Source organism: Ornithodoros turicata, chromosome 2 (genome assembly GCF_037126465.1).
Source record: "Ornithodoros turicata isolate Travis chromosome 2, ASM3712646v1, whole genome shotgun sequence".
In the NCBI taxonomy this organism is placed as follows: Eukaryota; Metazoa; Arthropoda; class Arachnida; order Ixodida; family Argasidae; genus Ornithodoros; species Ornithodoros turicata.
This window is the reverse complement of record NC_088202.1, coordinates 27,005,236-27,149,414: the sequence shown is the minus strand read 5'-3', so window position 1 is coordinate 27,149,414 and position 144,179 is coordinate 27,005,236. Positions and strand designations below refer to the sequence as shown.

The window sequence follows — 144,179 nt, the reverse complement described above, 5'->3', positions numbered from 1 at the left end:
AGGAATAACCGGCTTATGACCCACAGCCGCCTGTGATGAGAGGGGGGGCTTTGTTGCCAAACTGAAAGAGTTCAAGGACGAAGGGCTTTCGAAGGACAATGTACGCACGTGTCTTTCCGCCTTCCATTGTACACATGGACCAGCACCAATATGGCGTCGGCGACCGGCTGACAACGGGACAACAATAGAGCACGGCGAGGGAGGTGGCTTAGCCGTGGCGTCGCATGACGCGCTTCAAGTTAGGCTCCTCCTAATGGCCAAACTCTCCCTATAAACGGCTCTGGACGGAAATCGACGCAAGCGGCACCTGTTGAACAAGAGATAAACTGATGTTCTGAGACAGGTGCCGCTTGCGTCGACTTCCGTCGTATGAATGTGTGTATGAGTGAGCAAAAATGTAAGAGTGAAAGGAGGGTGAGTGAGAGTGAGTGGCTGGTTTGTCGTCCCTTCAGATGACGCACCCCGAAAGTCGCTGGAGAGGCGTGTTAGCTTAGCTCAATTGGTAGAGCCCTGGACCGGCAATCCAGAAGATGTGGGTTCGATCCCTACCGCTGGCTAACCTTTTCAGTGACTTTCATCTTTCATCGTTGACTTCTTAGGCAATTTGAGGCTTTGTGTGTATCTGTCCCCTCTATGTTGTTCCAGCCTCAGAACATCAGTTATCATCTCTTATTTCTTTGAGGTGTTCCGTGTTAGTCTCGGAACTGTTGTGTTATTTATTTTGCTGACTTTTATAAATTTTTGATGTATAATATCTTTGTTATACAGCATCTACAGTTAAAGCGACTGTCGCGTCCGTCCAGGTCGATTCCGAAACTATAGAGCGGGGTTACTGTTCGTTCATCACCGACAATAATGGCAAAAATCGGACACGAATTAGTGGTGTAGTTTCTGTGCAATCCGGTGCATTGTACGGCAAAAGCATATAACGAGCCCGGAGACAATCGCTTACGCTGCGCTCGCATTGGTGTGCTTGGGCCTACGTCATTTTGACGTGACTATCACTGGGGCTTCGTTAGATGCAGAGGGAGTGCGAATCTTCAAAGCTCGTTTGTTTAATATGTAAGCTGCTTTCCGAACAGATATTTGACCAGATATATTGTGAAGCGGCGTCAAACAGTACTGTTTCGGTCTCATACACACGTTTTCGGATTCGAGTTACTTTATATTTCAAAGCGTCAGCGTTTCTCTACATGTGACGTGGGGGTATCATCATTTTCTTTTTCTTTTTCTAGTTTTGAGAGGTATGACGTCATAGGTTGCAATCTGCTACGCGTCTCGCAACATCTCTCCAGGAAGGTCTATTTCAACGTCCTTACTATAGGTGCTGGAAGTCTCCCAAAGTGGGGCGGAGAAACGCAGACGAGAAGTTGTAGGCGCTGTTGCTAGGAGACAGACACCTGAGTTTCAATGACGTCACCAACTCTTGCAGGATCCCAAACTGCGAAGTTTTGCGTTGTTTGTCGAAGAAATTCGAGACAGTGCGTAATGTTCACTAGCACGTATTTTGATTCTCTGAGCGAGATTGATTTGTAGTATGAAATAAAATAAATAGCATATTTAGACCATAGACCTGCTTCTGCGGGCTAGGTGACGCGAGTGAACAGCAACGTCAGCGCCCCAAAATATGCAACGCGCGGTAGTTAGCAGACGACGGCGGCACTTTCAAATACATGGTTTCGAGTTGTTCGCAATAGGCAAGACCGATGCAACGCTTATTCTGTTTAACGGACAAAAGCCCTCGGGGCACAGATTAGGTGACTGCGGGCCACATGCGGCTCGCGTGTGTCAGACACGCAACTACCCTATTAAGAAAACCGTCATCTGGGCATTGCTTCATCTTCATCGAGAAATAACTAACGTACTCGAGAGCGCGTAGCACTTGTTCAGCGTTATCTCCAACTCCACTCAAGAACAACTTTATTTATTTTGCCGATGGTTCGGTGGTTTAGTCGCCACAGGCGATACTCTACCCTGTTGCAGTCTCCACTACCTCAGTCTTTCTACAGTCTACAGTTTACAGTATCTACAGTTTCTCTATCCCATGCAGTCTTCATACATGGATTCAGGCAAACGGGTAGTAGGTTATTGGAAATCCGCAATAAAGATTGGAGACCGAGTTGAAAGATTGAACGAACCGCGCATTCTCAAACCGCGCTTTTTTTTTTCTGGCTTATCGAAACTCGCTGGTTGCTATGAAATTTAGTTTTGGAGCACATTACATTTTCCTCGCATAACTATACTACTGAATAGAAGTCCCGCACGATGCATCTGATGCACACTACAATCGTAGTTGTGACGGATGAATATCGCCTCGGTAGAAATACCTTCAGCCGCTGGATCAGGTCACGGGAATATTTCGTTTCGGGGAGGCAGACGTGCCGTGTCATTCACAGATAGCGATAACACACGGCGAGCGCATCTGAAAATGGGCCCGCCCAAAAAGCTCATTATCATGTTATGTTGGCTTCCCCACTGATTTTCCTTTCCCACATTTCAGCCAATCAAGTTTTCCCTGTAACAATAACTCCGTAACTCCGTAAGAGAAAATCGCTCATGGGGCCGGCGGTCTGGCAATGGTCTGCACTCCTGGAGACGAACTTCACCACATATCACGTTCCTAGCCAATCATAATCTCAAATGATATCGTTATGTACCCTGATTGGTTGCGAATGACTTTTTGGTGACAATTATGCTGTTCAAAAAAGTCAAAAAAAAAAAAAAAAAGGCGTGCGCCTCCCGTTTTGAACATTACGAAGTTGGAACGCGTGCAAAGGTTCGCCCTTCGCTTTATCTGTGGCTCATACGATATGCGATCATCTGTTACTGCTCTATACAAACTGGTTAGTATTGAGCCGTTGGTCCACCGTCGGAAATAGCATAGACTGAAGCTGTTTTTTTTTCAGATTTTAGCTTGCGCCGAGTTCCATTCAATAGAGCAGAATTCGCCATTGCCGGTATGTAGACACTTTTCGACCGAGGGTGAATTGTTATCAGTATTCTTTCGTTCACCGCACCACTATTGAATGGAATGCTCTTCCAAACAGTGTTGTATGTGCACAGTCATCGCAGTCTTTTTGTGATGGATCGGATGCTATATATGCGACATAGTGAAATGTTGTACATTCATGCCTTGGCCGACCTCATTTGACTGACATTATAGTTAAATAAAATAAAAAAGTTCATTTCTAAGAGTGTGACTCCCATGTACTTGCATAGGACTGATTAAACTACGGGTGGGGGTGGGGGGTGGGGGTTAAAGCCGGTGTAGCGCTGAGCAGCTGTGAGTGAGCCTTTTGAGAAACAACCGAAAATAAACAAGTTTTCGCTAGATGCTGTTGCCTAGTTTTCCAGTCGAAATTGCACAAATGAAGAAAGAAAAATATAAAAGAATATTGTGGGGAACCCGTGAGCGGAGTAAATGGAGTAGGGTAAGGTGGGGCAAGATGAGACAGGACTTTGCGATCAAATATGGATTTTTTTCTTTTTCGTGTTTTTGAAAAAAAGCTAGCGATAGGCACATTCTCAGGGGCCTAGAGCTTCCGACCTATAAATGCAGAACGGACGTAGCCGATCTAAAATAAATACTGAACAAGAAGTTTAACACTACGGATTGTCTCATCTTGCCCCAACCCTCGGAGCAAGACGAGACATCGCGTGGGGCCAGATGAGACACGGCGTGGTAATGAACTGTACAAATTAGTTTTTGCAACCCAAGCACACAATGTGAAGCATGTGGGCCCCTACAGAACCCCCTTGAGCCCACCGCCCACGTGATGTGCAATAAAACCACACAGAACCCGGTCCTCCTTTGTTCCACCGTCCTTTGCAAACAAGGCACCGCAGTCTGATATGTCGCTGGTCGCTCGCTTTTGCGTGCGCTTCTGCTTTGCTGGAAATATCCTGGGAAACAGGAAAATTTGCTGGAAAATCTTTGACGATATGCAAAAAAGAAATCTCTGAGGAACAAGCATAATGCCACCTACTTAGTTGACTTACCAGTTTCTAAATTAGATTACATTTAAGATGCATTAAATTTATATTACATAAATTGTCGAGTCTTGCCCCTTGCATGTCATCAAATGGCTTAATTTTTCTGTTCAACACCGGATAACTAAGATTGTTCATATTTTGCATATATCTAGATGAATGAATAAAGAAATAGGGTGTGGACTTGCACTGACAGAATAAGCCTGCGAAACGCTGCAGAAAATCGCGCCTTTTTCGCGGGTCTGCGCTTTCCACTCAGACGTAATGGATTTTTTTTATGTCTTCAACGCATAGACCAATGAATATAATTCTCACGTACAATAGAGCGGACATGCATAGCCACCTTAAGGTTTCAAGCGCATGGAGCAACCTGTCTCTGTGATAGGCGGCATCGAGCAAAAACTGTCGCGTCTTGCGCCGTGTCTCATCTTGCCCCACCTTTAATACACCCGCCGCCGATACAAAAAGCTAACGATCGGTATGGAGTGGAATTTTGAAATCCGCTCCACAAATCTAGAACCAACATCGTCAAAGTTGGTGACGTCAACATTGGCAGCTATAGACGCAAGTAACTTTCCGCTCCAAATCTGACAGGAGGTCGTGTATCGTTGTAGGTCACCAGCGGTGCACAAACAGCTGTTACCTCCAGCAACAAAAGCGACGCGGATTATGCGCGGTAATTTTCATACAGCCCGAGAGTGGCTCCGTTGTACCTGATTGAAAGTAGTAATATGCTGTGCTGTCGTTGCTGGTTCTGATTGAGACATGTAACGGTTTACTGCACACTATAGTGATCACCGGATAATTGGATGTTGTGAACCAGCTTTGTGTTCTGCGTTTACAGCCTCTCTAAAACTGTTGGCTTTGAAGTGCATCAAAGTGCAAAGTTGCTGCCTTTGACGTGTGGCGCTGATGCATATTGCTTCGGTCACTCTGGACGTCAAAACGTGTGATCTCCCAAGTTTGATCCTTCTGAGTTGTGAAAGTACTTCTGGTGAACTAGTCGAAAATCACAGGAGTTATGGGGGGGTTCCGTGAACCACTTATGCTTCCATGCGCTTTTCAGAGACACAGGAGGCTGGTACATGTAGCCCACTTTTTTCTTTTTCAGAACACCGTCCCACGAAGTGAACGCACGAATATCAAGCACATGTGCTTGTAAGAGCTGCTCACTCATTCAATGCGGGGTGCTGCTTTATATGTCGACTGGGAGGAGTTTTGACAAAAAAGCGTGCCTTTAGGATATCAGACTCGTTTATTCTACAGAAGCACACGGGGGAATATCCCCCAGGCGCATACAAGGAAATATTTCCAGCGGTGTTTTCTGTCGACAAATTTGTATGGACAAATTAGAGGCTCCACAGGGGCATATCAGCACAACAGCATCGTGCAAAGCAGCCTATGTGGTCATGATGTCGATACCACTGTCAGCAGCGTGCAGATGCTGCATGCAAAATTGTGAGCAGGTTTCACCTTGCCGGTCCATGAGAATAAAAGTGAAAGTCTCGAAATTTGATAAGAGCGCACATGTAGATACATATGTAGGTAATATGTGTGCGCTACTGTTTCCAGCACACCACACCAGAAGAGGAAGGCAAATATGCCAAGAACAAAGAGATCTTCAGTTATGATGCACTGTGGTATTGGAGAACATTCAGGGTGACAGCTACTTGATTTTATGCTTAGTTATCGCCTGCCAACAGTTCATATGCTTCTGTAGACTGCCTCCGCAAGAGACAAAACACAAGACGCCTGTTAAAGGAAGCTGCAAACCTTATGAAAGCAACATTCTTCTGGGATGTGATGTCTAAGCAGCACTGTGTATGCCCAGCACTTCCTTTATTTTCTTCCAGATAAGTAATCCGTTATGGGTACATTTCACAGCTGTGCCTGTACCTCATACTATTGAGTTCTCTCTTTGCATTAAATCAATAAGGCTCGTTACGCAGTTCCAGAAGGGTAACCTTTGTCAGAGAAGCAGCATAAAGCACTTGATAACATGATAATTTGCTGTATTAGTTGTCAAGGCCACAAGGGTGTCCATGGGCACATGCTAAGGAAAAAACAAAAAAAAAATTATTGCTACACTGTGCATGGAGATATAGCTATAATGCATATGACGTCATATCGCGGCAGAGTGGAATTATATTTTGCAGTTTAGAATGAACAGCAGAAGCGCTAGATGATATTCGTGCTGGCACAGGAAGCACCAACTCTGAGCAGTGGGAATTGCTGCTGCACATTTGGGCGTGTAGTGTGACTCGAGGCAGGAAAAGCCATCTGTTACACTTAGGTAACATACAGGCTATCATGAAAAGGAGGAACTATGATCGACGGACGTGTAGGGTGTATATGAGCCGGTGCAAAGAAAATGAGGTAACACAACCACCAGTACCGTGAAATATATGCAGAGCACAGGTGCCCAATGTTATTGGTCGTGCTGTTTTACTACCTTGTACAAGTACTTCTGTCTCAAACGCAATTATGCTTAAGACGGACACAATGAGGCAGACTTGCATTTGTGACGTCTGTGCAAAATCATAGGCATCATAGTGATGTGTGCTCCAGATGGTATAACAGATCACATGATCTGACTACACACGCATTGCTCATAGTTGTTACGACATTATGATGGCACAGGTGTGAACGACACTGCAGCTTTACCCTAGTGTGATCTGTGCACCCTGCTTGTGTAGCCTCATATGCTGTTCAGGCAAATCTTAAGAATGGAAAAACACATCCCTGTGTAATCAGGTCACATGATTTATCATATACACCTGCATCCACATTGCAATCATGCCTCTATTTATCACGGATGCCACCATGAGAGGTGGGCAAATGCCCTCACGATCTTTGCCCTCGCCTCAATTTTCGTCACACATGTTTTTCCTCACCTCACCTCATTTTTTGGGGGGACTTCGTTCCTCACATCACCTCACCTCAACCTCCTTTTAAAATTATTTTACTCACCTCACCTCACCTCAATTTGTTTCTGAAAAATTTTCCTCACCTCACCTCAACATTTTCCAGAGCACTTTTTCTTCACCTCACCTCATTTTTTTCTGAAACATTTTCCTCGCCTCACCTCACCTCAACCTTCTTTCTAAACTATATTCATCTTTGTTATAATTTTTCCCTCGTCGAGCTCACCTTAACCAGTTCCTGTAAAACGTTTCCACTTCACAATTGCTCTTTCAATTAGGAGTGGCGTTGCTCATAGCCACAGTTGCTTCGTGGTGCTAACACGGAATCAAAAAGGTATTAGGAGTGGGTAGGTGTATACGTTGCAGTTGGCTTTTTACTGCTTCGTTGGTTGATTCCTGACAACAAGTTACAAGTACCCACAGCTAAGATTCATTGCCTTGCTTGGTTCGTCCTTCTTGCAACAAGTATCCACTACATGTACGATCAGTAAAAATTGGACGTAGGGTACATTGGTAGAGAAGTTGCACAATTTTGAGTTGTTTTTCATGCTGACGAGGCAGGAATGGCTTTTATCGAGTATCTCTCAAGCGAGAATGACAATGGAGCTGCGGAAGTCGTTTTCGGGATGCTATGCAGCTATACTTCGAATTACTTGTACATTTTGCATTTTTGTCGGTTATGACTTTATAGTATCGATCAATATTATTTAAATAGCAGACGCATTCATTTGTAGCCGGAATTCGGGGACCTTTTCTTCATGACCCTTGTTTTGAAGCAATCAGGTAGACGTGCTGTAGGGATTACTAGTGACTTATGTGTTGACTTACTAATTAAATTACTTTATGTGTACACAGACCTCTTGTGCCTTTTCACCTAACTTCATTGCCGTACTAAAAGCTCAATATTTCAACTTGTGGCAATACGGAATATATGCCATTATTTGCGCTTATTGCACTTAAATCGCGTGTTGTTGCCTCCATTTCTTACATCAGTCTCTGATAAGGCCATTGGTTATCATGTACTATCGTTCCTAATAATACGTGAAAGCCATCTGCTTACAGACTGACTAGTTTGACAGCTTTGTTGAAATCTAAACACTCAAAACACACGGAGCTATACTGAGTTGTTCATGTGTCTCGCATCATGTATGTGACTCAACTGACTAGTTTGATTGTGTTGAAATCTGAGCTAAGCACATACAGGGTGTCCCAGAAAACATGTCATTGAATTATAATAAAAAACTACACCGCCTAGAGTCATGCGGTCAACGGCATTTGTTCTTACTGGGTTTTTGCCACCTCCTCATGTGAATGTCGTGTAACGTAAGTTTAATTATGTAAATTTTTGCGAGCTTAAGTCGGAAATTTGCTTAGTAAAGGTCACTTTTTTACCCCACCAATGTGAAGAGCATGTCTAATTTACCCAAATTAATGATAATTGACAGGGATATTCAGGAGCTATCCCATCAGAAAAAATAGCCGAACATCTCTACGGAGGTCGCACAGAATAGCGCACGATGAATTTTTCAGCGCAATCTTTGTCAGTCCGACGAAAGGAGGCTGGAAACCCAGCCTACCCCGGCATCGCAGAAAGAGATAACGCAGGCATGGCTTATCACGTCCGACTTTTGCTGGGATAATGCTTTCCCTCTCCCAATTTTAGGAACTGTTACTTTTTCTACTATCACTTTGTGGGCTGGCTTCGTAACCTCCTTTCGTCGGACTACGAGCGATTGCCCTCAAAAAGACATCGCGCGTTATAGTCCGGTGCTCGGAAAAGCATGATATTCGGCTATTTTTTCCGATGGGATAGCTCGCGAATATCACTGTCAATTATCATGAATTTGAGTGAATTCGGCACGCTCTTCATATTGGTGGGGTAAAAAAGTGACCTTCCCTTTGCAAATTTCTGAGTTCAGTTCGCATATATTTGCATAATTAAACTTGGGGTACATGACATTAACTTTACAAGGTGGCAAAAACCTAATAAGAACAAACGCCGTCAATCGCATGATTTTAGGTGGCGTAGTTTTTTTTTTATAATTCAATGACACGTTTTCTGGGATACCCTGTATAAGCTATATTCACTTGTACGAGTATCTGATCTGACACGTCTATCATGTATCTGACTCAACTGAAAGTCTGAAACTAACGCGCTTACAGCGAACTACATTTTAGTGTAGAGAGCCTATGCTCACAGTAACATTTCTGCTACATTGGTAATAGAAAAAACTGGCCCTCGGTGCCCTTTTAAGAGATCGCGCAATTGAAAATAGCCGCTCCACATTTCTTCAACCTCCCTCTCAAAAATTTTCGTCGCCTCCACCTCACCTCAATTTCAGAAAATTTTCCTCACCTCTCCTCACCTCAACCTCCTTCTCGAAAATTTTCCTCACCTCACCTCAATTTCCTTTTAGAAATTTTTCCTCACCTCACCTCACCTCAATGTGCGTGAGGTGAGGGTGAGGTGAGGGTGAGGGCACCCTCACCCTCATTTGCCCTCGCGAGGATGCCCACCTCTGACCACCATAGATCAAGAAGTTACCTGTCAAAAAAAAAAAAAAAAACTCGTTACAAGTTAAGTTATCGTGTGAAAAATGTAACTAAGTTAATAACGAAGTTCTTCAGCCTCAAATGTAACTCGCAGTTACGGAGTTACTTAAAAGAAGAACGAGTTACTTCCAAGTGACCTCGGACACAAAATAGCACTACACAGGTGTAGCGCGCGTGAGCAGTTGAGTTTGAACTTAAGTTGCCTGCTGAGGAGTGCAACACGCTTAGATCGTTTTCGTTTATGTCCAACAGTTCAAACGCTTTGCATCTTACTCCATGTGGGCGCACAATGGTTCAGCTTCACTTCAATGGCAGCGGTTCCTACTTCCTGGACAGAATACTGTCATTGATTGAATATCACGCTTTATGGCATAAAATGCCATGAAAGAATAGGAGTGAAAGCAAGAAAATATGTTGACGTGTGTCAAAAGCGAATTAAAAGTAACTTGGAACTTAGTTTAAGTTACTCTGGCAAAGGTACCTGAAAAAGGAACGAGTTCCTCTGAAAGTTACCACGGCGCAAAAGTACCGAGTTAAGTTACCAGTTACCGAAAAAAGTCATCCCCATATCATCGTCATCATGTATTTCTCTCTCTCTCTACCGAAAAAAAAGGAACTTAATTACAGTAACGAATTACCTCGAACTCTGGATGCCACAATGTCTCTAATTTGGCTGTGTTGTGCCAGTCTTGAACATGTTCTGAATAGCTGAGGTCAAAGAATAACTACAGAATAGTAGAAATGGTGGTAACACAGCATGAACCAAATCAATGACCACTTCTAATACACATATAGCACTTCACTGTACTTTCAATTATGTTGCAACTTCGTTCTCCTTACACCGGCTCAGATGCATACTAAGTGTCCACGTTTTTTCTTTCTTTCTTAACACGTCCTGTATATTAGCTGAGCGGAACAGGTGCTCTCTTTTCGCACCAGCTCTCCTCTTCCTTGGCTCGCACTTCACCCATAAATGCACAGCAGTGATTGGAGGATGAACGCAATATGGGCATACTACCGTCACAAAGTTCTGATGTAATTAAGAGTGTGTCATCAGCGTCATGATAAATGGTTCTAACATCTATGAATCTGTCACTCGAAAGCCTACAGGAAAGAGTGCCTTAATGCTGTTACAATACAGGACACCACGGCACACGTTTACAGTTGGAAAGGTTGAAACTTCTTTCCTTCACATCATCACCAGGTGAATATGTGGTATCTCATGCACACTACTTTCACTGCATGACCGCCACCAAATGCCTGTGATGAATGATTGTGTATGCGTTACGCCTGCTTCTTTAGTTTGTTTCAGGTAAGCAGTTCTTCAACGCTATACATGAAGAAAATTGATTGTTATACAAGTATGTGGCTAGCATTAGCATAGGATTATGACATACCATGCCCCAACGCACGAAAACCACATCAGTGTAAGAGCAGGACCCATAGCTTCAGGAATCTTTTGATTGTGTGTATGCAATTTTTATTTTCTTTTAAACAGGAACTTCACACTACCACAGTGTTTTTTTTGGAATCCCTCCCCCGCCTCCCACCTTTTGTAATGCGCCCATATGGGTGCATAAAGGTCAATAAAGTGTAAACGAAACGAAAGTTGAACGAAATAACTACATGATCTTCATGTGTGCCAACGTAATTGCGTTTGCGCAAAATCTGTGAAACTGTTGCTTTTAGGTGTGATCTTGCAAACGTACAGCTTGGGACAAAAGTTTACGGAACACCGGGTTGTTGCATTTCTCCATTGGAGCGACACCCTAGTGGCAAACAAGAGCGGGCACACATACTGAGAGATGGATAGAATATCGTGTCACCCGTTTCTTATTCGATCTCTTCCTGAAAGCCTGCAGGGGCCCGCCCCGATGAAGATATACGCCAGTGCCGTGTTCCATAAACTTTTGTCCCAAGCTGTACATTGCCCATAACCCATAAACGTGCATTGCCCATACTTGCCCATGCGTCATGTATTAATTTCCAGAAGCCTCCTGAAGACATTGACGCCTGTGGCGATGAACCTCCCCACTCTTCAAAGCCAGAAATAAAGTTGTTGTTGTTGAATCTTCATCACTAGTTATTGAAGTTAGATGGTCAGCCATGCCGAGGCATCTACCTTATTTTGCTGCATATTAAGCGGTGTGTCCCACACTTCTGCTCCCAGACTGTGTCCTAGTTAATGCAGTACGCCATGCTCACTACATTAATATACATTTCTCAATTTTTTTCTTTTTCATTCACTCACTCACATTAATATACTTTTGAGTTGTGTAGATTTGTTCTCACACAGCTGGATGAATATGTCGGCTTCTGCAAAGTGACAACTGCCAAAGTGGCTCCAAAGGTAACTGAAAATGTGGAAGAAAGCTATAGTATCCTGTATATCTATTATGTATGTGAGTTCGGATTAGATGTTCTTGGACACTGCGAGGCGGTGACGAACTAAGAGATGCGGGGAGCGCGTGGATGGCGTTCGTCGCTTGTACGCTCGTAGTACTGGTAATAAAAGAAATCGTTCTACATCGGCCCTGGTTTCTCCGTGCCACTGCTCGGAGCGGAATCTGTCGAGCAATCAGCCACAGCCAAAACCGAAAAACTTGTGGAAGGGCCTTTCACTGCTCCTTTAAGTTCCCGAAGATGTAATTGCTTTTTGGCTGTAGCGGCAACGTAGTGAAAAGCTTTTCACAAAGACGACAGTCAATCGTGTACCATAAACGTTATTTGTGCGTTATTGTGCAGTGGACGGCCTTTAGAGTGTTATGTGGCGGAGTTCTGTGTTTACGGTGTAGCGACTATCGCTGCCTACAATGATGCCATTGTGTTACGAACGCCCTTCTCTGACAATTTATATATGAGCGGAACGTTTCAGAAATGCGTACAACGAAGTCGTCTACAGAATTGAGCCTCATCATCTCACAAGGCATGGCGAGATGTCATTCCGAGCACTATAGTCGTATTGTGCCATATCAAGAACACATCACGATGTTCAATTCATCACGTAACACTATCCTAAAAAATAATAGCAGCACATTGTAGCTAAGACGCACCGGATCTTCTTTTTATATGAGCTTATTTGCATTGCATCCGTTGTCCATTGCAGACTTCCACTTACTGTCCGACATATATCAATACTGAAAACTAGCAGACAATGATCAGTGCTGCTGCTTGTTGAGATACCGAGGATTCATGCTAGGGTGAGCACCTCTAGGTGTGCCTTGCTTTGATATTCCACTGTGTTGTTTCTCAAGGAGTAGCACAATCTCTCACTACAAAGCTGTATAGTTTATAACTGTAGAACCATGCAGTGCACGAATGCATGGGGAATATGCACACATTTTTCAGAGCCTTACCATCTGTATTTCAGGATGTCTACAGTACAGGAAAGCATGGGCATCTGGGAATAGTCAGAAAACTATATAATGACTGGAAAGCAAAAAAAACAAAACAAAAATGTCAAGAAAGCTGTGAAGAGCTCGGAGGTGGGGAGTAAGGCATTGCAAAGTAATGCATTACCGATAATGCATTACTTTTGGATAATGAGTAATGGTAATGAATTACATTGTGCCAGCAAATAATGAGTAATGGTAGTGCATTACATTTCTACTGAGTAATGCAGGGTGGCATTACTTATCACTTTCGTGGAATATTCATTGCGCCACGTGAAGATTGGGTTTTTCCCCATCCCAGTGTTTCAACCCGCCTTTAACAATGAGCTCAGGACAACAAAGAAAGAGAAGGGACCAGCCTGGGGAATTTTGCAAGAGTTCAACAGTCGGCGGTGTCCACGAGATGTCGACAAGATGTCCAAGTGTCCACATGATGATATCACCGATTTTCTCCTGTACGCATTTGGAGTAAAGGATAATCAACGAAACAGAAACATAGCTTCTATCAGGGTAACAAGTGACAAGTCCACTAGTGATTCGCTGTTTTCGTATGCTACCATGTTAGTTTCTCTTGCCAAATGGGGCAGTGTACCGCCATAGCGGCGGAGAATGACCCACCACATCATCATCCCATTTGTGCAGGGGGGTCGGACTCGCTCAAAAAAGCGTGACCACACGGGAGCTCCCATATGTTGGTCATGGAAGGCGTTGCCTTCCGTTGGCTGCTTCATTCCGCTACACTTGTCGTGCTCGTTTTCCTAAATTCATCACTTGCTATCTAAATTCGGCGTACTATGCGCGTATCTCATATGTATTCGTTAAACAAATAAGCAGTGAATATTTTCCCACTACATCACTTGCTTGTGTGCTGTCGTTCGTTCGTCACTTTATTATCAGGAAACTTGACAGACCAGAGCATGGAATGGAGGGTGGTTTCGTTTTTGCCATTTCCGGTTCCCGTTGGTTCGCAGAGCAGCATGAAAATGGCGGTTTACTGTGTGTATTCATCTTTGTAATAATGTTGCCTTCAGAAACACACGCTTACATTCGGGACGATGGGTAACGATTTATTGATTTCGCTCGCAAGGCATACAAACGGCACTTCAACATGCCATAGGCGGTAAACATGGATAGTGTACTGCGACTCCAAAGCCGGCTTTGAAGCTATCTAATCGTTCTTGGAAAAAGGCCGTACGGCGTCAACAGTACGAGACCTCCTGTTAGTGTATCGCAAGTGCACATACATCGGTCACGACGTCATTCTTCAGTGGATACCTAGCCATATCGACATAACTGGTAACGAGAAGGCGGACGAAATGGCGAACATCGCACACCTGTCATCGACAGAACTTCTAGTCACGTTTTCTAAGCAGGACATCAAATCTCTCCTAAAATCTATGACTGATGACATCCGCAGGACAAAATGACACCAAGCCGACAGTGGTCCGTCACTGCTGCACACGCTAGACCCGGAGCTGAATTTCACCATACCTTCAAAAACGCCCAGACACATAGAAACTCTCCTGCATCGTCTACGCCTAAATGTTCCCTATGGTCGCCAGTTTTTTCATAAAGTGGGCAAGGTGGACTCGCCCAAGTGTTTACTATGCGGGACAGTGGAAAACACTGAACATATCATCATGCATTGTCCAAAACACGCTGCACAAAGAGGCATCTTGAGGCAGACCCTTGGCCATCTCGACAGCAGGGACTTCAGCATAGAGAAAGTCTTAGGCGTATGGGACGCTAAGCACAGGGACGCGGCCTTCAATGCTCTTGTTAATTTCATTGTGAAATCTGGACTAGAAACCCTAGACTAGACGGAGCGTGGACATTACTATGATTCTTGATGTGAACGGCGCGCTCGGTCCTGCGTGGTCGCGGTCGAGACGTTCGCCCCGGTGAACTTTTGCGGTGCGCTCGCACCTTCTGTGGTGCGATCGTGCCGTTTCCTTTTTTTGGGGGGTAGCAGAATTCGCTTGCGCGAATTCAACCTCCCCTTGTTATTTTACCAACCACCAACCAACCAACAATCTTAATCTCATCATGAAAAAATCATGGAAATTAATCATGGAAAGCGAAGGGTTGGCGGTGTCGCAGGTAATCACATAGATACGATTCACGTTTAATATGACAACGTTTACCTTGTGATTCCGATAGGACTAGTCAATTCTGCACGTGTCCCGAAGATTCGTACGTAATCAACGCAATTACAGGGCTTGCCTCGCTTCGTATACGGTGGACGTCGTTCCCACCATCGGCTCGTTCCCCCGTTTGTCAGCCCACGTGACTTCACAGGGTTGGCAACAAACGGAGCAGTTCCGCTGTAGTTAGGGGGCTGAAATTCGTTCACTAACACTGTCCATGACCAACGGATGGCTGCGCCCGGGCGGTCACGCTCGGGTAGGAGAATCCCATTGACGGCACGCCTAGTGCGTTCTCTAGAGTCTTCCTATATTAACTCTATGCATTTATGTGTGTGTGTTCTCTTGCGGTGTCAGAGGTCTTTTTTCTGCTAGGACAGAATTGTAGAGCTTGGCATAGCGAAAAGGCATCATGGAACCGGCGGGTGAAGACTTGTCCCATTCGTGGTCCGAATTTAGTGCGTATATCGAGCCAGTTAGTGGCGATGGGATACATTTTACGGTTCGGTGCAAGTTATAAGGACCGCAGCCTAGAATAGCTAGATGGGTTCCCGAAAATCAAGAGACTGTTAGTACAGTACAACACGGAAATTCCGTCATCCGCTTCCGCTGAACGAGTGTTCAGTACGGCAAAAGATGTCCTCTCGCCGGAGGGGGCATGGCTAGCGGATGACAACTTTGAGCATCCACTCCTACTACGCTGCATTGTTATCTGTAGTTTTTGCGTGCCAGCCTCGTTTCTGCAGGCATTCAGTGGCACCGCTTTGAGGGATACTCGGGTGGCTATTGCCTATAACAAAAAGAAAAAAAGAAAAAAAAAAAAAAAGAGACAAGAGCAAGGAAGCAAACTTATGCATAGCATCTTTGAGGCTTATGCCTTCAAACGTAAATGTAATGCCATTACTTCGTTAAAGTAATGACATTACTAATGCATTAATAACATCGACAAAGTAATGAGTAATGTAATGCACTACTTTTTTGTAGAAGTAATAAGTTATGACAATGCATTACAAAATGAAAGTAATTTCCCAGCTCTGGAAGAGCTGCTGAACTGAAAGTTCACTAAATTAATTTGCACAATTGTACAGTGGTAATTCTCTTTCTGATGGCGGCCTTGCCAAAAGAGAAGCGAGGTCACACGGGCCTCTTATGTCATTTATCGGTCCAAGTTGAGTGATCTGTGTCAGAGTGCAGTGGTCACTGCAATTGCATATCCATGGAAATTATTTCTGAACAAGAACCCTAAATTGAAAGCTTGAATAAAGAGTCACTTCACAAAGCCTAGCGCATGTTGTGCTGTTGGGAGGCGGCACATTATAGCGTTGTATAAGCTCTGGGGAGTTTTTAGGCATTGGTGGTGGTGATGGTCTGCTACGTAATGGAGCGATGATAATGGAAGTGAAATCCTTTACAATGCCAATACGAAGTCAAGAGAGGAGCTTGTAAAGAAGGAGCATGAAAAAATAGAGGGGGAACAAATAAGCACAATGCAATTAAATAGCAGCGTGGGATTGTCTGTAGCTGATGTTGCAGAGGCGAAGTGCATATTTTTTTTTCCTCTGTGGGTTACTGCAAGTTACTGCTTTATTAAGCACACAGGTATTTTCTTTTCAGGGTGCACTTGTCCAGAATTCAGACCGCAAGTGGTCGCCCCCCCCCAAAAAAAAACAGCCTGGAGGCAATGCTGACGAAGCTACCTGCGAGAGATGGAGCTGAAGAAGTGCTGTAAGTCGAGGGACCAGAGTGCAGGAACGTACTGTAAAGACAAATCTGTGATATTTAAATGCTGTGATATATAGATAACGCAGTGTATGATGTCCAATATGCATGCACGCGTGGTTATGGATGTGTTATCGGCTTACAAACGTCTCTACGAAGCAGGGCAGAGGCTCGTTCTCCAACCCATGTGTTCCAGCCCATTGCGGTATCGAAGGCAATGAACAGGCTGACAGCGCCGCTGAAGCAGCTCTCTCGTCTCGGAGACGGACGCGTATTGCATTGCTGAGAGGAGATCGTCGGTCCATACTTCGACACCTCATGACTCTTCTGGGTACCCGCCAACGGACCGCTGACATACTACCCCTTGCCATGCTGAGCAGAGTTGACCCAGCGCTCGCTTTCCGCGTACCAGCACATATCTCTCGTCACGATGCCGCATTACTTCATGGAATGCGCCTCGACGTGACCTTCACAGCACAGTGGCGCTACCGCTTGAGACAAGTTGCCTCTCCCCACTGCAGCCACTGCGGTGCTGTTGAAGATCTCGAGCACATTCTTCTCCATTGCCCACACTACCAACCTTCCCGATCAGTACTCTCCGCATCCCTCAACGAGCTAGACTCCAGCCCCCTCTTTCTCACAAAATTGCTTTGTCCCTGGCCACGTCCAGCACACCCCCGCTCTGCTCTCAAGGCTCTCTTCACCTTTCTGGACGCCACAGGACTTCGATCCTTATTGTGAAGAGACTCATGCTTTCATTCCCCGCATCACCTCCAGAAATGGGGTAGAGTATCGCCCCCGGCGGTGAAACTCCTCACCCATCATCCCGAAATAAAATCGTTGTTGTTGTTGTTGCTCATTTGGGGTCCGCTGTTTTCCTTTAAACTGCATGCATGATGCACAACATAATTGCAGTCGGTTATGTTAAGCAATGCATGCGTGCATGACAGATGCTATACTCATCGACAGGTGAGGCAACAAGTAGTCAACAGTGAAGTTGAGAACATATATGACAAGACTTACACATGAAGGTCACAGGAAATATGTGTGAAGTATATGCAGTCTACAGAAAGACCTGTTACCTTCCCTTGAATAATTGTCTACAAGATTTAAAGTTCCATACCTTCCGGCTGCCGTACCTGTTTTGGTTAGCACTGCCGTTTCTCTTGTGCTCCGTGAATCGGTTCACGGTGTAACATAAATTGACATAACAAATGCTCTATGAAGCATATTACTATTTATTACTAGATTTATGCGTACTGCCAACAACGCCCAGAGGAAGAACAGTCTGTGTTCGAAATATCGGCGGCTCTCGTGCTGAGGCAAGTCCCTTCATGCCCCTGCAAAGGTTTTTCCTAATATCTGTTGGTGTTGTTTCCTGGCTTCCAACTTGATGTCAATACATTTCTTCTTACTTCATTTCTTTCCTCTCCGATTCACATCCACGCTTTGTGAGTTTGATGTGAGTTTGTGTTTGTGTTCCATGTATTTTCTTGTGTTTCGTTCTCGTTCATTTGTCCCTTTTCGCTTTAATTTGTGGCAAGCTGGACTTGGAAGCCACCACACGGATATGACGCTAAAATAAATCGAATATTACCATTTTCCGGAATTATACCTCAAGGTCTCCAAAATATAACCTGTAGGAGGTATATGTTTATAACCTGAGGTGCAAATAATATCCGTTTAGGGAGGTATAAAGATAGTATACATTGAGGAAGGTATAGCGTTTATACCTCAAAAGCGCCGTGGGACAGGACGTTGGTACCCAGAAAGGTATACATCTTTCTAACAGCCGATAGTGCCAGGACACAGATAAGAAGACCAGCAGCCGCAACCAAGCGCCAGGGTTCAGCCGTAGGTTAACGAGACAGAAACGTGTGTCGGGACCAGAAGCTGATGCAGAGCCATGCGAAGTCCTTCTTGGCAGGCCAAAGAATGTAATGCCCCCATTGTTTTTTTTTCTTTGCGTGTGCACCCTTTAAACCCGTGTACGTTTTTCTCGGGGCTTCCTTTTTACATCCAAATGTGACCACCACCATGTCAGTGTCATATATTATGGCTATTATGTTATCTTCCAGAAAGAAATAATGCTTCAGGCTTACTTTAGGAAGCAACAATGAGCTTGTGCATCATAGGATATATGTATGCTGCACAAATGAAAATAATTCTCTATTTAATTCATTAATTAATTTTTTACATGTGTGTTGTTGCAGATAAGGTAAGTAAGTATTATATGAAAAAGTGCAGTCGAAGCTGCGCTTAACATACAGGGCAGAAGTTCGTATGTAGCGTATCTGGGTGAAGGTTACACCAAACTGCATTTCACTAGGTAGATGGGTAGAAATTAGGGCTGTGCGAATAGTGATTTTGGGGTTCGAATCGAATACGAATCGAATAGTAAAATCTTCGAATAGTAGCGAATCGAATAATGTCGAATACCACACAAAAATGCGTGCTTATTGCTGGATAGTAAGCAAAAGCTTGCATTGAAACCTGGTGCTCAGTTGTAGTTTGTGATACTGACTGCGAACTATATATACACATATTTCATTGGTGAATACGTTTGTGCTAGAATTGTCCTGAAAACTGTAATTCCAGACATAACGTAGCTGGCTGTGTGATTAAATCCCTCTTTCTATGGCTTCATAGCTGGTCCTGCCGAAGCTCAAAGTAATTAAACTACCGTAACTTTAACATCCCTGCCAACATTTGCTAAAGTATTTCTCAAAAGTGTCAATCTTCTGTGATCCCTCAAATCGCACTTTTAAACCATGCCTGCAACCCCGCGGCACTGGCAGAAGTGTAAACTAGGCTTCGCCTGATGCTCGGAGACATGAGGCGAAGCCAACTTGCAGGATATCGTCAAGTCCGGACGCGCAAATCTGTAAAGTAAGCTTCACCTAACACTTGGAAGCATGAGGCGAAGCCACCTTGCATGATATATTTAAGGCGCAGAAATGTAAAGTAGGCTTCGCCCAACGCTCAGGGGCATGAGTTGAAGCCAGCTTGCGGAATTTCGAATATATTCGAAACGTTATTCGTTTCGAATACGAATAGTGCGGTACCGTTATTCGGTACGAATATCGAATACTTCGAATATTCGCACACCCCTAGTAGAAATCCAGCGAACCGGTAGAGATGTAGGAAGGGAGTTGCCTCAGGACAGAAGCCGCTGATATTTCGAACAGAGACTGTTCTTCTTCTCTCTCTTCTTCTCTGTTCGAAATATCGGCGGCTTCTGTCCTGAGGCAACTCCCTTCCTGCATTTCACTAGAGTTTTTGTGTCATTGCACTTCAAGGGATATTTGTCTTTTACATGTATGGGTACATAGCGCTTGATGTGTTTCAAAAATATTGGCACGAATGCAGAGGTTTTCCTAGTGTGAACAAAAGCGAAATTAATTCGACAATTCGTTGGGATAGTTGTGCACCTGCATAAAAATATTAGTTTTCACTGCATTACAACAACACATCGTCATAATGATGCATAACAGTGAAGACATGTTACAGACAGCAACATATTCACAAATCATTTGCTACTATTTGCTTTCTTTTGAACTATAATGGGATGTTGTAAAGCAAAAGCAGCTAAGGTGCATTGCTAATTTAGTAAATTATAATGCATGTGGATATGGGTCTATTTCACTGAATAGCAGAGGGATACATCAAGCTATGATTCGATATAGACCCATAAGTGACAGTGTTTGTATCTGCTGCCCCTGATGGGTCCTCTTGAGTTTGTGACAAGCAGATTGGCGACGGGTGTTGTTTTGCGCTGAGCGTTGTGAACGGTGGGCCGTTTTGTGGGCCCGGAAATACTTCGAGGAACCGACAAAGATGAGTGATTGCCTTAGTGATTGTCTTCTTGCTGTACTGCTTTGCTCATGCATTTCCCAAATTGTTCGAGCATTTTACATTTCCTTTAGGCCTATATGTGTTGTAAGTAATTTTGTTTTTGAGTGGGCTTACAAGTGTTTTTTCTTTTTCTTTTTTGCTCATGCTTTCCTCTGTTGACACACCTAGTAGTGAACAGGAGCAGTGTACTCAGGTGCCTTAGCTCCGATTTTTCTACATGCGACATTACTTGTGTTCCTTCTGTGTTTTCCATTCTTGCCTTGACCTTCCGCCGTGATGGCGAGAGTGCGGCCTCAAGATGGTGGTGGTCTGGATAACGAGGATAGGTGCGCAGACGCATCACGTGTACAGTGTAAAGGGGCGCGCAGATTCAGTTCCCTGCTTGCCTTTCGTCATGTGTAGATGTGCCGCGCAACGCTGCTCGTGATAATGATCCTTACTATGTGGAACTGGATCTGATAGAGTGCTGTGGGAGACAGTAGGCTGACGGAGCGGATTGCATTGCAGGTGTATGCCTGTGTTTCTTCCTGGGTTCTCCCCACACAGGGGCTGTCAGACATATGTCGGCACAGTTCCCCGAGGGCCAGCTCTCACTTTTCGACGCCCGACGCGATGTCGTGAGCGGGCGGCGGAAGTAGGGACGCATTTCCGCCACCCAGCCAGAGCGCACGATTTTCATGTTCCTACCACAGTGGCATTCCGTCGTCCAAAGCAGACGAAATATCAGGAGGCGTGGTCTTTCTGTGGCACCTGATTGGTCGCCAGTATATCGTTCTCGGCAGCTCTCGCCTACGTTGTGAAAGAAGTTTGGCATGGCATTCTTTTTTTTTTTGGTTTGACGTCTCTCCTCTTCCAACTCCGGAAATGGGCGTATATTTCAGCCGCCCGCTGACGACGCCGCGTCGTGCGTCGCCAAGTGAGAACTGGGCCTTAGAAGTCGGCTCAGGACGCACATCCCCACAGAGCGTTAGTCGTGACGTTGCCCACCTTCGTGAGGCCGACAACGGCGAGCTCTTTCATTAGCACAACCTGGACTGCAACTGCATTATTCATGCACGCCTGGAGCCAGTGTATGAGACCCTTACTGATTGGCATGCTTTATCATTCATTTTGGTGTTTCTTTTCCCACTTTGTTTGCCATTATCAGTGTAGTTGACGTTTTCCTTGCTGTTTCTGCTAGTCATTACTGTTCTTGCCCGTGCGTGTTTTTTCGTGGGTGGGGCCCCTAATATTTGTTCTCTGTTCCACAAAGTGTGCTGTTGGGATGATGACGTGGTGCCGCCATGATAATGATGACAACAGAGTGGGGTTTTGTTCACAATGGGTCCCTTTCCAAAACAAAAACAAAAAACAAAAAACACTGGTTTACAATGTGCATTCTGTCTGTCTACTAAATTACCTTGTTTCCCTCATACATGAATGAAAGAAGGAAGTCACTGAAAATGTTAGCTGGCGGTAGGACTCGAACCCATGTCTTCTGGATTACCGGTCCTTTTTCAGTGACTTCCTTCTTTCACTGTTCTTGGGCGCTTGATGCTTTCTGTGTTGTTGTCCCTTATTCTGTGTTCCAGTCTCAGAACATCAATTGCCATGGTTTCCCTCGTGGATACACGTTCCTGCTGACACCCGATACTGAGTGACCACAAGCATTGCTTAATTTGCTGGAATGATTAGTAGAAGCATTGCTACTCGCTCAGATGCGCTTTCGAGCAGGGGAGCAAATTAAAATCCGAAATATCAATTAAAAAAAAGCGAAATTGCTGATGGTCATTCAGTGTCCAGTGTGGGGTCAGTGTGTGTTCCGTAACTACTACTATCCTAGTGTTTCGTCCCGCAGGGGGCACTGGCTTAGGCCCGTGTTTGGTAAGTGGCGCTACCACGGACCCTAGACCCCAGTCTCAAGGTGGAAAACCGCACCGTGCCGAGGGGATGAAAGGTGAAGGGTAGGAGCCTTGAACGGTGGCGGTCGGGGTCTTGGTCAAGCCCCGGCCGAGGCCAATAGATTTTCCTTAAAACTCCAGGACCTTCTCACGTATAAGGACATGAAGCATGAGTGACACGTTGGACTGTCCATTTCCTATAACCGGGCTCAGTTTATTTGCCACTATCAGAAACTATAACACAAAAACAAAAATTATAAGATTTATGCACCCAACTTCCAAGTCATTGTATTCTCGTAGATGACTTTAATGCTCACAATCCACTTTGGGGCAGTACAAGAGCTGACACTCGAGGGAACATGTTAGAGAAGTTCTTGTCACCAACGTCCATCTGTCTTTTAAGCACAGGAGCACCTACACACATACATCCTACAAGTCAGTCTCTCTTCCTCTTAGATTTATTCTTTTACAGTCCATCACTGTTTCAAGAAATATAATGGATTGTAGAAGAAAACCCACTTGGAGAGTGATCACTTCCCAGTGGTGTTAAAATATCTTACCTTCGTATCATCTCTGTCTTCTAATACCCCGTCCAAAGTGGTATGGGACAGACTCCGAAAAATCAGAAGAGAACATATCAGCCATTCCATCCCTCTTTTAGAAGTTAGTCTAAAGTCTAGAAGAACAACGCACTTGTGGAACACTTCCAAAACATTTCAAGTTCCTCCCATTATAGCAGTGAATTCCTTCAAATTAAACAAAGGTCTGAAAGCAAAACATCCAGCAAATGGTCGAGACGGTTCCGCATATAATCAGCCTTTCACCATGGTAGAATTGTCACGCTCTTTATTGTCAGCAAAAGCAGCTATTTCAGGCCCAGACCGTGTTACATACCCGATGCTTGATAACCTGTCTAATATATATATGTATATAAAATGTTTATTTCAGTTTTTCAGCCATGTTTGGGTACAAGGCAAACTACCGTCTGCATGGAAAATTGCCACCATAATCCCCCTCTTGAAACCAGGAAAGGAAGCCTATCGTCCTGCCAGTTACCGTACTATCGCTCTCACAAGCTACATAGGTAAAACTTTTGAGCGAATGGTGAACAACCGACTGGTTCACCATTAACCCCAACAACACCGAATATCCTCTGGATGTACGAATAATGTCCTAACGGATTTATATCCGATGCATATCTGAGGGATATCCACTAGACGTACGAATTCGTTGGGACATTATTCGTACATCCACAGGATATTCGGTGTTGTTGGGGACGTAAATAAGTGCTTATGTGAATTTCAGTGTGGTTTTGGAACGGGGTTTTCCACAATGAATCACTTCGTTCGTCTAGAGACAATAGAAACAACCATTCCATTCGTGAAGATTTTGTCAGGAGGCAACACTGCTTCTCAGTTTTCTTTGACTTGGAAAAAGCATACGACACTGCGTGGCGACAAGATATCCTACAGGATCTGCACTCCTTCAGTATAAGGGGTCGTCTTTGTAAATGCATCCCTGATTTCCTCAATCACAGATAATTTAGAGTCCAGCTGGCAAGTACTTTATCCCGTTTATTCGTGCAGGAGAATGGTGTCTCACGAGGATCCGTTCTCAGCGTCACATTATTCCTTATTAAAATCAACTCTATAGCTTGCGTCATTCCACCCTTTATATCAAACTCTCGGTACGTGGATGACATTCAAATACCTTGCCGTGATCTCGGTGTTGTCTTTGATGCGAAGCTTCAATTCCATGAGCATGTGAGAGCAATTCGCTCTGCTACTCTGCGTATGCTTGGTTTGCTCACCTACAGCTGTAAAATGTTTCCTTCTCACACGGTATTTCTCACTCTCTATAAAGCTTGCGTCCTTCCCCGACTTGAATATGCGTCAGTGGTATGGAATGCTTTATGTGCCACCGATATCAAACGTCTTGAAGCTGTCCAAAAGAGGGCACTTCATATTAGTCATTCGCGTTTCTTGCAGAATGTCCCCGCGTTTTTATCTTATGACTATGACAAGCTTTCAAATTACCTGCACTTGCTTCCTCTTGTTAACTGCCGCCACATTCATGACATGATGTTTCTTTATAAAGGTGTGCCCTCCATATTTGATTCCCCTTTTCTGTTAGGCCGCTTAAATTTTTGTCTCCCACGTGCTACTCTGCGGAACCCCCCAACGTTCTTTGTCAACCACTGCTGTCCTAATAATCCCCTTACATGGTGCCAAATTTTGTTTAACTCGCTTTTCTCTTGATATTTTTCATCATCATGTACATCATTTAGGTGCCATATCTCTTCTCATTGTTTCGGAACTTTCTTTTCTTTGACTTTTTCTGATAATTTCCCTTTTGTTGCCGTGTGATTGTATGTGTTTCTCACATTACAATGTGCGTGTGCTCTTTTCTTGTTTTCAATTCAAGTCATGTACTTTTTTTAATGCACTTTTTTTTCTTTTTGTGATTGCATAGATCCTGTCTTGTCTGTATTTGCATATTGTATTATTGTATTTGTATGTATTGTCAGGTTTATTCTCCTACTCTCCGGTAGAACGTGCTATTCCCCTTCACACAACATGGCGATTCCCCAGTCCTTCTCCCTCCTCCTTGGAGCCCCGCATCACGTGTCCTCCCTCCCGCTCTCACGAGACCTCGCGAGAGCGTACATTAGTTCTGGTTTGGTTCTCCCTCACACTCGCCTCCGCTTGAAACGTGACCTTGGCGCCCGTCCCAGTCATTGTGGAAAGGCGTTATTTGATCAGCGTTCACTACCGCTACTTTACGCCCATTCCACACATCACCAAGTTGATAGTTGTTCCGTCCCAAGCACTTCAACACCACAAAAGGTCCTGAACGTCGAGGAGCTAGCTTTGCAGCCACCCCTTTACTAGCATCACTCAGTGTATGTAGGTCCTTCAGAACCAGATCTCCCTCTGTGTACTTCACTTCGCGCCTGTGGGCATCATAGTAGTGCTTCTGTGTCGCGTGGACCTTCTTCTGGTGTTCTGTGGCAAATGCATAGGCGTCACTCAACAGAGCAGTCAGATCGGTGACAAAGCCTAGCATACCCGTGTGGGGGTCCGAGGCTTGCGAGAGCTCTTTGTCCCAGGGTCGGCGGAGCTGCCTTCCGAAGCAAAGGTATGCCGGTGTGTACCCAGTAACAACACTTTCACACGTTCTTATGGCAAAGGCCACCTCTGGCATCCTTAGATCCCAGTCCCGATGGGACTCACAATATGCCATGAGACACTGCTTGACCGTAGCGTTGTGGCGTTCGACCGTTTGCCCTGCGGGCCTGTAGGGGACAGTATGTTTGTCTGCTATGCCTAAATGCTTTAGAACGGACTTCCACAGGTTGCTCACAAAGACCTTCCCATTATCTCTGGATATGCTACGCGGGAACCCATGCCGGCAGAAGAGGTCCAACATCTTCTCAAGGATTACCTTGCTTGTGGGAGCTCTCAGTGGGAAGAGCTCAACAAACTTCGTAAATTTGTCGATGACTACTAGCAGATGGCGATTCTGACGAGCAGTGGTGGGCAAGGGACCGATGAGGTCAACACTCAACTCTGCCATTGGCTCTGTCGGCCAAGTGCTGTCCATCAGACCGGCTGGCTTCTGCCTGCGCGGTTTCAACATTTGACACGATTTGCAAGAACGAACGTATCGTGATATGTCTGTGCGCATGCCCACCCAAATATAATTCTGCGAAACACGCTTCAGGGTCTTGAAGAACCCCAAATGTCCACTCAGTGGGTGATCATGATTAAGGTGTAGCACAGCATGCCTCAACTGCAAGGGAACCAGTTGAACCAGGGGATCACAAATTTAAATGAGTCGAAGTTGGCCTATGGTTCTGCAGCCTGCGACATATCTGATCACGAAGTAATTTATCTTGGCGGTCGTCCACTTGCACGTCTCACAGAATTACTTCCACCCCATACGTTTACGGACTACAATGCTGTTGAAGCTTGCCTGTCACAAGTAACTTGGTGCTTTGACAGCTTTAGTACCGCCCGGGATAAATTTACTTATTTTCTTGCTACGCTTTCTAATATCCTTCAATGGTGTTCTCGTCCAGTCTTCCGCAGTAGGCGCGCAACGGTTAGGCAGCCTTGGATTTCAAATGCAATCATGAAAAGCATTAAGCACAAGAATAATCTGTACAAGAAAACCCGGCTGAACCCCACGAATCGCGATCTCCGCGCCAGGTGCACGAGATATAATAACATCCATCGTTCTTGGATCCATCATTCATCGTAAGAGACATCCTTCGGCTTGCAAAGCGTAAATATGTCTCGTCCAGGCTGGAAAGCTCCTCTGGAGATCCCAAGGCTATTTGGCGTACCATAAATAGCATCCTGTCAAGGAATACAGAGAAAGCGGCAACTACACTCTAAATCCGACACCCGATATGTACCGCATGAAAGAGGACCCGCACCTGGGCCAGGCGGTACACATGGGGTGCAGTCCTCAACCAGCAGGTACAGTCCGCGACCACTGCGAAATTCAAACGGTACAAGGGCTCCGAGACCCATCCGTACCGGCTAGGTACCTTTTAAGCGCGATCTATAGCAGCTGTACCTCATGTGTACCGCATGTTTCCGGCGCATGAGTACGAACGCCTTCTCACGATATCCATGCGCTGCAAAAATATTTCGTGTGATTCCGAATACCAGTCTATAAATTCCCTTATGCAGCAGTGTCGTAATCGATGAGCACTATCATTCTGTCAAAGAAGTGCAATAACTAGAACCCATGACCGTGAGGGATCGCATGTTTGGGAAGAATTCGTTTCTTGCAACCGCTGCAAATCAGTTTGTTTTGAAACGTCGGGGAGCGAGGACGAGTCTGCTCGGTCTTCGAAGAAATTCGTTCGACGCGTTCAAGATTGAAGTCATTTAAGGTGCGTATTATATCTCTGAAGTAATTATTCGTCTTCACGACGCATTTTCGTTCATCTTCGCTCTGATTCCCAGTGGTCCTGATCACCGGCAGGCTGGACACAACGACTGAGGGACGGAGACAACGAACTTTGTGGTTCATGCACGAACGTTGATGCGTGAATTAGAGGAGCCGAGAGTGCATTTTACACCTGGATTACACAAGCAAGTAGGCATGTTTTTCAGGCAAGCTATTTCGGTTGTTGGATTTTTTTTTACATTGTATTTTCTCCTAGGTTACGTCAAGCGATGTCGTAAATGGGTGATGTCGTCTACTGTGGTTGGTGTTACGTTCTGAGGAAGAAACGGAAGTTGGGGAAGAACAGCTATCCAAAGGTGTGGAAGAGCAGCTGCAGTGGTGAAGGAGAGACGCAGTGGTCATCGTTCATCCATATACGTTGTGCCCCGTGTGCTCGGCGTTTGTGCATCATGACAATGCACGCTCGCGATGGACAAGCATCAATCCTGAAATGGATATAACTTTCGAATAAAGGTATTTGTTTGTTATATTTATCGTGTAGCGTAGCTTCCTGGGGCTGTTAATATATCGTGGAGGAGGGGAACCACCCCGACGGGTAGGCCTAAATCGCTGCGCGCTATCCGTTACATGTACCGCATGTGAGGGCGCATGTACCTCTTAATTTTAAGAGGTACATTTTTTAAAAAATGTACCTCTTGGCCAAGCGGTACTTAACCGTTACATATGCGTTACCTGATTTAGAGTGTAGTGCGTGCCTACTCGCGCAGGATGGAGTTAAAACCAGCAGTCCAAAAGATATTGCAAACATATTTAATCATTACTTTTGCAACGTTGCTAGTGGTCTTAGTCCTCAGACCGATCCCCCTGCAGACGTCCCTCTTCCTATCTGTAACCCCACATCCTTCTTTTTGACACCTACAAGTTGTTATGAAGTGATGTCTATTATTGATGGTCTAAAGCCACTAATATCGTCTGGACACGATGGCATATCTTCCACATTTCTCAAAAGGTTTCGTAACACCCTTTCTCAACCGCTAGCAGAATTGTTTAACGATTTTTTTTCTGCACGGTATTTTTCCCGAAGAACTGAAGATAGCTAAAGTGTCACCCATTTATAAAAAAGGGAATCGATGTGACACTTCCAATTATCGTCCTATTTCCTTGCTTCCGACTGTTAGTAAGGTGCTGGAGAAGATAATTCTGCAACGCTTGGAGAGTTTTTTTGATTCAAATCAGTTGCTAAGTTCGTCCCAGTATGGATTCCGGAAAAAGAAATCAACCACGCTTGCGTTAATTCATGCGACGAAAAAAATTAGAATGAATATCGAAGAAAAAATATTGTCTCTGGGCATTTTCGTTGATCTAACCAAGGCTTTCGATTTGATTAACCATAAAATTTTACTTCAGAAGCTAGACAGATACGGCATTAGAGGCACCCCTTTAAAATTAATAGAAAGCTTTTTGACCCATCGGAAACAGTATGTCATTCAGTCTGGCTGCAGTTCCGAACTCGGAACGCTTTCTATGGGTTTTCCCCCAGGGTTCAATATTAGGTCCCTTCTTATTCCTCGTCTACACAAATGACCTGCCTGGCTTTCTTTCAACTACTTGTTTCCTTTACGCAGACGACACCACTATTTTTGTTGAATCTAAAAACCTCACAACACTATTTTGTAAAGCGAGCTCTGTTCTCGATAAGTTTAACTTGTGGCTATCACATAACAAACTTGTTGCTAACTTTCAAAAAACGTCGTATATGGTATTCCGACCGTCTCAAAAGAGCCTGGATTTCACTATTTTGCAGCTTTCCTTCGGAAGGAATATCCTTTCTCGTGTTTCTGTCACCCGGTTTCTGGGCGTCTTTTTGCAGGAAAACTTATCCTGGCACCATCATATTAACCATGTGCGGAGTAAAATCTCCAGTGGATTGTATGCTCTAAGCAAACTCAGGAACCTAGTCCCAACTAACATACTTTTAACCATATACTACGGCCTGATTCATTCCCATATCAACTACGGCCTTGAAGTCTACGGCCTCACGTATAACTCTAATCTGAGCCCACTGCTTTTTGCCCAGAAGCGTGCGCTACGAATTATCCTTTCTGTCGGCCGTCTGGAGTCGGTGTCGTTCGCTTTTTCTCTTTTATCTGTACTTAATATTTTCGATCTCCGTGATTATAAAGTTGCCCTTCTTATGCATAACTTTTTCTACACGTCTTTTGACAGACAACAACTTAACTTTCAAAATTTCGTTCCACCATATTCCCTACGGAACGTGTCGCATTCACTTCAATGTTCGGCCTTTCGCTCAAATTTCGGTCATTTCTCCCTTTCTTCTTTTGGAACTAGGTTGTGGAATGAACTCCCACATAACCTAAGGTCAACAACTAGTTTTCTCGGTTTTAAGCGCTCTTGCAAATTACACTTTCAACAGCGGCATTAATATCTTTATTTAGTTCAATGACATGTCCATTTCTTCATGTCCATTACTTCATTGTAGCAACGTACACGGTTGTGCATATTATATGTATTGATGTGTATCATCTTGTAGATTTCCTTGTTACATTATGTGCGGACTACTACCTTTGCATTACCTCTCCCTCATAAGATGTATTTGAATAATATGTTTTCTTGCGGGACCGTTTAACAGGGTTTCCCCCTCACGGTCCCTTATCTCAAGTGTGTTCCTGATTTTGTGTAGCACTAATAAACAAATAAACAAACCCACACCAGCTGCCTCTCTTCCCGGACCTGGACGAGCACTCCATCCTGTGTCAACTCACTCCCATCCGCTAGCTCCCGGACCTGTCGTGCTTCCGAGTCGCTTCTTGGGAGATCCCCGTTCTCCAGATAGGAGATAACCTTAGCCAGTAAGGGGTCTTTCCATTGTTCCTGGGCCATATTAGCCATGTCTCTCAGGATAGCTATATCAGTGTCCTGCACTGCAGCACTTTCATGGAATCTTACTTTGTTCTCTGGTTCCGAGACGTGTATAGGGAACCACTCATGATCCTCCTCTCCCTCCCCTTGAGCAAGTGAAAACTGCGGTTCAGACGCCGCAGGTGCCGGGCAACGACTGAGAGCATCTGCTGGTATATTTGCTCTCCCACGACGGTGTTTGATAGTACACTGGAAGCTTTGCATGCGCAGCACCCAGCGCCGCACACGGTTAGACGTCTGTTCGGTTGTGAACATCCACTTCAGCGAGGCGTGGTCGGTATGAACTTCAAACTGGGTGTGTTCGAGATAGGGTCGGAACTTGTCCAGCGCCCAAACGACCGCCAGGCACTGCTATTCTTGCACGGTGTAGTTGCGCTCGGCTGCATTCAAGGTCCGACTGATGAACGACACCTGGCGGAGCTGACCCTCTGTCTCTTGCAAAAGCACTTCAATAGAACTGGCGTCTGTTTCAACGACAAAGGGCTTGTTCAAGTCTGTCAAAGCGAGCTCCCCATTTGTATGGAGCAACAATTTCAAGCGGGCAAAGGAGTCTTCCTGAGCACTGCCCCATCTCCAAGAGGTTCCCTTGTGCAAGAGGGATGTCAGTGGCTTTGCTACTTCTGAGAATCGAGGAATAAAGGCACGATAATATCCAACTAATCCGAGGAATGCTTGCAGTTCCTTCACAGTCTGAGGCTGTGGGAAGTTGTGTATTGCTTCGGTTTTCTTAGGATCCGTCCTGCACTGTCCTGGTGATATGACATGGCCCAGGAATGACAGGGATTGTTTGCAGAGTTGAACCTTGGATGGGTTAATTGTGAGCCCTGCCTGCTCAAGTCGTCGGAGTACCTCCTCTATGTGTCTCAGGTGGTCCTCGAAGGTAGGGGAGTAGATAACAACATCATCGAGGAATGCCATACAGAATTTGTGCTTGATTCCTTCCAGCACTCTGTCCAATAAGGTCTGGAAGGTTGCTGGACCTCCTGCCACTCCAAATGGCATCCTTGTAAATTCGTATGTTCCCCGGTGACAAACAAAGGCGGTTTTGCAGGCATCTTCTGCACGTACTGGTATCTGCAGAAACCCTTGTGAGAGCTCAAACGTGGAGAACCAGCGTGCCCAGCTGCGCCAGAATCCAGTCTGTTCGTGGCATGGGATACACTGGGACTCGAGTTTTCGCATTCAGGGGGCGATAGTCAACTGCTAATCTGTACCCTCCCCTCTTTTTTGCCACCAGCACAGGTGCAGATGCCCACTGACTCATGCTGGGTCTAATGAGTTCGTTGCTGAGGAGATCTTCCACACATTCGTCAATGATCTGTCTCTTCCTTGCATTTACTGGCCGCAGTTTACACCGGACAGGTGCAGCTGATCCAGTGTCTATCGCGTGTTCTATCAAGGTTGTGCATCCTGGGTAACGATTAAAGACTTTATTGAATGACTTAAGCAACTCTGACAATCTCTCTGGTTGTACTTCATGAGCAGGCCCTCTGCTGTTGGCCTCTCCCTCCGGTTCCACACAAGGCTCCACAGGTGCTGGGGCGTCGGCTTCATCTTCAGCGAAGAACTGAGCCAGGTTATAGACATCTTCATTGACTGGGACGGCCATGTGGGCAGGCCGGATGGCGTTCCTGGCGAAGGGTATGAGGTGCTGAGGTTCTGTCCCAAGGGTCCATGCCTTGCATGCAACGTGCAAGGAGATACCTGTAGCTGTCAGAAAGTCTCTCCCTAGGACAATGTCTCTACAAAGGCCTAGCATGTGCAGAAAACGTTGTTTTCTTGATCCACCACTCCAACTGATCCTACACTGAAGTGACTGAGAGGTGTGACTCCACCCCGAGGCCAATCGTATTTGTCGTCTTTCTTCTTTGAGTGCTACTCCAGTGGTCAATGCTGTCTGCAATGCTGTGTCTCCCATGAGGCTCACACTTGACCCAGTATCCAGCAATGCCAGAAAGATGACATTTCCCACCCGAACCTCCAACAAGGGCTCTTTGCCTCCGGCTGTAGTCACACATTGTGCCGCAGTAGAGCAGATGCCCGCCGGTGCGGCACCTACTGCTGGGAGTTTCCCGGGCACTGTGCTTGCAGATAGCCTGCCTCGTTGCACCTGAAGCAACGCCTTGGGGCCCTAGCTCTGCCTGTTGGGCACTGGCGTGCCACATGACCTGCTCCTCCACAACACAAGCACTGTAGTGGCGACACAGAAGTTGACACACCTGCTTGAAATGGGCGCGGCTGAACTGGGCATGCTGTTGCTACTTGATCCCGGTAAAACGATGGTTGTAACGCTGCGGTGTGGATGTGCCAAGCAGGGCTGTCTCCAAATGGGCGGCGGGTCTGCAAAGCTGCTGCGAATTCAGGGGCGCTATATCCGACTGATGTACGACTGTAAAATGCCAGGTCGCGTGCTACTTGATTCGATGGTTGCGGTGGCGGAATGTATTCCATTCGCCGCCATAACTTTTCCATAAGTCCGTCGGCCGCTTGTGCTAGCTCTTGTAGCGACTTGAACGTCCTCCCCTCAACAAGCACTTGCAACTGTGGGTGCATCTGTTGCAAAACACGGTCAACTTTCTCTTGTTCTGTAACTTTCTCGCCCAGACGCTCATAATACTCCGCAATCACGTATATGAACTGTTTCAAGTTCTCTTCTGGGTGCTGCGTCCGCTTCCTGAGTTCTTCTTTGAGGCGCTTCTTCTGGTCGATCGGTGCGAACTCTTTGCGGAACGCAATCTCGAAGGATTTCCAGTCCGGAAAGGAACCCGTGAAACGAAGCCAAAGTCTTGCGCTTCCCTCCAATGCCGCGGGCACCACTTGTTGCAGACGGTCTTCACGTGATATCGAATTTAGCAGGCAAAACGCATCCAGCTTGTGTAAAAATTCCTCCGGCGACTGGAGATCTCCGAAGCCGGAAAACTTCGGGGCTTGCATGTCCAAGAAACGCGGTTTGGTTACCGGCTTACCCGTGTCCAACACTGCCGCCACTGGGGCCTGATCATCGGTAATGGCCGTTGTGAGAATGATCCCTCTCACGTGTGCGGCTAATTCTTCTCGTTGCAGTAGAGAACCATCTGTGCCTTGAAGCAACGCCTGTACCGCTTGCATCGTAAGCGAAGATGCCGAAGATTCCATCCTTGGTTCTTTTAGACGAGCCCCCACTTGTCAGGTTTATTCTCCTACTCTCCGGTACAACGTGCTATTCCCCTTCACACAACATGGCGATTCCCCAGTCCTTCTCCCTCCTCCCGGAAGCCCCGCATTACGTGTCCTCCCTCCCGCTCTCACGAGACCTCGCGAGAGCGTACATTAGTTCTGGTTTGGTTCTCCCTCACAGTATCGGCATTAAAATGGGCACTATCCCTTTTGGGACCTTCAGTGGACACCTTTTAGAGAAAAATCTGTCACCGAAGCGGGTCATTTGTTGCAGTAATTAATTGGTTTCGGTTTACATATTTTTTTCGCGGCTTGTCGCGGTGAAGGGCGAAAGAACGCTCTTCTACTCCCTTATCCACCAATGAATTACGTGTTCTTGAGCTTACTTCGCAACGGGGAGTGCTGAAGAGAAAGTAACAGCGTCAGACATAAAACGCCAGTACCCACCCCGCTTATCGCACTGATATGCGCCCTTTCTCTGTTATGGTCGCACGGAAGAAACACAGTTAATCACATAGTACCTTGATATCACATGCTTTCCATTTTTTCTTCAGCACTCCCCATTGCGAAGTAAGCTCAAGAACACGTATTTCATTGGTGGATAAGAGAGTGGAGGGAGTGGAAGAGCGTTCTTTCGCCCTTCACCGCGACAAGCCGCGACAAAAATCTGTAAACCGAAATCAATGAACTACTGCAACAAATGACGCACTTCAGTGGCATTTTTTTCCTTTAAAAGGTGCCCACTAAAGGTCCCAAAAGGGGGAGTACACATTTTAATGCCGACGGTGCCCTGCTTTAGAAGTCATGTTTTTCACGAAGCACATTTGAATTTTATTTAAATATTGAGCCCCTCGCTCTCATTCACACGGTGCGCGGCTTGTAGATTGTATCGGACAGATACCTGTAGACAAGAAAGTTCTTCGATTGGTGCCCCCGTTCGCGAATTATTTAGCGCGGGGATTTAACTGAGACACTCTGTGTATCTTGCATTCGCTCAAAGCAGGATTACGGATTCGTAATCAACGGCTCCGCCTGTCAATCTGTGTTCAAAGCCTTAGATCTTATTCATCACCAGGGACTCAGGCTCGTTGTCGGTGCTTTCCGAACCTCACCGGTCAAAAGCCTCTACGTTGAATTTCATAAATGTTCCTTGAAAAGACGGCAATTTTACCTCGCAGCATCGTATGCACTTATAATAAGAAGTTTTCCGCAACATCGAGCACTCGCTTGTGTTACAAGTACACTCGGTTTAAGCAACTCTTTCTAAACGGGCCCTCGGTAGTCAAAATCTAGCACAGGAGTAACTTGTGCCATGATTTCAGGCACATGCACAAGGTCACATCGTATTAAAAATATAGCTTCCATCTTTACTGCAGAGGTGTATGCCATTATCCTGGCACTGCATTCTTCAATGTTGCATAAAGTCAGCCATCATATACAGTTATTCTTTGAGCTCTATTAACGCCATTTGTACCAAACACAAACAAAAGAATTTCCTTGGGCAACGCGCACAACCCTTAGCTAGCACTGCACAGAAGAGGTGCTACTCTGTTATCCTATGCTGGGTGCCAAGCCACACTGGTATATTGGGTAATGAATTAGCAGACGAGACTGATGCAACTGCGATTTCCAGTGACATTATTCCATTCGAAATCCCCATCCAAGATATCAGATCAGCACTCAAGAAATATCTTTACACTAAATGGCAAAGCTTCTGGGATACACAGACATGCAACAAACTCCACTTGATAAAACCTCACATCCAAAGACATGGACAGTAGCCCGAAAATCGTCTGGGTAGTGTTTTCCAATTAAGGTTGTGGATAGGTCATACATTCCTTACACACAAGTTTTTACTTTGCAGAGAGGAACCGCCCCAATGCACGCATTGCGATGAGCTTCCCTCTGTTCTGCACATACTCATCACATGTTCACACCACGAAGCTCATCGTCAGCATCACTTTAAAGAGTTTTACACATATTTTTACAGCTTCACCCAGCGCTATTGCTTCGTGATGAGGATATGATCCCTTTTAGTAGAGTTTTTAATCTTTTAAGAGGAACTGGAATTGCGAAACTTTTGTAGTTTTAGTTGGCATTTTGTATATTATTTGTCACTTTTTATTAAACATCGTACCTATTTTCAACTAAACTCTTCTTAATCACAGTCTTCGCGCATAATGACCTTTGTTGTCGATGCGCCACTAAAACTCCAATCATCATCATCACCTAGTGCTTCGAAACCCGCTTGGTTACTCCAGTTATATTCTGTCCGGTATCATGCAAGGTGGCACTCATTCTTAGTATCTTTGGGTCTAGTTTATCTCATCGTCGACGTACATACAACATATTCTTTGATCAATCAACCCCAAGGGAACACTGTCTGCTATGGACGTCCGAAATAGATCCCAATGTCAACATCCGGAAATGGATATCCGTCGGACATCTCTCGCGGCTGTTATATGGATATTCGGAATGAGGTCCCGGGCGGGATATCACATGGACCATTCCTTGCGAGAGAGAGAGAGAAAAGAATCGCGGGTTGGCTTAGGACTTCGTGCGCTAACCTTTTGATGGACCTGCCGAACGTTACAAAACTAAAATCAGTAAAAGCACTATGAAACAGGAATATTATATTGGTAGTGAGTTAATACTCCAAGCAATTCCTCACTTCTGTGTTGTTTGTGTGCGTAATTCAATTAAACTTAGACACGTTACCCTCCAGTTTGACTCACAGGTGAGCAGTACTACGAAATTTGTGGAATATCATAGAACAAGCAATGGGCGTTCGAGGCTTACGCCATAGTTACGTGTTTGTGTCGTCCATACTTGTTAGCCTGCCTCGGCTAATTCTGATTGTTTACGTCCAATACATATAGTATCTGTTTTCTCTTTCAAAGAAAACACCATTCGAAATCAGCATTTTTGGACTTAGTGGTCCACGTAACTTTCATATTTTTCTGTAGAATGCGTTGTTGTCCTTTCTGGGAAATTCAAACTATTCAGATTTACAAACTTTGATGGTGGTATGTACGATTTTGAAAGATGCAGCGGGACTGCGTTTACTAAACTGAAATCATTGAACATTTACGTTTGACTTTAATAGAAAATCACAAACCAAGCAGTCAGTCCAAACGTGCTCCATATAAAGTCGCTACACATCCAGGAGGTATCTGTAGGGATTATGACAGGATATCCACAAGATACATGAAATGTGGCCACCTGGATATCCTCAGGATGTCCTCTAGACGAACATGTTCCAAAATGATAGTCTCATGGACATCCCAATCTCTCAGAACGACATCTGTAGTTTGTCCCATGGACGGCTTTGTTCCCTCTGCGAAGTAGCAAGCTATCACTTAGTGCCCTTCAAGACTGCACTCTTAAAAATGAACTTCACTTTTTAGCTTCACTTCAGCACGCTTCTAGCCAACCATAATCTCGAATGATATGGTTATCTGCCCTTCCCAAGTAGCACATCCTATTGGGCCAGTCGCAGGAGCGATCGGCGCTCCAGCGGCGGAAATCGGCCGATCCTTCCCGTCCATGGAGGAAGGAAACACAGGAGCGGCCCTTCCAAAGCCCTTCCAGGGCATTTTTCAAAATCTGATCTGCAGCATTCGAGAAGAAAGTGGTGTATCTTCTTGCTGAACGCCGTCTGAACGTCTTGCTGTTCGTCATGTTGGCGTGCGACTAAGCAAGCTCGAAGACATTATTCAAGCTATCACAGGGGAGCAGAGTCCATATGTACCACCCACGTTACCATTGGGATTCGATGATGAGTTGCTAAACCTGGAGGCAAAGCTTGTCGAATCAAAGCAACGCCAGGGCTTGGTAAGTGTATTCAGTGATCGACTAGCGCCTAAGTGTGTTTCGCTTTTGACTAGGGGTTTGGGCAAACTCTCGAAGCACGTTCTGCTTCTGGAAATTTAGTTCAAGAAATTAAATTTGCCGCAATTAAAAAAATCATTCCGGTTGCCTCTAAAGACAGCACCAATTGACCGAAGTCAAACGCCCCTGCCTGCCCATTTTCCCTGCAAATAATCGTCTCATTAGATTTTTTTATACGTTATGTGAGGCACTTTTTGTATACTGGATCTGTCTGTTTTCTTTGTACAGAACAAGTCATGAACATAGTGATAAAAAACAACAGGCGATATTTTTGTGGTACTCGTGCTACAAACAGGTGATGCTGGTGATGTTGCGCTCATTTCTAACATAAGTGCTTGACAAACAGCCTTAGTTTTCCTTTTACCGCTCCGTTGGCATTTAGTTCTGTATCGAAAAAACAGACATCCTGTAGAGACAATACAAATATAAATTCATAAATATCCATATTATTTCTAAAAATACAATAACATATTTGATTAATATGCAATGTATTATCATAAATAGTAAAATCATAACGTACTTGAACATAATAGGAGGAGGCAGGCTAGCTGGTGCCAATTAGAGAAGGGCAGCAAATTGAGGACTAAATCGGAATACCACATAAACAGGCTGATAAGCTATGAGCCTGTTTGTGTTGTGTTCCCGTTCAGTCCTCAAGCTCAAAGATGTTGCCCTTCTCGAAACATAATATATACTATAAACACTCATATATCTAAGTATATAAACAAAGTCCCTTCGACCCGGTCCTCTTTAATTTTACAGTGTAATAAATGTGTTGCTAAGTGCAAAACGACACTCTCTCGTTGAACACCCTGTATGTGGTCTGCTTTCTCTCCCGCAGGTTGACATTCTGGCATGCATTGGACGGCATGCATCCTCATCATGAAATACTTATTGACCAATTACCTTGCCTTAAAATACAGCCTCAGGGATCTGCGAAAGAAAAAGGTTTTCCAGCAACTCACCCTACGTGGATGTGTTGTTGTGGGTATGTGCAACTTGTACGGTTTAGATTCTGATGTAGGTTGACAACTATACAAACTTCTTTTCAGATGCAGTGAAACGGCGATACAGCTCTGCTACCGAAGGTGAAATTGGGCTACGCATACGAAAGTTAGCTGACCGGAACGGCGGAAGGGGGGAGAGAAGAAAGAGGGTGTCGCAAGGGGACTGACAGGGGACGGACGATTGATAGTCAGATACCAAGCACACACATCTTGGAGGAGCACTGCCAGGCATGCATGCTATTTTGTAATATTTTGTACCTGCAATACATTGACCTTTATGCCTGGGATGTTTTAAAACATAGTATTAAACAGTCATACTGACACATATGTTCATCTCGCTTTTTAATACAGACATACAATGAGTATTACTAACAGCAGGAACACAGAGAATACGTTAAGGATCAGAATGAGGAGAAAAAGACGTGACAAGAATACCGGGGTGAGAGATCGAACCGATATCGGGCGCTGACACCAGCACAATATTGGGATGATATCGGCAGAGGACAACGGCCCGACACCTATCGCCGATATCTCTACGATATCGCCAAATGTTGCAAAAAGTTATCGGGGCCGATATCGGGGCCGATATGTGTCCGATATCTTTGGCCGGTTGCTCCCAGTAATGGCCCGATACCTCCCCGATCGATTGTACTACCTGGGCTTATTTGTTGAAAACAGGAGGCGTACGCCTTTTCTGTGACACTTATGCTGTTCATAATTGTCACAGAACAGGCGTACGCCTCCCGTTTTCAACAAACCATGGCAGATAACGATATCATTCGAAATAATGGTTGGCTAGGAGCGTGCTATGCGGTGAAGTTCATTTTTAAGAGTCTGGATCTTTGGTGGTGTCTTCTCAAGGGAAGATTCACCAGAGTTCATTTTCATTGTATTGGTAGCGGCGTTTACGAGTCTGCATATCAGTCGTATACCAGAAATACCTAGATAAGATTCAAAGAAAAATATCTTAGCGACGCTTTCCGATAGCTGTATATTTTATTTGAAATAAATTGGAGACGAACCGCAAAGGAGCGAGTCGGGGCCGGAATGCCGCTGCCGGCTTTCGTTGATCTCAACCTGAAATGAGAAAGATAAGTAGAATATGAGTGAGCTTGCGCGACACATGGCTAAAGGACATGCGCTTAAAGGGTCTCTGACCAGAAGCTGGAGAGACTTTTCCACAGTGGCTACCGATAGAATACACAAAAGCAACTTCACATACGAAAATGCATGCCTCAACACCTCGTAGTTTTCGTAAACTCGAATTTTGAACATCGCCGTTCACGCCGACGCTGGCACACCTAGCGTCAAACCACGAAAACGTACGCATATATAGAAAACTCATCTGGTCATCCCATTGGGGTGACGTCAATCGCCCATGCAATCAGCGCGCAGAATGCCGTCACGTGATCGAGCACTACAACAACAACTTTCGGCAAGAACCAACATTTTTACGCCGATATACTGTTGTCACAATGTCTGGAAATGAAAAGTATGTATATACGTACTTCGAAATCTGCGACCCGTTTTATAACTGCGATAATCCAATTAGCGACTTCCGTGGAAAGAGGAACTAGCTACGAGGCTACGAGCTACGACGACTTTCGGGATCCAGCGCGCTGTTTCACGGAGTTAGTGTAGTGTGTGTATTTCCAAGTTTTCTTTATTTATATCTTTTGGAACAACGACCAATTTATCGAGGCACACAGACTTCATTTGACATGCCTCGGTTGTGTCGTCAAAGCGGGATTTCTCGGCGGGCATTCAGTTCCGTACGATACTGCGCGTTCAACCGCAGCGGCAGGTATGGTTGGCAGCGGATTTTGCCAATCGTATTTGAAGAATGCAGACTATGAGACGGACCCCTCAGTTTGAGTACAAAGAACCTCCGCCTACAGCAGTCCGCAGAGCTTTCCTTGAATCTATCTTCCAAGACTGTTGCATCTGGACGTGACGAGGTTAGTGTCTTCTGTATAATTCATACAGTGATTATATTCTCCTTCTGAGAATTACGTTGCGGCATGCAGATGTTAGCAGACCATTTACGCAAGAAAGAAAAATAAGGATTAAAGAAAAATTGAAGTTTACGCACTAAATCAAAAGACATACGGTACATTCCGAGTGTTGTTCAGAATGCAGCCATGCCAATGCTGTAAGTAACATCCACAGTACGTAAAATAAAGCTGTGTATTCCGCATCTTGGTGTAACATTTTAATTGTCACAGCAATGTGCACCAATGTAGTTCATGACTTCCTTGGACAAGATGTGGAACCAAATATTGGAAATACAAAGGCAGGGATCAGGCACAAAATTTCTTCTATTTGTTTTCCTTATAATATGCAGGTACTGCCCATAGTAAAGAAGGGCTCTGGATTCTAAACCAACGCAGTGGAAATCCTTAGTTCACCCCAAGCTGTACTATTGTTGTCTAATCTGGGAAAACACCACAGAGGGCAACTACGATAAAATTGCAGTGCACAAAAAAAAAAGAAAGAAAGAGAGAAAGCCTGGTGTACGACAACCATGTCTACAGGTGCAATGTGCTGGACCCTCGTTGCAAAGAGGCCCACCAGGGGTGCCACTACAATCCATCCATCCAGCCATAGACACATAGACAAATACAACAGACAAAGTGCTCACTTGGAAATCAGATATTTACACAAAATTGCCTTGCAAATTCAGAATCTTTTAGCGCCATCGCAAACACTTGCCATTACGGTTTTGAAATCCATCACTGTACCACCTAACAAGGTTCCACTGCTACGGACCAACTACGGAAATCAGCAGAAACCGTTCCTTTTCCGAACAAATTTTTTCAGCTCATTGGAAATGGACTTCCTGTGTCCAGTTTCAAAACAGGGTTACACAAACTTGTTGAAGTCTTATTACAGACAGGCCACTCTGTTATGTATTTGTGTGTGTGTGTGTGTGTGTGTGTGTGTGTGAAAATGTGCAAAGCTCGGTGCAGTTGTGTATTTTATTTATGTGGTTGTGATTTGCTGTATGCTCGTAGTGGTAATATCTCAGTTATCGCACACTGCATTGGTGCGAAGCACCTTATCAGGCTGATGCTTTTCGTGCCTGGTAGCCTCATTTAATTTTCTATGAAATGAGATCCTCATAAATTTATATGGCTTTTTTTTAACAATGTTAGGGTGATGACTTCATGGAAGTGGAAGGAACAGGAGAGGAAGACATCTGGCAATGGTCATGACAGTTGTCCGTCAGGTACGGGACCAATTTCTTTTATAAATGTGCTATATAGCGTGAAGTTGTTACTAACAAAAAGTTTTTTGTTCCCTTTAAAGGAATGTACATGTGGTGAGCACGCGTAAGGACTTCACAAATCTCAATACAACTTAGACCTGCCTGTTACACATGAGATGTGTGACTCTACTTACACACAAAAGCTTCTGCAGGTTCGATGCATGTATATTTTGAAACATGAAAGACAGAGTGCTAAAAATATATCTGAGGTTGAAAAATTGAGCAGTTCATTGCAGTAATTCTATCGATTTATTTTCAGCATTTTGGGAAATATATTGTGATGGCAAGATTCCTGTGTTGTACTGCCAGACCATCTGCTATTGGAGTTCCATGTCCTAGTTATTATACATAATAGCTGTTTGAGGTTATTACATATTTATTATGCAAGTTTTGTGCCTGTGAGTTCCTGCAAATGTGCTCTGCGGTGATCATACTGGACAGATAGCTATGCCTGTGTAATAACAGTGACTAATGTTCTCCTGCCCAAAAACCTATTCCTAGGGTACATCCGCACCCTTGGAAGTCACTGGAGAGGCGTGTTAGCTTAGCTCAATTGGTAGGAGCCCTGGAACGGTAATACAGAAGATATGGGTTCAAGTCCTACTACTGGCTAACCTTCCCAGTGACTGCCTTCTTTCATCATTCATTTCTCAGGCACTTAATGCTTTGTATGTATTTGTCCTTTCTATGTGTTCCAGTCTCCGAACATCAACTGCCATGTTCAAAAGAACTGGAATATGCCTCTGCAATCTGGAACCCATCCCAACAATCTCTTGGGATTTCTGAATCGACAAAGTAGAATTTGTACAGAACCGCACGGTTTGTTGCTCGTGATTATCATCCTTTTTCCAGCGTCTCAGCCATTAAAGCCCAACTCTTTCTTACTCCTTTAATTACCAGATGAAAAGTATCAGGCCTGGCATTCTTTCGTAAGTTATATTACGGTCACCCCCCCTCCACACCCCACTTACTGTCAATCCCCTCACAAGTTACTTCCACGACTTGATGACCCGCACAAAGTACTTGCTCCACCTACACAAACAAAAAAATTCCTCTACTCTCCACACCAGCTGATGGTGTCAAACTCGAATGACCTTCCTGCCCACATAGCATCAGAACAAAATATATAGTCATTTATTTCCAAGTGCTATGACCATTTTCCGATCGAATGGATTCTTTGTGGTGAGTGAAGGAATTTTGTGAATTTTTGTGTACATCATTTTGGTATTTGTCTTTTTTGGATAGAAACCTCCCCGTTTATGTAAATCCCTTCACAGGGGTCTTTTAAGTAAACAAATGAAATGAAGAACTTCGTGATACTTTCATAGTCGGAGTATTTTTAATGCATATTTTAAAACAGTGGCTGCTAAAAATGTGTCAGACACCGTTACAAACGCTGCCGTCTGTATAAGGTGAATCATGATTTTTCCCAGAAGCCAATAATGTATGACGCTGCATCACATAAGCTATTTTGGAACAATCTCTGCAGACATATTATGAAGATATTATCTGAGTGCCACAATAAACTATATGAACCACATTTCATACTACATCTTCTTTGACTACAACATGCCTATTTGGGTATTTGAGCAGCCCAAGATACAAAGCTTGGTTCCTCAAGGTCTACATCCTACTCGAACTGGGTGCGCACTTTGCACACAAAAGGAAGCTTGAGAATGAAAAAAATGGCTAGGAAGCAAGCGAGCTGGGGTTTTACATCATGCATGGAAGATTGAGGATTTCGATAGTCAACTTGTGTAGTGAGCGCTTCTGGAGGACTGAGAGCAGGAACCGGAGGTCACACACAGGGTAACCTGCATTACAGTCTGATTTACTTCCACATAACGATCATTAAAATACTTGAGGTGCTTAAACAATACTATTTGGGTGCTATCAGACAGTAAGAGTTCGAACAACACTTACGACATACTGACTGAATGGGTGGACAAAAGGATGCGTCAGAACAGGATTGGATTTGTGTCTGTGGTGGAATTGAGAGCCCAATGTAATTCGTACTATAGACGGAGCAGGCTGATGAGATGGTGCTTTGTGCCAGGCATCAGCACAGTGGTTTATCCAGAATCCCATGCATGGAGGGGTGTTGAAAAAAGTTGGGGGGAGGGGGGTCATTATTATAGTCGTATCATTAGCGACATGTGTCTACAGCTGAAATTGCAAGGGCACCCCCTGTATGGGGTACTTCCACTCAGTATCTTGGGTATTTAAAGCATGTAGTAGTTACTATGGGAAATGCTTTGCGTATCCTGTTCACCGCGCAGACTGGTATAACGATTCTCTTGTTTTTTCCCAAGTTTGTGCAACACCCACCTCACGAACTGTTGGTATGTGGTGTATCTATTTCCTGTATGAGACACGCAAGCTTAGAACAAAGCTAAAGCTAGTAGGACGCCGAGTATTTTTTCAGCTGCACTCTTTCTGGATAAGTGACGAACAATAACGAAAAATTTAGAAGAACTATTTTGTACTGAAACCAACCAGCATGATCGTGCATGAGACACGCTTCTTACTTGTGAATATGAGCGCTAGGCTCGTGCTGCCCTCGAAGTTCTAAATATGCTACTTTAAGAGCAGCTCCTTGCAACATTAGCACTCGACTTCTTTCGGCATTATTATGCATGAACCACTCCGGCCCCTTTACACGGCGCCGTCAAACACGAAATTTACACAAAACTGTTCATGTGCTTCATCATGATGGATGCTGAAAGATCATCTAACAGTCTGTCGTTGGAACTTCCTCTTCATGCTGAAGTCGGTTCGCGGCTCAACATTTCAAAAGCAAGACCTGCGGACTCTGCTGCACGTAGCAGGTCCCTCTCAGCTGCTGAAAGGTAGCTGAAAAGCTGACTTGTTGACTGCGCTGTGCTTCCACGTTCATATTGAAAAAGCACCCAGCAATACGGAAGTTGCGGAAACCACCCGAACTTCCAGTATGCACTTTCCACCAATAAACGTCGCGGGCGTTTGACGTCATACACATGGGAAAACCCCTGCATAAGAGCTAGAGTTTTGCGCTGATCGCACGAGTTGAGGGCAGAAATCGAAACCGCTTTTCGGCTCCTTGTTTGGAATAGTTCGCGGCTCCGCAGAGACGAAACGTTTCAGTTGTAACTCGGAGGCACCATGTAGGTTCGTTATCCATACAAACAAAGACATTGACCAGGTTCTGGTCAGAGACCCTTTAATACCCCGTTAGCACTGACACAGGGACCACATCGCCTCCAATCGTAATCAGGCTGCGACCCCTACATGCGGACGAAGTGTGCTTCCGCGACCAAGGTTGACACCGCTAGCATTGAATTTCCATTCGTGAACGGGATTGCACACTTCAAGGAACATCAGTGCATGCGCAGTGAGTTTCTTTCTCTCGCACAGGCGTGCTGGGCACACGCAGCAGTTGACGTTGGCGAAAAAATAAAACGGAAACATTGAATTTATCACAAGACAAATTCGGCTACTCCCTCATAACCCCCCTCCGCCCGCAAAAAAAATAAAAAATAAAAAAATAAAAATGAAGAGAGAAAGGAAAAATACGACACTTTCGCATGCCCTATGTGGAGGCCATAAAATAAATACAGACCAAATAAGCGGTTATCGTAGTACACAATGAAGCACACGGTCCTAGTACAATCCACTACTCCGGATACAAGTCACAAGTGCTGACAAGGCTTTACTTTTGCAAGAATTTGCTTTCTCATAATTTTCGAATAGCAAACGTTATCAGAAGCTAATATTTCGTTTTAATTCATAGGTTGAGTGGTCACCGTTCACAGCTTCCACCAGATGGCATCCTGGAAAATCTGGAACCAGAGCCGTGTAGAGAAACGGGAATCTACCATTAACGGACCTGTCAATACCTGGAGCTGCACCCACTTTTTGAGGTGTGTGGGCAATCACCGGTGGAGATACAGTTCGGTATTATTGCAGGCTATCCGAAGTTATACTTCGGTCTTTTTTACTAAGCGCCACATGTTGGGGAACTGGACTGGTTTGGACTGAAACGGATAACTGTAGCGACATACCATAACTATGAATTTTGTTGCCACTTTTGAAAACGCGATCTGAGAGATACCAAGAGGCACCCGTGTTCGAATCCCGGTGGCGGCTGTGCTGTCTGGGTTTTTTCCTAGGTCTTACTCAGACTCTTCGACTGTCGGCACAGTTCCCTTAGAAGTCGGCCTAGGAGGCTTATACCCGGGAGCGTTAGTCGTGACATTGCCCACCTTCGTAAAGCCGACAAGGGCGAGCTCTTTTCCTACCGTCACCACCACCAGCAGCATAATCTGTTTTTGAGTATAGTGAACGCTATGCTAGCTACGCTATGAAAGTACGTCAACCTTTCGCGCAGTTCCTCAGCTTTTCCCCTCGTGCACGTAGAACGGTCTCATTGGATCGCTCTTAAATAAGGTAACACAACAACCGTACGTGAGGACCACGTTGCTTCATGTTTTTCACTATAGTGTTGTGGCCCGGTGGTGGTGATGGTGAAAGGGCTCGCCGCTGCCGGCCTCACAACGTCACGACTGACGCCCGGGGGCATGTGCGTCGCGCGCCTACTTCTAAGGAACCTGTGCCTGCAAATGTCTGAAAGTGTCTGAAGAAAACCCAGGAAAAACCCCAGACAGCACAGCCGACACCGGGATTCCAACCGGGGTACCTCCCACTCTCGACGTGACATGCCCAGCACGCTAACCACTGAGCCACGCGAGCTGGTCGCCCGTCTGCGAATACCCCCTTATTGCTGCTTTCTGACTGGACAGACGCTTTGTCACGTGCTTTCTGCAACCTTTTCTTTCTCTCATGCGCAGAAACGTACCGTCGTAGCGTATTCAGGCGGCAATACTGTTGGAGTAAGAATGTATTTTGAGGGCTTCAGTCGCAATAACCTCCTTTGCAAAATTTGTTCCAGATTTGATGTGGATGGAACGTACTTACGTTTACATGCACGCTCGCATTCTTTTCGTGTTTCGAAATTGTTGCCGTTGCTGTAACACCCTCCGTAGTAAAATCTGAGGCATTGCCATGTTTTCCAGTCGAAGTAATATCTGCTGAGCATTGCCCTACATATCCCTTGTTTCATCTCTTCTCCGCAACGACCTTCGGGTCTCACTACAAGAAAAAGAGCAGAGAGGAAAATAGAGCCGAACCAAGAGGATGGCGGCTAGCTGGTGAACATTTATAATGCAAGAAAACATTGAGCTTGAGGACACATGTGTGTTCGTCTTTTACGTGTCCTCAAGCTCAAGGGTTTCTTGCACTGCGAGCAAAATAGAGACGCAAAAAGTTTTATCGGAGTGTTGTCGCATTTCTAGGAGGTTCCCGTTTGTTGAACAGTGCGACATTTCATAGACATTTAGTGCCACTTTGCTTAAATACAGTCCTGTCTCGTTTATCCGTAACTCAGTTAACCAGAAACATCGTTGTCTGATCTGCGATACCGGGAATCGACAAGCTTGCGTTAGTTTATGTGTGTATTTAGTTCTCCGGAATTATATATCCGTACCAGGGCGTGCGGCTCTAGAAACAATTTTTAACAAGTAATGTTATTCTTGCTCGCTTAAACGGAAACGTGTCAATGACCTCTGCCCTGGACATTTGCTGAAGCTGGCATTCTCCAGGGTGAATGTCACCCCTGGGGAAAGCTTTCCGTTAATGCTTCTTTGCTCCCTTTTTACCCATTTCTACCCAATCACTGACTACGTTGAGGTACGTCACTACAGACGTTTGCCGACTGACAGCAGAGACGATTTCCGAAAGGCGAAAGAGTTGTTCCGTATCCACGGGGCTCAAAAAGTCGTCGTGCGAGCATCGGTTATCCGAAGAGTAAACTTTTGTTATCTGCAGGCCTCTAGTGAAGAAGGTCCTGTCATTGATGTCGGCAAGTGTACGATTTACGACACTCTGTGGAAAAATGACACGTCTTTCCTGTGACCCTTCGGAATCGCAAGCAGAACGGGCGCGTATACCTAGGATCCTAGGTCTATCGAAAGTGCTTTTTCTTTGCTTTGAGGGCACAAGAACCCGGATCATTGCTGTCAGTGGCAACGTGCTCCTCGAAAAAGAGGAACCGGAAAGAGGAGAAGAGGGTTTACGAAACCGCGTTAGGTAAGCAATGTTCTGCTCTTGGTTTCGTTCCCTGCACTTCATTTGTTTATCCAGAAATTCGCTATCGGGATGATAACACGTGACAACCAAGGCAATCGAAGATTAGCGAGGCATGACTAGTTCACTTTATGAAGTCAACTGAAAATATGACGTGAGCTTTGATTTACCTTTACAGAACCTTTCGCATTGGAGACGTGTGTAGAACTTGTTCTCGTTTCCACCACATCCAAAAAAAGTGAAGGCCGTGCATTTCTTAGTGCGAGGATCGTGGTAGAACATAGTTCTGTTTCCGGTACCTGGACATGGGGTGCCCGAGCTGTGTTCTGTGTGGCATGTCATCCAAACCGCACGCTCCACTTTATCATCGGGAATTTCTTCAGAAGAGCCGCCCATGGTGATGGTCGGTATTTCACTGAAGCCTGCGTGATGCAACGGTCGCAGTACATTAACATGAATGATGCGCTGCTCTATAATTAATTAATTCACTGGACACTCGTTTATCGGCTATTTCACTGTTCACACATCCCTTCTCTGTCCTACGCGTTGCTATTTCATTCCCATAACCGTCCCCAAACGGTCGTTGGGCTGTCAGCTTTCAATGTTGTTGCCCTGACGCTTCAGCTTAGTGAACCCACTATCTCAACATTTTACTTCCGCTCGTCTGGCGAAAAAGAAAAGTTCAATAAAGGCGTACTATTACAATCTTAAGGTAATTAGTTACTCAGCGATGGAGAAGTCAGACCATCACTGACAAGTGTGGGTACGTGACTTTGGGCCTGCTTAAGTGATAACTAGATGACGAATGAAAGATATATTTCATGCGTCTGGGAATCCATTCCATTACGCCATCAGTGTATGGAGCATGTCTGGTTTAGGAACTCTTGCACTTATACATACATGCACTTATATACATGCACTTATACATACATATATATATACATGCACTTATACACACTTATACTTATACATACTTATATATACATAATCTCGTCTCTTCAGAATCTTACCGAATTTATTTGATGGCAATCCAAGTGTCACGCACTGTATTCTCTTGAAAGATTGTTTCTTTATATGTGAAGTGGAATCATCATGAGATTAATTTCTAGTTTTGCGATGTATGACGTCATAGACTGCTCGATCTGCAAAGCGCCTACAGGCATTGCGCCTGGAATATCGAGCTCTTCTCCCCACATCTGAAAGCGGAAACGCTTTTGCCGTGCTAGAGAGACGTTAACCCCCAGTGACGTCTCTTACTTTTGGAGAAATCTTGACATTATGCAGTTTTGCCGCTAAACTTCGTGAAGCGTGATGTGCACCGACTGTATTTATATTTTGCGTACTGAGCTTTTGAGCGAGGCACATTTTTGGTACCAAATAAGAAATATCACTTTTTTGAGTCTATCTGGGAAGGCCAAAGTTTCAGTCAGTTCCACACCGTTTTTTTTTTTCATTTTTTTTTCACAGTGATTACCCAAAGACTCAATTCAGATCGGTACATTTCTCGGTACAAATTTTTTTTTTTTTTTCATTTGAATGTGGAAGGAGAAAAACTCTTGCGCCATGGGAAAAGGAGTACGAATTGTGGGTATCGACACGCACTTCAGAGTCGTTAGAGTGCTTGAAAGATCTTCCTTGTGAGCTCGAGGTGTTCATGATGTACAATGTTGGGCTGCTCAGCAGTGCACTAGTGGAGCGTCTGTGTTCGGTTGGTTGTCTTGTTATGACAAGGAGACGTGGCAGCCTTACAGACAAGAACTTTCAGAATACCTTACTCTTGAAGGCCAATGGACGTTACAAGCTGCACTCATGATCTGCACTTTGTTCGCATACCTGAAGAAAGAAAGCCTTTTGACTGTGATGTTCGGTGTTTCTTTAACATGGCGAGAGACTTGTCCCTGTGTAAGACTTCTCTAACTTGTTTTTCTGCCACAAGCACAACTACCACCATCTTTCAGAACATGCGCAATAATTGTGTACATCAAATCTTGCAGTTTGCACGTCGTTTGCCCGCTGTAGTCAACTTTGTAAATGTAATTCAGTGTAATCCAATTACTTTTTTCGGTAATTGTAATTGTAATTGGATTACAATAGAAAATGAGTAATTGTAAAAGCTGGCTAGTTCCATCTCAAATCGAACAATCCGATACACTTGATGTCTCGAATGAACGGGAAAAAAATATATGTTTGAGTCATTGGTGAGTTAGGAGAATTAAACGCTTTCCGAATTCTCTGCGGTGCGCGGTTCGGGAAATAGGAGAGGAGGAAAAAAGTGCCTCTCATAAGGCAACGTCGTCGCGAGCGGGTTTGAGCGTTCGCTACAAGGCCATTTCTTCTCGCATTATAGTAATTTCTTGATCTGGCTTTAGAACACTTAGGGCACGATAGGATCCTTCGTTGGCAGTGCTGTACCGGTTTTTGTCTGTCTGCAAAAAAATATCAAAGTTGACTCAAAGTGCCGAAAAACACCATATTCACTGCAGCTTTGCGGACGATGTACAAAACGGATAAGACTGAGCTCTATGCCGTTTAATTTGTCATTCATAGGGCTCTCGAATAATGTATAATTTGTTGCTCTGCTCTGTAAGGAACGTAAGCGATACCTCTTTTAGTAGCACCATACCACCGAAGAATAACGAATTTCGGAAGCCATTATCTAAAAAACCCGACCAAAAACTTGCCTCGAAAATTTTATATGTTTTAGGTAGTTCCTTAGACTATGCACAGAAGCAAAATCAAAATTCGGACTTCATCGGTAGGCGCACTGTGAATTTTTTGCCAGCCCTATACGCGGAGCGCATTCAAGCGGAGGCACCGTGTCCCGCGTGTTGCAAAATCGAATTTTCCAAAGGGACTTTCAACTTCTGTCTTCATATAAAAAGTAATAGCTGTCATTTGAAACCATTCTGAGGTTTCCTTTTCAAGGTTCTGAGCGTTTGCGTTCAAAGCAATGGTGTAATCGCTGAATCTAGATTGCGGAGCAACCAGATGTGCTCGCATTTTTTGCGGGATGTCACACATGCATTGCAAGTGCTGGGAGCCCGGGAAGAACAGAATGATTTTACATCTTTGTAAGAGGCATATCTGTTCAGGGTTATTCTAAACAAGCATATTTACTGTACGCATTATGGCAGCAGGGACGCAGTGACTTCCAGTATTCTTTGAAACATTTCCTTTCCTACGGCCCCATGACCTCGGACGGGGGAAATTGCACTGAGGAAAATGTTGTTGTGTAGTGCCATACGCACACACTCAAGGCTAATTCATGGTGCCTTTTGTGAACCTTGCCGAAACAGCCCGACTGGCGCCGCTGTCCAATATGTTATTCGGTTCGACATGCTGCGACCTTGCGCAAAGCTTCGCCTACACACAGAAGACGCTTCACTCACTTCTCGACTACAGAAGTGCATGGAGTGCCCTTATACAGAGTGTGCGACGACATCTGCATTACTGTAGTGTGTCGTCCTGCTTTCACACCTACCTCAATGGCCTGTTCGTTGTACAGTGCTGATCGCGTGGATTTCGCTGACTACCGCCTCATACACAAGAAAAAAGTGCTATAGACAAAGGATTTTCGCTTTGCTTCGGAGATCGGCGTAGCTGCCATAAAGACTGTGGTTCCAGCAGATCAAGCCGAAGGCGCAACAGAAATGGGCCAGCTATGTAGAAGCTGCTTCAAGTACTTCACAGCAAAGGTGCCTGAATCACAACACGCAGCAATGTTGCCCACATTTGAAAGAAAATCTGACAAGAACCTGCCATCAAAAGTAATATTAAGGAAAGTGGCTTCCACGACGGCCTAAAGCAGTTCATGACACGAGCACTCTCATCCACCCGGGATGCTCTGCATAACTTACGTTACCTTCTTACCTACGTCACCTTGTCTTCTTCGCTGTCAAGTTCTTGTTATTCTGTGTACTGTAAGTATGCTTCGATATGATCACCGTGGACAAATATGCCTCTTATAAAGACGCAAAAGTATTCTAAAGCATTCTGTTCTTCACGGGCTCCCAGCACTTGCAATGCATGTGTGCCATCTCGCAAAAAATGTGAGCACATATGGTTGCTCCACAGTCTACATTCAGCGATTACAACACTATTATGAATGCAAGCGCTCAGAACGATTTCAAATGATAGCAATTACTTTTTACGTGAAGACAGAAGTTGAGAGTCCCTTTGGAAAATTCAATTTTGCAACACGCGGGACACGGTGCCACGGCTTGAATGCGCGCCGCGTATAGGGATGGCTAAAAATTCACAGTGCGCCTACCCATAAAGTCCGACTTTTGATTTTTCTTCCGTGCATAGTCTAAGGAACTACCTACAACATATAAAATTTTCGAGGCAAGTTTTTGGTGGGGTTTTTCAGATAAAGGCTTCCCAAATTCGTCGTTTTTCGGTGGTATGGTGTTACTGAAAGAGGTATCGCTTACGTTTCCGACAGAGTAGAGCAACAAATTCTACATCATTCGATAGCCACATGAATGACAAATTAAACGGCATAAAGCTCAATCTTATCCGTTTTGTACATCGTCCGCAAAGTTGCAGTGAATATGGTGCTTTTCGGCACTTTGAGTCAACTTTGATATTTTTTTGTAGACAAACAAAAACGGACACAGCCCTGCCAACGCAGGATCCTATTGTGCCCTAAGTGGTCTAAAGCCAGATCAAGAAATTTCTATAATGCGACAAGAAATAGCCTTGTACCGAACGCTCAAACCCGCGCGCGACAACATCGTCTTATGAGAGGCAGTTTTTTCCTCCTCTCCTACTTCCCGAACCACGCAGCGCAGAGAATTCGGAAAGCGTTTATTTCTCCTAACTCACCGATAGCTTCAACATATATTTTTTTCCCATTCATTCGAGACATCAAGTGTACCGGATTGTTCGATTTGAGATGGAACTAGCCAACTGTAATTTAATTACTTTTGTGAACATGTAATTGTAATCGTAATTCAATTACTTTGGAAAAGTAATTTTTACAGGTACGGATATGAACACCCGATTTTTCATGTAGTACATGGAGAGAAACCGTAGAGACGATACGCGAGTAAGTTTGTGTGGCCTGAGCGTAACACATTGTCAACGTAGTTAGGCATGTTTTTTTTCTGATTAGGGGGATGAAAAACTTGTTAGATGTTTACGTTACATTTAAGATTACGTTTACCTTACGTTTAGATGTTTTAAACACTGGCCACTAATTTACTGACAAGAAGCCATATTCGGAATTATTCCAAGACTAAAGTTGCTTTGTTGAACAGAGGAGGAACATTTTCAGCGAAAGTGTTAGTATCATCGGCGTAAAAAAATACATGTGTTAGGGAGATAGTCGACAGGTCACTAATGTATACTTCGAAGAGAAAGGAGCCGACAAGTGACCCTTGTGGACACCTGAGTGCAAAGACATCTCGAGCAAAACGAGTGGCGTACCCCTAATACCATACCCTTCCGCTTTCATGAGGATAATACTGTGGTTCACCAGATCAAAGGTTTTAGCGAGGTCGAAAAAGACCCCACTATAAGTAGTTTGGCCTATATATTCAGTGGCATGGATGAACGGTGGTAGATTTGTTTTTCACCTTTCTTATGCACTGCTACTGTGCTAACAAGCTTTAATTCCAGTGGAAGGATACCTGCTGAAAATAATTAATTGAACAATATAGACAAACGTTAAGCCAAGAAACTGTAGAAGCGTGCTAAAAATATTGATGATATACCGTCATCACCGTAAGATTTTAATGGCTTCGAGGACTCGATAATAGAGGAAATAATGCCACTGGATGTCGGGATCAGGGTTGCGGAATGGGGTCTCCCATTCCGTTCCAATTCCATTCCGAGGAATGGAGATTTGTGGTAATTCCATTCCTTTCAATTCCTCGGAATGAAAAGGTATGATCAATCCCTACTCCTGGAATGGCTTGGCAACCCAATTCCATTCCGTTAATTCCCTCAAGACGAGAAAAGTACCGGTAACCGTACTGTCAAGTCGAGCAGTGCTAGAGGAGATTGCCATTACCAAGCACGGAAAAAGCACAAAGGCAAGGTTATTTCACTCTTGACCGTATGTAGGTGCGGTGCAAGGGGCGCGAGGGCAGAAACCAGCACGTTGAAACCAAAACTGTCACCGGGGCACTCAGACCATTCCAATCCATTCCTAGGACAGTTTCCGCCATTCCATTCCAATTCTATTCCGGGCTCTGCTAAATCTGGAATGATTCCGGAATCATTCCAATTCCGGAGTGGGAACTCCGCAACCCTGGTCGGGATTATAAAGAAACACTACACTCCTCTATCATGGGCGGGGGTGGCAGGGGTGTATGCACAGCAAGAGCTGGGGACTAGACTCGGCTAAAAAATATTGCAAAAGTATTCCTTAAATAAAGTTGCTATCTGGAACGGATCAGAAACTGGAACACTGTTGCGTAGAAGGAAGCGTGTACCAGCTGGATTTCAAGCAACATTTCCTGATAATGCAACGTGACGCCAGAGGTGATTTGGGAATAACAATAATTTGGGGCTTTACGCGTCACGAGAAAACTGCGATGATGAGCGACGCCACAGTGTGAATTAATTTTGCCCACTTGAGGGTTCTTTAATGTGCGCCGAAATGTGGACACACGACACACTACATACAGGGTGCGTCATTAAAAACTTACCAGAATTTTCATAAAAAAGCTGTGAGAGCAGCATAGGTGTTGTTTTTGCAGTTGAGTTCTACGGCCAGGGGGTCATCCTCTGGAAGAGAGTATGTAACTACCAGATGAATAATTACCTGAAATTCATTAATTAATTTTTTAACTAGGGATTTTCGTGCAAAGTCGAGATAGCAGATTGAGAGACTATCCTCGTTGAACACCTTTCCACGTTTAAAAAATCCTGAAACACGCACTTGAGGTAAAATATCCATCCCCGAATTTCGGTATGCAAATGAGCCAAAACCGAAAAAGCGCGCCTGAGAAGCGCATCACCCACACCGACGGAGGCTTATCTGTGCCGGAGAGCGGTTTTTCTGCCCAGCTGAGCGGCACCCACTCCAATTAACTCCAGCGCTCCAAATCACGTGGCCATCTGACGTGAAATGAGCGCTGTACTCCCCGCGTTCCCGGTCGCCGCGGTTTCGGTTTTGGCTCATTTGCATACCGAAATTCGAGGATGGATATTTTAGCGCACGTGCGCGTTTCAGGATTTTTTAAACGTGGAAAGGTGTTCAACGAGGATAGTCTCTCAATCTCGCTTCTGCCCGAAATTCCCTAATTAAAAAAATTAATTAATAAATTTCAGGCAATTAGTCATCGGGTAGTTACATACTCTCTTCCAGAGGATGTCCCCCTGGCCGTAGAATTCAACTGCAAAAACAACACCTATGCTGCTCTCACAGCTTTTTTTAATGAAAATTCTGGTCAGTTTTTAATGACGCACCCTGTATAACGCCCCTCGCTGAAGAGGGTGTCTGAGTAACTTGTACCCTTCCACCAGGCTACCACCGTCCTCGGAGTTCGAGGTGCTTTGCAGTGATTTGAGATGAGATCCCCGCTACATTCCCCAAATGTTCAGTGAGAACCCCTAACTTTTTCATCTGTGTACCCCTTACAGGGGAGGCCCGTTAGCTTTCAGCTTTAGACATATATCGGTAATGATATGTTAAGCTGTTATGATGTAACTATGGTAATAACCCCCCAATTTTTTCTAACACCCCTCCGTGTTCGAGTTTCTGGATAAGCCACTGGCGCTTTGTGTTACTTCACGAAAGGAAACTGAGTTGTTCGTAATAGCCTTTCTTAGCTTACCGAAGCGCGTTTTGTAGAACATTGTTATATCTTTTGTAACTAGCACGAATCACCTGGTTCGGCCGAGACAGTCTAACATTCGTGTACAGATTGTTTTTATACGTAATACTCCTAGCAATTGCTCTTGTAACCCACAGTTGTCTAACCGTCGATCGTCGAGTGTACGTGAGTATTTTAGAGGCTTTCCGTATGATATTTGTGAATGTAGAAGTAAAATAACTATATTTGTGCTCAGCATTAGGGAGTGCAACAAAATCCCCGATTCCTGCGCGAGGAGTCTATCCACATTAACCTTCAGCTAACTTCGCAGCGCACCGAAAAATCTCGTTCTGTAGCTCTTCCGTAAGACTCCTACAAGATTTTTTCCAAGAGTTCCAAGATTTTCCCCACCGATGTCTGTAACAAAAAATCATTACGAACAAACCCTCCTTCTTGAAATTCTATTTTCGTTTATCATGGCCACCGTCAGGCTTCTGCCCTGTTTTTCAGTTTGTGTGTTCCAGGCACATAATAGTGACATCCCCCAACGCGTGTCCCTGGTCGTAAGTTTTCCCGCCCATTAATTATTAATTCGCCTGCTGCGAGTTTAATGAACCTTCTTCACACGGGCGTCGTATCCTAGCGGCTCTTCAACGAAGCACGCTCGGCGCCAGACAAATCAAATACACGTGGGCATAGGACAAAGGATCAAAGCCTTCTCGGATTGGGACCGAAGAGCTCGCTCTGTTCGTGCGGTATCCCCAGTATGGCGACTAGAAGAGGAGGTGAAATCAACGTCAGACCTCCGAAGGGAGAAAAGACATTCGCCTCGTTCATGCTCGGGCGAGGAGGCTGCCGTGGCGCTGTTGTCGGTTCTTCGATTGTTTTCTCGTTGTTCCCTGCTGCGGGCTGCACCTATGGTTCATGGAGTTAGTGAGGGCCGATAGCCATCCAAACACTATCGATAGTACTATCAATGATTGATGTGACTACTCATTTGACTATCGATACTTTTGATACGATAATTTTGAACAAAACTATATATCGATGTTTCAGCTGTCGATAGTAAGCATGACAGAGTCCAAACCCCGTTGCTTCAACAACGTATAAAAGGGTAATTCCATTTTAAATCGACCAAGGAGCGCCGATGACATTTTTTGATTTCAGTGAAAAATATATATGTTGGAAACGACCTTCAGTGAAGACGAAAGCAGGTTCCCGGAGCTTCCTACAATCAACCAGTCCACAGATGGAGTGGGGTTAGTTGGCATCGAAAATGGTTAAAAATTGGGCTGTTCGGTTTTTGGAAGATTCGAACAGGAGGGACGCAAGACAAGTCTTGTGCTTTTGATAAAGATAAAGCCACTAGACATGCTGAGGGTGTGATTGGGACCCTTGCGGAAGAGGGCGTTGTTGGTTCAGGATATAAAGCAGGTTTTTGACAATAATAAATTCTTGTTCGTCAGTCTGTGCCTGTGTGTTGTGCCGTCTTTTGACTTGTTCCCCGGCACTGGGGTTTTATCGCTTTTAAAGTAGGTTAGGTGGCGCAGTCTTTGCAACATAATTTTTTCTCGCGAATTTGCAGTCTTACTGATGCCATTTCATTCGTGTCACAGCCCTCATAGCAGGCACACGTAAAGTCTGGGCACTCTGGTATACCTGTACGGAGTGAAAATGGTATCAATTTAAAGGGACGCTGAAGAAAAAATGCCAAAATCAGCAGATGTGAGAAAAATTGCAAAGATTTAGCGCTCATATCTCATTGACGGCAGGTCACATATCCGTAAATGAAGTATGCTTTTAATGTGCAATATTTTCTCTACCGTTCAATATATAGGAAACCATTCTAACCCGTTTCGTTGCCGAAAGAGATGTCAGTAAACTTAGGTGGGAGGGCAGGAAATTGCCAATGTCATACCTTAGCCGCTGCAATACTTATTGCAATAATTTTGCGGTTACTGAAAGGCCAACGTATCCCCTAAATCCAGCTGCAAAAATATGTTGCACTATTTTTGTAGAGTGAACGCAGAGAATTTTTCTCTGTGCCCAGGTCTCGCCGTTGCGGCCCTGCACTTTGGAGTGGCACGCCGTCGCGCGTTTCCCATTTCACGGGGCCTTCGGTCTCCCTGATGTTGCATTGATTCCCGCCGCTGGCACTTATTTCTGGACACGTCCACGTCGGCATTCTTATTTACGTGCAGCCCTGTTATATGCCGTTGCGAGACCAACAGATGGCGTCTGTCTATTGTGCCGCAGCGACTGAGAGTGCTGTACTGACTGACGATATGTAGCTGAGTATAGCAACAACTTTTGAAACAGTTTTGTCAATGCTGCACAAGGTATGAATTTTTAAAATTAACTTCTATACTGGGAAGCGCTACCAGTGGCTGATTGCTGTATCTGCCGTCTTCATTACAGCCGCAAAAAGAAGTAACACAATCTGTCGGCCTACATTGCATAGGTACCATATGCCTTTCTGCGAAAAGACTTTCGCCTCGTTCATGCTCGGGCGAGGAGGCTGCCGTGGCGCTGTTGTCGGTTCTTCGATTGTTTTTTCGTTGTTCCCTGCTGCGGGCTGCACGTATGGTTCATGGAGTTAGTGAGGGGCGATAGCCATCCAAACACTATCGATATTGGCGATGGAAATTATCGTGACATCTATTTATGACATAGTAATAACAAAGAATGAGGGACGCATTCTAACGACAAGGGTTCGCCTGGTCTGGCGTGGTGCAAACGTCCTCTTATTGACGAAATCCTGTCTGATTGACCAAATAATGTCGGGACTCAGGGGATGCATATGCTACCTATGCAATGTAGCCTGACCGTTTGTTGGTACTTCTTTTTGCGTCTAACAAAGACGGCACACCCAGCAATCAGCCACTGGTACCGCTTCCCTGTACAGAATCTAATTTTAAAAAGTTACACCTTGTGCATTATTGACAAAACTGATTCAAAAGTCGTTGCTATACTCAGCTACATATTGTCAGTCAGTACACTGCACTCTCAGTCGCTGCGGCATAATCGAGAGACGCCATCTGTTGGTCTCGCAACGGCATATAACAGGTTTGCACGTAAATAAGAATGCAAACGTGGACATGTCCACAAATAAGTACCAGCGGGAGGAATCAATGGAACATCAGGGCGACCGAAGGCCCTGTGAAAATGGAAACGCGCGATGGCGTGCCACTCCATAGTGGAGTCGGAGTGCAAGGCCGCAACGGCGAGACCTGGACACAGAGAAAAATCGCTGCGTTCACCGTACTAAAACAGTGCAACATATTTTTCCAGCTGGATTTAGAGGATACGTTGACCTTTCAGGAACCACAAAATTACTGAAATAAGTATTGCAGCGGCTGAGGTGTGCCATAACAAACATCGGCAATTTTCTGCTCTCAACTAAATTTACTGACATCTCTTTCGGCAACGAAACGGGTTAGAATGGTTTTCTATATATTGAACGATAGAGGAAAGATTGTACATTAAAAGCATACTACATATAGAGATATCTGACCTGCCATTGAGAAGCCATGAGCGCTAAAAATGTGCAATTTTGTGTCACATCTACTGACTTTGACATTCTTTCTTCAGCGCCCTTTAAAGTGACACCATTTTCACTCCGTGCAGGTGTACTATAGTGCCTAGACTTTACGTGTGCTAGCTATGAGGGCTATGAAACGAATGAACTGGCATCAGTAAGGCTGCAAAGTCGCGAGAAAAAATCACGTCGCGAAGACGGCGCCACCTTACCCCCTCTCTATCAGCGGACTGGTTAATCGTAGGAAGCTCCGAGAACCTGCTTTCGTCTTCACGCAAGGTCGTTTCGAACATATATTTTTTTTCACCGAAATAAAAAAATGTCATTTGCGGACCATGGTCGATTTTAAATGGAATTACCCAGAAGTCACTGCTCCCTGTTGTAGTATCAATCTAGCCAAATATCTTTTACAAATACTTACACAGTAGATATTTTTCTCGTGAATTTCATCGCACAGGTATTGCACTACCTGTGCGCGCAACTTCTGTGTGTTTGTTCGTTTTCTCGTCTGTTTTTATCTTTTAATCCGTGGCAAAAAATTGTGTATTACCTCATATCAGTGCCCAAGGACAAGGTTGTGGTTCAGATTTAAACAGCAAAGAAAAATATTAATTTTAATTTCCTTCACAAATAATACATCGGCGAAATGGCATTATCGCAGATGTTTGAGGAAAGATTAAACGTGTTTCATCCGACTGTCGAATGAAGTCTGCAGTCACACTGAGAAAGCTAGTCTTATGACACTGGTCCTGCTGTCGCGTCGCGGTGGTGTCGCGTCAGTGTGTCGGTAAGTCGGCGAGATCGTTAGATAACGATGAGCGTTCCGCTATTAGAGAGTTTTAGTACATCGTACGCAAAGGCGATACCGTACGTACCAGATAACGTTGGTTGTTCTGCGCACTGCGCGAAGCTCTCTTTCTGTTATGGGCGTGCGCAGAACCGTCAACGCTATCCCTTACGTACGCAAAGGCGATAGCGTACGATGCACTAAAACTCTCTATTGTGTCTTGTCGCGAGGTGTTGAATGTCTGTCACACCACTGTGACAGGCCCATTAGAGAATTGTGAACGATCCCGACCCCGTATCGCTGTCGGTAAATCATATATCAGTAACGTCCGACGCTCCAAACGAGTCAGGCGATTGCCTTATCATGTTTTCGGAAGCGAAACTTCTACGTTGTCCTAAATCTTGCTGTTGTGTCTGGTTACTGATAATTAGGTATCGGCACACTACGGATTTATAATTCGCTGTGAGGAAAACCGATAAGATAATTCAACTTAGTTGTCAGATAACAACAGACAATTTGTTGGATATGCGAGAATGGGAACGAGTCGATATTTGGGGAGTCGCTAATAAGAGCTTGTATCCACAGGCGAATTCACCAAGTGATTTCATAGCAGCTGATGTGGTCTCGTGACCTGGGCATAACATGGTTTGTTGGGTGGTCGCAGCTCATGATAGCTAGCAGGCTGGTGGCCTTACTTACTGATAAAAAGTTATGAAAAAGGTTCTATGCTCTCATTAGGGTGAATTGCAAGCCCTGTTGTCCAGTAAGCACCTATCGATAAGAAACAGGTGACTGATAAGGATTAAGTAATCAAGATAACTGGCACTATAGAAAAACGAGCTGCTGATAAGATAGAGTGACACGTGCAAGTGTGTCCTGTCGGCACCTTAACGCAGATCAAAATATGCTTTACTTATAATATCATTATCGGTTAGTATCCTGATCAGTCTGCAACGACTTATCAGTCACTACCTCTCAGCCAACACACACACAGTCCAACGATGGCGCAGCAGCTCGCGCTAATAAGCTGGTATAGTTAGTACTATGTACTGGGCACATGGAGAGCAAGAGCGAGCGAGAGATATATGATGACGATGATATGGGGATGACTTCCGCTCACTGAGCAGAATGCTACCCCATTGCTATGGAACCCGTTTCACAGCTATGGCAAATGAAATCACCATAGACAGATTCTTCATCTTACGAAACAATCTCACGACTGTTATTGACACTGATGTGAAGGAGGAAGTAAAGAATGAGGACCGACTGTGGAAGGTCCGACACTTCATCCAATCAATCCGGGCTTGCCTACGTCTACCTTGTTCGCCAACGGTCAGTATTGATGAACAAATGATACCTTTCAGTGGGGTGTCAAATGCGGCAGTACGTTCCAGGAAAGCTGCATCCCACAGGTCTCAAAAACTTTGTCTTGGCAAGCCCTTCTGAACTCGTACTTGATTTTGAGATCTTCCAAGGGAAGACTCCCCTGCCCAAGACAGCAGACACAAGCATGGGACCTGGTCCTTCGATGAGACGTGATAAAGAAACAAATAACTTACACGGAGAAAACTTACACGGAGAAAGTACAAACAGATGATGAGAAAACAAGGAAATGCAGACCAGAGAGGAACAGAGATGATAATGGAGTTCAACACGTAGTTCAAAAGTTTCGACTATAAGTGAGCGTAAAATGTCGCCATCTCTGCCTTTGACATTCTCCAGGGGGAACGCTACATCTGGGGAAAGCCACGCTTCTTTGCTCCATTTGACCCCTTTCTACTCGGGCACTGACCACGATCAGGTCAGTCACTGCCGACGTTTGCCGACCGAGAGCAGAGATGATTTCCGAAAGGCGAAAGAGGTGTTCGATACCCGCAGGGCTCGAAAAGTCGGCGTGCGAGCATGGCTTATCCTAACAAAAAACGTTTGCTATCTGCGGAGCTCTACCGTTGGCAAGTGTACGATTTACAGCACTCTGCGGACAAATCACACGTCTTTCCCGTGACCCTTCCAATCGCAAGAGAACAAGCGCAAATACCCAGGATTCTAGGTCTCTCGAAAGCGCTTCATCTTTGGTTTGAGGGCACGAAAATCCAGATATGTTGTCAATGACAACGTGCACCTTGAAAAAGGTTTTAGCATGAAAAAGGTTTTACGGTTTACGGAACCCCGTTAGGTAAGCAAGGTTCACCTCTTGGTTTCGTTCCCTGCACTCTTATCCGGAATTCGTCATCTGGATGATAGAACGTGGCAATCATGGTGTCCGGATAAGCGTGACATGAGTAGTGTACTTTATGAAGTCAACTGAAAATATGAAAATATGATTTTACCTTTACAGAACCTTTCACATTCGGGAAGTGTGTTGAACTTGTTGTTGTTTCCACCACATCCAAGGAAAGTGAACGGTGCGCATTTCTTGGTGCGAGGTTCGTGGTAGAACATTGTTCTGTTTACGGCGCCTGGACATGCGGTGCCCGAGCTGTGTTCTGTGCGGCATGTTAGCCATATCGTATGCTCTGCTTGAGTTCTGGGAATTTCTTCAGAAGACTCTCCACCCATGATGATGCTCGTTATTTCATTACAGTCTGCGTGATGCAACGATCAGAGTACATTAACATGAATGCTGCGCTGCTCTATAATGAACAAATTCACTGGACACTCGTTTATCGGCTATTTCACTGATCACCCATCTCTTCTCCGTCACAAGCGTTGAAATTTCATTCCCATTGACGTCTCCAAACAGTTGTTGGGCTGTCAGCTTTCAATGTTGTGGACCTGACGCTTCAGCTTAGAGAACCCACTATCTCAACATTTTACTTCTGCTCGTCTGACAAGAACGAAAAGTTGAATAAAAGCGTAGTATGAAAATCTTAAGGTAATTTGTTACTCCGCGATGGAGAAGTCAGAAAATCACTGACAAGTGTGGGTACGTGACTTTGTGCCTGCTTAACCGATAACTAGATCTCCTATAATGTCACATAAAACGGATGTCGCCACCAGACGATGGGATAGATAACATGCGCCACACACGAAACTGAACCGAACCGGTACCCCGAACCGGTAACCGAAGCTGTTAGATCGGTTTGGTTCCGTTCAGTTCCAAGACGGCGTACGGTTCAGTTCCGGATCAGTTCCAGCTAAGAATAGAGATTATTTCCGGTTCGGTTCGACGCTCTGACCATGAATGCGAACGGTATTCCTGGTGAAATCCTTGTCAACGACGTATGCCTCGAATTTATAGTGACATCACCGCGATTCACTGTTGGCGCCTTCTAAAAACCCCAGCGCATGTTGAGAATCTTTCCACACATCTGAAAACGAAAGGTTTCATTTTAAATAGGGAAGTAGTCAGGTTAAAAATGTGATACACTGTTGAGATTCATTATTAGTTTCATTATTAGTCAGTTAACTGTAAATTGTTTGTGTATTGTCACAAAACCAAAGCGCTTGCTGTTCATAATTCATAGGCAGGAGAGGATCGGCTACAACAGTGAAGCGACGATGTACGTTACAAGCGGGGTTAATTGTATTCTTTCGTTATAGGTGACCGTGGGACTGTATCGATTGCAAGGACGTGAGTTACGAACTAGTGTACTATTCCAGCATTCACGTTGGAACAATACCAGCGTTGATGTTCACTTCGGTTTCTTTACAGGTTGTTTCCTGTCTCAACGGTCACACATACTTGTGCAAAATTGCAACTGCTTTGCACATCGAAGCGTCTCTGGTGCCACTTGCTTGGACAATTGTTCGTCGGCCATTTGGTTTGAGGAACTGTCGTGTTCGTCACTAAGGATGATCTTGATTGAGGTTTGCAGTGCCAGCCTGTTCCAAGTTTCGAGGGTTGTACGTTCGACGTTTGGAGGACTGTCTGGTGCATTGGATGGGTTGTGTGTCCGTGCAACGTGTGCTCCATATGTGTGTGTTGGGATTAGTCAACCATGTAGGCTTTCCATTCGGCAAACGGTGATGTACTGGATGCAATATGAAGGTATATGTGCAAGGTAATAAAATTTTGTGTTTCATGTTCGATGTCCTTGGAGCAATTTTTTCCTTCTTGCTTCTTTTTTTGCGGAGCCTGGAGGTCATTTTTCTGTTAGGGAACTCGAGAGGGACAATGTGTCTCGAGTATTAGTGAGTACAAGTAACCCTTCAATACGTCCTGTGCACTGTGGTTCCTGGCGTTAGCAGGTATGTCGTACCAGTTGTTTCAGGGGGCACAGGGCAGCTGCAGCTTTCGCAGGCACCGCGTAACACAGTGAGAGTCAATAAGCAGAGTGCCCATTCTCAATTGAAAATAGTCAATCACCAGTCCATAAAAAGGCATATAAGAGTCAGTGAACACAGTGCCTAATCTCAAACGAAAATAGTTAATCAGCAGTAAACATAAAGGCACCGACCAATTATCAATAAGAAAAGATAAGAAGTAAACCACTCATAGATTAAATGTAAATTGACATTTGACTGGCAGATGTTGACATTAGTCAATTGATGACCAATTGAAAGGAGACGTTTATTTTCGTAAGGGCCGCTGAAGAACATATTGAGCTGGTTGGTAAGATATAGCATGTAAAGTTGTATTTCGCTGTAAAATGTAGTATTTTTATGTAGTATGTAGTTTCGCTAGGAGTATGTATAGGGTGGGCGTAAGCGGGGATGAGAAACTACGGCAACCTCACGTCACCATCGCGAGTGGTCGGTTCCGGTATTTTTTCCCGCGACCGGCGGGCGGCGCTCGGGTGGAGGCTCTTACCGGTGGGCGGAGCGTGGCCGGAGGGCTGCGTGCGCGCTTACCCGCTCACATTTTTCAGCCTGGGCCGACTTCTTTCGTAATTTTTCAATCTGTGTCGACTTCAATCGCAATTTTTTTCGAGCAACAACAGGGGTGCAGTAGGCGGTTTACGTGCGAAGGAGAGCCATACACGAAAGTACACGTGAAAATATATTTATTAAAGCCGTTAGTGTCAGAAATTATGTTATGACTCTGTGTGAAGGAGAAAAACACAGCCAAAAAACCTGATGGAGAAGAAACACAATACACGTAACAACGGTTATACTTATTACAGGCATGATACAATAGCATTCAAGGGGTATCACATATCATACACAATATTTTTTATTAGTGGTAATCAGGCATTTTCAATTAAGCAGAAGGTATAGCACATTTAATCAAAGAAGATATTTTTAATCAATATGATTACAATCAAAATTACAAGTTTTATTATAAAAAGTCTCACATTAATATACATGAGCACCATAGTGGAGTTTTAATTACAAACTTCTGATAGGATGTATGTAACTTCAAGAACAATAGCTGGGCCGACTTCTCTAGCGATTTTTTTTCAGCGCGCGGTTGGTGGCGCGCAGGTGAGGGGCTGTCCGGGTGCTTACCAGCAGGCCGACGGGCTCGGTGCGCCCTGGGTCGACTTCTTTGGCAATTTTTCCGCCTGGGCCGACTTCTCTAGCGATTTTTTATTTTATTTTCCAGCGCGTGGTGAGTGGCGCGCAGGTGAGGGGCTGTCCGCGTGCTTACCAGCGGGCTGAAGAGCTGAGCGTACATTATGGTTGTACACCCTGTGCCAACTTCTTTGGCTATTTTTCAGCCTGGGCCGACTTCGTTCGCTTCTTGTTCAGGTGGCGTGTGGGCATTTTATATGCAAGTAGGGGTATGCACACTGACAACATCGGGCCGACTTCTTTGGCCCATTTTCGCCCTGGGCCGACTTCATTCGCAATTTTTTTTTCAGGTGGTGTGTGAGTGGTTTACATGTAAGTAGGCGGATGAGGGGGTGTCCGAATGCCTATCAGCGAGCCGGAGAGCTGCGCGTGTCCTTATCGTTCTGTATTTTTTCACCTGGGCCGACTTCATTCGCAGTCTTTCAGGCGGCGCGTGAGTGGTTTACATGTAAGTAGGGACACGCACACTGTCATCCCAGCCAGATGATGATACCGTCACACCTGGGACTTCCTTCATCATTTTTTCAGCCTGTGCCGACTTGAATCGCTAATGTGTTCCCGCCACAACAGGGGTGCAGTAGGCGGTTTACATGCAGAGGATAGTAAAGCCAAATAGTGGCAGGAATTATGTTGCAACTCTGTGTGAAGGCAAAAAACGCAGCCAAAACCATGAAAATGAAGAAACACAATACACATAATAAAGAATATGGGAAGCTAAGTTGAGAGAAAAAATCATCCAAAAGAGAAAGCAGAAGGAATGCAATACACATAATAAAGAATATGGGAAGCTAAGTTGAATATTCCAACATGACACAATGAATCAATTTCTTATGATGTGAATAGCACACACGCAAGGAAATAATGAGAAACACGATCCAAAGCTAATAGAAAATCAACCATCCAACACGTAAACAAGAGGTACAAAAAGGATAAATAATTGAAAAACAATCTATCAAAACGAGAAACATGCACACACTTAACACTGAATAGCAGACAAACACTCTAAACGGCGCATCTGCCAACGTGTAAACAATAGACAGGAAAATAATATCGAAACAACCTATCAAACAAGAAACATTACAAATTTAATAAATTGAAATGGAAATAATCTATCTTTGGTAAAGCTAAGTTGAGAGAAAAAATTCATCAAAAAAAGAAAACAGAAGGAACGCAATACATGTAATAAAGAATATGGAAAGCTAAGTTGAATATTCCAACACGACACAATTATGCAATTTATTATGACGTGAATAGGACACATGCAAGGAGATAGTGAGAAACACGATCAGCACCTAATAGAGAGCCAAAACAATGCACAATGCAAACAAGGGGTACACAAAGGATAAGTAATTGAAAAACAATCTAAAACGAGAAACATGCACGCACTTAACACTGAATAGCAGAGAAACACTCTAAACGGCACATCTGCCAACGTGTAAACAACACAGGAAAGTAATATTGAAACAAACGATCAATCATTACAAATTTAATAAATTGAAATGAAAGTGATCTATCTTTTGAAGTATCATAAAATCATCCTTGCGACCTAACAATATACAATTTTCGTCCTACTCAGGCACTATAAACATTACCTTGACAGAGGTATCCATACAGCCAAGCAAGCAATCTATCTTTGCTACTGGAGCCCGGTGGGGTCTCTCTCCCCCTCTATACACCCCAAAAGCAAAGAAACCGCACATCCTTTGTCAATTAATGGGGTGGGGAAACCCTATCTCTTTTTCACATTCTTTCCTCCAAAAGGAAATATTCTTAGGACCGGTGTACAGAGGCGAAATTTTTTATTGATCAACTATCGCAAATAGACATTGGAATTATTCGATTCTCAAGAACACAATAAGAATTCTATCAACAAACAATAGCACGCAAAAAAGGAAAAAAATCTAAGAATAGACTTTTATGTCAGTGCAAACTTGTTTTAGAGAAACATTATCTAAACAAACGAGAAATATTATCGGCGGAAACAATACTCAACCAAAATATACTCAACCGGCGTGGTGCATCATGACAGCTTATGTGCTGCCCCAGCGTTGCCAGTGGTTCCGTTTGTTTCGGTTGAATCTCCCAGGTGCAGGCAGAGGTTGAGCAAAGTGGTGTTCAGTTTTGAGACTCAGCTGACATCCGATCCTTCTTCATAAGTTCCAGTTGGTTAACAAATAAGGTAGATAACTTCTTTTGTTTCTTTTTAACAGGTACCGGTTGGGACCCTTGGTATTAAGTTTATACATATCGACTCATTTTGTTTGTAGACTTGTGTGTGTCCTAAGATGATGACAGTCGTGCATTGTGCTTACACTGTTTTTTTTTTTTAAAGTAGCAGTGTGCGTCGCGTCTAGCCGTGCGTCAGACAGACATTTGAAATTATCGTGTGACCAGTACGCCAGGTGGGCGCAGAGTGCTGGAAATGGCATTATTTACATTGGACTGACGTATTGTTGCCGAATAGGTATTGAATATGTTGGGCAGACAGATCATTGATTAAAACGTACATCATTTATTAAATAACCAAAGAACCAACATAGTTGTGCGAGGACCTAGTTCAACTTCAAACAACTTTGTTTGCCGTTAGTGTTTTGGAAAGATAGGATGACGGGTCACAGTACAGAGGCATAATAGGCACCACCGATCTTCCCAAACTCTCACAAAAACATGAGCACCACTAACATGTTTCCGTTAATGACATGCTGATATAGAAAGAAGAAAAATGGGGGCGGAATATTAATTTTGCTGCACGCAGGCACCCATTTCACTGTCAGCTTGCTTTCCACTTGGACGTCGTCCTTTCATATCATGCCATATGCTTGTTGTGTCACTGCTGTAATGGTTACCGTGTTGGATTCTTTATCATGTGACCCTGAGTTCAGTTCCCTTGTGGGAAAGGCTTTTCTTCTTTTCTGTTCGTGCACCTACTTTTAGTTTCGGGGCAACGAAGTAAAGAAGTAAGTTGAACACTTGAGCCCCCTACATGTGCCATGTTTTAGGGAGCTGGCAGAAAGAAAAGAGACGTCTCAGGATCATGAGTGCAACATAGTAACGGCTCTACCAGCGAGACGGCAAACACATGTTGCGATATCAGAGGAGCGCGTCCAACTGGAAAGCAAGCCAATGATAAAATGGCTACCAGTGTTCTGCTGTCTGCCATTCTACAGTCGACCCTCATTTATCCTGACGCCTCCATTCCCCTTAAAGTTGTCCAGATCGGGGGGTATCTGGATAAGTGAAGCTTCAAAGTGTGGAAGGTATACATGTCCGTTCCTAGCATTCCTCTCCAGATAACTGGGGATCTGAATAAATGAAGTCCGGATAAACGGGGGTTGACTGTTTCTGGCCAAAATACTAATGGCAAATGAACTTGCTTGAAGTTCAACAGAATCCCTGCGCAACTGCATCAGTTCATTCATTGTTTATCAGATGTCGTATGTCTAAGTGAATGGCACCTGATATATTTGATGTGTACTTGGCAACGGTGTGATGTATGTAATGCCATTTCAAGCGGTCGACTCACGTATTAACCACATCAGCTGGTATTGACCACAGATCATAGTTTCGAATCCCAGAATGACGTACGGCTAGATACAGTGGACGCTGCTACTCAAAGAAATGACAGTGCAAGGACAACACAATGAGCTGATATGTATAAAGTTGGTGTGAATGGGTGGTGAGAGGTCAGTAGTCAAGAAACAAGGCAAGCTATCTACATAATATCTACAAGGTCTACAGCTACAGCTTATGATGGACTTGGTGTCACTTGAATCTCAAAGCCCAACATGCCTGGCATGGCTGGCAAAACACGAAAGCACCCATGATGCAGCACATGATGCGATTGTGGACATGGCGCCACTGTGCAGGATGCTTTCGCATTCTCTGAAATCGTCTGTAACAGTTAGGATTGTTTAAAGTACCACAGCAGACATCCATGTTTTGAAATGTTCGTGTCACATACGCTGCATGTTATCATGTAGTCCAAGTGCCTCGACTTTTTCCCAGCTTTTGGTTTTCAACAGTTGTCTACAAAACTTAACAAAAGTGACAGAGGCATAACAGAATAGCATAAGCACAGCAACAGTTCCATGATTGAAAGTCATGTTACGTCTTGCTACCAGTCATATCGTCGAGTCATGACTCATCTCCATTATGTAAATATATTTCACACCACTCATCCTGGATCACCCCATTACACGTACCTGTGGATAGCTTTTAACTGTCATAGTCATATCCATCATCCTACATAATCACCCTTTTCACATACGTCATAGTTGTGGTGATTTATGGCTTGTATGCTTTTGTGCCACAAAGCCACAATCACATGTTGCAGTTAACACTGCTGAAACTGAGTGCAGTTATGATACACACCTTGTGTACATGTTCTGTTTGTCTGGCCCCAGATGTTGATGGCTGTGGTTCTAGAAAAAGTTGTGATTGCAGCTCTGGTAGCTCTGGCTCTGTGTCCTGTGCCATTAGGCACTCAGCTGAGGAGTTCTCCATGTTCTCTTGGAAGTCGCAGAAGAATGTGTAGTCAGGGCACTTCTGTCCGAGGGCGAGTTTTCCCAATTCATGGCGTTGTATAGCATTCAGCAGAGGTGCGTTCGGGAACAGTCCCCCATACCGCATGTGAACAGCTGCTTGGTGTTTACAGAAGCCGCCTTGCTGTCCACTAGGACAACTGCACACTCCTGCATCTGCCCACACTTCATAAAACTGTCCACCTTTTTCTGCACTTGGAACTTGGTATAGCCTGTTTCCCAGAACTACAATGTTCTCCACTGACTCAGCAGGCATTCTGTTCAGAAGGCGATGGTACAGTAGTTGATGTGCTGATACTCGGCCGTGTGCGTGCTTGAGTATTCTGTTCTCAAAATATTTCTCCCACACTGTTGCGATGAAGTCGGCTAGAGCTGCTGCATTGAATGCCTTCGTGCGGTTCAAGACGATGTCCTTAAGAATGCGAACACACGCTTCCGCAAAATTGTTTGTGTTATGTCCGCGAGTACTGATGGCGGCTCGGAAGCACATCACCCATTCCTCTTTCTTCTCAAGGAGAGCATCCACTCTTGCAGAATACCCAGGATGGTACTGACTGTGCAGGCCAGCTTTGGCTGCTTCTAATTCTGCTTCGGATTTTGCGCGCAGTATCTACAGGCAAAGGGAAGAACATTTAATGTGTCTAATTTGATCTTGCCATTAGACCTCGGATCATTAGGTAAATGCCTAATTTTTCTGGTAACAGTATCTCTACCCTTTCAATACTAGGGCACAATATCCATGGTGGGGATTCCATAATGATGATCGAATTGTGCCTATAAGACCCCACTATTGGGTTGTTAGCACAAATTTTGGCATAAAACATGCACAAAACATACATTTTCAGTCGTAAAATGCCTAAAATATGGACAAAAGCTAAGGTTGCTTGTTACTCCACGCTCACCCTTTGAAATGCTGCTAGCAGGTTTTGCCTCTCATCCTTTCTCACATTATTCTTTGTTGATGTGAGCCATCGCCACTCTGCTTGTAGTAAGTGGAAGTGACACAGAAGCTGTGTCCCATCTGGCCAAATTTTCGCTAGTGCTCCCTTTTCCGCCATTGAGTGGTCCGTCATGAACGCTTGCGGTGCCTGCATTTTAATTTGCATTTGTTATCTCTTACCTTTCAAAGGTCAAAAGGAAATTGTATGAAATTATCTTGGTCACATGCATGGAAATTGTTTTGATGCTTATATCATTGTGTCTGCCTTCTGTTGCGTGCTAGACCTGACAGCATTCTGTAGTTTAATAAGAATAGTGTGAAACCTTCTATTTCGGTGCACCCTTTCCTTTCACGTATTGAAAATTTCACAGAATTAGACGACATGCCAAAATTTTCCATGTTACACCATGTGAAAAATCCTAAATTTGCATCTAGTGGTCATGAAAGTACCCATGGTGGCACATTCACAAATGATTCTGAAGTAGCATTTGGATTAATTTTGCGCACCTCGGGTGCTCCTCAACCTCAGTTTGGATGGCTGCATGTCTCAGTAATTTGCACCCTGTCTGTGAAATGCAAGGTCTTGATATTATATTTGTTTTTCTGTGTAGACAATAAGTCAGTCATCTTCAGTGAATGTACAAAATACTAATTGCATGCATCTCCTCCTTCATTACACATTTATTCTTCAGTTTATGTAGTTTGCGTAATAGACTTCTATGCCCAGTGAAAAGTTATACAAATAATGTGTAATGTGAAATAGCTAATGTATATTCTTAACAGAAGTCAGGACTAGAGTTCAGAACTACTTCTGAAATCACTGGATTTTGTAATCGGAAATCCCAGGGATAAAGAAAGATACTGTGTGTAACTTCAAATTGCAGATGATATGCACGAAGTGCTTATGAACAGAAGTAAACCAGGGTTCTTCCTTAAGGCCTTAAAGTTTCTGTCGAGAAAACCAGTGAGCGCAACACGTAGGCCCACACGAATTGCCATCAAGGAACTGAGGTGAATACATTCTTCAGTTTTTCTCTCTTTCCCTATTTTGCTCCTGAGGTGATGAAACCACTCTGGGTACACAGCTGTGGAAACTCTTTGTTGTGGTGACTAGGGTATTTTGGCAGCAAATACCCTAGTACAATACTAATACAAAAGTTAAATTGGCGCAGTTAAAAACAGTCTGGATGATAAAGACTTGCGTACCTACTGGAGGACAACATGCTAGCACACTCTCGTGAATGGCTTACGTGGTATTTATGGTGAAGCGCAGAATGGCAGTCGAGGTTCATCATGACATCAACGGTACTGCTATTTTTTGTAATAAATACAAGGAGAGCGTCAGGCATAGCGATCTTGTAAGAGCTCTCTAGAGTATGCTCGATGTGGTAACTGCAATCTTGCAATATTCTGAAGAACCATAACTATGATGTGAGTCGTTGATACTAATATAGCCGCATGTTTTCCATGAGTAGATGCACAAGTTATGATCATTCAGACATTCGAAGGCCACCCTTATCGCTAGCCGCCCTCTTCGAAGCAGCAGGTTGACACAGACAGAGAAGGGACAACACGACTTAAGAAATGACTCAAGATGGAATACCTGCAATCCTCCAAAGCAACTGGGATAGTGGTTTCGTAAGAGCCCAAATGCCTCGGCGTAGCCCTCGGTACTCTGGGAGCTATGGATTATTGCTGCGATTGGAACCGCACCAGCATTTGTTGCTGCCAGAAGCATTGTTACAGTGCTGTGTGCAGCATCGCAGGAAGCAGTGGAGTCAATGAAGACTATTTCCCTTGCTGCATGCAGCTGCTGCGTCCTTCTCATAATTGGGGTCACAATCAGCACTGCCCATACACTACCGTCTTGAGATCTTGTGAAGTGAAGTGCCACCCCTAGGAAAGCATTGCAGCAAAGCGGTGGGTACATATTACTCTGTTCCAAAGCAGTGACCAAGAAATGCATTGCGCGTACAAACCTTGCTCAGCATAAAGCGGAGCCTTTCTCTGAAGTTTTTCCACAGGATCAGTGGCAGTACCGAAGTTATCCATACGCCACAGGCTGTGCCAGTAGTACACAGTGCGTGGCATAGGGTTTATGGCACTGTTTGCGAGCTGTAAGGGCCCGTCATCTTCAACACTCAACTTGTTCTCATGGAGCTTTATTGCTTCACCCGGTGTCATACCATCTTCAAAGTAGCCCAGGAAGGTGGACTTTGTGCCTGGCTCACTTCGAAGACGCCGGAGTGCATCAGTACATTCAGTACTGTGGTTGTGTGATGGTTGGAGCTTTATTATTGCTGGCAGAGGAGGAGTTCTCCTAATGTATGGGTCAGTCTTGCTTGTTGCCTTGGTGACTTTCTTGATTTTTATGTCTATTGCTGCTTGACAGTTTGTAGCTTGACTTTTGCTGGATTTGTTCTTCAAATTGTGATGGCACTTCCACACTTTATGGAGCACCATTCTGTGATGTAATGAAAAAGAAAAGTGTGATAGCATGTCCTATCATTCTTTAATTGACTTTTCATTTTAGAAGAGGACGGTCTAACAGTAGCCTCTCGTCACTGTGAACCTCCTTTTCTGAAGTACCTTTATCAGTACATAAATATCAGCTAGTAGCCTTGGAAAAATCCAGTGTTGCCAGACCAACAGAATTCTCGATGTGACTACTGAAAACAAACCGAAATCCTGCAAAATCGACTGACTTTTCTTTTTCCCCATTGAAAATACTGTCCATCAGACCGTCAAAGGTGCCTCAAGCCAATGCTTGTGGTCCATGACATGCCTTCGGGTGCACGAATGAGCAGGTTCTTCACTCCCTTTACCGCGGTGCAGTGTAGGCTGTACACAGTGCACTAGCTCCTCTTGCTCATGTGCGATAAATGCACTGTTGCCTTTCACCTTTTAGACATCATACACTTTGTCCTTGTCCCCTCTTTTTCTGCTCGCCCTGCTACTGCTTGTCACACTGTCTTCTATTCATCAATGTTGAGGTGAACTTGTTACTGTAATTTACTTTTTTTGGTAACTTGTTACTTAGCTCATTCCTTTTAAGGTTCAGTAACTTTTCAAAGAACTTGTTACTTTTTGAGTAACTTAACGACTTCAAGTTACGGATTACTCTATTTTCCCTTTTCCCGAATTCCAGTGCGAAAAAGATGTGATGCGCAGCATTTTATTTGCACTTCTGCCTTTGCACAGTTCTCGTGACCCAGTCCGGTCTCCTTTTGTGGGCCGGGCTCAGGTCTTCTAAAGAATGGCTTTTTTTTCCTCGCCTGCCTTGTTTACATGTGATCTATGTCAGCCCATACGGCAGCGTGCGCACAATTATTGGGATCTTTAGTGAGCTATGTGGGAGTGGCTAAGGTTGGAGTGTAAGGTTGGGGGGGGGCTCGACCCCCCCCCCGTCCCCCGTGGCTACGCCACTGCAACTAGCTTCATGTTTCGTGCGAGGATTTGTAGTTTGCTTCGCGCTGTTAAGCACCATAACAATGTCTATAGCTGTATTATAGCTGGACAAGTAGTTCTGCCATCCACTGTATTCTACTGACCTTTTTTTTTTTCTTTTTGAACTGCCTTATCAATTTCAGCCTGAACAGTCTGGCAACACTATTCTACATGTTCTTACACTAAAGAGCGCGTCTGCATGCATCATATGCTTACCTTGAATGCTCGTTAGACGGTCTGGTGACTTTGTACACGATCCATGAAGTGTGAGTGCGTGTCCTGTACTCCACTCGCTGACATCTGCCTGATTATTCAAGTCCACGCGAAAAACTTGCAACTCCGCGGTTGATGCATCTGTGTCCTCGACACACGTAAAAGTCCGACTCTCAGTCATAGCGAAGACTGGGCAAAGAAGCTTACATAACAACGAAAGCGGAAAAAAAAAAGACCAATGCAAAACCGAAAGGACTGACGTGAATTCGCTCGCACAAGAGGCGTTTGTCAAGAGGGCGCGCGGGCTGATTCCTGCGCACGCGCTTGACGCGTTCTCAAAGTTTTTAACAACAAAGTTTTTAATTAGCCGTGCTTGTGCCAGATGTGTCGCATACAGCAAGTGGCTGTGATCCACCCAGACGTTGGTCCATCGCCATAGGGAAGGGGGGAACCATGTGTTTTACAACCGACCCTTTTCTCAGTCTTTCCATCTTTGGACCGATTGTGTACTGCCTACGGCAACTAACGAAAAGTAACCTTGTGGTGATGCAGTACGAATACATCCAAGCAAATTTGTTGCCTTGCTTTCCAATGCCAGAAACTCTTCTGGCTGTCATGCACAGTGCAGTTTTACTGTAATAGGCAATTGGGAGCCATAGATCCTGCTGGGGTCGGGGTGTAGGCAGGCTTGTACAAGCAGCTGCTAAAATATTATTCCCCGAGTCTGAAAAAGTTGCGTTGCACAAGCGGTCTACCGTTATGGGGCTTCCCTGAATTGAGATATGATTAAGGCCCCTTCCCACAATCGGTTGGTTTCGATAGAGAAAACTTACACCTGATGATAACTCTTTCCTGATACGCCAGGCGTTCCTGCTTCCTGACTACTTAAAAAATATCGTATACGGAAATTAATTTAAAATAAATTACTGCTCAGCCACTGCATGCAAAGTATCACTCGATCAGCTGCACATTCCTGTAAAGGCGGCTTCGTGCAACGCTTCCGTGCGCGGTGTCAAGCCCGCTTGAGAGACCACGGTCGCGAGCGCATTCGAAAGATGCTCGGGAAAAATACAATCACTTAGGAAGACCGCGTCCGATTCTATACCGTTCGAACAAATAACAGAAGACTATAATATTCGCGCCTCATTAGAAATGTCATGATGCGATGAAAGTCGGTCCTTTTCACGTTGGACTTCCCAAGCATTGCGCAATCGCGCTAAGTTAATTCCGTGCGAAACGTGTAATTCCACGGAATGTGTTGATGTCATGGAGTTATGAGGACTGGGACGAGGTAAGTGACAGATGCACCCTCGAGATCCATTATTGTGCCTTCTTTCCATGCTCTCGTGTACTATGTAGAGCACGGGAATGTACAGGGAATGGAGTCATCAAAATACAAAACAAAAAAATGAAAAGTCACTCAACCTCCATCGCACAACAGGAACAGCCATTACCCAAATTCAATACCGGACGATAAATTCGTTTCCGTTTCCAGTAATTGAGGACCGTGGTATGCGTTTGCGTTATCGTTATCATCTCCAATTTCGATAATACACAGTTTCTGTTTCCGTTACCATTACCCTTCCCTGCTACCATGTACTAGCAAATGTAGAGGCAGATCGAGCTCGTGTGTGTGTTGGTTTTCTTTTTTCGCCCAAGCTCAGGCTTCTTATCACCGTGGACATGCAAATTACTATGTTTGGCAAGTGGTCGCTGAAAGTACCAGTCTTTGAACCAGTGTTTTGAGGATGCCTGCTACACTGTGGCTCTTTGGTCTTGCATCAGGGTCGCTGCTGTCTTCCTGATTGGAATGTTTCGTGATTCTCAGACTTGCGTATATGTCTATGAAGAGGTATCACAGTGAAGAATGGAGATTGGTCATGCGCTCTGTATTGCCACTCAGTGTACATATGCTACTGTGCAAATAAAGGTTACTAGCTCACTACGTAAGGTGGTGTGGTCTGTTTCTGGAATCTGCTCATCACCCCAGGATCCATCACCAAAAATGAGGAACCAGTTGTAAATGGAATGATGTAGTAACGGCAGGTGATGGAACACCTCTCATTTGCCCATAAGAAGCACAACATTGAAGTCTGGAGTGGCAGCACTAAAGTACCGTCAACATTGCTGTTGTCTTTTGCAGCTTTAGTGTTATGAGCCAGCCTGACTTTCAGTAGCAAATTCTCTCTTAACTTTACATAGATCAGGTCAGGTCACAGGTCAGGATTTTCACACACAGGATTCAGGAAGCAGGGAGGTGCAGGTTTATTGGAAAAAAAAAAAAAAAAAAAAAGAAAACGGAAGAGAGTCTACGGGATTGCCAGCACTCTGCAGGTTTGCAGTTATATATAAGGGGTGTTTCACTTAAGAGTGACCCAATTTTTTTCTTTCAAATTTTTTTCCAATTCAATTGAGATAATTAGGCTAATTAAGGATGTACAGTGATAAACAGCAGCTGGCACTGAACATCAGCATTTCCAATTAATTAGCCAAACTATCCTTATTCAGCTTGAAAAAAATTGAAAGAAAAAATTTGGATCACTCGTAAGTGAAATATGCTGTATGTTTTTGTTCTGAATACACAGCATCAGGTATCATGGGGTTGGTGGCACTCACCCGAGGAGGAGAATTCCATCATGTAGCTGCACTTACATTGCATGACATATTAACATTGCCTCAATTAGATGTTAATAGTTAACAAAACAGTTCATAGCTCATAACTGCAGATGATTGACTGTCATATTTAAATATCCTTAACTCATAGTGGACCAGCTAGAGGTCGCACACTTGGCACAATATCAGCCTGCCAAGTGTGCATCAAGCTTCTACGTGCCATTTTAGTTGAGCACATAATGTTGTACTTCTGTGTGGAGGGTACTGCCGATTTACACACGAGTATAAACTCCGTGATTACTACTTACTGCCAATTGCAGTGATACAGCTCCCTGTGGGGCGGATTTAATGGGTGGGGGGGCTCAAGTGGCTGTGTTCGTTACGTAAAAACCCAATCTCCTGGATGATGTTGTGCCATACCTTAAATCCGCCCTCGCCCTATACTCATTCCTTTAAGCCCAGAAAGCGAATCTCTAGCACTGCACTGCAATGGACTGCTGTTAGCGATGGACACTTCCGCAACAACCACATGCATTCTGTGTGCAATTCACTCACTACACACACACACACAATACGTCCAGTAATCCTGACGTAGGTAAGAGTGCTTCACACTAAACTCTACTTCACACACTTGCGCACAGACATTCCCTGGCTGCTCGAGAAATACCGTCCAAACATGTATTACGGTGATCCAGTTAGCCAACTAGCAAGCTTGTGCTTATCTGTGCTCGAGACGCTCAGCACTTAGAAATAGATATATCACACTGCAATTCAGATGCTGCAGCTTCCTTGAAATAAAAAGTAGTCAGAAAAGTAGATATGCAGTTTTTCATCACGATCACCTGTTCTATTCTATTCTCGCACCAATTCTAGTGATGTCTTCATGGTGTCAAAAACACACACACACAAGATCTTTCTTGCAGTGCTTAGATCAGAATGGGCCTTTTGCTAGTGCAGTGTTGAGACCCAGAACTGTTTTTTTTTCTAATTTAGGGTACGGGTAGACGTCGGGCCAATTAATTTATCAGAAATGCATGCGGATTCATGTGGAAAAATTAACATATTGCGTAAATAACGACAAAAGAAAAGAAGGCCGTCAGCTGGTGTACGCCAACTTCAGTATCAGTACGGGCTGTGTACACATTAACGGTCACATGTAATATACGTTGTGATTTTCCAGCAGAACGGTGATCATCTGTTGAGGTGCACGTATCTCATGCACGTGATCTAATGTTCAAATCTGTTGCCTTCCATTTCTCTGGCTAAGGAGCAGATTCGATTACTTCATGTCATCCATCAGCCGGTAAAAAGTATACTTCAGATGCACACATTTATGGCAGGCTCACAAGAGAAAACTGACGTTGTTCACATGAAACGCTCAGCACCGGCACTGAATGAAACCACCGAAGTGGCCTCTTCGGCTGTCTGTTCAACTAGTTCAACCACCACGGCGAGTGCAACCCATCGGGCTGTTATTCTTCGCGCACTTCACGCGTTTCTCCTCGACATTCCATAGAGCACCAACAATGTCAGCATTATGCACCTGAACGTGCGAAAACGCTCCACACAGCAGCACAAAATCATTTCTCCCCCGCGATCGCTCAAACTTTCAACAGTGGGCTTGGTTAGCGAGCCGCCATCTTTCCTTCGTATTTCCAAGACGGGCAGAGGCGCCCGTCTCAGGTTTTGGGTGCTCCGAGCTGGCGCCGCCGCCGAAGTCGCTTATCGGTCAGGGTTTGTAAATACGCAGACCAGAACCTTGCGACGATGGGGAGCTGAAAACTCGCCCCTCTTGCACAAACTCCACGCCATGGACAGTAGGTCGCGGCTGCAAAACGCAGAAAGTCTCCGGAATATTGGCATTAGTCTGTGCGGCTCCGTCCTCGTCCCTTTTCTTCTTTGGAGCTGGAGGGCTGCAATACGTGTCTTCAAACACACTCGGAACCGCACCCCTTTTCAGCCGACGTGTCTTGCAACTTTCTTTGAAATCGGAAGGCATGAAATGGAGGCTGCAGACCGATGAATATGTTTTTGGGCACCAGTCAGGCCGAGAGATGGCTTTCAGCCACTGTACTCGAAGTCGCTCCTCACTAGGTATCTCATGAAACGAGATGCCTTTGACTTTGTTCTTAGAGTCAGACTTGCACCCAGGCAAGCAACAGTATGACATGCCGACGTCTCACCTGTGCCAGGAGTGAAAGTGCACACGGAAGTTTTCCTGACGCCGTCAGGGCGTCTCGGTATGCTGCCAGCGTCAGTACACGGTATGGCGATAACAGAAGGAAAATGCCCGGAACGAGATTTTCCAGACATCTGTCTTGTCAGACAGTCTCTGTCTCAGACGCTCTCGATGTGAAGAGCCACAGAATCATCCACCAAGTCATCCCCTCCCCGTAAAAAAAGTAAGATCAAAAGCAGAAAGGAGATAAGAAAGGAGCGAACCCGTGACCCTTCGAATCATGACAATCGATTGTCATCCGACGTACGATATGATTTCGGCAGGTGATTCAGCAGTGCAAAGCCGCAGGGGAATTCATCTCCGCGATCGAGACCACAGCTATGAGAGGCAGTGACGTATAGCCAGAAAAAAAAAGTTTCGGGAGAGGATCTATGGGAAGCTCATATGGGAACTCCATGACTCAAAAGTATGACTCTGGACAGAGATGCAAACACACGAGCAGGTCCACGACTGAGTCCCCTTGTCGTGTGTTTGCATCTCTGCCCAGACTCAGGCTTTTCAGTCATGAAGTTCGTCCACCAGCTTGCCTGTGTTATGCCATTCTCTCCCTTATATGGGACAGGCGGATTTCCGTTCTTTGTCCTTCCCCAGATGCACTACGATTAGGTATGGTTTCGAGGGGGGAGGGCTAAAAGGCTCAAAGCCCCCCCCCCCCCCCCCCATCGCTACGCCACTGACGAAAGGTCAGGCATATCCTAAGTTGCTTCGCGTTGTGTCATGGTAGCATTTGTTGATGTGAAACATGCAGGCAGTGGACGTGCTTTCAGGGTACAAAGAACACACCAAGCCTTATCCGAAAGGTTACAAGTGCATACTCTAGTTACGCCTCTAGTGCCTTTCTGGCTTCTCCGCTTTGGCAGAGGCGAACCCGAATACGCATGCAATCATTACGGAAAACCTACTATTTGTTGCTCACAGAGGTGCACTTGATACCTCAATATAAACGAAGAGCATACAAATTTTCCAATTTATATGTATAGTGACAGGCTTGGAAGCAGATGAGGGTATAGGTTGACACCAGACAGACAGAACACAGCTGGCAGGCAGACGACGCTGCAGTCACGCGCGAAACCGAAACATCACGCGCCAGAAAACGGAGCGATATGATGATCATACCCCGTGTATGTGGCGCCACTACAGTGGACGGCCGGTTCGCATGGGTTCCGCTTCGACTGGGCAGGCATTGAAGTATATAGGAGGCTATGCCCGGACACCGTTCCGAAACCGAACGCGATTCGACGCGTTAACGCGGCGCCCAACGCGAGCGTGTTGCTTTCTTCCGGAAACGGGTCTGGCTGGGATGACGGTGTGCGTGTCCCTACTTACATGTAAACCACTCACGCGCCGCCTGAAAAATTGCGAATGAAGTCGGCACAGGCGGAAAAATTGCCAAAGAAGTCGGCCCAGGTGAAAAAAATACAGAACGATAAGGACACGCGCAGCTCTCCGGCTCGCTGCTAGGCATTAGGACACCCCCTCACCCGCCTACTTACATGTAAACCACTCACGCACCACTTGAAAAAAATTGCGAATGAAGTCGGTCGAGGGTGAAAAATCGCCAAAGAAGTCGGCCCGATGTTCTCAGTGTGCATGCCCCTACTTGCATGTAGAGTGCCCACGCGCCACCTGAAAAAGAATGCGAACGAAGTCGGCCCAGGCCGAAAAATAGCCAAAGAAGTCGGCACAGGGTGTACAACCATAAGTGGACGCTCAGCGCTTCGGCCCGCTGGTAAGCACGCGGACAGCCCCTCACCTGCGCGCCCCGCACCGCGCGCTGAAAAATAAAATAAAAAATCGCTAGAGAAGTCTGCCCAGGCGGAAAAATCGCCAAAGAAGTCAACCCAGGGCGCACCAGGCCCGTCGGCCTGCTGGTAAGCACCCGGACAGCCCCTCACCTGCGCTGCACCAACCGCGCGCTGAAAAAAAAAATCGCTAGAGAAGTCGGCCCAGCTATTGTTCTTGCAACAACAACAACTTTATTTTCGGCCTTGGAGAGTGGGGAGTTTCATCGCAACAGGCGATACTCTACCCCAGTGCTTGGTGGAATGGGGGGAATAAAATAACGAGTCCCTTTACAACAACGATCGAAGTCCGATGGTGTCCAGAAATGTCAGAAGAGCTTTGAGCGCAGAGCGTTGCTGGGCTGGATTGGGCCAGGGACCAAGCAATTTCGGTAGGGAGAAAGGGCGAGAGTCCAGCTGACGAAGAGACTCGGAGAGTGTGGTTCGGGAAGGTTCGTAGTGAGGGCAATGAAGAAGAATGTGCTCTAGATCCTCAAGAGCACCACAGTGGCAGCAGGTGGGAGAATCAATTTGTCTCAAGCGGTAACGCCACTGAGCTGTAAAGGCCACATCGAGGCGCATGCGGTGAATTAATGCAGCATCCTGACGAGATGTGTTTCGTGGCATGCGGAAAGCGAGCGTGGGATCAACTCTGTTCAACATAGAAGGGGGAAGAATGTCGGTTGTCCGTTGGCGGGAAGCCAGGGGTGTCACTAGACGTCGCAGAATTGAACGGCGGTCTCCTCTGAGCAGAACAATACGGGTCCGGTTCCGAGACGAGAGTGCTGCCTCTGCGGCGCTGTCGGCCTGCTCGTTCCCCACGACACCACAATGGGCTGGAACCCACTGGAGAACTAGCCTGTGGCCTGCGGCGTAGATAGTGTAGTAAGCCATTAACACGTCCGTGACCAGGGGTGCGGATGGGCCTCGTATGCCGGAAGTTTCAATTGCTTGAAGTGCAGATTTGGAGTCTGTAAAGACTGCCCATTCCCGGGGTGGAAAATCAGCGATGTGTTGTAGAAAGAAAAGGATGGCATAGAGTTCCGCAGCTGTGGAGGAGGTTGGATGTGAAAGGCGTCTTCCGTGCACGACGCCTTCGGATGGAATGACGAAGGCTGAGGCGGACTTGTTGTTTCGGGATGCGCCATCAGTATATGCTGCCGTAAACGTAGAAAACTTCTCGTCTACCAGAGCATCAAAATGGGCTCGGAGGACTTGAGGGGGGACCTGATCTCTTCTTTGCAGAAGGTTTGGGAGGCGTACAAAAGTGGGCGGTACCGGTAGAGACCAGGGGGCTTCCGGCGGTATAGTGTCCTTAGTTATGAAGCCAGTGAGAGTCTGGCGTGTCCTCTGCGCTACTCGATAGAAGTCGCTTCCAGGGCGGTATCGAATTTTCCTGAGTAGCGGGTGGCGGGGAATGTGAGCACGCAAACGGAGGTAGTGCCGAGCCGTTTCCCGTTCACGGAGAACTTCAATAGGGAGCTCACCAGCTTCAGCCAGTACTTGTCTTGTTTCAGCCATTCTTGGAACTTCGAGGCATCGACGAAGGCTTCGAGCAAACAGGGACCGAAGCGTATTTAATGAAGTTGTTGATATCCTGTGCAGAATAGGAAGGCTGTAAAGCACAGTTGCCCTCACCAATGCCGCGTGAACCGCGAGCAGGGAACGCTCATCACAGCCCCATCCTGGGCCAGAAAGGTGTTGGATTGCGGGGAGCCATCGCTGCACTTTAGTTTCAAGGTGTTTAATGTGCCGAGCCCAGCGCAAGTCCGAGTCGATTACCACGCCAAGGAAGCGGTGAAAACGTACTGGTTCTAGCTTCTTTAAACCAAGCCAAAGTGGGAAATTGGCCATAGCTTTACGCGTGAAAGGGAGCTCGGCACACTTTTCGGGTGAAAGGTCCATCCCGAGGTGCGTCAGGTACGTATGGATATTGTTTAAAGCGAGCTGCAGGCGGCGCTGGAGAGCCGGGCGTGATTTTCCTACCGTCCAAAGGGCGACGTCATCTGCATACACGGAGAACGACACTTTGCGAGGAATTACTGATTGTAGGCCGGCCATCACCACGTTAAAGAGTGTCGGGCTGAGAATGCTTCCTTGGGGGACTCCTTGGGGAACAGGATGCTGAGGGCTTTGGCCTTGGGACGTACGGACAGCGACAGTTCGGTCCGTAAGGAAGTCTTGGAGCCAGATGAAGAGCCGACCGGATACTCCAAACGAGCGCAAGGCATGCAGCACACAAATGTGCGAGACGGTATCATAGGCGCGCTTGATGTCGAGGAAGACCGATCGGACGATCCGTCGATGGGCTCGAGCATGTTGAACTGTAGAGACTAGGTCGAGAACTGGATCCATGGAGCTTCGGTGGCGACGAAATCCAGCCATTTCGTGAGGGAACGCACGTCGTTTTTCGAGCCACCAGTCGACGCGATGCAAAACCATTCTCTCCATCAGTTTCCCCACACAGCTTGTCAGGCTCACCGGGCGAAAGGAGGATAGGGCATTTGGGGGCTTGCCTGGTTTCAGGATGGGAACAACCAAGGCCTCCTTCCATGTATGTGGTAAACATCCTTGTTGCCAAGACGTATTATAGACATGAAGGAGAGCTTGGAGTGACCGCCCGTCAAGGTTTCGTAGGGCGGCATAGGTGATTTTATCGGGCCCAGGGGAGGAGCTGGCGTTCACAAGCTTCAACGCTGCCTTTAGCTCGATTAGTGTGAAGTCGCGGTCCATAACTTCCGGGGGACGGGGCCAGTCGTGGTGAAGTTCAGCCGCCAAACTGTGGACAAAACTGCGGTGTAGGGGCGTGGTCGAGGCAGCCGCCGGAGTCGTTAGTACCACACAGAAGTCCGTCGAAAGCGTGTTCTCGTCTACACTCTGAACGATAGCCAAGGCCGCGAGAGGATTCTTTTGAGGGGGCGCCTCCTTCAGAGATCGGATTGTCCGCCAGATCTTCGTGGCCGGATCGAACGGTGAAAGGTGGTGGCAAAACTTACGCCAACGCTTCCTGTCCTCGTTTTTAAGTTCTCGTGTTACTTTAGCTTTCATCCGGCGGTATTCCACAATGTCCGTAAGTTGCCCTGTCCGACGAGCCGTTCTTTCTGCTCGGCGACGTAATGCTCTAAGGTGATTAATAGCGGGGGAATGGCCGATATGGCCTGTTACCCTTTTAGACATGACCACCGCGTCCTGAATACCGCGGGTAATTGCTTGAGAGAGAGCCTCTGGGGACATACCGGTGTGCACAGATGTTCTGAGGCCCGCACGAAAACGTCTCCAGTTTGTGAAAGAAATCAGTCCAGCAGTGGCTGAGAGGGGCAGTCTGTCGTGCGAAATATATAGAGGAAAATGATCGCTACCTCTAGTGTCGACGTCCGTAGCGCACGACAAGTGGCGAATTATGTCGGTTGAGGACCACGAGAGGTCCAATACATCAAGTGACATTGGGGATCGCATGTAAGTGGGCTCGCGGTTGTTCAGCAGGCACATGCTATTATTCTCCATTGCCTCTAACAACCTCCTTCCCCTACTGTCCGTCCTTCGGCTTCCCCAGGCCGAGTGATGCGCATTGAAGTCCCCTAGCACAAGCGCCGGGGCTTCCAGAGAACCAAGTAAGCGTTCGAGGTCACTCCACGGGACCTGTACCGCGGGACGGATATAGATACTGACGACCGTTAACAGCATGGGGCCAAGGCGGATCCTGCATGTGACGTAATCATAAGAGCGATGACAAACTGAGCCGATGGGTGCAGCAACGAGGTCATTGCGAACGTATAGCGCTGCTCTACTCTCAGAGGAATGATGAGAGCGATAGATTGTGTATCCACTAACACGATGTGTACAATCCATGCCGTGTTCGCATATAGCTATGAAAGGGAACTTGTACTGTTGGAGATGTAATTTAAAATCTGGGAGCTTGTTACGCAGGCTTCGAGGATTCCACTGCATGGCCAGGGCTTTTTTATACAATTCCGTCATGCTGATGCGAAGATAATGCCTCCAGTGCCAGAAGCGCTTGAACCTCGGGCAGTTGCGACGCACCAGGAAAAGCAGAGACAATGGCCTTAAGGGCAGCGAGTACCGCTGAGAAGAGTCCCAGAGGAGGCATATATTGGGGGGCTGATGAGGGTGCTGGTTCCGTCACACTGGCGTAAGTGTTTGTAATCTGTCTTGATGGACGAGGAGGCGGTGCGCTTGTGATAGGCGTAGCCGCGACTGTGTTCAGCGACCCTCGTTTACCTGGTGCAGATCGAGGGGGTAGTGCAGGAAATTCTTGTGCATTTGTACGAGACGGGAGTGTGGCACTAGCATCCCTAGGAGCGTCAGACGGAAGTCGTAGGGTTCGGTCTTGGTGCCTCTTGGCGGCGGCGGTCTTGACAGGACATAAAGAAAATGATGCGGGATGGCTGGATTTGCAGTTAGCACACTTTGGCTCTCTTTTGGCCAAATCGTTGGCAGTTATAACACTGTATGGGGCCTTCTATGTACTCTTGGACTGTGAAGGTCTGAAACCCAAGGGTAATTCGGGGAGGAAGATGGATTGTAGGTTCAAAAGTCAGGATAACGCTCCGTAACGGGGTGAACACATCACTGCCATCTTCTGCTAAGGAATGCCGAACCTGTCGCCGTGCTGATAAAACCCCTGCGTCTTTAAGATAGAGCACGAGGTCGTCGTTCGAATACTCTCTTGGAACATCATATATCTTGCCCATATTTCTGGCGTACGATTGGGGTATGGATGGTATCACCGGAATGCCAGCTAAGCACTTAGCAGACAAAAGGTTGCGGGCGGCTGCTTCGGACCGTACGGAGACGAAGAGAGAACCATCTCGGTGGAAACGGTGGTGCATAACCTGTTGTTGGGTTAGCAGGCGTATCTCACTAGCGACCGCATTAGGATTCACCTTCCAGAAGGAGTAGTCAGTAGTTGCTGGTCGAAACAGTATGGGAATACCGCCGGCTCGGTTCTTCCTGTAGGTGACAGTGGTGAACGGGTCATGAAGTGAAGTGGCAGGTTGCTATCGTTCATCGCATCTGTCTGCTGAGGAGCTGGCGGTGCCGAAGTGTCCATGGTGTTATCGGGAACATTTACGATCTGTGGAATGTTGGGATCACCAGAGGAAGGGCTCCCTACCCGTTGGCGTTTGGCGGGGCTGACGGGGACCTGTTGACCTGTGGTAAGTGTCATAGAGACGTTGGACCTCCCGTCCAGATTACGGCGGGAGGTCCGTGATGGTTCGATTTCTTTTTCAACGGCTCTGAAAAAGCCTAAAGGCTAAAGGCTGTTCCACTTCACAACGACACACAGCGACTATTGTTCTTGAAGTTACATACATCCCCCTATGAGAAGTTTGTAATTAAAACTCCACTATGGTGCTCACGTATAATAATGTGAGACTTTTTATAATAAAACTTGTAATTTTGATTGTAATCGTACTGATTAAAAATATCTTCTTTGATTAAATGTGCTATCCCTTCTGCTTCATTGAAAACGCGTGATTACCACTAATAAAAAAATATTGTGTATGATGTGTGATACCCCTTCAATGCTATTGTATCATGCCTGTAATAGGTATAACCGTTGTTACGTGTATTGTGTTTCTTCTGCATCAGGTTTTTTGGCTGTGTTTTTCTCCTTCACACAGTCATAATATAATTCCTGACACTAATGACTTTAATAAATATATTTTTACTTGTACTTTCGTGTATGGCTATCCTTTGCATGTAAACCGCCTACTGCACCCCTATTGTAGCTGGAGAAAAATTGCGATTGAAGTCGGCTCAGACTGAAAAATGACGAAAGAAGTCGGCCCAGGCTGAAAAATGCGAGCGGGTAAGCGCGCACGCAGCCGTCCGGCCATGCTCCGCCCACGCTCCGCCCACCGGTAAGAGCCTCCACCCGAGCGCCGTACGCCGGTCACGGAAAAAATACCGGAACGGACCACACGCGATGCTGACGGGGGTGCCGTAGTTTCTCATACCCGCTTACGCCCACCCTATACATACTACAAATGCTAACTCGCACGTTACCTCATATTACTCGAAAGTCCCAACAATGCAAAACATGCGAATAGACGATTTCAGAAAATGCCATCGCGCCTCGCACGGCGGCGCAATGTGCAAAACGTGGCACTGCATCATGGGAGTTTCTTGTCATGTGAGAAGAGGAAGCAGTTTCGGTTTTCTCTCTTCCGTCCTCCTCGCCTTCCCGCATCGGCACATGGAGCCTCACGGATGAACGCATAGTCAAGTTCCGCGTTATCAGAAGTTCTTGCATCAACCTTTTCTTATGGAGTAAGTGCAATTCTAGTATGTCCTCTTAACTGAAGCAGAGGAGATGTTATCAACACAATTTCCAGTCTTAAAACGTGCATATTATGAAAACTAAGTGTAGTTTCAATTTGTGTGTTGTTTACTTTCACAGATGCCCCCTCGTATTTCGAAGATTTCGCATTAAAACTAGTACTGCACATTTAGCTACCATGCTGGTTCTATATAGTGAATTACTTGTCCCTAAAACAAATGTCAGTACAGCGCGACTACTACTTGCACACTTCAGGAAGCGTCTCCGGTCACGCCGAGATATCCGCATTGCACGACATATTTTCGAGAAGCTCCTAACTGAGTCATGAAATTAGCCATTAACGCTGCATGGTTTACGCGCACCTTTAAAAGTGCTTCTCATGCTGTAAGCAGTCGTTAGTTATAAACCCAGAAACATAGACGCAAACAGCCAGACATTGCACGAAGAACAAAAAAGAAAATATATCGGCGGTACCTACAGTATATACTATAGAGTGTACCTTGTAGACGCTACATACCTGTAGGTAACCTTTGCACAAAGTATTTATATTACATGAGAAAGCAGATAAGATAATTCAGTACTGCAGATTCAATAGCGTGGCATGCATTCGCGTTTATTGGAAGAATGCTGATTTTGTGGTTCACTACTTTCCAGACCACTCCGCCCACATTTACAAGGCATTCCAAAAGGTCCATGGACCAAACAGATGAAAGGTCTTTCAGCAGCGTTTTGTGAGAAGTCCATATTTGATCACCAGAATGAGGCAGGTGCTGGAAAACATCATTCTCAAGGCTACACCATGTTTCAGGCAAAAAAAGTGAAGAATGTTCTCTTGCATCACTCAGCTGACACATGGGTGAAAGCGTCAGTGGAGGCATCATTTTCTATCCGAAAGGAATACAACGTTTCTTTAGTTGTATGCTCCACTGGCAAACTAAAGAACTGCTACTGTCAGTGCCCTGCTGGTCTGGGTGGGGTTTGTAAGCATGTTGGTGCTGTTGCTTGGTACTTGCTTGATGTTCTTCGGGCTGGCAAGTCTTACATCCCTGACTGCGTCTCATGCACAGAACAGCGTCAAGAATGGGGGCGTCGCAGTGTTACAGGGAGCATGAGCTGCCAGGAGTTTAACCAGCTGCAATTCAGAAAGCATGTCCCAGGAAAGAGTCCAGCACGATCAACGACCAAGTCCAAACTAAAAGCCAGGGTACGACCAAGAGAAAGTGCTCTCAGACTACTTAGTGACGGTATGACAGAGAGCGGCGAATCCCAAATGCATGCCCCAATATTAAAAGAATATAACTTTCAACCAGTGCAAAAGAAGGTCTGTGCTAGTGCCAGTGGTACACCGTTAGTGAAGCCAAACCCGATAAGTCTCCCACTGAAAGTTCTCTGGCATGAAGAGAGCAAGAGGTTTCCGCAGCATCACCATCTGAGTCTGAGAGAGGCTCAGGAACTTGAAAAACAGACACGTGGGCAAAGTTCAGTGAAACTGTGGGCGAGTGAGAGGGCCACGAGAATCACAGCATCTCACTTTGGTGACATCATTAGAAGAAAAGCTCCAATCACCGAAGCTTTCACAGAGTCGATATTTTCCAAACGATGTCGCCCAACCAAGTACATGAAAATCGGGCAGGAAAACGAAATGTCGGCACTGGAAAGATACGAACGTTTAAAAAATGTGCAGGTTTTCCCCGTGGGGCTGTGCGTCAACCCTGGTGTCCCAGACCTTGGCGCATCACCTGATGGTCTCGTGTATGACCAGTCTGTCATGGAGTACGGGTTGGTGGAAGTGAAGACTCTAGCAAAAGCCAAAGAACTTAACCTAGACACAGCAGTTGCGATCTCAGACAAAATGGCACCATTCCTAAAGAACGAAAAATTAAAGGTGACTCACAAGCACTACTACCAGATACAAGGACAGATGGCATTGACAGGGCTGTCTTGGTGTGACCTCGTCGTGGACAGTGGTGCAGGTGTACCCTTTGTACAAAGGGTTACATTCGATGACTGTTTGTGGAAGACTACCATGCTACCAGCCTTGCTCAGCTTTTATGAAATTGCTACCACCGTTCAGAATGTGCTGCACGCCTAGATTGTGCAACTTAACTATCCTACATATTGAACATATTTAAAAGCGTTAAAAACAGAGGTGGATGAGACACAGAGCAGAAGGACATGGTGTTCTTTCAACAAAAGTTTAATCAACAGCGATTTGCACAACCTTTAAAAGCAGTTAATTTTTTTTAATGCCATGTTAGTGCTGCAAAGCAACTGTGGCTATGAGTAGCGTACATATGTGAACAGATGGAGAGAGGAAACTGTTTTGTGATGTGATGTGATAGAAGAAAAAAATGGGAAACTGTTCTTATGCTCAACATGTTGAGCATAACCTCTTTGGCAGTAACAGACTCATTTCAAAATATGGTGCTAATAAAAGGCATGTGGCTTTGCAATCACTGCGTTTACTATCCTTTTGTTCTGATTTTTGCATGTCAACATGTGGGAATGTGCCACAGCACTCCTGCTGTGGCTACAAATAATTATGTGCAACATTAAATGGAAAAGAAACACTAAGAAAAAACACTTGTAGGGCTGTAAAACGTTAAACCAAAACCACACTGACCACACTTTACGCTTTACTACACTGTTCGGGAAAAAATTCCTACACTGAGCTCTTAGAAAATAAGCATACACAGTGTCCATTTCAACTGTGCACAGAATTAACAATAAAAATAATTTGTAATGAACACTCTTTATGCACACTGCATATATACATAAGACCGAAGCATGTGAACGTGGCAGTGCCTAGCAGACTTTTTACTGCCACCACATTTCCACATAGAAAAGCTTCATCCCCAAAAGTTGGGAACTACTTGCAGTTAGGAGTTACTTGTATGTCTTGGGACAAAAGTTTACGGAACACGGCAGTGACTAGACAAAAAAGTAGAGAACTCCGACTTAACATAACAAAATAACAAAGTTTACTCAGACGTTTCGTCCGTCATGCGACGGACATCATCAGTGCCAAACTGAATGAGAGATTACACAACCGGTCGCTATTTAAGGAGGTGGAAGTATTGTTCGGGAAGGGGGCCACGCTTTTTATTACAAACCGAGGGGTCACCGCGTATGTGCCAAGACTCTAGAAGCTTTCTGGGTCCCCATCTTTGTTCTCGAGCCAAGGTGACTGCGCTGTCAAAGTCAAAACAATGTCCCGTGTCCCAACAATGTTCTGTAAGCTCAGTCTTAAACTGTGTGGTGTGCGTCGCGCTCTTTATGTCCCGCATGACGCATTTCTTCGAAGTGGTCCTGTGCAAGATATCAGGAAGAGGTCAAATAAGAAATGGATGACTGCTATCAATCGCTCAGTATGCGTGTCTGCTCTTGCTTGCTGCTAGAGTATCACTACGAGGAAAAAAAGAGACACCCCTGTGTTTCGTTAACTTTTGTCCCAAGCTGTACCTGCTACTCAAAAATCAATTATTGAATCAGTACTGTAAGAACCTACTTCCTGTCAAGGAGCGGTTCATCTAGAAAATTGCACAACAATGCACAGGTTTTCCAAACCTGATTTAGTGACCCTGACATTGAGTTGCAAAACACAAACTTCAAAATTCGAAATGTTTTCACACCTCTAATAACACGCTCCACGTGAATGCGAACTTTCGCAATGTTTCTTGTCGTTCTTTCATCTGCCGAAGACAGCTGTGGTAAACCATTTAAAAATGGAGGGATATTTAAATCTATACCCCGTTCAGCCAAGTCATCTGCAATAAGAAATCCCCTATCTGCCATAACAGAATCTCCTGCTTCCAGCAAGTCATATAAGCCACTTTGTCTTACTAGTGCCTTATCTGAAATTCTCCCAGGGGCCAAATTGCTAACAAACGTAATGAATCCATTGGGAGCAATGCCGATAAGTCCCCTAGCTGTATTGTGTGACTTGTAGGACGAGTATGTATCACTCTGGACCCGAAGGTCGCTCGGAACCTCGATGTAGAGTTCTGTGCAATCTAATATTACTCTTGTTGTCGGATAGAGTTCCTTAAACACTGCTGGCATAAAATCCTTTACAGTTTTTCGCGAAGGCCATATTGGTGTTTGGTCCAAGTAATCGCTCAAGAATTCAAGCCAAAATGTGCACATTTCACTGATGTAACCCAAACTGACACTGTACCGGAATGCCAAATCTTGCTCAAGTAAACCCACTCTTAGTCTTATTAGAACTATGATCAGCTGTTGTTCAAGGGAGAAAACTTGACGTCTTCCACGGTTTGGCGAGCCGTCATTGCAAGCCTTCTTGTACTCCTCAAACCCAGCCTCCACAAACTTGCAGAACCCTTTGAAACGCTCCAAACTTGCAAACCCTGTATAAAAGTGAAGTTGTCCCTCGTCTGCCAAAATATGACAAGGAGAAAGCCTCACAGCATGCCGCTGAATGGCACTGCATCTCTCGAGTTTCATCTGCAGCTCGTGAATGTGCAGCTTCGTCTCCTCTTGCTGTTTAGAGAACCTCTCGTCTACTGTGGCCAGCTTGTGACGTAGATCGACCAGTTCCTGAGCTTGTATTTCACGTACACATTGGAGCTCCACAATCTCACGTTGAAGTTCCTGGTTCCTTTTCTGGAGGTCCATGTTTAGTTGACCCAACTTAGCGTTTGCACTCTTAAGCACTGCATTTTCCTTCTGTAACGTAGCAATAGCTGTGTGAAGCACGTCGTATTCTTGAGGCAGGTCACGACTTGCATCTTCTAGGACTGTAACCATGCAGCCATTTTGTTCCCTAGGGTGTTGCAGTACAGATGTGACCGCAGTGCAGCCCAAAATAGCTAGAACACAGAGGAGCAGTTATATACAAATAAGAAAAATGAAAAATAGTGAGTAAAGCTACTGAAAATTGTAATTACCAGGCTCCGCATTTGTTGGCACATCAATGTCATGAACTTCAAGTGATAGATCAAGTGTACTTGTATTGCTCCTATCGTCATCTGAGGCGTTTACCGTAACCTCCATGCCGATCTCCAGCAGTGAGGACACACTGTCGTGCGAACCTGAGTGAGTAAAAAAATTACATTAGTAACCCAACACGGTAACAAAACAAAAGTCTGTTGCTGATATCAGTGCATAGTTTGAACATTCACAAAATAAATAAGCGCTCTTGATTCTTCACTACATATACAATTTACGCTGTACAACAGAGCGGACCCTGCTACCTATGAGGAAGATACCGAATAAGAAACGGTGTCAGGTTGTTCTATCTATCTCCCTGTATGTTTATGCTCTCCTGTTTGGTGCATCTCTCCTGTTTGGTGTCCTCCTAATGGAGGAATGAGACTCCCTAGTGTTCCGTAGACTTTTCTCCCACGCTGTACATTCTCATTGGATATTGACCTGAACATTGCCACTGTTCAGCTAATACACCAAGGAACAACAAAAAGATATAAATCTGATGGCATTTTGTGGCTGATCGAAACATCAAATCATCATCTGATGGTGTGCTAAAAAAGCACAATGTGGCTCATTTTCAAGCTGAGACATCGCTACGCTGGCATTTGTCATAGCCCTGACAACTTGGGTCCCTGAATGAAGCCCCTCAATGTATGCATGTATTGTGAGGCGTATACATTTTAGCAACTATTGCGATAGCAACAGCAGCGTGACAATGTTTAATCTGCTTACATGCAGATAATGACAAGCATGACACTAAAAAGGGACAAAAGCATATATGGGAGTACAGAACTGACGTACAAATTTGGTCTTTACTGTGTTGAGTTTCTATATGACTTTGCAGTACTTTGATGTTTATTTTCAACATGGTTCATTATCTATGTCATTACCACTCTCACGTATGAAATGTAGAGGCTTACTTCCTCCCGTGGATGATTGCATGAATGTGCCTGGTTCCAAGAAGCGTGGCAGTTTATCCATGTACTGCCTTTTCCCACATGGGTTGAAATGTGCTCCACAGAGCTTGTGGCTCGGCTTGGGCTTCCATGACCTCGGCAGCACTGTGTCACGAACCAGAGCTTCTATCCAGAGTTCTCGGGCAGCATCCTCTTTAGGAAAGCAATGCCATGACACTTCTCTGTTGCGGAGGGTATGGTGGTTGCATTGTGGCACAATACAAGTGTTTCCACCTCTGGCAGGCCTCGCTGACATCGCTAGGAGACGAGAAAGAACTCATAGAGAAACTGTTGGGAGGGTTTATATAAATCCACAGTAGCAGTTATACGTACTCAAAAATGCTTCCCTGACACAAATGGAAAACGTGTAAACATATAAATGATGATGATATCAGACAGTATTCTAGATTTTGGTCTTTTTCCTCTGATTACACTACTGAAAGGCTGAAAAACAATCTGCGAACAATCGACTTCGTACCCAGTTTTGCACTATTTATGAGTGTAACTGTTCACTAACTGCGATGAACCTCCCCACTTTCCATCTCAAGATAAAGTTGTTGTTTGTTTTTGTTCACTAACTGAACCACTTAAAGCTAATGAATCAATAACTGAACAAAAATTGAACTAATATACATGACATACTGAAAAGCTCCTTTCTCCGATAAAACTGAAGTAAAAACTCACTGGGCCGGTTATAAAAAGCTCGTTTTAAAATCCTGTCTCTGCCCCTTCGGAGGCAAACCTGAACCTGAACCCCCGATGGCAGCAGACTGTTAACCGTACGTACTGCTTGTGGTTCGAACATGACCGTTCTTGCCCATAATTACGCTTCTGTCATTTTACACTTGAGTGTGGCCGATCGAGACCGCAAGTACGATGCACGCACCCATCGTACATATTTCGTGAGTGATTAGTTTCATAAAACAAAACTCGGCGTATGGGTTCATGTGCCCATGACGAGCACCTCGTTGGCACTCATAAATACGGTTATAAGAAGATGGACTTACCTAGTTACGTCTGTCACTCTTCTCACATAGAGTTTCTAGGAGACACGGGCATCAAATAACGGTCGCATCAATTGAACAGTGACACTCCACGGGTTCAAGGAATGGAAACCGCCGACGTTCGAAGACAGCTAACAACGAAGAGTCAGCTTCACTTACTTAGGGGGTGGGGGGATATATAAGCTTAATGAACAGGAGGTGGCGTCCACGCAGGGAGAGGTCAGCCAGACCCATGTCGGCTTGCTACGCCCTGGTGGAGCCAAAAAGAGAAAAACGGCCGGCTTCGTCGCAGTGGAGGCGAGCGCCCAGGGGAGACTCGAAGTCAAAGCCAAAGTGGGCTTATGCAAATTCCGCAGTGCCACTTCTTAGCAAAGCGTTGAATCACGCCTCATGAATCGTTATAAGGTAGCAATATCGCATTAGCACCATTTTTAAATTTGTACGCGTGACGCTCCGCCTTTTGTCACTGAGTACGAGCTTGTATGCAGAAAAACCATGAATAAGATCGGAATTAAGTGGCGCGAACTCCAACTTGGAAAGGCCAGACGGGAAAATGACATCTGACGTATGCGAACCGGTAGTCAGCGAGTACAGCCGCCTCTACCTCCAGAGACGTGAAGCCATGGTTTTTCTCTATCGTGGTGGAGCTTCTTCGCTACTTTATCACTTATTGGAGACTCCGGCATATTCTGTATTCACTCTCGGACGTCAGAAACAATGCCAATAATATCACAATGGGCGTAACTTGAAGCTTCGAGACATGTAATGCTGTGAGCAAGAAAGACGCAGTTTCGCTGAAACGTGCCACAGTTTCCTAGGAAGTCTAGTTGGCTCTAATACTTCTTCAACACGTCCTATACTTTCGGCTGGGGCGTTTTCGAATGCGTCGAGGGCAGACCTGTAGCGGAAGTGAGCTTGTGGATAACCACCACTACGTGCTTGTGCCGCCGATACATTTTCTTGTGCAGTACCTGTATTCAAAAATTTCCAAATATTACCGATAAAGCGAATATCAGGCTGTGCAGCAAGGCTATGCGAAGACCAGATTCGTTGGGTTTCCAGGAGAGGACGTTTGCTGTGCTTACTTTTTTCCCGTATGCCTGGCAGAATACCAGTTGAGCGTCGGTAGTATAGGACCCGAATTTCTCAATCCACGAAATAATGAGCCGTCGACTTGATTTCGGCATTTCGCAATCCCGGAACAGCGAACAAAAGGGGCGGCAATGAGCGGGAGTTGCAATAGATGCAACGAGGAGTTGCATCTATTTTCCGCGCCGACTCGTGTCTCATATTGCAACCTTTTCAGGTGTGAGCACGTGGACGCGTACATCTAGAAAATCTGGACAGCGGATGGACAATTCTGGGACGAGTATTTGATTCCTGACCCCCCCCCCCCCCGATGATACTATCCCTGGACTGTCTTGATAGCTGACCCTTTGTCGTCCTGAAAGTGCTGGACAAATGGCCTGCGGTTTGTCGTTAGGGTGCACAGCGCTCACTCATCACCTTCACTAAGAGCGTAGCAGAGATCTCGCCTTTTTAGACGCTTTTTAAAATTATTATTATTATTTTCTCTACGAGATCTGAAGCAGCTTGTCCCCGCAGTGAGCGGGGACAAGCCTCATTTCCCTCCTACAAGTCTCACATATCTATTTTTTTCCGCCTATCATCATCATCGTCATCATCATCAGTATATGATTTCCAATTATGTTGTACGAAGCACCACTGATTTGCTGGGAAAAGGTAAAAAAAAAGACACTCTCCGTTAGTATAGTCCGCTGCTCCCGCTAAAATGCTATTTTAGGAAATTTTCGCATAAAAAACGGGGATTTAGGCACGTACAGAATGGGCCCTAATTGCGAAATAGGCATTTATAGGCACAATAAAATCAATAGCGCTGGTTCGCCAACACCCAAATCGCGTTGCTGTACTGAAAGGACACCGTTAGGACTGCGGAAAAAAAGAGGCATTTGGCTAGAAATCCGTGGTCTATATATAGTCCTACCGTGTATGCTTTTGCGTTATTCATAGCTTTTAACTGTAGAATAAAATAAAAGTACAAGTTGATGCGTTAGAGAGGAGTGATGATATTAGAGAAACAATGCGAAACTTTCTCCTGAGATAGAGTACAGGGGGGACGGACAATCAATCCGTTATCAATCAATCACGCTATTCTTATCCTATCTTACATCTTTCTGACTCTCTCATTCAGGCCCATGTTCGAATCCTGACGTCAGCACATTTTTCCTGAGTTGTTCTATTCAAGTGACTCTTGGGCGTTTGGAGGCTTACGTGTTGCGTTTGTCCATTAAATGTGGGCTAATTCGTTTTATTTAAGGACCTACAAATATATCCCAACTTTCGTGCTTCTTGTGCGAGAGTTCTCGACTTTACATACATTTTTTTATTTCCGTGTTAGCGCCGCGATGCAACTGTGGCCATTAGCGCCGTACAGATGTCGAGAGATGGGGAGAAGACAGCTGGAAGGAGTGAGAGACAGGGAGGTTCGTGTTCGTCCTAGGCCGACTTCATGGGGAACTGTGCAGACATTCGTCTGGAAAGTCTTCGGAAAACCCACTGGAAACTTCAGACAGCATAGCCCGTGGTAGGATTCGAACCCACCACCTCCCAGTCTCCAGCACGACCTTGGCAACATCAACGAGCGGGACGCCCTGACGTGCTCTCGGCCATGCCTGCGCAGAGAAGTGTTGTGAATGAAAGTTTGCATTTGAAGCGAGGAACCATTTTTTGTTGTCTCGGGAACGAGCACTGTTCTGCTATGTTATGCAGTGATGCTATCGTCGAGATATGGCGCCACTTGGCAAAAAGGCAACGCGAGAACAGTGCTCCCCATAGAAATCATAAGGAGTGTATGCTAGAAGAAAAGGCCCACTAAAGCAGCGAAAAAGCATGGGGCGCGCCATACTGCAGCGGCCAGTGTTAGCGCACCCATACACGAGATCCGCGCTGAACGCTGCCGTCAAATCGTGACAACATATTTTCGCGAAATACGCATTAAATATCTGTTACATAGAATGGTTCTTTCTTAAATATGGAACTGTAAACGACAACGTCACTACGGTGTGCTTACCATGACTTCATAACATATTGTAAGTAATAACATGGGCACGAACATGTAGGTTTCGGTATCATTTGTTTACCTGCTCCATAACGCCTGCTCTGGACAAGCAGTTTGACGATTTCAAACGCTTTGTAGAAATTTAAAGGGAAGCCGAGAAGACGATCTGGAGCGTCTTTTTCAAGTGGGCAAGAGGTTACAAGCTGTCAGCAAAGTCAAGTATTTTCTTGTTTCACATCACTGAGAGATACGTGGGTCAGTAACGGTTTAATGACTGTGACATGAGATGCAGGGAATGAACATGCTGTGATGAGTACGCAGCCAAGTCCAGAATGAGAACATGAAGTATGCGCTCTCGCGCTTCTTTGTTAGCCACCAGTGGCGCCACCACAATAAATGCCCTAGGAAGTTCGTCCTCCCAGGAGTGAAGACTTCCCCTTTGCTTGAGATGATCTTTATGTACGCGATGCACCTTGCCATCAGCGTCTCGTACTCGGAATATAACCTTGCCTCCTAGCCCACAATGGTCGCACTACTCCAGTGTCTCTTTTTGTGTGGGTCATGCACCAAGACACATGTGTTGAACCCGAAAGATCTATCTCGCGCCGGTTTGTCGTGCATCGCTTCTGACGTTCCTTAGCGGCGACGTCTCTTGCAGGTGGAAATGATGACGAACCAGCGGGCCGTACAAGATCCAGCACGGAGCGATAATGTCGATTGTTGGGTAACTCACATGGTGGACGGCCGGTCGACGCATGTGGACTTACCCGGTATTTGAAAATGAAACTTCTCAAAACCTCCCTGTCCTCCACGCTTGAACGGGACAGCGCAGCTTTTAAAGTTTGGACGAAGTTCTCTGCTTGTCCGTTCGACTTGGGTTGATATGGAGGTATCCGAACATAATGAATTCTTTGTTCCGACAAGAAACGTTCGAAAAATTGACTGGTGAAAGGAGGGCCATTGTCCGACACCAGTACCTCGGGAAGACTATTGTGAAGAAAGATGTCCTTCAACACCTCAATATAGTCTTCATGCGCGCAACTTTTGGCCACTTGCTGAAAGCGTCTACTAAGATAAAATAATGGTTCCCATGCAGCTCTGCTAAATCAGCATGCAGTCGACACGAGGGCTTCTCTGGTGATTCCCACTGATGAAGTGCACCGGAGATTCTTGTGCCGCGACGGATGCACATTGATCGCAACGTCACACCCTTGCTTCAATATTCTTGTTAAGACCTGGCCACCACAAGTATGAGCGGGTGAGCATTTTTTGGTCTGTCCAACATGACAATCATGGTGAGTGTCTAGCAAATCCGCTCGACACTTCTCCGGAATCACGGTGCCCAAAGGACACATCCTCTGTGAGATGTCAGCTCAGTTCGCTTCTGAAAATATATGGCAAACTGTGGCTCCGGATTCCTTGGCCAGCCATTGACAATAATTAAACTCCATGGCTTGCGCCAAACAGTGATATTTCTGAGTGGCGTCTGCGATATGCTTAGCGGTGACTGGCAGAGTAGACATATGAAAGTCGTGTACCGCGTTAAACTCTTCGTCCTCGACGTTGAAAATTGCTTGTTGTTTTGCCGTGTGACATGAGATGCAGGAAATGAACATGCTGTGATCAGTACGCAGCCAAGTCCAGAATGAGAACATGAAGTACGCGCTCTCGCGCTTCTTCGTTAGCCCCCACCCAGTAAACCATGAACGTCTAATGGACATCTAGAGGATGGTACACCGCGGATATTTTGGATATCTAGTAGACATTCGGATATGTCCAGCTAACGTGGAATGGATGTACTATGGATCGTCGGAAGCTCATCCATAACTGTATAGATGGATATCTTCTGGATGTAACAGCTGGACATTTGTACATCCAATAGACATTGTTGCGGATTAAAGGAGGTCGAGGCGGGTCTCGTGGTCACGGGCCGAGGTTCGCCATTGTGCTTTTCGGTTTTTGGTTCATTAAACTTTTTCCTCTCGGAAGCAGAGCGGGCGCCTCGTTCTTCCCTCACACATTTCTGGTGCCGAAACCCGGGAAGGTAGGCCGCCTGCTCCTTCGCTTTCCCTTCGACTTGCCATGGAACGCTTGAGGCGCACAAGAGGTGGACTACGTGCACACTTGACGCGCACCATGACACGGCTCTCCGACCTGCTGGAGCAGCAGGACTCGTCCGTCGAAGAGGTTGAAGCCGCGTTGGACTATTTGGTGGCAAAACGGCAATCGCTCTACGACCTCGATAGCAGCATCGCCCAGGAAACCCCCGAAGATCAGCTGGGAGCGGAACTTGACAGTGCGCTCCAGTACGAGGAAGGTCTCGAGGGAATGATCACAAGGGCACGTCGTAGGCTTCGCCAGCAGCAGAATGTTGCACCTTTGGATCAACAGCGTCCTGCGGGGCAAAAATCCGTCGCTCTCCCTAAGCTTCAGATACCCAAGTTTTCGGGAAAATTACAGGAATGGCAACAATTCTGGCAGCATTTTGATGCCACCATCCACTCCAACCAAGCACTGGCTCCGGTCGAGAAGTTTAAGTACTTGGTCTCCTACCTCACTGACGACGCGAAGCGATCCATCGAAAGCATCAGGATCAGCGGCGACAACTACGACTCTGCGGTCACTCTGCTCACACACAGGTACGGTAGACCGGAACTCCTTACGGCGGAGCACATCGACCATTTGCTTGCTCTTCGTCCCATCTCGAATTCCCAAAACATTCCCCAGCTCCGACGTCTTCATGACGATGTGACCATTCGAATGGCAGCTTTGGATTCTTTGGGGGTAACTAAGGATAAATATGCGGTTATCTTGTACCGCGTCATCACACGATGCTTGCCCGAAAACTTCTGTGTCCTTTTTCATCAACGGAGAAGAACACTCTCCTGATGAAAGGGCCGAAGCTAAACGCAGATCTGCTCCATCTTCTGTTGCAGTTCCGCTGCAGCTCCACGGTTTTAACCGCCGACATCAGGAAGGCATACCTGCAAATCATCATTCGCCCCGAAGACAGAGATTTTCTTCGCTTTCTGTGGGTAAAGGATGTACGGCAGGCATCCAACGACAGCAATCTCGAACTTGTCGAGTGGCGGATGACTAGAGCCCCTTTCGGAGCTACTTCGAGTCCATTTCTGCTAGCAGCAACGCTACAACACCACTTTGAGGTAGTTTGCTCGGATTATCCCAACACCGTATCTCGCATCCGGACGGGGTTTTATGTCGACGATCTGGTCGTCGGCTGCACGTCAGACGGTGATGCGTTGCAGGTATACCAAGAAACGGTAGAAATACTGAAATCCGCTGGAATGGATATTCGCAAGTGGACCTCAAACTCTCCGGTTCTGCGGGAGAGATTTCTCATGGACGGCACGTCCTATGACAATGCCTCCGACGGCGACCCCATCGTCAAGGTTCTCGGCCTATATTGGGATCGCAGCACGGACGGTCTTCTTCTCAACACGACTCGAGCAGCAGACTTCGCCGTCGCACACCCTGCCACGAAGCGCACCGTCTTGAAAGCATTTTCACTTGTGTATGACCCCTTGGGGTACATCGCACCTGTCATTATATCTGCGAGAATTCTGTTTCAAGACCTGTGGCGCAATGGCCTATCGTGGGACCAACCAGTTAGCGAATCAGACAACGCAATCTGGGAGAAGTGGAAGGTCAGCCTGGGAGAATTGAACCTGCTCAGACTCAGACGAGGGAGAGATGGGTTAGTGCGGGCATGCTCAGTACGTCTCGCAAGCGGCACTACCATAACCCGTCCAGTTCAAAGGCTTTGCCGTTTGGAAGCAGACGTCTCGTCACCCGCGGCCGGGGATGATGTTGCGGATTAAAGGAGGTCGAGGCGGGTCTCGTGGTCACGGGCCGAGGTTCGCCATTGTGCTTTTCGGTTTTTGGTTCATTAAACTTTTTCCTCTCGGAAGCAGAGCGGGCGCCTCGTTCTTCCCTCACAGACATGCTTGTGAGGCATTGCGACGTCTAATATACGTCCCATCGATGTTCCTACTGGATTAACGACAATATATAGACCAGATTTCAAATCTACTTTTTCTGCTATTTTGTGTGCATGAACAGCGCAAATGACGTTGCCGTGGCCGTACCCCACACGACACGGCTTGGGCATTTCACAGTAGCCTCTATTGGCGTACTGGATGGAACATATACTAAAATACCAATAGTTGGGGGATGTTTGTTAAGTGTAGTGGGGCCGAAAACGTTTGTAACGGTGACGAGGATGTGATTCTGCAATTAATTCGTACGTCTACAATGAGTCAAACTGTCGCTAACATTTCTGATATTCCTTGCTAACAAATATTGTGTTTGGAATTCAGGCTATTGTCTATGATGAGGTTACCTGCTGAGTGGAGCTGTCAAAGTGACAGGTTTCCTGTGTTGGTGGAAGAGTGCTACGTAGATACTTTGCAGAGAGCAGGACGCGAACAAATGGAAAAACTTGCTTTTACTTGTTTTCCAAGTTCTCACGTTTTCGCAAGATAGATTCGCTTTATTCTAGCGCTATACGTAAAAATTACTATTGAATTGATAATCGAAACAACGTTTCGTAAACGTACGTCTATATTATCGTATGTTAATCCGGTAGGAACATCGATTGGACGTATATTAGACGTCGCAATGCCTCACAAGCACGTCCGCCGGATGTGACAAATCTCCCACTGTTACATCCAGAGGATATCCATTTATACAGTTATGGATGAGCTTCCGACGATCCATAGTACATCCATTCCACGTTAGCTGGACGTATCCGGATGTCTACTAGACATCCCAAATGTCTTAGACGTTTGGATCTTTCTGGTATGTCTAGCAGACGTTTGTGGTTTACTGGGCAGGAAGCAATCGGATCGCCGGAATTGAAAGACAGCGCGGTGCCATAGACTGCCCGCGTTTGTAGCGAACATTTTCATGATTGCGATTACGAAGGAGACGCTTAAGCTTTTCAACGTAGTGGATACCGAGCTCAGTGTCGTTTGAATAAAGGTGTAGTGTCATCACAATTACTGTCCACACCGGGGAAAGAGCATCCACGTAAACGGCACAAAAGTATGAGTACTTTTCGTTAATGGGGCTAACAATGTTGGAACCTTACGGCCGCTTGGGGGGCACACATGAGGGTGTGGGATGGAGTGTTAAAAAAGACAAAATAGAAGTTACCGAGTTTCGTCACTAAACTCAGGTGAAACAGACTTCGTTTAGCATGACCTTAGAAACCATGCTTTAACATATTGACCATAGGGATCCGTTCTTTTCTCTTCACTTTTCTGCTTTCATGTTTAGAGGTAATTTCCTCAGCAGAGCCTGAAACCCCTGAGTTGAGACAACATGGCCAAGAGCTGCGACCCACTATTCAGAGTAGACAAATGCTGTGTAGCCTCTTCCGGATTCCTCTTTGCAGCATTATCTTGCCTACCATTAGGCTCTGTATATTGTTCACAAGTTTTTCTATTTTTATTTTGTTATTTGATTTCAGTTTACCTTATCATATGCACAGATATGATATTGAGGTGGACATTTTCTTGTCTGCACCTGAATATGCTAGGCTGCTTTTAAGAGGTGCAGACTTTTGTTCTTTATCTTATAATCATTACTCAAGTGAACTACATCCATCCGCATTCGCCGGAAATGGGGTTGCATACTGTGTTATGCATTTTCTTCTCTCAAACCAGGGGGGCGCATGTGTATGGCACCCGAAGTCTTTCACCAGGGTAACAACGCCAGAACAACTCCAGCAAGTGCTCTGCATGTCATCTCTAAATTAAAGAAACCTATGTTTGTTCCGCTATGTTCTCATGAGATCTTGTTCCTGCTACAAGTCTGCAGTGTGTTTTACAACCACAAAAAAAATCACCTTACCAACCATTACCATATCAGTGGTGTACTGCTGTGTTCAACCAGTTCAACTTATTCTGGGCATCCTGTAAGGCCTGTGCAGCTACTCCAGCCCTTATTTGCAGGTAACACTGGTGCCAATACAGTTGTTAGCTGAGCTGTGTGACAGTGTATAATAGAATGCATCCTGTATTTGCATATGCATAAAAATTATGCCTGAGTGATTAATTTATATGGTAGTAAAAGAGGCCATAGAAGTATTTGGCAATTCAAGGTTTCAAAATCACTCGGGGTGCTCGGTTCTGCAGTTTTTGCAGTTGCTGAAGTTATATCTGGGGTCAACCGTTGTGGAAGTGAATGGAAAAGTTTTTAGACAAAAGGCGGGTAAATGCATAGAGTCAAAAATTGCGCCTCTCATTAGCGACCTGTTTATGCGAAGATTGATAGAAAGGTCTCTGGTAACCAGGTTGACTTGGGTATAAATAGAATCTTAAGGTACATAGATGATTATCTTGTGTGTGTACAACCCCGAGCTAGGGAGTCGGACGTTAAAGTGATGTTTGAAAAAAATTGGGAGGGTTTGGAATTCACCATAGAATTGGAGCAGAAAGGGATGTTACAGTTTCTAGACTTGGTTATCATTAACCACCAGGCAGGCGTTTTTTGGCTGTACAAACAAAGGACAAAAAAGCCGTTGACCCCTTACGGGTCGTGTGTTTCAAAAACTGTGAAAAATTAAGTTGCGAAAAGTGTAATAACTAATGCCTTGAATAGAACATGTAAACATGGAATGAAAGGGGGCTGTGAAGGTGAGATTCAAAGGCTGGTGGAGGTAGGGTACCCTGAGGGAGTGATCAGAGACATATTGAAGCGGATGATAAAGGATGTGTTTAATTTTGAAGCCAAGAGTAGTGGAGAAAAAGATGAATAATTTTGGTGTATCACGTACACACATAAAGTCTCACATGGGTTGAAAAAAGTTGTAAGTAAATACGACGTGGACGTTGTTTTCAGAAAAGAAAGCGGGGTTGAGATCTTTAATTAAGAGAGTAAATCGGGAAAGGACGACCGGATGTACCACCAAACATGAAAAAAGGTTTATAGATTGTAGAGTGGAGGCGGTTTATTGCATACCTCTGAAATGTGGACGCGAATATATTGGGCAGACCTCACGGTGTACCGAAACCGAAAGTCGAGTGCAATAGGCGTGGACGGGTAGGTGGAAGGCCTTGAACAGACTCGTCAAACTAAACAACACTGATAAGACACATACCGTCCACCCCTATTGCACTCGAACTTTCGGTACATTGTGCTGCTTGGGTAAGCTCGCCGTCAGTTCATTTATCAGATCGGGTTCAGGGGTGTCTTGGTGATAAAGATCGTTCAGCTATTGATAGGAAGGAACAACAAGGCCTTGTTAGAACACGTGATCATGCAGACCAGTTGGAGGAGGGACAACCTTGAGAAGAAGACGGAGCTGAATTCGAGAAGATCAGGTTTAAGCGGGTTTTGAATGATAATAGAGTTCTTGGTTCGCCGCTCAGTGCATGTGTCTGTGTCTGTCTTTGTACCTGTCTGGAACCTGACAGGTAAGGTAAATGTGATAGAATAGCCAATCTTCGAGAAATAAAAAGAAATGATGCTGTGTCCGTAATGTTTGGACCTCGGGCAAAATGTTACGGCTTTACTTGTCATCTGCTCAAAACAGCCTTTAAATATATCCAAGACAAAGGAACGTATATTTCTGTGTAAGATACTTATAGGAGGAAAAGGCGCACATTTAGGTGACTGCTTTCCAAGCTCACGTGTCCTCTCATTGGCTCTCTAGCTTTCTAATTTAATCAATCGAACGATTAAGCAATGAAAATAATTTCGTAAACGCCAGCTATAACGTTGGCTGCCTGACTAATGTTACGTCCCAGTAGGCCACATCGTAAGTACGTACGTGTAAACGTAAAGACGCAAATTTTCCAGAAAATTTGTTGGAATAGCGCCGTTTCAGGGTATTTTAGAAAACAAATTGGGAAAGAAAACGGAAGTGTCATATTAGTACGACCTACCAGTTCCGGTGTCGTCAGCGAACTACATATACACACAGAGGATGTAATAGCGCTGGGATTTAGGCCTCATTGTGTCTTGGATGGAGGTAAAGCACGACTATAAATGCAATGTTCTGCACTGAGTCAGTGTCATGAGTGACATGTGTGACAACTGAGCAGTTTCGACTGCGGCATATTATTGTCGGCATATTTATTTGGCTGTCCCACCGCATCTTCGTAATTCCTTGCTTTGATTCGCGATAAGTCAGGATACTTGTAGGCGCCCCTGCCCCACTTTTTACCCCCAGTGTCTGTCTCTATCTTTCTTTTTCATTTTCTCAAATATGACAAAGGTTTGGAAAGCCATTGAACTCAGCTGGATAACGTTCGCGGAGCTACCTTCCTGGGAGCTCGACCTCTATCAGGGCTACCAGGAGTTCCCAACAAAATGAATCGTTTCACTGGAAAGTCCCAAAGCTAAAAATGCCGATTCGGTATGATTGAAAATTTATAAAACATATTCACGTCAAAAAATGACATGGTGACTGAAACACTGTGTTTATGCATGCGGTGCACACTTGATTCATAAAAAGATCGCGCAAAACGACTGGCCGGCTACAGGCGCGTTCATGCTCAGTCGACAATTGCTCATCGTTGAAGCGTGAATCCGGTGTATTGCTCGCTCCATTAGCGCACACATACATTTTTCTGTCACTGCTAAAAAAGGTGTGAGGAGGGGGGGATATGTTTATTATGTAAAAAAAAATAGGAGGGAAAGGTGGGATACGCTTATTAAGACAATGAAAGGTGCTGCTGAGAAGGACTAATCTGCTGATGCAATAACCTCTGTTAGTGCAATGAAATGTGTGGAAGGTACAAAAGCATTCGTATACATGTTTAGACAAGGTGTGCTGCTATGTGCGTACGATATGCAACAGTACACATAGTGTAGTCAGTGCCGCAGCGATGGGGGGTGAGAAAGGCAGCCGGCCCGGGCGCCTCGAACATGCTATAATTCGAGGAGCTTTCATGGCACGTTCGAAGCGACCCTTAACTGTGCAACGTCAATCGTGGCCCTCTCCCGGATGTGCATGCTGACCACCTTAAATAATCCGCTGGTTGCTGTCTACCCTGATTCTGTTCCTGCACAGATGATGTCTCCCGTATGACTCCCGTGAACCGAGATGTCTTAATTGACAACATGTCCCCTTACTGAGCTTTTGCTTTAGTGTGTTCGAAACCAGCAGCCACAACTCCATCTCCTTCTTTTGCTGTAGAGGAAAGGGGGCACATTGAAACACGGGGTGCACCATAGAAGTCATAAGGAGAGAGGCTAGAAGAAAAGGTGAGAGAGCGCGAAACTGGGAGAACAAGGCGGATGAACGGAGGAGCGGAGGAGCCTTTCCTCCTCAACGGCACGCCAGAGCGTGGCCATGTTGCAGCGGACCCTAGCGGACGTGAGCTGAAAAAGCTCCAGTACTTCTATAGCCAAGTACGCGATACAAGCCAATCCATGACGGGAACGCAAGATGGTGGATTCCAGGTATCAGCTGTTTCACGTACTTCAAAAAATAATCTCTTCGATTACACTGGAATGCTGTTGTCACAGCACGACTGGTTTGACTCCAATACGTCTCTACCTTTCCGGAACTGAACCTTACATCGCATAAACCGCGTAATCCTCACCAAGTATCGTCTGACGAGGATAAGTATTGATGTAAACACCGTGACTAGGTTTTTCAGGCGTGGTGCGTACGATCGTTTTTGTCAGAAGGAGCATTTTCAAGCATTTTAAGAATTTCAACCGGCGGTCTGCTGTTGTTGTACATGCTGCTGTGGTACAGCGACGCGTTCCACAGACAAATGAGCGCTACGGCACAGCACATGCTTACATTATATCTACCGCATCAATCGCACCGTCGTCGTGATTTGACACACACCTCGGTATTCCCCGTGCAGCATACATTTGCAAAACTCCTGCCCTATAGGCATTGTTCGCAGTAACAGCAGCATGCGTGCGATACACAAAGAATAAATGTCAAGCATATTTTCTAAAATATATTGTGATCGTCTCAACCACAAATAACTGCAACAGCAAATTAAACTGAGAGTAATATATTATTAGCACAATCGGGTATAGTACAAGACGTACAGTGGAAGTGGTTGTGTAGTAAAAGAGAGGGAACAAGCAGAAATAAACCGTGCCTACGACTCTAAAGGTGACACAGCAGTCCGAGTGCGTCTGGCAAAGTTTTCGTATTTGGACATGAAACTCTCTGCAGGTAACTTTTGCTCGCTTTGTATTACCATAATTCTTGACGCAGGTACTGTTCAACTCTTGTTGACTTGGTGCTTCGTCTGCTACATATACCGGAAATGTGACATACATCAAACAAAACAGGCACTGCTTCTCTGTGAAGTGACGTGAAAATAAAAAATGTAATGTGGTAGAAAACTTGTAATAAACACATTTTAAAATCTTCCGTCTTATTGTCCTCCGCCCTCCTGCAATGCTATTGAAACTCTTGTGCGGATATCAAAACCACTGACTGCAGACAACATGGAGCATCATATCTGTGTCAAATACGCATCACTCACCACTGTTGCAGGCTAGACCTCTTTTACCAAGTAATTTATCTGTTATGATGAAACTACACGCTACATCCTGTATCACACACAGCTGAAGCTTGTACACTAAACATAATTTGAGTGTATACAATCATAAATAGCTTCCGCCTGCACACTGGTACACTCGATACGTCATATTGATGCCATAGTGCACAGTAATATGCAAAAGTTCTGTTATGTAAGCGGCTAAGCCATAAACTATGAATTGTGTGTCGCTATACTAGTCCACACTTGGGTAGCATTCCTAGTGGCGCATCTAACAGCCTTGTCTCTCTCAACGTGATGCAGAGTAGTTTTCCATTACAGTACAGCAATACAGGAAGCATTGGCGAAGGTTGCATAAACATCAAGTATTCTGCTTCGCAACAAGCTTGTATTATTCTCCTGCAGCCAGTGAATTTCCAGTATTTTCTATCCTGCCATGCACACACAACTTATCAAACTTAACATTCTGACAGTAACGCATGACTAATATCATTCCAGGCATTCACAGGACCATGTCAGTTACTGTTACAGCTACGTTACTGTTGGTGTGCAGCTACTGTTTCGTTACTGTTGGTGCATGTCAAGATATGTTTCAAGAACATTTACACTTCGTAATTCAAAGCTTACGTGGACAAAGTTTCAAGCAGTCTACGGTTGTGTTGTTCATATTTGATGGCAAAATACAGTGGACGTTTCGCCTGTTTATTTTTTCAATGAATCTTACAGCCAGATCGCTCTCTCCTCTAGCCCATATTTCTGTTCTCTTTTTTCTTCTTTATCGCATTACCCTGTGAGCAAGAACATGATTGAGTACCAGTTTAGAATGCCTCTGCATGTATCCATTCAATTTTCTGATAGCGGACATTTCCAGTCCCTTTCCTATCAACTAGCACAACACTAATTTTCTTTCGGAGCACGTTAGAGCAGAGTTTCTTCGTAGTTTCACTGTGAATACTGGTTCAAGGTGTTCCTTCATTGTTCTTCGTCTGGTCCCGGAGTTGCGACACTGGCAAATGGGTGTGCTACAACTTGGCGAACTGTAATACGCTATTGATGTGCTTGATATGGAGTTTTCCTTGATCATCCTGAAAGTGACATACAACCAAGTTATTGCCTCAAATTGTAGAAACTCAGGACAACAAATGACGTTCCTGGCTCTTTGTTTGTGTTCCTCTAAAGTTCATGCAGCTTACCTCATGAATGTAAGAGTCTCCCTACTAAGCTACAACCTAAGAGGTTCTCTAGTTTCCAAATATGGCATAAACTACTATGGAAGTATTTTGGTGAAATATCGTCAAAGACGCTGCAGTACAAGATGAAGCCAGAGGCATACAACAGATATGAAACCTTTTTGTGTCAGTGGGAGTTCATGCTTTCGCCTTCTCCGTGCCAGCAACTACATGTTTTCCCGGCGATTTTAATCCAACTGCCAGCTAGATTAATCCAAGTGCCAAACAAATTAATCGAGGTGCCATTTAAATTAATCCAAGTGCCATACAAAATAATCCAGATGCCACTCAAATTAATCCTATATAAATGTTTGGGATAGTAGACACTTTGCGACATAGGTGGTGCGGTCTACTACGTGGAACACAACTTTTTGTGAGTCACGTATGTCAGAGTTGCATGACATGACATATACTCACTGTTGTGGGTTATGGCAACTGTTTGTGACAGTTTTCGTCATAGCGTGACCTTCTAGGGCCTCACCGTGTCGCAGCTGTATGGAACGGTGATTTATGACCATTATTGACTACAAAACCTTTTTGCCACAATTTTGGCGAAACTGCTTATGGCGTGACTTTTTGGGACTTCTTCATGTCAGAGCTGTATGATATGGTTGTTTAGGACCATTATTGACTATTACTACACCGTTTTGGGAGGACTTTGGTGAGGCCGAGTGCGACTGCGGCGTGCGCTTTTGCCACTTCCTCGTGTCGGAGCCATACGGTGTGGTGTCATACAATCATTATTCACAACTACACCTTTTTGGGACAACGTTCTGGAGCAGTCTATTGCGTGACTTTTGGGGACTTCCTCATGTTAGAGCTGTATGGTATGCTGGTTTATGACTATTAATGACTACTCTACCTTTTTGGGATAATTTTCGCGATGCCATTTCCAGCGCGATGGTACGGTGGTTTACGACCATAACTGATAATTGCGCCATTTTCGAACGACTTTTGGGATACGGGGTGTGGCGTGACTGTTTCTGATTTCGTCATGTCACACCTGTGTGGCGCGGTTATTTACCACCATTATTGACTACTACACCTTCTTGGGATAATTTTCGTAAAGCTGGCTACGGCGTGACTTTTTGGGACTTTGTCATGTCGGACCTGTATAATATCGTGGTTTATGACCATCATTGTCTGCTACACCTTTGTGGGACAATTTTCGTAATGCTAGTTACAGCGTGACTTTTTCGGACTTCCTTATGGCGAAACTTTATGGTATGGTGGTTTATGACCATTATTGACTATTACACCTTTTTGGGACAATTTTCGTAAAGCTGGTTACGGCGTGACTTCTTGGGGCTTCCTCATGCCGGAGCTGTATGATATGGTGTGTTGACCATTAATGACTTCTACACCCTTTTGGGACAATTTTCGTAAAGCTGGCTATGGAGTGACTTTTCGGAACTTCCTCATGTCGAAGCTGTATATGGTGAGTTACGACCATCATTGACTACTGCACCTTTTTGCGACAATTTTCGTAATGCTGGTTACGGCGTGACTTTTTGGGACTTCCTCATGCCGGAGCTGTATGGTATGGTGGTTTACGACCACTATTGGCTACTACACCTTTTTGGGACAATTTCCGTAAAGCTGGTTGCAGTGGGAGTTTTTGGGGCTTCCTCATGTCAGAGCTCCATCTTATGGTGATTTACGACCATGTAAGCCATACTTTTGTCTTTGCTTCATCACAACTTTCCCACCTGAAATATTATATTTTTTTACAAATTACGGAAGGTTGTACAGCCTATGCTGTTGGCACACACACACAGTTTCCTGGCTTATCACATTTACAGGCAGCACTATGAAGGGTGTACCTAAAGGGATGACAGTCGTGAAGACAAAAGGTGACACAACGAAAATGCAGTAAAGATTTTCATATCCAAACGGACGTGACAAGCTTTCTATCACTTTTTGATTCTGGTTGGCATGACATAGGTGCAGAGTAGTGCCCCAGCATATTCCGGCGGGCAAATAATGTTAAATGTTTAGAATGTATGCGATGAACACAATTTTCGATGCGTGCTCTGAAAAAGAGCTTGACAAGTATTCACGACTTATATGTTCTCAGTCAGAGCTGACTTTCTTCACTTTTCAACTGGATGCTTATTTTGTCGCAAAAATGAATCAGCAGTTTTCAACCGGTCGGGATGCTTGCTAAAAGGTGTCTGCAGTAAGAGCTGGTTATATGTGACTGCCTCTTCAGGCTAGTCGGTGAAGGGATGACACCGTAACCAGCATTACGAAAGTTGTCCCAAAAAGGTGTAGCAGTCAGTAATGGTCATAAACCACAATACCATACAGCTCCGACTCGAGGAAGCAACAAAAAGTCACGCCATAGCTAGCATTACGAAAATTGTCCCAGAAAGGTGTAGGAGTCAATAATAGTCATAAACCACAATACCATACAGCTCCGATACGAGGAAGCCACAAAAAGTCACGCCGTAGCCAGCATTACGAAAATTGTCCCAAAAAGGTGTAGTAGTCAATAATAGTCATAAACCACAATATCATACAGCTCCGACACGAGGAAGCCACAAAAAGTCACGCCGTAGCCAGCATTACGAAAATTGTCCCAAAAAGGTGTAGTAGTCAATAGTCATAAATCACAATACCATACAGCTCCGACACGAGGAAGCCACAAAAAGTCACGCCATAGCCAGCATTACGAAAATTGTCCCAAAAAGGTGTAGTAGTCAATAATAGTCATAAATCACAATACCATACAGCTCCGACACGAGGAAGCCACAAAAAGTCACGCCGTAGCCAGCATTACGAAAATTGACCCCAAAAGGTGTAATAGTCAATAATAGTCATAAATCACAATACCATACAGCTCCGACACGAGGAAGCCACAAAAAGTCACGCCGTAGCCAGCATTACGAAAATTGACCCCAAAAGGTGTAATAGTCAATAATAGTCATAAATCACAATACCATACAGCTCCGATACGAGGAAGCCACAAAAAGTCACGCCGTAGCCAGCATTACGAAAATTGTCCCAAAAAGTTGTAGTAGTCAATAATAGTCATAAACCACAATACCATACAGCTCCGACACGAGGAAGCCACAAAAAGTCACGCCGTAGCCAGCATTACGAAAATTGTCCCAAAAAGGTGTAATAGTCAATAATAGTCATAAACCACAATACCATACAGCTCCGACACGAGGAAGCCACAAAAAGTCACGCCGTAGCCAGCATTACGAAAATTGTCCCAAAAAGGTGTAATAGTCAATAATAGTCATAAACCACAATACCATACAGCTCCGACACGAGGAAGCCACAAAAAGTGCCGCCGTAGCCAGCATTACGAAAATTGTCGCAAACAGGTTTAGTCAATAATAGTGATAAACCACAATACCATACAGCTCCGACACGAGGAAGCCACAAAAAGTCACGCCGTAGCCAGCATTACGAAAATTGTCCCAAAAAGGTGTAATAGTCAATAATAGTCATAAACCACAATACCATACAGCTCCGAGACGAGGAAGCCACAAAAAGTGACGCCGTAGCCAGCATTACGAAAATTGCCGCAAAAAGGTTCAGTCAATAATAGTCACAAACCACAATACCATACAGCTCCGACACGAGGAAGCCACAAAAAGTCACGCCGTAGCCAGCATTACGAAAATTGTCGCAAAAAAGTGTAGTAGTCAATAATAGTCATAAACCACAATACCATACAGCTCCGACACGAGGAAGCCACAAAAAGTCACGCCGTAGCCAGCATTACGAAAATTGACCCCAAAAGGTGTAATAGTCAATAATAGTCATAAATCACAATACCATACAGCTCCGATACGAGGAAGCCACAAAAAGTCACGCCGTAGCCAGCATTACGAAAATTGACCCCAAAAGGTGTAATAGTCAATAATAGTCATAAACCACAATACCATACAGCTCCGACACGAGGAAGCCACAAAAAGTCACGCCGTAGCCAGCATTACGAAAATTGTCGCAAACAGGTTTAGTCAATAATAGTGATAAACCACAATACCATACAGCTCCGACACGAGGAAGCCACAAAAAGTCACGCCGTAGCCAGCATTACGAAAATTGTCCCAAAAAGGTGTAATAGTCAATAATAGTCATAAACCACAATACCATACAGCTCCGAGACGAGGAAGCCACAAAAAGTGACGCCGTAGCCAGCATTACGAAAATTGCCGCAAAAAGGTTTAGTCAATAATAGTCACAAACCACAATACCATACAGCTCCGACACGAGGAAGCCACAAAAAGTCACGCCGTAGCCAGCATTACGAAAATTGTCGCAAAAAAGTGTAGTAGTCAATAATAGTCATAAACCACAATACCATACAGCTCCGACACGAGGAAGCCACAAAAAGTCACGCCGTAGCCAGCATTACGAAAATTGTCGCAAAAAGTGTAGTAGTCAATAATAGTCATAAACCACAATACCATACAGCTCCGACACGAGAAAGCCACAAAAAGACACGCCGTAGCGAGCATTACGAAATTTGTCCAAAAAAAGTGTAGTAGTCAATAATGGTGGTAAATAACCGCGCCACACAGGTGTGACATGACGAAATCCCAAACAGTCACCCCACACCCCGTATCACAAACGTCGTTCCAAAATGGCGCAATTATCAGTTATGGTCGTAAACGACCATACCATCACACCGAAAATGGCATCACGAAAATTGTCCCAAAAAGGTTGAGTAGTCAATAATAGTCGTAGACCAGCCTTCCATACTGCTCTAACATGAGGGAGTCCCAAAAAGTCACGCCATTGCCTGCTCCGGAACATTGTCCCAAAAAGGTGTAGCTGTGAATAATGATTATAAGGCACTACACCATACAGCTCCGACATGAAGAAGTGGCAAAAAGTCACGCCGCACTCGGGATCAGCAACGTTGCCCCAAATCGGCGTAGTAGTAGTCGATAATGGTCCTAAACAACCATGTCATAGAGCTCTGACATGAGGAAGTTCCAAAAAGTCACGCCATAACCGCCTTCATCTAAATTGTGGCAAAACGGTTTTGTAGTCAATAATGGTAGTAAGTCACCATTCCATACAGTCAGCGACATGGTGAAGTCCTAAAAGGTCAGGCCATACTCGGCATGACGAAAGTTGTCGCAAACAGTTGCCATAACCCACAATAGTGGGTATGTGTCATGTCATGCAACTCTGACATACGTGAGTCGCAAAAAGTTGGGTTCCGCGTAGTTGACCCTACCACCATTGTCGCAAAGTGTCGACCATCCCAAGCATTTATATAGGATTAATTTGAGTGGCACCTGGATTATTTTGTATGGCACTCGGATTAATTTAAATGGCACCTGGATTAAAAGTGCCGGGAAAACCTGTAGTTGATCCCGCAACGTAGTATGATGTCACACATTTGCTAATTTGCGGGTCTACATCCCGTGCTGTGTATCAGTGCGCCGTTATTTTATTTTTATAGTTCACTTGGTCACGCATGAAAATATAAATTCTCATATTATTCTTGTATTCTAACAATATTTACATTGGTGCAGGGGACATGCATACGTATTTTATTAGCAGAATGAATTAAAAGTTTAATTAATTAAACGTTGCAAACTGTGTAAAATCATGACTGTGGCTTTAATTATCTCGTAAAAGAATCATAATTTAAAAATGCAAAAGGAAACGGTGAAAGGATTCCCAGAAAATAGTACCATAGTGCGTTACTTCCTAGACATAAACCGTATGCGTGTGAGTGTGCCATCTCTTCAATTCCTAGTGCTCTCTGAAGTGCGAAACAATTCATATTTAGATTGAACATGTGTCACCTTTTCATGTTCCTGAAATGTGGTTGGAATAACGATGGATCAACATATGTCGCCCCCTTTGGTGCTTGGAGGTGTGAACTGGCTCCTGATTTAAAATGTTGAGGTTGTGAAAAAGCCATGAAGGTATTGTGGATGATCAACAACGGGATTACTCGTGCTCGCGCTTGCTCAGCACGGACGCTTATTCTGTTGCTCCTGCTTTCCCTGCTAAGCCTAACCCTATTGCTTTCAAATTTGTGGCCTTCCTCGGCTTCAGCTCTGTAGGCCTTTGTGCCAATGGAGCGAGGACGGGACGGTCGCATGCCGGCCATGGACCGGCCACCCGACGGAGATGATCCTTCCACGATTCATCATCCGCCTCTACGTGAGCGTAGTCGCTCTCCGATGGTTCGAGACGCAGCAGCGGAACCGCCGTCACCTCCGTCTTCCGCGACCGCCAGACCACCTGTATCACCCCAAGCCAGCCTATCTCTATCACCGTGTTCTGGCGATGGAGGATTGACAAGCGTGTTGACGTTGAAAGGTCAGATGTTGCACAATGATTGGTCCGAGACGACCCAAATGTACACCACTGTTGTCACTGATCCCGCGAATGATCAGGAAGAGGAGCAGGACATTGGGGATCCTTTTACCCTTGTCACGTACAAAAAGAACAGGCCTCAGGGCATCCCAGTTCTGTTCAAGCCGGTGCAACCGGACAAGTCCTTCTGGAAGGTGAACCCCAACCTGATTGCGAAAGACATTCGGTCTGCTGCGCAGGAGCTAATAGCGCACCATCGTGTAAATAAGGACGGCTCGATGTGCATCTTCGTCACCACGGAGGGCGCAGTCTCCAACCTCCTTTCACTTCGAAATGTCGCTGGTATTGACGTCGAAGTCAGCATCCCTTCGTCATATGTGAAGAACCAAGGAAAAATCAATGACGTTCCGCTTGCTTATACCAATGAGAATCTCACCTCCTACCTAGAAGGCGAAGGCGTCATAGCGGCTCGTCGGCAAATGCGGTACGTCTCCAATGACGACGGCTCGGATCGCTACGTCCCTTTGAGAAGTGTGATCCTGACGTTTCAGTCCAGTCAAAAGTTACCTATGGAAGTTCACTTGGGATTTTCAATCCATAAGGTACATGAGTACGTAGAAGGCCCGCTACAGTGCTTTCACTGCCAAAGGTTTGGTCACCTCGCACGCAACTGTTGCTGGCCCCAACGCTGCAAGATTTGCGCCGGCCCACATAATTTCAAGGAATGCACGGCTCGGCGTCAGCCGAAATGTGCTAACTGTAGAGGACCCCACGTTGTCTCGCATTCCCAATGCCCTTATAAGCGCCAAGCTATCAAGCGTTTTCAAGAGTCTGTTATCAGCATATCCCAACCTGTGAGAGACCATCATGCGTCCGATACTCGTGTGCAACATCACCGCCACCATGTGTCTGAGGGCCCCGCTATGTCACCGCGGCCTTCTCGAATTGGACAGAAGTCCCCTCGTCAGCTTGATGGCGACGCAGCTCGCGTCTTCCACAGTAGTAATGGGAAAAAGACGCTAATACCACCTACACCTGACGCCGATACACCCCAGCTTTCACGGGCAACTTATGCTGAGGCTATACGAAGGCCTTGGAAATGCGCTACGCCGAAGCCAGTGGTTTCCCGACGATCGAAGCACGCACACACCGCAGTATCGAGTGACAGTACCACAATGTCTGTCCTCCTCCCTCTAGTTCTGGCCGCACTCAAAGCGATTGTGTCCTCTTTCCCTGCTGCTGCGTCCTTACCCGAAGTTCAGCACCTTCTTGCTGCGGAAGGAGTGCTAACATCCTTGCATGGACAGTCTTTATAGGAGAGCCACAGTGCTGCAGTGGAACGCGAGGGGCATTCGCAATAAGCTCCCCGACCTCAAGTTGTTTCTTCTAAAATATCCCATTCCCATACTTGCCATAAGCGAAGCGTACATTAAGGACGACTTTAGACTCAGCGGGTACAACGTATTTACATCTGGCAGCCAAGTTGTATCAAGGACTGTGCTTTGTGTCCGGAAGGACCTAACGGCTGCCCAATTACAGGAGCCGCATATTTCTTCCGCTGACCAAGTGAGATGCAAGGTTCGACTGGGCAACATTGTACTTACTGTTGTAAGTTTGTATCTCCCGCCCTCTATTACCTTGTCGCAGCAGAGCATACGGGACATATTTCTTGGGCTACCACCGCCGTTCCTGGTAGTGGGGGACATCAATGCCCACCATCCACGGTGAGGAAGTGCACGTACAGACAGGAGGGGAATAAGATGGGTTGACGTCATCGACGAAATGGACCTGTGTCTGCTCAATGATGGTTCACCAACGTTCCTGCGTAGAGATTTCTCAACTGACGTCCTGGACGTGTCCATCTGCTCAAAAGATGTTTCCAGGAGTCTCTCGTGGTCGACTGATGTCGATGGGAAAGGAAGTGACCATTTGCCCATCTACATTTCATGCGACAGGTATACTGGCCAACCCAGGACCAAATTTGTTAGGTTAATTAACTGGAAGGACTTTCGATCGTCTTGTTCAGAATTGGCGCAGCCGAACATGTCAGCAGAGCAGCTAACCGAAACGCTGACTACTTCTCTTCGATGCTGTTCGCGAACCGTAAAGGTCGCGACAGGACATAAGGGAACAAATCCTCGCGTGGAACAACTACGAGCGCAAAGGCGGAGAGCTGAACGAAAGGCTAGACGATCGGGGCTGTTTCAAGACATCATAGAAGCCCGGCATACTGCCAGGGTAGTACAGAAGGAACTAAAGAATGTTGACAGAGAGCGCTGGCGTCAATTCTGCGCAACGCTGTCGCCTTTTACCCGCGCTGCCAGAGTGTGGAGCGTGGCCCGGAGTCTGAGAGAGACCCTCCCGCCCAAAAATCCTTTGGGAGTGCTAGCGCTGTCTCTCATGCGGTCCGAGAACTCTGTTGCGCTGGACTTCTGCAAGATTATATCCGCAAATTCCCAAGCTTCAAACACTGACGTATTCCGCGCTTCCACTTCCGAGATACAGGAGGCGATCTCACGAAGAGAACCAGTGGTGAACGAACAGATGGATATGGACTTCACATTGGGTGAATTCAGAGCCGCGGTGTGCCTGTCACGAGTACAATCGACGCCAGGTGGAGACGGTATCTCCTATCGAGCCATCCGAAACCTTAGCGACGGCTGTGTTTCCTGTGTGATCCATGTCTTCAATACATCATGGAGAAGCGGTGAAGTGCCGCAGTCTTGGAAAGATGCCGTAGTAGTCCCGCTGTTAAAGCCTGGCAAGCACCCATCTGACCTGTCATCCTTTCGTCCAGTTAGCCTGACGAGTTGTCTTGGAAAAGTCTTGGAGCGAATGGTCTTGCATAGACTGGAGTGGTGGCTTGAGGGTCATCGTACCTTCCCCGAAGAGATGGCAGGCTTCCGTCGGAATCGTAGCTCCATAGACTCTGTTCTCGATCTCGTCACCACCGTCGAGCAAGCGAGGAGCCAGAAGAAAATAGTCATGGCAGTGTTCCTGGACGTCAAGAGAGCCTACGACACCGTCAGTCATGCCAACGTTCTGCATCTTTTGTTGCAAGCAGGCGTTCCCGACAGAATGTTCTTCTGGCTGGCTGATTTTTTGCGCCATAGAACACTCTCTGTTCGCACAAAAGAAGGAGTCACTTCGAAAGTTGTCTTGACTCAGGGCGTACCACAAGGCAGCGTTTTAAGTCCTATCCTTTTCAACCTTGTAAGGGCAGGCCTAAAGTCCTGTATCGCCCCTAAAGTCAATATATCTATCTATGCTGATGACGTCTGCATTTGGACTGTTGGGAAATCGAGGCCTGCAATCCTACGCCGTCTTCAGCATTCCCTGGATAACATCTTGCGGTACCTAACGGAGGCAGGCATGGATATATCAACTGAGAAAACAGCAGTCATGGCTTTTACTCGGAAGCATATGCATCGGTATCAGCTCTTCCTTGGCGATACGCCTCTTAGGCTGGTAGCACACCATAAATTCCTGGGTGTCATCCTAGACTCCAACGTGTCCTGGAAGAAACACATCGATCACCTGGACACAAAGGCACACCGGTGGATTTCCGTCATTCGCCACTTTGCTGGGCCGAAGTGGGGAATGAATGAGAAGTCTCTTCTGGCCATCCACAAAGCCCTAGTCCGAGGGACTCTGCTATATAGCCTACCAGTCTTGCACGGAATTTCACAGACGCAAGAACATCGACTGCGGTGTATTCTAGCACGGAGCTTAAGGGTATGTCTTGGCGTCCCGAGAGCCGCGGAAACGCGGATGGTGATAGCAGAAGCCCGCGAAATACCTATTGAAGTCTTACGGCAGAGGGAGACCATTCGCCATTACTTGCGCCTCAGAGCACACCACCGCCGCCATCCACTAATAGCAAAAGTTTGTCGCCGGAAGCAATGTAACGCATACAACTGTTTCATGGAAGTGAAACCTAAGGTTCCCCCGTTTTCTGCAAGATCACTGGTGCCCACGACGCCTCCGTGGTCGCTTCCAGTACCATCGATCGCATTGTCAATTCCTGGTCTTAATGTCAAACGAAACCAAGTGCCTACATCAGTTCTGAAACAGCTTGCAGCGGATATGATGCACAATCGCTATTCTGACCACACTGCAGTTTTCACTGACGGATCATCCAGTCATGAATGTTCATCGTCTGCATTTGTTATTCCAACTGACGGTGTGTCACATGGATACCGTCTCTCACACCGCACATCATCAACGTCGGCTGAGTTATATGCTATCCTGTTGTTTCTACGTAAGACGCCCTGTGACGATCCGCGGGCCTGGGTCATCTACTCAGATTCAAAGGCTGCTCTTCAATGCATAGCCAACATGGGAATACGTGGATCGCTCGCCCCAGTTGTCACTGATATCCTCCATCAGGTTCAGCTTCTAAGCGATCACGGTCATCATATATCCCTGCAGTGGGTCCCGGGTCACTGTGGTTTGAGCGGAAACGAAGAAGCCGACAGAGCGGCAACGGCTGCCCAACAGTCTCCGGCTGTTGTACAAACGGTGTTATCAAGAGGAGACAGGAGATCACTTCTGAATGAGCTCATTCAGCCACTAGCTCGCCAGCAGTGGAGTCGGGACATCACTGACAGGTCTCTCATGTATTCTGTGGATCCCACTATGTCCTTCTCAGTTCCTGACCGTTTACCACGCTATTTCACGTCCCTCCTGCACAGGCTTCGTCTCAACGTTGCCTTCACTCCCCAATTCAAGTGCCGAATCGGATACTGTGACAGCTGCCTATGCTCCAAATGTGACGTTGAAGCGAACATTGAGCACGTCCTAATAGAATGTAAGCTCTACGAAACGGAGAGGCGGCAACTCTGTGCTCAGCTGAGTGGTGCTAGCCGGCAGACGTTCAACCTGGCTGCAATTCTTGGCCCATGTCAGAGCCATGTCCAACACCGTCGAGGACTTCTGATGTTCTTGGAGTTCCTCTTGGCTACCGGCTTGCTCCAGACGCTGTAGGGTCCACCCCTGCATCTCAAGGACCATTGGCGCTTCTTTCATGTGCTTCTTCCTTTTGTGCGACGTATAGCGTTGCGCAACCAGACGACGGGAGTTCGAGTTGGACTTGCACATAACTTCATTTTCATATTTCACATCTCATGCTTCTCGTGTAATGGGGTAGGGTACTGCTCTCAAGCGGTGAATCACCCCAGGCCATAGTCATGATTTAGTTGTTGTTGTTGTTTCAACAAGTCCGGTTAATACGCTATTCTCACCGTCTCGCCATCGAAAAACAGCTAAAATGACATCGTGCATCGACCACCCTTTGCAATGTTGGTCAACTCTATCAGAACGGACATTTTTCGTGCAGCTGAGGAGAAAAAACTCACCTCCTGTACTCAACATCCACGTACTGAGAAGCTGCTCTGTGCCTTCGGAAACCACAAAGGTCTATTGGACATACGAGAACGTGAGAAATTGGAGAACAAGTAAAAGCAAGTTTTTCCATTTGTTCGCGTGCTGCTCTCTGCAAAGTATCTACGTAGCATTCTTCCACCAACACAGGAAACCTGTCAGTTTGACAGCTCCACTCAGTACGTAACCTCATCATAGCCTGAATTCCAATAGCCTGAATTCCAAACACAATATTTGTTAGCAAGGAATATCAGAAATGTTAGACTCATTGCAGTTTGACTCATTGCAGACGTACGAATTAATTGCAGAAACAGATCCTCGTGACCGTTACAAACGTTTTTGGCCCCACTACACTTAACAAACATCCCGCAACTATTGGTATTTTAGTACATGTTCCATCCAGTACTCCAATAGAGGCTACTGAGAAATGCCCAAGCCGTGTCGGGTGGAGTACGGCCACGGCTACGGCATTTGCGCTGTTCATGCACACAAAATAGCTGAAAAAGTAGATTTGCAATCTGGTCTATATATGGCATCAAAAGCTGTCCGTCTCGTCGCTGAGAAGCATATGACACTGGATGCTCGGCGAATATTGACGTGAATTAGGGTAACGAACCATCTAACATCGTCTCGGTATGTCGGCGAAAACCACAGGATGCGACTGCGAGAGAGTGCGACCAACTCGCGGAAGCTGGCTTCATGGAGATTTCCACTGCCGATGAACGCATACGCGGCATCCTACGGCGCATGCTCCTGGCAGGACCACGACACGTCATGATGACGTATCGCGGATCCGGCCGTGGTCCGCGTCAAGTTACTCACTGTGTTTCTGCGCGGCGGCAGCTGTACTCCCTTCGCCGCTCCGTTAAAATTCGCTCCCGCGAAAACTCCTCGCACGACGAAGGTAAAATGTTGGTTCTAGACTCAGAAAAATGTTTTCTTTCTGATGAAAACGAGAAAAAATCGTATCATAGTCCCTTGAAAATACCATGGCAATGATGAGGACAGTGTACAGAAGAACAACAGTGAAAATATTGGTAGCTGTCCTCCAGAGGCATTTTCCTTCACATTTCCTAACCAGTTCGCTGCATTTTTTACCAGTTTACATTGATGGACAAAGATGTCCAAAGTGGCATCAGTGAGAAATTATTTCATAAACGACTTGCTATTGCGGACATATTTTTTGTGGGTTAGTTGCTGTTTCATTTGCCTCTCACTTGAACTGCTGTTGCATTTCAGGGATGCGTTAGGTTGACCCTCTCCTGTGCACATCTGATGCCCATGCACCTTGGACCTACTCAGTAGGCTGCTAGGCCTTGGTACATGAACGCATCCCACAAGCAAATGGAATATACAGGGCCCTGCACCTGAATGCATCACTGTAAACTTGAACATGATGGAGATCTCACAGGGACATCTACAACAAATACACACAGCGTTAAACTAGCATCTGGTTTATTTGGACAAACACCCCTAGTCCTAATAAATCTGTTGCTAGTTGAACACTCTCTGTGTTTGTTGTCCTTGTTCCTGCCTATTCTCCAACATGTTAAGTCCAAACAGACATGCTCTATTGTTGCACTGTAAAGTTCTCAAGATAAAGCAAAATTTCAGTCATGCTTTGCTTATCCTTTTATTGTGCAGTTCACTGTACGTCTACACCACATTACAGAGCTGAAACAAGACATGGACAGCAGGAATGAGACAGGTCTCAATGTTACAACACAGGTCAAGTTACAACTGGACTGATCAGAAAGATTTACTTGCAGCTTGTTAGTTTACAACATGGGATTGCTGTGGAGCAAAAGGATGCAAAGAGCAGCAATTTATATGAAAGAAACCTGCAAAAATGGAATAAGTGTGCGAACACATGTACGCTCACATACTTTTCCATGTCCCACGAATACAGGCAATCATCTTCAAGCAGTGAGAGACAGGGACAGAAATATGCACAACAAGACTGTCTACTTCACTATACCGACTGCGTGACAGAATTTCTTTTACTTGAACAACAATTTAAGAACACATGCGCAAGATCAGCACACTCTTCTGGAAAAACTGTGATTAACTTCTTCTAGTAATCTTTGACTTAGTTGCTAGTAAAGAAGATTGTCTTGTTGTGCGTGTTCGTGTCCCTGTCTCTTCCTGTTGGAGGATGCTCGCTCAGTACAAACTACTCCACTTCGCAAGTTTGCTCCGGATACAGGCAAGTAGCAAAACTCATACTGTTAACAATATACGGCATTGTAAAAAAAGTTTTGTCCATAGTAAGGTAAGTTATAACATGTAAATGAAGTACGTTATCCTTCTGAATATGTTAGTACCCTCATATGGCGATGTGAAGAGCAACAGCACATTCACGTAGCCCCACATACAGCTGGTGAACCTTAGACACCTGTGAGAAAAAACCATCGTTAAATCTGCTGTGTCAATTAAAAGGGGTAAAATCACTAAAATATACCTTGTGCCACACACACACAAAAAAAACTACACAGTACACATGATATAAACATAAAGCAACATATATACACAAAGTATGCCACCAAAGTGTGTCCAGTGTGTGTGTCCCTTCTTAGTGTTTGTCCTGTACTGTTAGCGCTCTTACCATTTTTAATATCGTAGTCCAACACGCCCAACAACATGTTTCAACAATATAACAAGCAGGGTGGGACCTGTTCGGATGAGATGCTTTTCTGAATTCAGGCGATAAAGGTGGGGTGCTAGTTGTGGAGAAACACGAATTTCATGTGAAATACAGCACAACAGGAAGAGATAGACGCAAGATTTGATACGGAATTTGTAGTTTCTTTCACTTTTCGACTTTAACGCGGCACTGGTATAACTACGATTACATCAGCGATGGTTATGTGATTTCTAGCTATCGTTTGAAATGTCATAACCAGTGCCCCTCAAAGAAATTGAAAAGTCACGTTACTGTACCTGTTGTCTGTTGGAGCAGGAAGTTGCAGCCGGTAGCATAGGTCGGGGAAAAAAGAGGATGCTCAGTAATGCACTAGAACAATGTGCTAATGCACTGCACAGCAACTCAATACACTTCCGGCTCCTCTGACTGCGAAACCCGCAGAGGCAGCTGTTGGGCTGTTGTTTTTGAAGTAGGCGTCTGTCAAGCACTGAGTTGGGAAGCCGCTCGTAACTGACGAACGGTGTGATCGTCGCGACCAGTTTGGTCTCCGTATCTCTAGTATACAGTGTCGCTGCAACGGATCCGTAGAATAAAGATCATTGTCCTGTATTACTGCATCACTACTGCCCTCGAGGAAATTTCTGGATAGCGACGACAGGTAACATTCGCTCGCGCCGGACATGTTGACATCCAAATGCCTTGCAGAGCTTGCAGACAACGGCGGATCAAAAGCGTCCCGGTCCAGATTCTGGAGTCCGCACCCTGATTGGTTCTTAGATAAATACGTTTCCACACTTTTTGAGAGAGGGGTTAGCGGAATACACACAACACCGGCGTCTGCTCTTGTCGTGTATCCCATCGAATAACAGCCGAACAACGCCACTATTTCGTGTGGGGTTTTCGATGGCGTGTTCAGCAGTCCATAAGGAATAAAATAACACTAACGTTTCCAAATCGCCCGAAACGGATGCGACTCTCACTTTAAGGACCGTATGTGTGTACGTGTGTTCACTTTCTGTTTTGCGCGTATGGTCAACGTTCATGCTGTAACGCCACTGAGCGGTAAAGGCCACATCGAGTCGCATTCGATGGATTAATGCAGCATATTGACGAGAGGTGTTTCGTGGCATGCGGAAAGCGAGCGTTGGATCAACTCTGCTCAACATAGATGGAGGGAGGATGTCGGTGGTCCGTTGGCGGGAAGCCAGGGGTGTCACGAGGCGTCGCAGAATGGAACGGCGGAAACAAGCTTAGTTGCGTAGCCCTTTTATTGTATTTTTTTATTTAATGCATTTTTTCTAACATCAACAGGATCTAGATGATTATTCATACGCTTAATTTATTTGATTTATGATTTTACTGTTATGCATAAGAGTGAATTCCTGGGTAAATTCTAAGAAAGGCCATTTTGTAGTTAATGTCTCCAGGAGATCATCTCGTTTGTGTATGCAAGGTAGAGTTCTTCGCTACGGATCAGGAGCAGCGGAATGTTTCTGCCCCGTGGTTTCGGCGGGTTGTGGTGGAAGCAGGACCTAGTGTACGAACTGACAATGTGTTTTATTTGACAATTTAATGATCGCATTGAGGGTAAAGTATCTCGAGAACATGTAGCAGTCGCACGAAAACAGGTCTGTTTCACACCTGATGCTACAAGTGTCACTGCATGAGTTTACGTGTTTTGCTGCATATTCCAGGGGGTTTAAACAATATGTACTTTCATTCCGCTAGTAACGATGCACTCGCATTTGGGCTGTCATTATTTATTTTTAGCTTGCTCGGCTACAAGACAAAAAGATGAAAAAGACAGAAGAAGGCAAAAAGCAGGGACATGTCGTCGAGTGTGTTTGTAAGTCAAGTAAACTAAGTGAAGTGTCCTTGTGTCTATGAGTAAGTACACTTTTTCGGCGGTTTGCTTTTCTTTCGGTATTCCTACAGTTCGTCGCTCTATTACGCAGGTATATCGTCTCTTTTACACGTGGATTAAGCTGTCACGGACTATGTCGCCGGGGCGGGTATAATCCTTATTTCTCCCTATTTGTGTTTCCTTTTCGTCGTTGTTGTTTCTTGCAGTGGAGAATTTCGTCTTTGCGCGAATATGTCGACTTTCTTCCAACTCAAATTTGTGCGAATGCTGTTGTCATCCTGAGTCACCGGGTATCGCCTCACACATGCGTCGGTAGAACATATAACTAATCATCAGCACCAGGTATCCCTGCATTGATTTCGACCCCGTGCAATGCGCTTGCATGCTCTTCCCTTCGAAACGAAAAATAACAGTCGACACCGTTTGTGCGGACTTCGCTTATCTAGATCACGTCATATCCGAACAGGGACAGTGCAAACGAATTTCAGTTTGCAAAGCTTCAGAGTTTGACGTATCCGAATGCCCAGCTATCCAGACATTCCCTCCAGGAACCGTGAGTGTCACGTAAACGAGGGTCGACTCTACGTCCCGTTTTGCTCCGAGCGACTTTCATTATTCGAGTTACAAAAGAAACGATAGATTTGCTGGGGAAACCTTTAGGAGAATCGACTTGAGGGTCTTCGAGGCCGAGTCACGAGGTGGTGGCGCCACCGCAAACCAAACAAGAACTATGACAGGAAAGGGAAGAGTGGCACTGAAGCCTTAAATAGTTCCGCTGGTTGCTGTCTTCCCTCATGCCGTTCCTGCACTGATGATGTCTCCCGTACGGGAGATGAAACGTCTGAGTAAAATGTTATTTTGTTGTGTCAAGCCAATGTGCAGTTATTTTCGTCTGTTTGGATTTACAAAGTACAAAGTGTTTCCTACCAGCGTGCTGCGCGATACGGCGTATTACTGGTTCAGTCGCGGGCGTTACCGGAACGGAAAACGCGAAAAGATCAATAGATATACTATACAACTTATTCGAGCGCACGTGCGTGCATGGCCGACAGTCATGGAAATGGAGTCACAGTTTTCGCGAGGGTTTAGAAAGAATACAATAAGGACGTACCGCATCTGGCGAAGAAGACAAGCAGGAATGGTGCGGCAAAAAGGAGTGGATGAAACATAGTTGCTGCATGGAAGCGATTCTTCCGCGTTTTTATAGTAGAGCGCTGCGAACGTTCTGCCCGCTGACGCAATGGGAGAATACTGGTTTAAAACACCACGCTTGCAGGTGTTCAGTGACGTCAGATAATCGGTAGCCAGAGCAATGTTCTTAGAAGTAAACCCTCGCACACAACTGGCTGGCCATTAACGCTTTCTATTGTGTTTTGTGTGTCTCATTGATACATGGACGTCATTTCGTGAGATACGATTACGTCGGATTTGCAAACACCTCGAAATCATTTACACACAAAGAATTGAAGGTATAGCAAGGTAGAGCCGTAGTAGCCGTTGCGTCACGAAAACGTCAGTCAGTCATCATCATCATCCTTATCAATGAAGGTGTACCCCGTCCGACCCATTTCAGCCTACAGCCATCACTGATCAGCAAGCACTGTCAAAATGAGTAGCAACGATGGCAGAAGTCTATGGCAGGAAATATTGTCTGTGTGCGAATGAAGCAAAATTAACGTCTGGACGATAATTTCCCTGTGAGGCTTGCCCTTCATTCTTGCTGAAATGCTCAAAAGTGAGACTGACGAGTGCACTTTTCCAAAACTTTGGTGGTCCAGCTGTTCGTTGGCAATGGCTGTCACTGGTATTCTCAAAGAAGTTGTCAGTGCAAAGCAGTCTCTCGGGTAGGTACCTCGGGTTACCAATGTTCTAGCAAGCTTTTTTTTTAATAAATGGAAATTGATGTCGTTGTACGTTACGTTACACATAAGCAGCGCAGACATGTATATTTCTGTACTAAATTGGTTTCGACTAGGGTTGTCAATCCCTAGCCATTTTTGCAGTCGCGGGATTTCGGGATCTTTTACTGTCAATCCTAGGATCCCGGGACGGGGTTTAAGGATTGTGACGAGCTCAGATGGTGCTTTCAAGTATAGTCCTGCGCGGGTCAGAATTATAATTATCTGATCCGCAACCGACCCGTACCCGCAGGTTCAAATCTGCACCCGACACGCAACCCGCGTCCGGTTACAAATTGAGACCGGCATCCGCCTGCTGCCCGCATATTTTTTCCAAAAGGTCACCCGCGCCCGACTCGCTACCCGCAACGCGAAGAACGTTGATGAGTAAACTGAGAGTATCCTCCCTAGTGTAGATGTGTCTTTGTGCATGGTTCCTTGTACGACTTCAGCGCAGTGGGCAAACGGTGCAAATGCGTGTTGGTTTATGATTTGAGGTATGATGATACGAAACACGACATGGACAAAGAAGGACACACAGGCGCTGTTGCACCCTAAGGCTGTGAGCGTTTGTTCCGCCCTCGTCGGCAACGTTTTATGTCACATTTCGATTGACTGTAGTACTGACACGTAAAAATATGAGCAACTCGGTATACTTTGTAATAGTGTTTTGGTGAAATGCGTCGACCGCATCCGACCGCTGCCCGCTCTGCTGTCAACAATGACGCCCGCACCCGACCCGCTACCCGCACGGCACCGAAAACCAAGACCTGCCACCCGCAAAAACGTGCGCATCACCCGTGGGTGCACGAAAGTCCCGCGGGCCGAGCAGGACTCCACTTCCAACTCAACTGACCTCCAACTGATTTACCTCAATTTACCTCAACTGACTATATCGGCGTGTTGTGCGCAGCTCATGTACGCTCTTTATGATTTCTTGAGGGAAGGGAAAACACTCGAAAATTTGCAGTGAAACAACATTGGTAAAATAGTGACGGGGAAATGGTTGCATTTTATTTTGTTCTTGTTTTTGCTATGATAATACGACTCCATGTTTAGTCATCCGCATTTCCCTGTTGCACAAGAAAAGAAGGCGAGTACCACTACTCTTGAAGAATAACCGGAAATATTACCTTATAATTTCCTTAAACGGTGTAAAATTCCACTTGAATGAAGAACAGCACAAAAAGGAAAAAAAAGAAAAGAAAAGAAAACGAATAAAAAGAAAAGAAACACTAAACGGTTTACAACACCGTCGCTGCGTGCTTATCACATTGCACAATGATTAAAACACGACCTGAGAAAGCACAGAGTGTTGAAAGTGGTCGTCGCCCAGTTCGGAGCGAACTTTTATGCAGATACTGGCTGCCGAACTGAAGGTCCGTTAAGCTTCTGCGCTAGAAGAAACGACAGTTAGCAAATATCTGTACGCACGTGTAGGCAGCGGTCCTCTGCCACCTCCAGTTATAAAAAAAAAATGTCATTTCCTTACGAAGGAGTGAGTCTGTGCCTGGTGACCTATACAGTTGTTTGATTTTCATGTCATATTTGCTCTCACGAAATTCCGGGGTTTTCCGGAAGAAATCCCTAGACTTCGGGACGTCATGGATTGGTCGGGATCCCGGGATTTCGGGATATCCCGATTGACAACACTAGTTTCGACATTAAATATTGCGATAGCTCGAAAGCTATGTTTCGAATACAACAACTTCATGTGAGGTGTGGAGCGGATAGTTTCATCGCCAATGCTTAGGATACGAGGCACACCTCGTTTGTTGAAACAAATTTTGCAACCGTATTTGGAATTGTTACACACAGGCATATCTGGGCAAACTCACTCACGAGGGACATTATGAGTGCCTTACAACCTCACACTCACGCGCATGAGGTGGAAGGATGATGGTTGAAGGGAAGCTGGCGATGAGGCCTACAGTGAGTGCACCCATGAGGTCTTTGAAAAGAGTCTCCAAAGCTGTACGTGGCTGTGTGTGAGCGGTGTACACGATATTAGGAACTTCTTTTATTTATTTTTAACTTCTGCAGGAACACAGAAGAACAATGTAATTTGGATTAGTGTTTACCGCTTTGGTCCCAGTGGTGCAAAAACCGGTATAATAAAGTTTAAAGGGGCAGTACGCACGCTTTTAGGACTTTTATTTGACTTCTGCTGGAAGCATAGCAGACCAATGTAATTTATATTGCTGCTTACCGCTTTGGTGCAAGCGGTACACCCTTGTCATACTGTATTTTAAAAGGTTGGTGTACACGCTTTTAGAAATATTATTTAACTTCTCCAAGAAGCACAGCGGAGCAATGTAATTCGAATTACTATAACTGCTTTATTGCAAGGATACAACCAGCGGCATTTTGCAGTTTAGAGGGACGGTGCATACGCTTTTAGGAACTTTATATAGCTTCTGCCGGAAGCACAGCAGAGCAGAGTAATTTCAATTACTGTTTACCACTTTGGGGCAAGCGGTATAACCGGTGCACACGCTTTTAGGAATTTTACCCAATTTCTGCGAGAAGCACAACAGAGCAATGTAATTTGAATTACTGTTTACCGCTTTGGTGGTAGTGGTACAACCAGCGGAATGTTGTACTTTGAAAGGGGAGCACACGATTAATTAAAATTGCTTTAAATTTATACAATGAGGCAGGAAAGCGCGTAGGGTGGCGGCAGGAAAAATGCCGTCACTTTGACGCGGACACAAAGGAGCCGAACTGACCCGTTCTGTCAGCAGTTTACAAGCGATAGAATTATGCTTTTGCCTCTCCGTAAGAAGCGCGATGTTTCGGGAAAAGCAACAACGTCTTTAGAATGAGGAACGGCCTTGTATCAGGGCACTCCCCACTACTATTAAGTCCTTCAAGGCCCCACTGGACCTTCACCCTCATATCCCTTTAAGAAGTAGAAGGGTTGTGAGGCCTCCAATGGCATATGAGGGTGGAGGGATCGTGAGGCCTTGAAGGGTTGTGGGGCCTAATGCGAGTTGAGGGCATATATAATGCAGAAGGGTCGTGAGGGCTTGGCTTACTTGAGGTCATGACTTGAAGGATTGTAAGGACAACGCGCTAAAGCAAGGTGCGAGGGTGAGTGAGGGCGTGTACTGCTCAGGGCAGCGTGGTGAGGATGCATGAAGGGTTGCGCATATGAAGTTAGGTGAAGTGAACGTGAGTGAAGTGATAAGGAAATGACCACCTATACAGAGGCATCGGTGGTAAGATGGATGATGGCACATTTCTCCGAGCTTCCCCTGGAACAAGTTTGAAGTTCTTAAAGTGTCTGCCCTACTCAGCCGAGACCGGTCTATGCCAACTAAATAAACATTGAGGTTTGGACGGCCGTCTAGTTTTCTCAACACTTTCAGATACCCGGAGAGCAGAATGAGCCGGAGGATGAACACCGGTGTAACCTTCAACATAAAACACATTCATGGGATGATGCTAATCGGATTTGCAGACAAAGTTACAGATGGCGGAAAGTCAAACCGAAACAGCGCAGGCGGAGAACACCGCTGTTTCACAAAGCCATATTCCTTCACGAAGGTCCCGGGTGGCTTCTTTGTATTGGTGGTAGAAACAAATGACGTCACGTTTTTAGTCGCTTTAGTGTCTTCATTCGCGTTCTCAGTCCACCGCGGAAAGAAAAGAACTCGTTCCAAGAGTTGCATCGTCTGAAAGTCAATGTCGTAATCCTCTGCGGAATGTGGTTTTGCTATTACGACTTAGTTCGCGCTTGCTTTGTATAAAGACACCACGTGCACTCCGAGAGAAACTCGTGCCCTTCAGGATTCAGAAGATGGAAGAGCCCGGTAGCCATCTTTGGAAAGGGCGACCGAAAAGATAGGGCTGCCGGTAGAACGCAGCAGAACAAGGCCGTACAACTAATAATATGTAAAGAATTACAAAAAAATATTACACTATGAGAAGCCACATTTAAACGTGGCGCTCTTGTGACTTACTGATTTTTTGCTATGGTAGTTCCACTCTACCAAGTTGGCGGCGCTGTTGTACCATCTGACGTCATTTGTTTGTAAGCAGGGATAGGTCTATTGGGCTTGTTGGTAGCGGTCCATATTAAATACGATGAAACAGCGCTTAAACTGGATTAAAGGACAAGGGACGAGACAACACACAGCACTGACTTGCAACAAAAGTATTTTATTGCCCTAACAATTGCTCTTTTATACCCAGTTTACTCCAGCCAAGTGCGATATCAAGTCATACCAGGTGGGTCATTCCATGCGAAATCACCCAAAGGTCGTGCTCGACCCCCCTCAGTTTTGCTTCAAAAAATTATCATGGACTCCTTATTGCAAATAAAGACATTTTCCCGAGTTTCATTGGACAATGTTGAACTGTTGTAGATTTAGGCGGGGTCAAAGTTCGTCAGAATCGCGAAAACCATGCTACGAAAAAAAGTTACCTACTGAGCAGGCTTTTGAGTCTAGCTGGACTTTAGTGACATAGAATGAAAGAGCGTGGCCCTAACATTCTGGCAGTATAAAGTTCTTCACTCGTGTTTCATTTTCGGCCAGCGAAACAGGGCTGCTTTTTGGCGCTATTTCTTACAACTTTGCGCCTTGCTAAGGGCACTTCTCGTACAAGCGGGAAGGAACAAATAAATTCAGCGTGTTCTGTATCTTCCATACTTCACAATCACATGTTTTGAAGGCCGACCACACAATACTTTTTGCCCCATTCAATCCCAAATGCCGTACTTTTGGTAAAGTTGGCCGTTTTCAACGCCATTTTTGAGAATGAAGCGGTCGGCCGAGAACAATGCAAATAGATGGAGATGTCAGATCAATATCTATACTAAAGCATATAAAAAAATTGAGAAGGTACTTTTTGATTAGGGCGAGAAAATAATTTTTATATCCCATCTACTCTACACATAGTTACGCTGAGCGGCGCACGGGTGAGTCGCGAGGCTTGGTTCGGATAACGTTTTTCCGTGTGGTGAAGTTTTCCTATCCCTTATGGAGGACCAGAACAGACATTATATTCAGCTAAGTCACATCTATGCTACTACCGCGTACTAGCCCGAGATGTTTATGTGGTGCTTACTAATCTATCCACACTGAACAGCTGGCTGCTGCTGATCCCCCAAGCAGGCTGGAATTATAAAAACAGTTTATTTGCAATTCGGACTGTCTACATATTTTATTTTCGCGATTGTAACAGTTTGAAGTAAGAGCAAAAAGATACCCACGTAAATGAATGCACAACGGTTTCATTATCATTTCATATTTTCTTTTCAAACATTAAAAAGCAAAGGCGACCATTGCTAGGGTATCTCATTAGAAGTGCCCACTACAATCTCCTCTGTACGGCGAAAAGATAGGTCTTGAACGCTGCTCCGACTGGAGTTTCCGTGCGTGCCACGCACTTTCATACCGTAGTCCTTGATTTTGCACGCGCGCATTTGCTGACGTTCATACTTCGGCCATTGTTGAACACAACGACTTCAGCAAGAAACTTGGAGCAATAACAACCTTTTTGGTTACCCGGCATGCATCACATGTGAGAAAGACGATCATAAACTAATCAGCTGAGCCGCGGATGAGCCCTCCTAAGCCGGTTTCAAGGCCATGTGTTAAAGGAACATTAAAGTGGTATCTAACATGGCCAAAAACTGCTGTCATCTTGTAAAGCAGTATGTGAAAATCATTCCCACAAGATATTTCTGTCCAAAGTTGACAGGCCGGAACGCTCCAACTGCAGAACACACCCACTCTACTGTGACGTTGGTGGTAGAGAGCCCCTCATTCGTTCGTAGGAAAAATCGTCTGCTACGAACATTGCAAGCTGTTTCTTGTTGACTTCTATTCTTTATATGATTTATATCACGTTTTCTAAAAAAAACAAAGCATATATGCAGCCTGAGAAAATAAGATTACGATCACAAGAGTAATATATCCGTGGCTTCTGTGCAATCTCAGAATTCACAGTAGCAGAAAGCAAGCGATGGCGGCGGTATTGTGGCGCCACCTGTTAGCCACTGAACCAACTGCGCGGTGAAAACGGTGGGACAGGCTTGACATTGTCGGGAAGCACGGGGTTTTCGCTGTACAAGCGCAGTTAATTTCGGGCTGCACCACTCGTTCTTCCCGTGGTATCTGCGGTCCTAAAAAAATCGTGGTTGTGTCGTGGACAGCCTTCAATCCCTCCGTTTCGGACATCACGTAGCCGGAGAACGCATGGCGTCTCCGAAGCGGTAGCAGACGGTCCGACCTGCGCGATGTTGTTCACCTCGATCATGTGATCCCAGGTCCAATGAGGAGCGTCCTCACCACTTTCGTCACATAGCGACGCGCGTGATGGCGCTCATCACGTGTCTATCGTGAAGGCGAAGGACGGTGTTTCGCGCACGGGAGATTCGAGGAGCTATTGCACGCGTCCCAATTTCGCTACGGTTGCACTAATTGTGGGAAAACTGTTTTCGGCCGCCTAACATTCCATACTGACCAAAAACAGAAACAAAGTTGTGGGCCTCTAGACTGCTCCCTTAAAGGTTACGTGGATGTACGAGCGCGTTTTTGGACGCTACAATGCAGCAAAAGCTATCCGCTCACAACGTGATTTGCGTTGCTATTAATCATAAGAAACGCACATTTGAAGGGATAGTATGGTTTGCTCATAATGTTCCTTGTGAGTGTGAAAGCATCGCTGTCGTTTCTCATGACTACCACTTTAAAACGCCGCCATTGAAAGGCTCTGAGAAACACCTACTAACAATACTTACCAATGCACTGATAACAATAAAAACTACACACTTGATTAACAAAAGGGCTGGCAAAAAAGAGGAAATGCTCATATGCGGCCGCACGATGCGGCTTGTGAAACCTAGCCACGCGATCTGTTCGCGCGCCTCACAGCACAGGGAGCCGTCTCGTGCGGCCCTCGCGTAACCATGTGGGACATAAAAAATATTTTTCTCGCCCTTATCAAAAAGTACCTTCTCAATTTTTTATATGATTTAGTAGAAATATTTATCTGCCATCTCCATCTATTTGGATTGTTCTCGGCCGACCGCTTCATTTTCAAAAACGGCGTTGAAAACGGCCAACTTTGCCAAAGGTATGGCATTTGGGATTAAATGGGGCAAAAAGTATTGTGTGGTCGGCCTTCAAAACATGTGATTTAGAAGTATGGAAGGTACAGAACACGCTGAATGTATTGGTCCCTTCCAGCTTGTGCGAAAACTGCCCTTAGCAAGGCGCAAAGTTGTAAGAAATAGCGCCAAAAAGCAGCCCTGTTTCGCTGGCCGAAAATGAAACACGAGGGAAGAACTTGATATTGGCAGAATGTTAGGGCCACGCTCTTTCATTCTATGTCACTAAAGTCCACCCAGACTCAAAACCCTGCTCAGTAGGTAACTTTTTTCGACGAACTTTGACCCCGCCTAAATCGACAACAGTTCAACATTGTCCAGTAAAACTCGGGAAAATGTCTTTATTTGCAATAAGGAGCACATGATAATTTTTGGAAGCAAAACTGAGGGGGGTCGAGCACGACCTTTGGGTGATTTGGCCTGGAATGACCCAGGTACCAGTCAGATATCAAGATAACCTCATCTTGCAGTACCTTATCTTGTTGTATAGTAGCTTCTCTTTTGACTAGGTATCAATGTTATCTGAATAGTACACCGACGGTACGCTCATGCATCTTTCATTCAGCTTGGTGCTAAGCCTCGCCTCTCTGAACAATAGGGCTCTTCATTGTTCCTTGCATCTTCGGCCTACATCCTGTGTACTTCCTACTAACATACCATATTCTCTTTGTTTCTGGCGTCATTATGTTCCCCAAGTGTTGTGTTTATACAACGTGAGGACTGCCTGACGTGTTCTTTTCCGCAGGTGAACGGGATTTCCTGTATAACTTTCACTTTGCACTGTAAATTTTCTTTTAAATAACGAGTACCGCTAAGCATCCATTCTGTGATTATTTGTATTTTTCCTATCAGAGATCCTGGGCACCCTCCTAATGAGATACCACCTTCACATTATATCTTTTTGTGCAACTTTTTTTAGCTGATAAGAAGCAGCATGAACGTATCTTCTTACACATACCTACACCTACATTCTTTCTATCCACATTTATTGTTCCGTAATGCCTAAACCACTATATAATCTGGTGACCACGCCATAGATACAACTTTCCGATAACCGGCAACATGAAATCTATTGACTTGTCTCGGCAGTGTTGTACCCGCTACTAAAACTAAGTAACGAAATAGCGCTACATGTTACTCCACACAAAAGAAGGGCAATACTAGCGTCGCTACAAATTTGGAAAAAGTAACGCCAGACACACATACATTGGATGATGATGAAGTGGGCGATTTACCGCCGCTGAGGCGGTACACTGCCCTCTTTCGCATTGGGAGCGGATGATGATGGGGAAGCACTTTCAGAGAGCCGTCACCAGACCAGTGGAGCACAAGTACTCCGCAAGAGGACGTAGGCTTTGCATGTGTTGGACAGCGTTCTACCACGGTCCGAGGATCTTCGCGAGGTTGAACGGCCACCTGTCAATACGTTGCATAGCAGCTTCCGTCAGTGCACGCAAGTGACGCAATACCGCTACAAGTAACGTAAATACTATGCCGCTACTTGTCCTGTATACAGTACCCTACTCTATGCAAGACCTTAGCATACACATCTCGTTGTCGAACGTGTCTGGAGACTATCCGATATTTAAGTTCTCTCACATCTGGCTGATGATTGTAACGATGATGATTCGAGGTTTAAGGACGCAAAGGAAACTTAGGCCATAATGCGCCAAGATAAATGTTGAGTATGTACTTAAACTTGTGGAAGCCTATTCCCACTCTCAGGGGCAAAGCCCGTCCATTCGATCCCCGTGGAAGGCAAGACACAGAGACAACGTCAAGATACGGAAAACATGATATTTAATTACTCACATTATGTATGCCGTAAACTGAGAACGTTTCCCAAGCTCCACGAAGTTCCGAGCACTATCTCTGAGGCCAGCCGCTCCAGGCTATGTCCACGCGCTCACGGTTTTTGACCTGTCCAAGCCAAGGCCCCTCCCACAGCGCGTGAGGCTAACACCTGACCCAAACACGGGTTTTGCCTGGTGCCATCTATGTGTGGTGGCCGAATTCACCACAACCTGAAAAACATGATGATTACATTAAAACCAGACAGAAATCAAAATGACACAGTGAGAGAAATGGGACGGGCTACAGATTATGCAGTTGGCCAATGTCCTTAAAAAAACTTAAAAAAACGTATGATGGGTAAAAGGGGATCATCCCCCCGCAAAAGACAGCGATGAATTGGCAACTGAAAGTGGTAAACTTCAATTAAATAATGATTACGCTCTACCTCGTACAGTGAGTATGTAGTGCGCAGGTGGAGTACAGTAAGTTGCTCCCCACAATGTATGGATTGTGGCGGCTCTTCCCCGCAAAAAAAAAGAAAGAAAAAAGAACTAAATAAATATATAAATAAAAAGTAAAAACATGTTCCCGATGGGTATGACGAAGCCCTACACGGCTTAAAATTATCCCCTGGAGGCGGTTTTCGACATTGCACTCGAAGATCCCGATTGTCTGCTTAATGAGCCGAAGTATATTTTGATGCTGGGTGTCCCAGTGCTGTTGCCATGTGTTGTTTATTTTCTTCCTTAGGACCTCGTGAAAGTCCTGACGAGGCACATCAAATGTCGCAGCAGCCGCATGCACATTCATTTCCGGGTATCCCAACAGAAAGATAATCGAAGACCTTTGCTCAGTGCTTTGTTCGCTAAGTATTGTGCAGTCAAGACCAGGTGGTTCCTTTGTTTTTGTAAACTACAGATCATCTGCACAGAAAGTGATATGCTCTCCAAAAGTATCTATAATAATATTTAAACCTTAAATAAGTAAATTGTTGGAGGACAAACGGAGGAGTATCCCTTTTCCTATATTTCAGCAGGGAGTAGCTAGATTGTGGGGGTGGTTGCCATGGGGGAACTCCTTCATCAACTTCGAGAGCTTGGGTGAACTCAGAAAACCACAAGCGTCAATTCCCTGTAACAGACGCATGCTAAAAGAAGGGACAACAGCGGGCTTGCTAACAAAAAAGCTGTTTGAAGTTGAACCGTGTTTCGTTCAGACAAGGCACAGCTGGATGGTTCGGATCACCCCACACTCTGAGTGCATACGATATTGAAAGTTACATCCTCCGTCTCTCCAAAGACCACTCATTGCTTTCAACATAAAGGCTTTCGGCTAGTGTAGTGCGCAAAGCTCCAGTTATCAAACGTAGCGTCTGATGATGCAAAGGACCAATAATTTTTATATAAATTGGATGGCAGATACATAGACAATGGAAGCATAATCCAGTCTAGACTGTACTGTTGAAATATAAATCTGGTGTAACATGTCTCCATCTGCTTCCCAGGATCTGTGAGAGAGTGTTTTTAGGAGGCTCAGGGAGTTGATGCATTTAGTTTTAAGATTTTTAATGTGCGGTACAAAGGTAAGCTTGGTGTCAAAGGTGACCCGAGAAACTTGTGTTCTGATATGAAGTGGATCTCGCGACCGCCAAGATTTAGAGACGGTGCTGGGAACATTCCTTTCACCCTCGAAAGCAGGATCGACAAAGTTTTCTCAGCATAGAATTTAAACCCCTTTTCAGGTGATCACTTGTTGAGCCTGTTTATTGCTAGTTGCACTTGTCTTTCACATATTGTCAAGGTCGCAGAACAACAAGATAGTTGAATGTCGTCTACATAGAGATAATACGATATCGAAGGAGGGATGGCGCATGCAACTGAGTTGATTTTGACTAAAAATAATGTAACACTACGAACAGATCCCTGTGCGACAGTTCTCCGGACAGAAAGGAGGCGATGACACATTGCCCAGCCGGACCCTGAATTTTCTGTTTTGACGTCATCGATGCATCTAAGGGGGCGTCCCCTTATACCGAAAGGGTGTATGTCCTAACGAATACCATACCTCCATGCAGTGTCGTGGGACTTTTCTGAATCAAAAAAGACGGACAAACAGCGTTGTCTTCTGACAAACGCTTCACGAACGGTCGTCTCCAAACGCCCTACCCTGAAACCACACTGGGGTGTTGATAGACATTTCTTTTCCTCAAGAAACTGGATGAGCCGACTATTGACCATCCGTTCAAAGGCGTTGCCAACACAGCTAGTTAGAGCGATAAGTCTTGATGGTTCCTTGCCTGCCTTTAGAAGTGGAATAACCGTAGCGATTTTCCAAGACGATGGTAATATTCCTTCTACCCACACACCATTAAAGAAGTGTAACAAAAAATGCATTTGAGTTGCCAGACATTTCATGAAGCATAGAATACATGACGTTCACCTTAATAGATTAATGAATTCGTGACACCTGCATCGTCGGGCCGTGCTCTGGGAGCGCCTCGCAGAGCTTGGGTATGGCCAGCCATAGCTTGGGTGCACGGACGTTTCCCTGGCAACACTCATTGGCCCCGTGCAGCGAGCTAGCCAGTGGAGTGTCACAGAGGCATCGCTCCGCTTTCTGCGTGATACGGGCCGTTGGTGTCCATGTGAGCCGGGTTTCTTTTTCATTCATTTCATTTTTGTTTAAGAAATAGCAAGCCGACGTGCTGCATGGCTGACATTTGGTCTCTTTTTTTCTGCCAATAAATCCTCCCTTGCCAGGTGCGGTCGCTTTCGCAGAAGATAAAGCTCGCAGAAGCTCCACCATCCTAAACGGCTGAATATACGAATGATCACCACCATCATTCGTTCTAATTTTACGTTTCTCAGTAATGCTTGTGTATTTAAGGAAGTCTGCGCTATAATTCAAAGAACCCGAAATGCTGTCAAAGTTTTGACCAAAAGTATTTGGCTGTTCTTGTGAGCTTTCACATGAGCCGCCATTGCTCTGCAACAGTACAACGGAAACATTTAATTTTCCTCAGCCTGTCCCGAACCACCTTGAATGAGGTATAGCGGGACAAAGATGATACAAAGTCTTACCCTAGACGACCGCTCACATCTTACATGGAGCATAACGTATACCATCATCAGTATCAGTATCAGTATCGAGTCATTAGTAAGTGGCTACCAGGAGGAGAGATCAAACGAATGGCATAATGTTTGCTCTCGCCAGGGCCAACGGCGTGCTGTTGGCATACTGCAATAAACCTTAAATCTCACAGGTATTAGGAGTTACTGTTGTTACCTGTCCCCTGCTTCCATTCTTCCAGTCACACTACGGTTTTTCTTACAAACCGCTTGATTATACGCATACTTATGTTTAATGCCTGACGCATCGGGTGCAGCCTTTTACGTCACCGATACAGATCATGGACAGGCCTACAAACTGCCCTACCCCATGTCGTCCACCGAGACTGAGCTTTTCGGCATCCTTACGGGCCTGGAATACATTTCTGACTTGCCACCCGGGAAATTGGTCGTCCTCACTGACAGCAAAGCATCCCTCCTCCGCTTGATGTCGTCCCGCCCCAACCTCATACAGGATATACCCACCTGATCATGCAGACATACAAGAGACTCCGCGCCGGTGTTCATGTTTTGCCACTCCAATAGGTCCCTGGTCATGTGGGCTTGACCGGTAACACACGCGCAGGCGCGGCTGGAAGACGAGTTGCCACAGCTGCTACTCCTGCCACTGCACGTGCACCTTGCATTTTCGGCTTGCCATTTATCTATTCGCTGCCGGTGTGCCGCCCGTGCCCAAGCATTTAGATCTGACGCCACCGCCTACAGCAGTTCCATGCAGTCCATCGACACCTCGGTTGCCTTTTTCATTGCGTGTCGCTGCAGTAGTCAGGAAACCTATCCGTCTCAACGTTGCCCGCACCCCATTGCTTCCACACACACACAGACACACACACACACACACACACATGGGATGATGATGTGGTGGGGGTGTCGTGGTTGCTTCAATAGACCGAGAAGTTACCCGTCAAAAAGAACTCGTTACGAGTTAAGTTACCGTGTGAAAAATTTAACTAAGTGAATAACGAAGTTCTTCAGCTTGAAATGTAACTCGCTGTGTCGGAGTTACTTAAAAAAAAAGAACGAGTTACCTTCAAGTTAGTTGGGACACAAAATAGCACTACAATGGTGCAGCGCGCGCGAGCAGTTGAGGTAGACCTTGAGTTGCCTGCGGGGGAATGCAACACGCGTAGATCGTTTTCGTTTATATCCAACAATTCGTACACTTTGCATCCTACTCCCTGTTGAGACGACGCCTATTCGAGCTGCGGTGCACGGACTTTTCTCTGGCCACTCTGCTCGGCCCAGTACGAGATCACACACAGCGGTCTGTGACCAAAGCAGTTCTGACTTTCTTGAGAGATTCAGGTCTGATGAACAGCCTGTGAACTCAGTCGTGAAATCTCATTCTTCTTCTGTGATTCATCTCATCATTCCTTCACCGTTTGTTAGTCATCTTTTTTTTGTCATCTTTGTCATTAATCTACCTCATCCTTCTTTGATCATCTGTTAGTTTTTCGTTATTTCCAAATTCTTTTTCTTTATTTCTTATTTCTTAATTTTCTTCCTTTAATTCTTTCTTATTCCTTCCTATTTCTTTCTTTCTTTAACTCTTATCTTTTCTTTTTATTTATTTATTCTTATTTCTTATTTCTGGAATAGCAAGCCGACGTCCCGTTTGGCTGACCTTTCCCCGTTTTTTTTTTTTTCCTTTTCGTCTAATAAATATATCCCCCCCCCCCCCCCCTGTGGGCGCACAATGGTTCAGCTTCATTTCAATGGCAGCCGTTCTTACTTCCTGAATAGAATACCTGAATAGAATAGAATACAGAATATGGCATAAAATGCCATGAAAGAATCGGAGAGAAAGCAAGAAAATAAGTGGACGTGAGTGAAAAGCGAATAGATGCGAAAATACTCCAAAAGCCGGGAGATGACATAACGAAAGAAAGAGAGGACTCCGACTTAACGTAACAAATAACAACTTTAAGCAGACGTTTCGCCTGTCATACGACGGGCATCATCAGTGCAAGACTGAGCGGGAGAGCCAACAACCAGTCGCTACTTAATTGTCGCTACAATTGTCGCCCCAGAAGACCAGTCTGGCGTGGTTTACAAGCTACAATGTCTAGACTGTGACACGTGTTATATTGGCGAGACAGGCCGAAAAAGAAGGACCCGCATAAAAGAACACAAGAGCGACGTCCGGAACGCCACACATGCCACGCGACTTAAGACCGAACTCAGCGAGCATTCTTGGAACACTGGGCATTGTTTCGACTACGATAACGCGGTGACCTTGGCACGCGAGCAAAGATGGGGACCGAGGAAGCTCCTGGAATCGTGGCACATACGCGCTGATCCCTTGCATTGTAACAAAAACCGTGGCCCCCTTCCCGAACAATACTGTCATCTCCTTAAGTAGCGACTGGTTGTTGGCTCTCCCGCTCAGTCTTGCACTGATGATGCCCGTCGTATGACAGGCGAAACGTCTGCTTAAAGTTGTTATTTGTTACGTTAAGTCGGAGTCCTCTCTTTCTTTCGTTGTGAAAAGCGAATTAAAAGTAACTTGGAACTTAGCTTAAGTTCCTTTGGCAAAGTTACCTGAAAAAGAAATGAGTTCCTCTGAAAGTTACCACGGCGGAAAAGTGACGAGTTAAGTTACAAGTTACCGAAAAAAAGGAGCTTAGTTACAGAAACGAGTTACTTGTAACGGGTTACCTCGAACTCTGATTACATCTTTACAAAATGGGACAATCCAACTCCCCCTTGTGTTCCAGCTGTGATGAGATGGCCGACATTCCTCATTATCTTTTGCACTGCTAGCAGCACCTTCGTCAACGGAAAGCCCTCTGTCGTCGCCTAATGCAGGTTGGCTGCAACACAACGTCCATGGCCACCCTCCTTGGTGCCGTTTCTCGGCATACCCAGTGGGCCGTCACCACAGCCCTGCTCCACTTCCTGAAATACTCGGGCCTTGCGTCTGCCCTCTGACTGGGCTTTCTTGTGCTATGCCGTGTCTGTACTGCACTGACTCTTTTCCTTATTTTTCCTCTTCTTTCTTTCTTTTTCTTTTTGTTTATTTTGAGTTTTTCTTTTTTGGACTAGCAAGCCAGCATCAGCCTGGCTGACATTTCCATTCTTTTTTTTCCGCTCCATTAAACATATCCCCCACTGTGTTTAATACGTTTGTTTTTTGTTTTTCTCAGGAGTATGAGTTCCATAGGGAGAGTCTGCCTTTGTGAGATTACCTTCTTAAGGAAGCATGCAGATCACGTAACTTTTGCCTGAATCAATTGCATTAAGGCTAATCGTCTGTGTAGCGGCACCAACCAAGTGTGTCAATGAGCACGTTGACCTGCACTGACTCCGGAATAAAATTATTATGTCTGCATTCTGTGTGGCTCATATACCTAGAGTAATGTCAGGTAACTAGACCGCGTTTGCAACCTGCGTATTCATAGGTCATTCTATCTCACCAGAAATGCTTCACCCTGGGGCACAACTCCTTCAGTGCAATGACTATGCCGATATCCCCGTGTGTTTCTGACATATTTTCGTATTCCTCTTTCAAAAGACAATACGCTTTGTTTTTCTGCGCCAAACAACAAAGTTGCAGAACACAATTTGAAATGTGCTGTCAACACGCTCACTTTCGTGTTTCTACCGATTGTGTGACGGAAACTAGCCTCGTAGTCAATATTAGGCGGTATCTTATACATACAGGTCCGTTTGTGTTTTACAAATGTCAGTTAAGAGAGATAGAAAATGCACGGGGTAACACAAATATACCAAATTAATCATGCACTTAATTATCCGATTGCGCTTAGCTTATGAAAGTTAGTCAAAAATATCACCTCATTGCTCCTTTAAGGGACCGTTAACTTCGGTTCAAATGTTAATCGGCGTTGGTGAAACCGGGCCTTAGCTTCTCCGGACCGTGGCTTCTCCAAAGCAATTATGTAGATTTCAAACTCATGAAAATCGCCGCATAATTAACAGATAACTAAAAGCAATAACAATAATAAGATGAGCTTCACCGTTGTCTCATGCACTTTATTTCTCGTGTTCCACATCTTCCATATTATGAAAAGTAGCGGTAGCGGAGAAAGTGTACGCCGCTACCCGTATGTATAACGGAAATAGTTTTTCCGTTGCCAATTTAAATGTAGCCGATCGCTTCGCAGCTACTGGAAAAAGTAACGGTCACGGTAGCGGCGCTACTATATAGTTGCGAGAGAGCAGACACGACAGATTCGCGCACCTTCCTAGACAACGATTTGTCATGCAAAAGCTCCAAGAGATGTATCCAGACAATACTTCAAGCACTTTATTTTCACTGGTCTTCGAATACCCTGGAACCTAAGAATGCCATTTCCAAGGTCTTAAAAACCATGAAATTTTCTCACAGAAATTTTTGCATCTTTTTTATTCTAGTGGATATACAGTGCAAATTCTGGTTATCGGATGTCGGAACTGAAGAAAACCAAGCGCAATGAGTAACTGAAATCAGAAGTGTGAGAAATGAATGGCACGCTCTGTTGTATTTGTTTGCCTTCCTTTCTCTCCTATGATCTTCACATTCAGAAATCCCCAAGTACGTTTATTAGCAGGTCACTCTTTATGCCAAGCACCCACGCCAAGAAGAGGTATAAAATTTACGGTTCCAGCTACTTTATTGTATGATACCCTTGCACCTATTTTTACAGCTTATAAATATTGTGCTGAAATATGAAATCGCTGTAAAACTTGCATCCTGCACGACATTACCTTAAATGTGCTGCTTGCAGATCTGCAGCGTTGTTTCTTCCTCACGTTCAAGTGAAAAGGCAAAAAGAACGCTCCGAGACTTACTCTCACACAACCATTATTTCGGGGCCATGTCCTCGCTCTAAATGGTCACGAGCATACTTTTGAAAACTATAAGGGCACATAGGGAAACCGACGTTGCATTTGCACCGACCTTCTATTTCCAGTAATTAAACGAGACCTAATTAGTACATC

General features: G+C 45.4%; 1 protein-coding gene across 1 annotated transcript; it reads right to left on the bottom strand.

The window, feature by feature from the left end:
* Positions 1-39,347: 39,347 nt before the first annotated feature.
* On the bottom strand, positions 39,348-126,529 carry LOC135383256 (carboxypeptidase inhibitor SmCI-like). The gene is made up of 5 exons (XM_064612794.1): positions 126,410-126,529; positions 62,184-62,438; positions 47,933-48,184; positions 46,596-46,769; positions 39,348-39,451 (listed from the first exon to the last, which is right to left on the bottom strand). The coding sequence occupies exons 1-5, from the start codon at positions 126,465-126,467 to the stop codon at positions 39,447-39,449; spliced, it is 744 nt and encodes a 247-aa protein (XP_064468864.1). The 5' UTR covers positions 126,468-126,529; the 3' UTR covers positions 39,348-39,446.
* Positions 126,530-144,179: the final 17,650 nt, after the last annotated feature.

Bases quoted from the DNA above. Each gene is read 5' to 3' on its own strand.
- LOC135383256 (XM_064612794.1), bottom strand. From the start codon at position 126,467: ATGTTTCATCCACTCCTTTTTGCCGCACCATTCCTGCTTGTCTTCTTC. The intron at 62,439-126,409 runs GTACGTCCTTAT...TGCATCACGCAG, and splicing joins TGTCTTCTTCGCCAGATGCG to ACTGTAATGAAATAACGAGC. The intron at 48,185-62,183 runs GTAAAATCATAT...TGCATCACGCAG, and splicing joins ATGTGAAAGGTTCTGTAAAG to GCTTCAGTGAAATACCGACC.